We start from the raw sequence: 143,701 nt of genomic DNA, 5'->3' as shown, positions 1-143,701 counted from the left end.
GGGATTGGTCCGGCTTCTAGCATGCTTCTAGCAAAACTGAATCACATCGGAATGAGATGGGATCCTATGGTCGTGCAAGTATGGGACTGCATGGTTGAAGGAAGGATTATAAGAATTGTTTGGTACTACCTATATCAACAAGATGCATCTTCTTTTTCGGTAGCTCATTCCATAAGAACTCCACGGTTAAGCGTGCTTGACTTGGAACAATTTTGGGATGGGTGACCTACCGGAAAGTTTCCCGGTAAGCGTGCGAGTGAGGACAAAACACGCTGAAAAGACTCGTGTTGGTCTGTGGGGTCGGTCGACAATCCTGAAAGCAGTCTAGGATGTCACAATTACCATAATAGGTGCAACCCGTTACACCTGAACGTTACATAAAAATTCGAAAATTCAACACTTGTAACTAGTTACGAGTCAAGGTGCAACCGATTACATATGCCTAAATTATTTTTCAAGTGTTTTAAATGCATTGCTTCATATGGACTTAATCCTTAACTTAGGAAAATGTTTGGAAATGTTTTCTGAGAATTCTAAGTTGTATTAAAAGTTAAGAATGATATATCACAAGATAAGTGTCATACTTACAAAATGAATAACTATGAAATCTAGGCCTTTAACATCATTCTTCAACTTGAGTCTCCATTAAATTTCTTCTTTCTGTGATGTGATGTTGTTATCATCAAAACACAGCCAAGTCAGAAGGAGATCTTCTTTAAAATCTCCCCCTTTTGGATTATGACAAACCATATCATTTGACATTGGTGCACAACATAAATCTCCCCCTATCTTGTATGTTTCCCCCATTGTTTTCCAATTGGATACCTGTAAAAAAATTATGCACAAAATACACAGAAACACAAACCTACACTTTCTCCCCCTTTTGACATCATCAAAAAGAAGAAGGATAGGTGAAACATATACAAATATCCAAGCAATATTTCACACAAGACAGACATAATAACATAAAACTAGAGAGAATTCAAACATACACCTACATATCCAAATGACATAATCCAAACATGTTACCATTAAATGACATAAACCAGAAATTGTTCAAAAGAAAATACAAGAACTAGAAGTAACATAAAAACATAAAACATAAAACATAGGAACATAATGAGTTATCCTTCTACTCATCACCATTTTCACCAACAACATCATCATCATCATTTTCTTCAGGATCGTATTCGTCATCTTCTTCAAAAACCATGCTCTCATCATTAGAAAGAGCATCCATGCTGATGACAGGTCATCTTACCTTATTCTTAGCATGTTTTTCAGTTTATTTTAGCAGGAAATAACAGCAAAAAGGAGGAATATTAGAACGATTGTCTATGATTTTGGGACTTTTGTAATATTTTCTATATTTGAGTCTGTAATTCTAGTTTTCCCAAAACATAGCAATTTGAGTGGGTTTTTGAAGTAATTCACGAAAAAATCATGCAAATCGGCAAATCAAGAACAACAGAAGAATTGTGAAGATTCAGGAGACAATAATAAAGATTGAAGAAGCCTCAAAAGACTTACAAGTGGGAGAAATTCTGGTCCCAAATTACCGATGCAGGTTATTTGAAGACGGAGACTAACGCCAAAAAATCGACGATTGAGCCCAGAAGGGAGGCAGAATGCGCCTAGGGCATTTGAAATGCGCCTAGGGCATGAAAATTCCATTTCATGCGCCAAGGGCATTTCTTGTGCGCCCCGTGCATGTATAAAAAATGCACTATGCGCCCTGTGCATTTGCTATGTGCCCTGTGCATGCAAAAAGTCGGGGCGCAACTATCTTTTCCTGCTTCTGAAATGGGTAAAGCCCGCAGTATTAGCCCAAACCCATGTAGAACCTCTCACTATAAATACAAGCCTTCCTCATTCAGAATTTCTTGTTTAGAACTGGAGCAGTTCAAGAGGAAGGCAACTTTGGAGCTTCGGGAGATTTTCTATCTTCTCCTTGATTTTCTAGGGTATGTTTTTATCTATAGTAATTTAGTTACCACATGTAACTAAATTGTTTTAGGTTAGAGTTCTAGGATGAACATCTGTATATTTTTGTTGGATATTTATTTAATATAATATGTCGTTATTTATTTTATTTATTCTTTTGTTCGCTATTAAGTTTTATTAGATTATAGTTTTATTTCCGTGAGAGGTGCAACCCTAGATTAGGTACTTAGGTTGTGACAGGACCTAACATTGCTATCACTAACCAGATGCTTATATCTTGATATTTATATCCCTTTACTGATAACTACATGTCTAGGAAGTAAGTGATTATTAGTTAGCCAAAGATACCACTGGAATTGTTGACCCTAGACGTAGGTACCCAATGGATGATACGCATTGGGTCGTGTGGTGCATAAATTAACTGGTTAGTAATTAGGGAAACAAACACCTTGATGTCCGACTTAAAGCTAAAACATAGTATGACCATTCTCTTGAAACCCTTAGTAAGGTAGACGTAGATTAGGGCTGCCTGTTTGTAGTGAGAAATCATGTAAATCGACAAATCATGACATCACATGAAGGATCAAGGATATGAAGATTGAAGACAATGGTTCTTAGAAGGTTTTTGAAGACAATAAAAATCAGGAAAATTCATTTCAAGTTCCAAGGCATCCCAAGATAGAAGAACGAGCTAAAATGGGTTGAAAATTGTTGAAAACGCATAGGAGGGGCTGCCTTATGCGCCCCTGCGCATGGCGGAGATTTAGTTGTTGTCCCATACTACCCTGCGCATGAAATGAAAACATGCGCACCGCGCATGGACACGGCCAACAAGTGTTGTTCTCTTGTTTTCCAAGCTGTTTTTTTTTTTGTGGAGAAATCATATTTTCACTCTCTTAACCCCTAAGTAATTATGCACTATAAATAGAGACCCTTGTACACTATTTTATTCATTCAAAAAGCTAGTAGTACAAGGCAAAGGGTCAAGCATCAAGAGCTTCAAAGGAGAGGATATCCATCCTCCTCTTGTTCTCTTTAAGGTGTGTTTTTCAATTGTTTTGTAATGATGTCGGTTGCCATGAGCAAACTAAACTTCTTTGATTATGGTTTCACGATGAACTCATTCTTATTTGTTGGATTCCGTAAATTAAGTTTTATTCAGTTTATAATGTAATGTCTAATTTAATTCGTATATGTCTGTTTTTATCAAAATCCTAGATGGAGAAATATTATGATTGACAAACCTCGCATCCATTCGAAGAAGACAATAGTGAATTGCTTAGTTTATAATATAATTGAATTTAAGTATGAATTTAGGGCTATAACTCGTTTTTAGAGACCCTCGTAATTTCCAAGGGCGAATTGCGGGTAAAGCTACGTCCACATATTCATCACAGGGTTATGTTTTACTTTCTTAAATCCAATATAAGGCAAATTATAAAATAATAATTTCTTAATTTAATTTCCATCAAAGACGTAGGGGGAATCAAGGATTCCCTAATTGTCGTTAAACATCTGATTCAACCTTGCAACCAAACATAATCTTGCATTGGGCAGGACAATTAAAATCCTGCAACCACTCAATCTCTTCTTTTATTTTCTTTTAAGTTCCACTAATTACCGAGTTGAACGACAAGCCTTGTGAAGACGATTAACTTACTACTTTATTATTTGGTACGATTTGGTGCACTTGCTAATTTCACTAAAATCACCATCAATTATTATGCATATGAAATCAGACTAAGACAAAAATTATATTTAGATATATAATCAGATAAGTCGTGCCGCTCGCAGGATCCAGATTAAGCTGGATGAGATTTCCCCGAAAAGGAAATCTACACGATGACGAGAGGAGTTCATGCGTTATCCTGATGTGATAGTAATTTTCGCTGGATATTCAGTGGTATTTTCTGGGACTACTCCACCCGACCATTTTATAAAATCAACTCAGATTAAATTTAATAATTAATTGAATATGATGAAATGATAGAACATGAAACTTATGAAGATTACAAGTTAGTGATCCTAGGTTTCCCCATATCACTATCAAGCCTAGGATATATGGAACTCACTGAGACCTTATGTCTCATCCAAATCCTTTTATTTTATTTCAGATAAGCAGGTTGCTTATGATGAGGATAAGCAGAAGAAGCTAGATGATATACACATTCATGTCTCGTATCAGTCTTAACAAACGTCATTTTGGATTTGTATACTAGTTAGTTAGTATACATTGTTCAGACGAGGATTCATTTATTATGTATATATTTATTAAAATGTACTTATTTGTCAGATATACGAGATTATGAATTTGATCTAATTCATTCGGACAAAATTGCTTATGCTATAAATTAATGTATCAAGTATTAAGTTTAACACTTATTCTAAATATTGTAGATAACTTTAGTATAGGCGTTACTCTAACACCCAAGGCCGACGAGGGCGGAGAGTGGTCACTGGTTCACAAGGCACGACAATGAGCGGGTCCCGACAACTTATAGAGGAACCGAATCACATCGGAATGAGAAGGATCCTGAGGCTGTGTAGGTTTGGGACTACATGGTCGAAGGGAGGATTATAAGAATTGTTTGGTACTACCTTTATCAACAAGATGCATCTTCTTTTCGGTAGCTCATTCCATAAGAACTCCACAGTTAAGCGTGCTTGACTTGGAGCTATTTTGGGATGGGTGACCTACCAGGAAGTTTCCTGGTAAGCGTGCAAGTGAGGACAAAACACGTTGAAAAGACTCGTGTTGGTTTGTGGGGTCAGTCGGCAATCATAAAAGCAGTCTGGGATGTTACAGTTACAATCTAAATCCATATAAATTCTCCTACATGATAACATTTACATGTATTTTTATATAAACTGATTTTTCTTTTTTCTTTTTTTTGAGGGACTGATTTTTCTTTTCTAAAATGAATAAAAACCATATTTTACACGATTAGTATATTAAATATTCAGAAAACTTATTACTAATTAACTTAAATATTCTTAACACATGTTATAATCAAACTCGTGCAACACATGCGTTTCATACCTAGTTTCTTTTTGTTATTCTACTATAGAACCCTAACATCAATAGGTTTTACAATATAGAATGTTACATTTGTCACATGTATGGTCTTGCGAGATTCAAAACTGATTTTCCTAAATTTGATTTTGCACCAAAATACTCTCGTATAATTTCTCCAAAAATTAATACGCCGTTGTATTGGTCCTTTTCGAGGGTGTAATTAAATTCAACGAGACTCATTCAAATCCCAGATCTATAATGTTGTTTAATTAGAGGCACATAATCAAAAGATGTGTTACTTTGAAGAAGAAAAAAAAAGGATTTAGGTACTGCTTACTACCTGCAATACCAAGAGTGCAAGTTTGTCTTCCTCGAGAAGAGAACAAATTATCACTTTGCAACATAACACATATTGTCTGCATATTTAACAAACATAAAGGGATAAAATATTCACTTATATTATCTTTTATCATCAAAACAATTAAGGTCTTTGTTCTTAAACCAGCTTGTGTTCATCAAAGTTAACACCACTTTTTTTTGCATAAATTTTCCCTTTTCCTCCCTTGTTGAGAGAAGTTTGATGTGTATAAATTTTGATACTATAATTAAAAAAAAACAATTATATTTTGGTCATCTCAATTTATAAAAAAAATTAAATGAGTTGCTGCCTCTTTAATGCACTATTTTTACAACTAATTTTTTTTTCATAACTCATCACAACTATTTCTATTTTGGGGTGTTTCCCTTGTCTATCATGAAAAGCTAAAAGAGAAAAAAAAATTATAAGAAAATCATGATAAAAAAATAATAAACTTTGATGATCGACAAGATTTTTATGTCAATACCTTTGCTAAGGTTTAATGATCGAATCATAGAGCTTAGGAGGTAAATATGACATATTGATGTATCTTTGAGACATTTAACAAAAACTACAATTTTATAGTTGGTTTTTTTCAACTCAAAGTGCTAAGATCTATTTAATTATAGTTAAAAAAAGCTATATAATTTTTACTTATAAAGTGATCAAGCAATTTTCAATTTATCACATGCAAAGACGTAAAAATACGATGCAAACTCTCAAATTTATTTATGCTTTGATAATCTTCCTTTCTTTGTTTCTTGCTATAACCGATGGCAGTAAGTCGTTTCTTCGCACCATTTTTAAATTTTATTTTAAATCACTTACACATTATTTGATCATCTATTAGTAACAATTAATCATTTGTTCTTATTTTACATTGCAGATCAATTCCCCTGCAAAATTGACGTTGATTGTCTAAATATAGATTGTTTTCGTCCTTTTAAACCGATGTGCATTGTTTTGAATTGTGAGTGTGTGTTAGAGTATTAATTAGGTGGAATAATAATAATATGTTACGAATAAGCGTATAATTTTATTTGTACGTATACTATTGTTACTTTAATAATTTACCTTATAGTTGCATTTATGATTCTATGATCTTTCAAGTTATTTTACAAACTTAAAAACGTCTTATTATTTTTCAATGTTTAGCTAGTGTACTGTCGGAATAAAATGAAAATGGTAGAGAGAGAGAGAGGTAGGTTAGGAAATTTGGGAAAATAAGGAAAATGAGGTTGAATAAAAGTAGTAGCATCATAGTTCAAAATAAAAAAGTAGTAGCATCATATTCTTTGATATTATTCCCTCCCGTCCTATTTACAAGAGACAATTTACTTTTTAGATACATTAAATAATTTATGTATTTGGTTTAGGTTCTTGACTGGATACATACATTATTCAATGCATCTAAAAAGTCAATTTTCTCTTGTAAATAGGATCGGAGGGAGTATGAGAGTTTATGAGCATGCAACCAAATTAAATACGTAAATTTGGGGCATTAGATCAATTACAATTGATAGGTACGATTTGATGTGAAAATTAACTTCATCGTGTCATCCATGATATACATACATATATATATATATATATATATATATATATATATATATATACATATATATATATATACAACATGGTTTTATATAGACAATCATAAGCAATCCTTCCTTTGTCAAAAAATTCTAATTTTATATGTGAGGCCCTATTGTAATGTCCTAAATATGCATGCAAAAAATCATGAAAAAATTCTACCTTTAGATTACTTTTCTAGCTAGACTTTATGTCTACGAAAAATATATTCTTGATTCCAGCCCCTCAATTAATGTTAGAAAACACACAGACAAATAGGCAAAAAAAAGTAGTGAGGAAATTTTTTTGAGGCAAAACAATGTCATGTCAGAAAAAAAAAAATCAAGTGGAGAGATTCTCTGTCACGTTAGCGTCTTATGTGTAACTGGGCTTCTGGAGAAACAAAAAGGGAAGAATCTGTGTTTTATTTTTTTATAAGAAGTAGGGTTAATTAAGTAAATAGTTCCTATAAATATTCAAAATTTTGTTTTTAGTCCCTACAAAATAAAATCGCACTTTTTAGTCCCTATAAAATTTTCCATCAGCATATTTAGTCCCTATAAAATTTTTCTATCAGCATTTTAGTCTCTGTCAAAAAATTTCATCAACATTTTTGGTCCCTAAAGTGCTTAAGAAAAATGTCACAGGGACTAAAAAGTGTGATTTTATTTTTGTAAGGACTAAAAACAAAACTGTGAATATTTATGGGGACTAAAAACTTAATTAACCCTAAGAACTATTTCAAGTCTTCACGTATATACGAGGGCTATTCCAACAATTAAACCTATAAATATTGAAGTTTTGATCATGGTTCCCTAAAGTTTGATTCCCAATTCCACCACTGTATAAATGTGACTTTGTCTATTCTTTTTTTTAAAAAATAACATTTGATTCATTTATTTTCTTTCAAGCCTTTTCAATTTACTACTACAATTTTTCTTTACAATTGCAGATTTCTTTCTACATGAAATATATGTGAATTTCTTCTAAAACCTCATTTGAAAAAAAAAAATGCTTTTGAAACTATGTGTGCTATGCAATGGTTAAGAAACACTTTCTTTCCATTTCTTATTATTTCTTGCCCCAAGTGTGATTCTTCCTTTATGTGTGTTGCTTCTCTAAGAAAACTATGTATTCTGCGCAAGCTCTTCTTTTATGGGAAATTTTGTTCTCTAATCTGCACGATTTTTCTCTCTGCACCATTCTCGTTTATACTTCATAGTTAATGTTCAAAAGAGGTATATTCCAACAATTAAACCTATAAATATTCTACCAATGATTTTTCAATTTCATAAAGGTCGTACAATGTCCACATAAGTCCACCAATGAAATGATCATTACATATAAGCGTAGCCTATTACAAGAGTAATTATATTTAACCACAAGTATGCTCATAACACAATATAATATTTGATAGAAGTACTGATATTATATTTATATTTAATATTTATGTACTCACAAAATTTGGAATATTGGTGAAATTGTAGCACAATATAATTGCATGTTGTTCTTGTTAAAAATGTTGGAAGGTACCTTGCCAACAATGAGTCCGAGTCAGAGTCAAGGTCTGAGTATTTTTGTTCTTTTGGGGGAAAAGTAGATATCACCTAGGGTTTCTGTGAGTGCTCCTATATATAGAGTGATGGTTCCGACGTTCCATTTACTGAAGACTTATTTGTGGCCATCAATTCATCGTAAACATGCTCCTTCTTGTAACTTATTTGATTCACTCTCCCTTCGCACATCTTTATCTATTATATAAGTTGAGCTAGTCATGCATTACTTGGTCTTGATCGGTTAATGGGTCCTACCACTAAGTGATGGTCTTATATGTATTATTTCGTACATGTCGAGTAGATATTTGAGAGACATACTAGTAAAGAGCCCCCCAAACATGAATTAAGGATGAAATGCTTAAGATGATACCTTTTACATATAAGAAAACCTCACTGGTTCATTGCCCTCAAAGCACTCCATATAGGTGTCAACATTCCAGCGTTTAAACATTCATGAAGGAGCTACCAACCCCCTCATGATGATTTCTTTTCTGGATAGCTTATTTAAGCGTAACTAGGTTGGTTACTTTCAAAGCATGTTAGTTTGGTCTTAAATTTATAGTTTGATAATAGAGAAATGCATTGTTTGATCATGTGACACTGTCACTGACTACTTAAATTCTTAAAAGATTCATATTCGATAGAATTCAGATTTTGGTTTTCATTTAATTTTCTTCTTATTTTTGGTAATTTTATCTTAGGGTGTGTTTGGGAAGAGGGTTTAGGAGGGGAAGGGAGGGGAGGGCTTACATTTCTTTTTTAATTTAAAGACATTATAAAATGATTTTTAAAAAATTGAATTAACAACATGATAAATGATCATATAATACTTCAAAAACACTTAATTTATCTTAAAAAGACATTTTACATTGTTCGTAATTTAAAAAATAAAAGTGAGTCCTCCCCTCCCTTCCCCTCTTAAACCCTCTTCCCAAACACACCCTTAGGATACTCTAGTTGCTAGGAAAAGAGTACATATTCTTTCTCCCCATCTCCAAAGCGTATTGTTTGTTTGTGAATTCATGCTCGATCTCGAATTGGACGCAAAAAATTTATTCTCAATCCCTCTTATGGAGACTTTCACAACTCTATCCCTTTTTTTGGCCGAGTTTAAACGCCATCCCTTTTTTTGGCCGAGTTTAAAAGCCAACCATTCCCCTTCATAGGAATTGGACACGAGGAATCTGTTGTTGATCCCTCTTGGGAAGAGTCTAATTGTTCGGTCCCTTTTTGGACGAGCACTCCTTTTCAAGATTATTGGATGTGACAAGTATGTACTTGATTCCTAATGGAGTCTAAATACTATGTTCCTATATTTTGGATAGTTTTAGTGAAAACCACTCCCTTTTAAGAGAGTTGGACTCGGAGAGTCCGTGCTAAATCCCTCCTTTTAGTTCTCCAAATAGCCATCTTGAGAATATTGTAGACAAACAACAACAACGGATGGATATAGTAAATGGAAGGGTGTGTTTGCCCCTACTTATTTTCCACTTCTCTTCTACTTCTAAGGAGAATTGGGGCAAAAAACAATTTTGATAAAGTTCTTAATTAAAAAAGTAATTTTTTTATAAGGAAGGAAATCAAATAGAAGTGACATTCAAAATAAGTTGTTAAAATGAACTTTTGGACAACTTTTGAGAACTAATTCTCGGCAGTCCAGCCTTCGAATCTCATATGTGCCATTTTTTATTTTATTATTTACTTGCACAAATCTCACATATGCTTGCGTTTCGTTTTATTGGATTTTTTATTTATTTGAGTTGCTGGATACATATTTTTTGGTCTGAAGGATGAAGCTACATATTCATTGCGTTTTATTTTTTTTGAAAGGACATTGCGTTTTATTAAAAAGCAATATTATCTTTTTTTTTTGAAAGATTAAAAGCAATATTATCATTTTGTTTATTAATACATATGTTGCATTTTACTTACATATATATTTATCATGATCAAACAACATTGATAGACCTTTCAAAAAAAAAAAAATATTGATAGACTGACAGGGGTTGTCTAATTTAAGGTGATTGATAAGAAAAAAAAAATCAGTAGGAATAGAAAAATAAATCACTCACTACTGATAAAATGAGTTGGTTAAAATAATTTTAACATTATAATTTTATGCATTTAGATTTATTTCTGAATGTTTTTTTAGTACCAATTAAAATATTAGTTGCTCTTAATAATTTATTACTTTTTAAAATATATTGTAATTAAAACTACTAAAGAAATTCCTTTACGTAAAACTCAAAATTTAGCAAAGTTGAATATTCCACGGAATCGCAATTAAGTTAAAAAAAACAACAAATACTAAACAACTTCAACTTCAACTTTAAAGTTTAAATTTTCAACTTTATTCTCAAAGTAACTTTTAAACCTCAAAAAAGTAGGGCCAAACACACTCGAAGACTCGTTAAAAAATCTTTGGGAAATGTTAACCAGTGCCCCCGGGGCACTGGTTAAGGAGTTAAATATAGTAGTATCTTGTATTGAAAGTTGTGCTGTCATTGCATTAAAAGCTTAAAAAGTGTTCTTTTTAACTTAAAATTTCCACTTTTAGCTTCCTTAACCAGTGCCCCGGGGGCACCAGTTAACATGACCCAAAATCTTTTCCTTGAAGGATAAAAGGGTGCATGTCCCACTATATTAAACATTAATAATGAAAATGTTAAAGGGAATATTCACGTCCCTTGTTACAATTTATATTTATGAAACTATTAGAGATAACTGAAATAGAAGCGAAAATTTCATGAGTTTCAAGTTTTTGGACATTCCTCACCCTTTAAAGTTTCGAACTTGTATGCTCGTGCATTGAACTTTTCCCTTATTTAATATGGCCCCTATGATTAAGGCCTAACTTTCTTCCTTTTACCGGACGCATCAGAATTTTGAGGACGATATCACCTTCTTTCATATATCTTGTTATGACCTTTGAATCATACTTCCTAACGTCTTAGATTTTAATTGTGTATTCTCATATGTGCATCATTTCCCTTACTTCATTAATCAGGTCAGGGTTGTTCTTTAAGTTAAGGTTATTTTAATCTTCCTTAGTGTGGTCCCTATGCCAACTAGAGGTATCTATTTCAACATGAATTTTGCTCATCTCACTCATGAAATTTCTTGTTAACACCTCAAAATTACCTATTTGACCCCAGAGACAGTTAACTGCCGTTCACCCCCAATGACAATTAACTGTAACTAGTACAACGATAGTTTACCGCCGTTGGCACCATCGGCTATTACTTGTCGCTCCGTTCTAGCAACAGAGACATAATATGAGTTTTTGTAAACTCAAGTTTTTAGCCTTCACAAATTCATTCATTCTTAATTCTTTTTTCATACATTCATAAATTCATAAAATAAAACTAAATTATAATTGAAAACAAATTCATTCATTCACACAAATTTAAAATATCTTACAATAAATCAAAAAAATAAAATCTAAAGTCAAATCAAAATCCATTATTTACAACCAAATACCAAAAACACAAGTAAACATAAAAACATTGCCTCCTCATCCCTTGTTGTCTACCCCTCCTTGCTTTCTAATACGTCGCGGTCGGCCGCGTCTTATCATGTATCCTTCTCAAAAGATCTTGGAAGTACTCCACCAAGTTACCATCATGAAGGCCCTCATGCGCCATGTCGTAGAAGAGTAAAATCCTTTCAACATGGAATCTGATTCATATCTTAACTTGAAAACCCGAACTTCACAATTGTAAGTGAGCTTCATGTAATATTTACCACTTAAAAATTATATCATTTTAAATTTAAATTATTGCGATTCATTTTATATTTTTTGAAAGGGTTTTTATTACGACTCATGAAAATCAAATTCTTCAAAATATTTGTGAAGTAAATAGCCAAGTCAACTGAAACTAAACCATAGTAGAAGTCAAAGAAACAGTGTGCATCCAAATCCAAAACTTTTAACACGTGGCAAATTCTAATAGGCCACTGTGTCGTGGTTCCATTCTGGTACCAAACCGAGTCTGTGCAAGAAGCATCTTCAACTTCTTCTTTCACGTGTGCAAGTTTCAATCTTTTTTTGTTTTTGGTTCGGAAATGGTTCATGATTCTTTGAAAAGTAACAACAGAATCTACAAGAACAATGAATAAGATTTTGGTTTGGTTTCAACAATTTGTCGTGTTCTTGTTGCTTACAAGGATTTCTTCACTTCCACACACTGATGATGATGTAAGTATTATATATATAGTTTAAATAAAAATTCAATTTTTATGTAATTTTTTGCATTTTTTTCAAATTATTGTAAATACCCATTTTTCTTTGGTGAGAAATTTGCTGAATTTAATCATGGGCTGTTTTGATTTGCATGAAATAGGAGTTGAATTGAATTGGAGTAGTGTAATGACTTGGTTCTTTGTATAGAGTAATCAATAGTTTATTGTGTGATTTTTGTACTTGAGAAAAATGGGAATTTCATCCTTTGTTTCAATTGTTATATGTAGATGTTTTCTTTGGAATTTTGATAATGATCTGAATGTTTTTCAAAGGATCACTATACAACTAGTATTGTTTTATTTGATTTGATTATGATCCAAATTTTTGCATTTTTCTCCTAATTTTCGCGACTGTAAAAATGAACCTTTGATTGTTTCTTTGTTACAGGGCCATGTAGATTCAGATGCTGCAAGGTGAGTCAGTTTTAATGTCTGATTGGAAGTATTTTGGACTATGAGAACAGTATTATTAGTTTGTATTTCAGAGTTCACTACTTAATGTCTTGATGATTCTATTATCATCAATGGAGAAACGATAAATAACTTATGTGCATATGCTTTGTTCATTTTTCTTATTGTTTTCACTATGAAACTAAAGTAAACAAACACATTGGACACGACATTTACACGTAGACACCACTAATAAGTAAAGAAATTGAATGTTATTGAATGTAGCTATATAGGTCAGTGGCGTGTCAGTGTTAGACACCTGACACGCTTTTTTCAATTAGAAGTGTCGGTGCAAAATATTTTTACCTTTTCTTGGTTTATATGCTTGTGCTTTTCTTGCTTGTCGGAATTGGTATGGCTAATAGATAATGTTATTGTTCAGAATTCTGGATCAGGAGCAGAGTGGCGATCATCAAATACATTGCTCTAGAGAAAGAAGTAGAATAGCTTGGAAGATCGTTCAAGAGGTATTCAAATACTTCCAACTATAAAATGACTCAAATGAGTGACTTGCTTAATTCTACTCTTTGACCGACATACATCAATATTGGATAACTGATAAATGTGCGTTCTCTTGATACATGATTATTTCTGCAGTATTTGACGACATTTGTGGAGAAAGAAAAATATAATATCTCAAGAAGGTGCAGGCTTCACCCTGACAATGATATATATAGAGATCAGGAACAACATAAATCTCATATAGATATAAATGAATGGCAGTGTGGATACTGTAAGAAAACTTTCTACGAAGAGAAACATCTTGATCAACATTTCGACAACAGACACTCCAATTTACTTAATTTGGTATGATGCTTCTTGTCCAATAGAATCAATACAATTTTATTTTTTCTACCATTGTTGATCAAATAACTAGTTGGTGGAAAAACGGAAAAAAAAAAACCAGTTTGGATTAGATTGAAGTAATCGGATGGCCATCATTCATGATATAGTTAATAAATGTTATATTTTTTGGAAATATTAATATGGTTATTTTATGAGGAACTTGGTGTTGTGAAAGTGTCGATCTAAGCTGATAGTGTATGAAGGACCGATACCTCAGATTGAAGGCATGTCTGACATGTGTCGGACCGACACTGACACTTGTAATTAAATACTATCACCTCTATTTTCTAAAATTATTATTGGTGTCAACGTGTCAGCTCAGTATCGTATCCAATGTCCGTGTCAATGCTTCATTGTTGATAGTTGATAGCTGATAGTACTAAGTGCTAACTATTTCCTTGAGAAGGTACCATCTTGGACTTTTCTGAGCTCGCAGAAACCAAGCCTAATATTTAAGAACATGCTTGAGTCGTGTCCTGGACAAAACATGAAAACAATAATACCGAAACAAGTTGTGAGTTAGTAAAGTTGAAATAGTTCATTTAGTGATCCAAATCCTGAAATTTTACTTCCCTTAAAGCAACACCACTTTCATATTTAGCATCATCTTTCAAGTTTTAAATATCATTGTTTAAACTAGGCTAAGTTTTAAGGATTGCTGTCGAGAAACCTTTGTTTGATTGCTGTAGTTTGCTAGATCCCCTGTTGACCTAGAAATTTTAAAAGAATTTTAAGGATAAACACCTGTTGGAGTGATTTGTGGTTAATGATGTTTTATATCACTTGTATAATTCAGTATGATGTGAAGTTGTTAAACCTTCTGAAAATTTCGGTAGCTTTCTCTGCTCAATTTATCGTAATGGAGCATTAATAACTGAAATGAGATAATTGTGCTGAATCCAGAAAGAAAGCCGGTGCTTAGCAGATGTATGTGGAGCACTGCACTGTGACCATGAAATTAATTCTGGGTCAAAAAAATCAAAGTGCAATCCTGCTGCTGCAGCAAGAAATAAGCATATATGTGAGGTGTGTGCTTTTGTTTTTGTCTATTCATTTGTGTTAACCTAAAATTATATTCTAATTTCTCTATTTTTTTATAGACCATAGCTGATAGTTGTTTTCCAGTTAACGAGGGTCCTGCAGCGAGCCGGCTTCATGGTATTTCAATATTTTATTCATTCTTTTGCAGAATTTGTATATTTATGGAAATATATGACACTGCATTCTAACCTTAACAATTTGACAGAATTCTTCTTGCATCAATTCTGTGATGCTCACACCTGCACTGGACGTGGAAAGCCTTTCTCCAGAGGGCGCAGGGTAATTTGACTATAATCTAAAACTAAGTTGTGTTTTCTGTCTTCTTGTTAAATAGATGCTATAGTGGCGCTATATCGTAGCGAAATTTGAACAAATCACTATTGTTCCGTAATATGCTCTTTGGTATTAAATGATGTCAAATAGTGGCTAACGTGGCGTTATAGCCCTGTTGTGTAGCGGAATTTGAATAAAGTGCTATTTTCTGCGATCTGTGGTTGACGACACTTTGGTTTTATCAGTTCTTGTGATAGTTTTCCAAACTCTACATGTTATCTTGTATATTGATTTCCAGAAATCTTTATTTTTGGTGAAGGATTCAGAAGTTCTGAAGAACATACTTTGACAAATTGTGTAGATAATACTATGATGGAAACATAACCTAATTATCTCTCCTGAAGGATAAACTTGTAAAACAATGGACATATTTGGATTAGCTTATTTGAGCTTATCTACTTGCATAAGTTTCCTGAGACTATTTGGGAGAGCCTGTGAAAACGGCTTATGACAATTTTCATAAGCTTTTTTGAGCCTATTTTCATTAAGTTCTCCAATATAGCTTATAAAAACAGTTTATATCATATACAAAAACAACTTAACTTTGTTTTATTATTTGTTATAAAAATAGCTTATGTAAGCTTATACATAAGCGCTTATCATGATAACCACTTGTGCTATAAGCTGCAAATAAGTTGTTTATCCACACAGGCCCAATATCAATTATCAACGGATTCAATACCACAACAAACTTTTTTAATTCCAGTGATTTAGTCGATAGGATGTTATACTTAGGGATACAATTCCTGTGAAATTGGTTGCAGTTGTCTACTGCTTTTTGCTTAGCTGTAAGGATGAAATCAAGAGTCATTAATTGGTTTATTCATTTGTGCAGAAAAAGACAAATGTGTTCTACATAGTTGCCTCCATTTTTCTTGTGATGTTGTTGGTACTTTTCTATCTCTACATGTATTTATATCAAAGGTATTTGTTTCAAAACCTTCTCTGTAATAACCATACTTTAATAATAACTATTGTAACGGTTCCAACAAGGTTTTCACTTTTGTATTTCAGAGGATTGAAAAAGGAAAATCAAATGCTGAGGCGTGTCTCACAAGCCGGCCGAAAAAAAAGCCATCATAATCATTAGATCATTCCCTTTAGAAGCTCTCAACCTGTTTTTTCAGAAAGTAACAGTGTATCTGATGGGTTCAGCTAGAACTGTACTGCATTTGAAATCCAGTTTACACTTTTTTCTGCTATTTGCAAGTGACAGTTGGAGGAGGAAAGCGGCCACATAGCCAACTTGAAAATCATGTCTATCTGTTTTGCTAATTGAAAGCCGAATTCATTGTATACTTGGTGCCTGTTTAGATACGTTTTTTCACATTCTCACGTCCCAATGTGGTGTGGCCGTGGATTTTGTAAAGCTATAAATTCAAGCTTTGAACTAACCGCATGTTAGTAGCCTTTTCGACGTGGTTCCAAACACAGGCTTAGATTTTGTGAACACAAAGGAAAAAAAAATGATTGGATCCACGTTGATTGGCTATTTTCATTTGAGTGTGCATGACATCACTAACAAGGGAAATAACACGAACCTTTACAGTGTATTTCCTAAATTTGTTTACTAAGTTGATTAGTTAATCTTTTTTTGAACATTTTCACATCCTACCTGTATGTTTAATAAAGTTTTTGAAGTAGATTTTGAATGTCAGCATAGTTAGGTTGAGTAGAGGAACAGATACATAATCTCATTTCGTCTCTCATCTTAGAAATTAGATAACAAAACTGAATGTTAACTCAACTTTATTATGAACTTACAGTTACTATCTATCTGCACTCACACATCATTGACACGTTGATTTCGATAATAATTGCAAAAAAATAAAAATAAATAATTGACACGTTGACACCGGACATATCTTCAATACGCAATGCCGATGCTTTAGTATAGAGGTTACTGCACATCTATGCCAATTACTTTTGCACTGGTTTTTGCTTTCGGGATAGTTATGTAAAGAACACCATCTCTAACTTGTGCCTTAATTTTCTCGAATTCGATATTTTCCGGAAGGGAGATTCTATGATTATATCTACCATAGCTATTTGCAGGCCAATCATCATCTTCTGGACTTAATTCTCCACTACCATTTGTTTGACCTTCATGTTGCTCTCTGGTTACTTTTTCTGCTTTCACTACCAACATGTTCTCTTCAATCCACACCTTAACATCATTCTTGTTCATACCAGGCATGTTGAATCTAATTTTGTAATCATTTTGTCCTTCTTTTATTGCCCAAGGAATTTTTCCCTTGTTGTGTTCACCATTTTCCACAACTATCCAAGGGGAAGTGTCATTGTACACCAAGGGGTTTTCCACAATCCTATCCATTGTGTCCATCATTTGTTGCACTGTTCTGGCTACTGGAAACTGGTTCAACAACACTGTAAAAAAAAGTGTTATTTGTAAGTGGCACTGAACACAGTATCTGATGAAGTAATATAAAGATTTTAATGTATATTTTTATCCATGTATGTATCATATCCATTCTTTTGTTTGGTGTTTATATCTTTTTTATTACAAGGATTGAACCAAATTAATGAAGACTAAAATGAAAATAAATAATATAAAGTAAAAGTATTAGATTACGTGGATAAAAACTATGAAAAAGTGTATTCTTCAATTACCTCTAGGTGAAGTCTGTGAGACCTTCATCTTTGGTGGCAACTGATGCTGCTTTGCCCTTTGTAAGCTTGCTTCATCTCCTGCCATAGCCTTTACATTGCAGCAAAAAGTTTTATTCTTTGTTCTTGGCAATGTTGTCAATTTGACATTGGAAAATTTGTTCATTCTGCTAGATGAAGTGGGAGCATAGAATCTCATATTTGGTAGAGTTGTGGCCATTCTACTTAGCTGTTTGGCAAAGATGTTCGAGGACTGTTACTACTGTGTTAAATGTTGTGTATTGGTAAAGACACCAAAGTTTATGTTTGCAATGAAATTTATAGGATTTATTGGACATTTCTAGACCCAAAGATGCTTGACAAAATTTTGATAATGTGATTGTGACTTGGGAGTGTTCTAGACTTCTCCATATAGTTCTTTTATGACCCATTCTATTTACATTTAGAGGGGTTTGAGATAAATGTATCATTTGTCCTTATGTAGTACACCCTCCGGTCACTAATATAAGCAAAAATCCAATTCTTAGATACATTCAATTAATGATGTATGTAGTCTTTATTTTTTGAATAATGTATGTAGTCTTTATTATATGTCATATACATCATTAATTGAATGTATCTAAAAAGTGGATTTTTGCTTATATTAGTGACCGGATGGTGTAGTATAAACTGATATTGGACTTGTAGAGAATTTTGTTGGAATTAAATGATTCAATAAAAGAAAAATAGAAAATGCTCCATCTAAAGCATTTATGCACTATTTGTTGAAGTCCCTTCTTTTGTACACTCATCCCTTCCTTTAATGGAAGTTTAGTCTACTATAATTTCTTTTCTAATATCTTAATTTTAGTTCTCTATTTTAAATTTATCGAAATTGCAAACAAATCATTAAGTATCTTTTAAATTGATCATTTTGAACTCGAACTTCTTCGGTTAATCATTTTGGTTCTAAAATTTGTTTTTCAATAGTCAATTTTATTTATAAAATTTCAAATAAAAGAGACATTTAGAGATGTATTTGCAATTTTGATACACTCAAAGACTAAAGAGGTTATTGGCAAAGCAACTATTCACAAATTGTGAACTTCGATAATTTCAAAAGCAATTCTTGCGCGGACTTAGAGCATCTACAATGATGGGTGCTTCACCTATTTAGCATCGGAATAAATAAGTACCCCCATTGAGGAGAGAAAATGTTTGGTGCTTATAGAGAATAGTGGTTATGTAAGCACCCTCTCTCTTGTTAATTTTCGTGGGCAATACATAATAAATTATACACAAATCAATAAACTTTGTTGAAATACAATGACATTGAGTTATTAGTAGGATATATTTAGTAACTTTTTTCTGAAGTGTTGAGTTGAAGAGATTAAGTTCTTATTAAGTAATATTATTGAAAATTATGAAATAGATGATGTTTACATACATGACTCACTTAAGCACACAAAATAGAGTGCTAGACAGAATATTTCACCACACATTTATACAAATGCATATCATATAGCTATAGTTATTTAAAAAATACTTATTTTTTTGAGAGGTTAAAATATACTTATTATTTAATTATTAATTTTTTCTTCATGTTTTATTTTTTGTGAGTGTCTTCATATCTGTGTCCTAAGAATCATTCTAAAATAATCTTTGGTTTACTTTTTCAAAAATTGGAAGAAATTTACGGCCATTTCCCTGTTTTAGAATTTTTTTTTTTTCTAACCAAGTGGCTGGACATGGAAAAATCACAAGTTTGCAATAATTGCTATGGTTCAATATATTATAATATGTTTGGTAACAATTATCGCTGGTTTCTTCATTAGTTTGATGGTCTTAAAGTTATTATTTGACCTTACAAACAAGGGATCGAAACTGGCAAACCAAACTGGCAAACCATATGGGATTATGGGATAAAAGAAAAAAAATTGAGGTATTCTAAAATACCTTTTTACTTTTTATTTTCTGTTTTCCTTTTTAAATCAATGATGATACCATAACTTCCCTCAAAAAAAAAAAAAAAAGATGATACCATAACTTTAATCTATATGTATTTTTTTTTTAATTCTCTAATGAAAAAAAATCTTAGATTCTTTTTAATTTCTACAAAAAATCACTCGTATACCTTAACGAAAATTTATTTATTTATATAATTTTGTGGATGCTAATCTTATGTACTATTTTTTTTCTTCATCTGGTCATTATGAAATGTATTTTTTTTTTTTTAAAATTATAATGAGATGAAATGCATAATTCAAAAGTTTAAATTTAATCTTCAATATGACTCTCAATAAGTTTAATAAATAAATAAACGTACCACAATTATAATTATAATTCCTTTGTACAAAGAAATTTAACATTTTTCTTATAGAATTTTTTACAAAAGATCTGGCATTTTCATAAATTTTGAAAATGGAGAAACATTGTTTTTTTTTTTTTTTTTTTTGTAGAAAAATTGACAAACATCATCTAAGGTATATACACATAGTTGAAGATGTCAAACTTAACAATATTGATATTTTTAGTTCAACTATACCTTACACACGAGAAACCATTCCAAAATATGCATTCTTTATAGCCTCCCTACCATCTTCTCTCGATCACAATTGTTGACTATACGAGTCCTCCATCTCTTTGTTAATTCTTTTCCTTATTAAAATTTTAAATGAAGATATATTTTAGAAAATGAAAATCAAAAAATACTTTTTAATTCTTTCAAAAAATGGACGTGATCATTATTTTACATTATATGTAAAATAGATGGGACCTAAGTTAATCTTTCTATATATGTATACAATAGTTTGATCTTTATATTGATCATAAGAACTCTTTTAACGTAATTTTTCTTATTTGTATTATTTTTCTCCGCCATTTGAACTATTTTTTCTGCGCAATTTGAATATAGGATCTGTTATCCACTTTTCATGTTCAAGGATGAAAATCATGTTTATGGTTTCTACCTATAGTCAATCAAAATGGACTCTGGAGCATTAAAATGATTTGGAAGTTGTAGAGTTTTAGAAATGTTACTGCTGTTAGGTGGAGAATGATTCACCATTTGCCAGAGATAGATTGGGAGGTCGAGATCTATCATATTTATCGTGAGGCGAATAGGTGTGCTGATGATCTTGCTAATATCGGAGGTGATCGTGGTATTCATTGGAGTTTGTATGAAAACTGTCCAGTGCAATTGAGTCATTTGATTTATGCTGATGTCATTGTAGTTTTTATACCACCATCAATCTCTCCATAGTTTTCCATTCCTAGGCTTAGACCCTTTTTGATAACAGAAAATAAATTGATCCTTACTCATTTTAAATGTTCAGATGTTGAAAGAATATCTAAAATCTTTTGAAAGTGGATCCAAAACCCTGAAGCTAATTTGAAGTATCAAGTCTAAACCCAAATAAAAAAGGAATTCGCACAAGGGAAAACACAAGTTATGCAGCTAATATATGAATACTAAGTGCATAAGAAATTATAATAAATAAAGCCACTGCCCGGCCATGAGGGGGTGCAAACAGCTCAACAGAGCTGGGCCTCCCTCAGCCATGGGCCTCAAAAAAAAAATTAATACCCACTAGTACTACTGCCTTCCAATTTTTTTTTAATACCCCCAGCCATTTTCTGTCCCCTTGTTTTAGCCTTTCAGGCCTATTACAATTAGGTCCTCTTGCTTTTGGTGTTAGGTGGGGGTTCCTCGTGTATACGGTAGTCATTTTCACCTTTGGGTGTACCGCATATATACGACACCTTATATTTATCTTTTAAAAAATATAAATAGAACATTGCTCTTTTAAAAAAAAATACGTTTTGATTTTATCACTGGCCTCTTTTCATTCCCAGAGCCGAGCCTCCGAATTCTTAGGGAGGCCCTGATAAGAATTAAAATAAAATCTGATCCAAAATGAAATCAGTAGCTTTAAAGAAAATAAAGAACTGCCTTAGCAGATAATGAGATGATACTTTCCTCATCACTGGTCAATGAAGTAACAAAGTTAAGAAAAAAAATAATGCAAAGAAGTCTTTTATTTTCCCTTCTCTTCTTCCAAGTTCCAAGTGTAGACTCGTTATATTGATGCCCATCATTCAAATTTCAATCTACAATATCACAAGTTTCAGTTTCAACAAATGAAGTTACCAGAGGGTCATTCAGTTAAGTGACAACTGCTAAATACATCTCAAACTATATTTGGGTAATCAAACAAAAGCCTGCATCACTTTCTTCCTCGGGGATCTCGACTAAGCCCATGTTTCTTCAGTGTTTTAATGTAATTTCTCATGAGGGTAAACTTGTTGGTTCCTAGATGATAGAAATAATCCCAGGAATAAATACCAGTTTTATGCAAGTCGTCAAAATTGAGCCTGGATCATCAAATCCAACAATCAGAGGTTTTAGTTGAGAGTGAATGTTAGATTTAGCAAAGAATTTTATCTCGAGTCAGAAATTATTGTACCTTACCCCATAGTTTCCTACTGGTTCTGCAGACATAATTCCCACATGGCTTCTTCCAGATATCACCTAGTCAATAGGGTTATTAACAAAGAAGGTATCATTAGAAATGAATCAACTGAATTCAAATCAGAAAAGGAGAGGTTAGGAAGTATAATAATGTTAAGAACCAAACTGTTATAAGGAAGATGAATCATGATTTTGTTTGGATAAACAACTTAATTAAGCACTTATAACATAAACACTTATCATATAAGTTCTTAAGTATAAGCTATTTCTGTAACAAAAGCTAAAATACAATATAATTGTTTTCATATAAACTATAAGCTGAAAACAACTTATGCCAACATGTATTTGCTGTTTCTATAAGCTCTCGGAAACCGTGTCAAAAATGTTTATGTCAATATATAAACTCAAATAAGTCAATCCGAACGGACTCTATATACACTCCACAAACAACATTGAAATGGTGAAGTTACCTTTTCACCTCCAATTGATCTGATTTTTCCATCAACTGCAGGGCTATTTATTCTGAGAAATTCAGCAGACAGCTTGAATACATTACCATTGGTAAATTCCACTTCTACCTGTAACAATTATGTTCAATATCTGAGGCATGCTCCGAACTCCAAAAACTTGATACAGTAAAGGAAAAAAAATTAAGGGGACTAAAGAGGGAAAAAGCTCACATATTTAGGGGCTTGAAGAGAGAATTTGGTTAGGCGTGCAGTTTGTTCTGCTGCTGTGTTGAATCTCCGAATGGCTGCCAGCATAGATTTAGTTATTCTCAAGGTTTCAAAAAACGGACCGGTACCGGGATTGCGGCCGTTACAAATCGGTATCGGCAGCCACCGTGACCCTTTTTGGACGTTTTTACGTTGAGAATGAAAATCACAGAAAAATCGCCGTTACGGCCGTTACCGACGCCGTTACGGCCGTTATGGACGCCGTTACGGCCGCGAAACTCCGTTACAGACTTGAACATACAGAAATTTGAACAGGAGAAGAAGGAATCGAATCTCAGATTAAGAAAAAAAGCACAAGAATACTTCTGGTGTTGTGTGATTCTTTGATCCTTCCTGCTTGCGATTTGCTATTTGCGATTCTTTGTTCATTCTCTTGTTGTTACTCTTCTGGTGTTGTCGCTTCTTGCTTCTCCATACGTGTGTGCGTTTGCAATTTTTTTAGTTCCTGCTTGCCCTTTTTTCTCCATACGTGTTCAGGTTTGTTGTGTTTTTGTTTTGTTTCAGTGGATAAGGTTTGTGATCACTTGGCTACCAATACACACACGTATGCTTCACTCTTCATTCAATAATAATAATAATAAATTAATAATAATTACTTTTAGTTTAGATGGTTGATTTTGTGTAGATTCAAAGAGAGTTATTTTAAACCATTGATTTTGTTTATTTCTTTTTTCATATATTTATTTATTAAACTCAAAAAAAAAAGTGTACATTCATCTCTTATTTATTAAGTTTAAGGTAATTTTAAATTGACACTCTTAACATTCTATCTTTTCAAAATGTAGTATATTTTTATATGCTATGAAAGTAGTTATTTATTAGTTAATTTCTTTTTAATCTGTCAAACATTCTATCTTTACTAAATTTAGTCTATTTTTATTATTATATTTACTTTAAACATATTATAATTATGGAAAAAAGTATTAATCTAAGTTATTATACATATTATATGATAATATAAATAGTTTTAATAAGTTTTGTGAAACGTTTTGATTAATTCACACCGCAACGACCGTTATTTGTATCGCAACGTCCGTTACAGCCGAAATCGTGACAACCTTAACGCGACCGCGATCGCGACCGTTATTTAGAACCTTGGTTATTCTAGCTCAAGGGAGTCAAATTATACAACTTTCAGGCAATGAAATATAACAAGAAAATGAATAAGTGACACTGATTTGTGTGTTTTGACTAGAAGTTATAGAAAATGAACATAGATCAACCTTAACAAGTTATTTATATGAAGTAGGCATTTTATCAAGCATCTTATGTGCAAAGTAGCAAAAGGAATATGCCTGAGTTATATATTTAGCCACAAGAACTGAACTTACTTTTGATGATGTTGTCGCTTATCTTATATTGAAGGAATAGAGTTCAACATTGCATTGCTTTGGTTATAGGAAATTAGGAATAGGCATTAGGAATTTGATATTTTTTTTGTTTGTTATGTGAATGGTATATCCTTGCGCACAACTAAGACCAATTCCTTGAGTTAGGAATATTGTATCTCTAGAGCTGAATTTCAACTTTCAACTCATGAAAACAAAAAATTATAATTATACTGTCGAAAATAATAGAAGTGTTCAATAAATTTTTCGTTATTTCTTTCAAAAAAAAAATATATATATGTAATGCCGATTGACACGTTAATATCGATAATAATTGCAAAAAAATAAAATAAAATTGACTCGTTGACACGAGACATATCTTCAATATGTAATGCCGGTGCTGTAGTACAGAGGTTACTGCACATCTATGCCAATTACTTTTGCACTGGTTTTGGCTTTTGGGATTGTTACATAAAGAAAACCATCTCTAACCTGTGCCTTAATTTTCTCAAATTCGATATTTTCCGGAAGGGCGATTCTATGATTATATCTACCATAGCTATTTGCAGGCCAATCTTCATCTTCTGAACTTAATTCTCTACTACCATTTGCTTGACCTTGATATTGCTCTGTGGCTACTTTTTCTGCTTTCACTACCAACATGTTCTCTTCAATCCATACCTTAACATCATTCTTGTTCATACCAGGCATGTTGAATCTAATTTTGTAATCATTTTGTCCTTCTTTTATTGCCCAAGGAATTTTTCCCTTCGTGTTTTCACCATTTTCCACAACTATCCAAGGTGAAGTGTCATTGTACACCAAGGGATTTTCCACAATCCTGTCCATTGTGTCCATCATTTGTTGCACAGTTCTGGCCACAGGAAACTGGTTCAATAACACTGTCAAAACAAAAATGTCATTTGTAAGTGTCACGGAACACGGTATCTGATGAAGTAATAAAGATTTAAATGTATATTTTTATCCATGTATGTATCATATCCATTCTTTTGTTTAGTGTTAGTGTTTATATCTTTTTCATTACAAGGATTGAACCAAATTAATGAAGACTAAAATGAAAATAAATAATATAAAGTAAAAGTATTAGATTACGTGGATAAAAACTATGAAAAAAGTGTATTCTTCAATTACCTCCTCTAGGTGAAGTTTGTGAGACCTTCATCTTTGGTGGCAACTGATGCTGCTTTGCTCTTTGCAAGCTTGCTTCATCGCCTGCCATAGCCTTTACATTGTAGCAAAAAGTTCTATTCTTTGTTGTTGGCAATGTTGTCAATTTGACATTGGAAAATTTGTTCATTCTGCTAGATGAAGTGGGAGCATAGAACCTCATATTTGATAGAGTTGTGGCCATTTTATTAGCTGTTTGGCAAAGATGTTAGAGGACTGCTACTGCTGTGTTAATGTTGTGTATTGGTAAAGACAGCAAAGTTTGTGTTTGCATTGAAATTTATAGGATTTATTGGACATTTCTGGATCCAAAGATGCTTGACAAAATTTCATCATGTGATTGAGACTTGGGAGTGTTCTAGACTTCTCCATATAGTTCTTTAATGACCTTCTATTTACCTTTGAAGGGGTTTGAGATAAATGTAGAATTTGTCCTTATGTAGCATAAACTGATTGGACTCGTAAAGAAAATGATACACCCAAAGCATTTATTTTCTAGAGTAATTCTTCCATAGTCACAAACACAAATAAATAGTATTTGATCACACACATATAAAAATGTCATTTCTTGAAATACTAAATCATTTCATTATCAATTTCTTTTTCATTATTTAAAAAAATCTTGTAATGTGTGTTTGCCCAAACACTATACATTTGTGCTTGTGACTATAATAAAATTTCTTTTATTTTCTACTACTCCCTCCGTTCCTTTTTAATTGTCATTTTTTGATATTTTACACAAACCAAGACAATCAATAAATGTTAGTACTACTTTTGATACAATTGTTTTTACTTTTACTATAATAGTCTTATAATTTAATATTTCATTTCATATATTTCTCTCTCCGCAATAAATATCTAAAGGTAATATTGAGAAAACAACATTTAATGTTACATTGAACTTTAAAAGTGATAGTTAAATAGGAACAAATTTTTTCTCTAAAAGTGACAATTAAAAATGAATAGAGCATTAACTTCAATTATTAACTTATCAACAAAATCAATACATTAAAAATCAAATCACGTCACCCTGAACGAAACATAACATAGGTACAATAAAAATCAACAATCATAGAGGTGGAGAAAAGCAAAAAATCAAAAGAACTCAACATCCGCCAGAATTACAGATTAATAGTAGATAATTTCGGATCATGTTCTTTAAGCTGGTTAATTAATTAACCAATAGGAAAAAAGAAAACAAAAACTCAAAGCTAACTTATTCACATCAAAGGATGTAATTAACAACCTTTATCTTCCTCAAAATAATGGGAGATTAATCTTCCAAAATAAATAAAAAAACAGTAAACTTTGTCCTTCCTGCTTTTTTCTAATTTTCATCTAAATATGGTGAGATAATATTTTTTTTAAACAAAATTAAAGGGTGTTAATCAAATAAATTAATAATCCATTGGTGGAGCTAAGTTAAGATCAAGATTGAGAGCTCTCTTCGGCTGACAATCAACAACAGAGGACGAATCCGAATCACTCTGGACCCCACCACCACCACCACCTCCAAACCCGATGTTAAACTGAATCGGTTCCGGTTCAAACCTGCTAGTAAACCGCTGGTTCAAAAACTCAGCTCGACCCGCTGGATCGTAAAAGAAAACCGGCACCATTCCATCAACAGCACCAGCGCCGACACCTACTCCGGCACCGGCACCAGCAAACGGCATGATCTGTTGCTGAATCGAGAGAAACGGGAACCGATCCATGACGCCACCGCCGGTGGCAACTTCTCGCCGCGTGACCTCACGCTCAGGTGCAGGGACAGATGATTCAACGGTGCTGCTTTGGCTAGGGCTATCTTCTTTGACATCGGAAGGAGGAGGAGGGAAGTTGGTTTTGGCTTTTGGGCCACGGAACTGACGAGCGGCGTTGTCGTAAGCTCTGGCGGCTTCTTCGGCGGTGTCAAAGGTACCTAGCCAGACACGGCTCTTCTTACCGGGATCGCGAATCTCGGCGGCGTAACGACCCCATGGTCGCTTTCTTACGCCGCGAAAGTGAATCTCGGTTGCATTGTTGTTGTTGTTGCTGCTGCTGCAAGGTTTCTTGATTTTGAGATGATTTGCGTTCTTTGTTTTGGTAACCATTGATGGTGATTGCGATGATGTTGGTGTGTTTCGCATGTTAAGGATGAGAGAATAGCGTAACTTGAAGTACGTGGGTAGTGGTGCTTGCTTTGGTGAGAAGGGTTGAGGCTGGGAGGGTATATATATACGCAAAGAGTGGTGATAGGCATACCACCTTAGGTGGCATACCACTCCTACACCCTCTTATGTGGCAAATTTTATTAATAAAAAATTTGGCCAAATTTTTGCCAAGTCCATGTCAAACAAAAAGAGTATTGATTAATTAAAAAAAGGAAAAAACTGTAGCAATTGAATCGGGCATCTCACTCTCCCACGCCATTACCCTCTTCTCCCTATTCTCCCTCGCCGCCGTCGATAACCCATCGGAGCAGCTCACGAAATTTCACCGTCGCCGCTGTCGATCTTCGATTCTCTCCGCCGACAATCTGTCTTTGCTCTCTCTCTCGTCAGCGTCGTTCAACTGAGGTATATTCATTCATCTCCCTTTTGTTTGATTTGGTTATTCAATCTGGTAATTTTGATCTGTGTATATATGTAATTAAGTAGCCTCTTAATAAGGAACCTATCAACTTCATACTGGATTGGATTGGATCTAAGGACTTTTGTTTGTGCCAAATTGCATGTTTTTACTTTCACGCTACTGTTATTGAAAATCCATGCTGACATGCTAGTTCTTTGATGTTATTCATCTCAAATAATAGCTTATAACTTTATTTTAAGTGGTAATATAAGGATAATTGTTATAATGAAAATTATTCTACTAGTTTTATAAGCTTTCAAATGATGAATTGAATTGGTTATGTGAAAATAGACGATTTCGAGAAATAGATGGACTTATGTCTGAGATTTTGGCAGTACTGAAGTTAAGAATGGGTTGAATTTTATGTTATGTTTGTTTATTGATGGATAAAATTTGTTTAAAAAGGTAGTTTTTTGTCGGGGTTGGATCGGACGAGTCTGCTGCTGTTAGCAGCTGTTGCTGCTAGCCGAGGGTGCTGCAAGGACTGTTTTGCTGTTGTGTTAGCAGCTGCTGGTGTTGGTTTGGTTTTGGTATTGGCTAGTTTCTAGTGTGTTTTATGTCCTAATATTATCCTGTTGTTTTTCTGTTTTTTTTTTTTTGCTCGTTCTGTCTGCTGTTTTTGTTCTGCTATATTGCCCTTTTAGGTACAGCTTGTACCAGGGCTGTTCTAATATATGCTGAATTCAAAAAAAAAAATTTGAGACACTAGCAGTGGGATCCAAGACTCAGGGACCTTTTAATGAACACAAATTGGACCTATCTAAGACTCAGGGACCATTGGTAACATGTACCAACATCTTTGTGATTGATATTGTCTAATATGTGATTGATACGTCTTCTAATAACTTATTGATATTGTTGGTACTTTAACTTATGCGGTTATATCTATAATTATAGTCAATAAATTATTGCTAATTAAGTCTTTCGTAGAACATTTTTTATACTTTTTGGATTGGTGTTGTTTTGAACAGCTAGGTTAGTATCTCACTTGAATTTTGTGGTTTATTTGGTTGATGCTTGATAGAAATGTTCGTATTATTTTTTTAGATTGAGCCTGTTGTGGAAAAATTTCAGATTTTAATATTGCTACTTGAAAGCATTGTTGTTTTGTATAAGCATGGTTTCAAGCCAAAGTATTGGTGTTGGGATTCACATAGGGAGAGTTCTTTAAGCTCATGTAATAGAAATACAAATAACATGATTAGAGCCTAAACGTAGTTCTTAAGCTCATGTACACTTGATATATTGAAGGACCTGCACAGAGCCTAAACGCCTAAACACAGTTGTATTGTCTCCATTGTGAATAGAGCCTAATTGTTTTTCTAGTTTTCTCTTATCCTATTATGCTTAGCTATTTGCATAGTTTTGACTTGTTTATCATCAATGCTTGCAGTGTGAGTGTGTTTGGAGCCTCAACCTTGTGAAAAAGATGACACCTTATGAGGAGGAGCGGGAAAAAAGAATTGCAGATAATAATAAAAAGATCAACGCTCTCAATCTACAAAATCTCGCCCAATCCCTTGTCGAATCCTCTTCTGCCACTAATGAACAATTTAGTCATGTTATTTTGTGATATATTGTACTAGAACATGGAACACACATATTAATCTAGTTTGTTTAATTTTGTTTCAGACAATGAGCATTTGCTTACTCTTGAATTATTATTTATTTTCATTTGAATCTAGTATGTATTATTGAATATAAATTTTAGGATTTGAATTTAAAGCAAATTAAATTATTTGTTTCGGACAACACCCTTTCTGTCCGAATTTCGTCCGAAAACATGATTTTGTCCGAAATCCGTGGGAAATATCCGTAAATTTCGTCCCAAAACCGTCCGAAATTCCGTTCGAAAATGACAATTTTTTAGTAGTGTACTTGTTGTTGTGTACTTGGAATCGGAAATCTCCGCATGTATATATTTTGCCTAAAACGATATTATTTACTCATCGGAAAGATAACTAGCCAAATATATGGTCTCTATGACCACATTTTTACAAATACGTGACCACTATTTTTTCATAAATTATGATTTGTCCGTCCTTAGGCGTGATAAACTTGCCGATTGTAAAATAGATTATTTATTGTTGGAAATGCTTTTAGTGCAGTGATCAAATGAGATTATGCGTTTGATTCGCCTAAAACAAAATTATTTACATCTGGGAAATATAAACTAGCCAAATATATGGTCTGTATGACCACATTTTTACAAATAAGTGACCACTATTTTTTCATAAATTAGAACTTGTCCGTCCTTAGGCGTGATAAACTTGCCGATTGTAAAACAGGTTATTTATGGTTGGAAATGCTTTTAGTGCAGTGATCAAATGAGATCATGCGTTCGATTCGCCTAAAACGAGATTATTTACATCTGGGAAATATAAACTAGCCAAATATATGGTTTGTATGACCACATTTTTACAAATATGTGACCACTATTTTTTCATAAATTAGAACTTGTCTGTCTTTAGGCGTGATAAATTCGCCGATTGTAAATATGGTTATTTATGGTTGGAAAGACTGTTAGTGTAGTGATCAAATGAGATCATGTGTTCAATTCGCCTAAAACGAGATTATTTACATCTGGGAAATATAAACTAGCCAAATATATGGTCTGTATGACCACATTTTTACAAATACGTGACCACTATTTTTTCATAAATTAGAATTTGTCCGTCCTTAGGCGTGATAAACTCGCCGATTGTAAAATATGTTATTTATGGTTGGAAATGCTTTTAGTGCAGTGATCAAATTAGATTAGGTATGTTGGACCGTTAACATAAGTGATTAACGATTGCTAACCATGAATTATGTGAATTATTTTATATCCATGACAATCTTTAGGAAAACTAACCATATTTCTGATGTAGTTAACCACTAAATATCAAAGGTGTAACCACAATTTCTTTCCCTAACCAATTTGTCTTTCTCATTATTCCTCCACGTGATATGAGGGAAGATAATATATTTGGACACACTTGTGAGTAGACTGATGTTAATAAAGTGCGAGGTGAAGTATCTTGTAAGTTTGACAGACTTTACAAATACTAACCAAATCGAGGAAGCATTTAACCAATATTTATCAAATGTGTATCTACTATTAGTTTTCAAGAAAAACTTAATTTTGTGCCATACAAATAGGAAATCGTAAAACTTATGGGCCCTCCATGTTTCTTGGAGTCTAAAATGCATCTTTGATATCATCTAAGGTTTGCACGCTTAAAGTCAAACACTTTGAAAACCTGAATATAATAGTGGTGACGCCTCTTAATAATTGTGGTCACATTGTTCATTGTTTTGGTTATCTAAAATTTTAAGATGGAAAAACTTAGTGATTGAGACTATTTACTAAGTATGTCATTAAACAAGCTCGTAATTTGAGCTAATAATACATGGTTACACTTTCTAGTATGCTAATACACCATATAGAAGTAACCTCTAGTACACATGTAATGCTAAAATACCACAAGACAAGTACTTAAACTAACACCATTGTTTGTAAAGCTACTTCAACCTCTACCTTGCATAAACCAATTCTATAGAAATTAAATCTACAAGAAATTAATTGTAGCAATGCATATTATCTACAAGAAATTAAATCCTCATGCTCAGGAAAAACATAGGTGTTATTCCATTTGTGATCCATGCTTTGCGAATTTATTTGGCCTTGTAGACAGCTAGATCATCATTAATCACCGAAAAACCCATGCAATCTCTCTTGTGAGGTCTCTCCTTAATTCATGACTCAATTTCTCCCCGTGAATGGCTGATTGGAAAGCTGGATGAGTTTCTATTATTGTGTAATAAAATTGATATGCAATGGCAAGGCTTGTGCTCTGTCTTGGGTTTCTTCCACACTAATACAAGAAAAATATCCAATGAACAAATGACTAGTTTTTATCAAACATAGAAGTATTTCAATCAGCAATTTTTAAAGTCAAACATTTATGCAACAAACCAAAGCATCTTATTAAAGCCAAGCAGATGATAAATTCTAGATTACTAACATCATACATTTCAATTGCTGGTGGAAATTTCCATAGAAACTCAAAGCATGTACTTTCGGTAGAGACTTGCATGATAACCATTGATTTCAATATAAAGTTGGATAGATGGATTTTAGTTATCCTGTAATAAACAACAAGCACAAACTACATATGAGAAGGGTTAAAAAATCCTAGATAATCACAAATTGTAATGTTTTTTTGATGGAATGTTTCTTGTAATGTTATGAAGTGATAAAAAAAAATTACAAATGTTAATTTCTACCTTCTATAAGTTTATCAACCTTACAACAAAATTAATGGAATTAGAGTCTAAGAAACATAACAAATAGTCACTTTTGGTATTTCACTGATAAGTTGTATTAAAATTGTATAGTTTTAACAAGATAACTCCAAGTAACCAAATAATTGAAGCATATAGTCACAATTTTACATAGGTATGTCCATCTTTTTTAACTATTCCCCATCAATTATATGCTTGCTCGAAAAAAAAAAACTAGTTTAATGCACTTAACCATATCGTAACAAATAATTAACCACACTTTTTTTTTCCAAAATTCCCACACTTAGCCATTTTTTAACATAACTCACCACAAATCACTAAAGACATACTAAATAATTTGAGGAGAACTTGTGAATTTTGACTGAGAAAATAACAATGAGAGGTGAATGTTATTTTATGTATAACATGTTTCACACAAACTAACTAAAGAATGACATAACTTAACCAACACAAATTATCTTTGAACTGAAATAAAAAATATTGAAAACATATATACCTGTAACGTATCACCAGAGGAGTCAGAGGTGCATCGAGGCTCATTCATTAGCTCCCAAGCAAAAATTGTTGGATCTTCCTTATAAGTGATATTTGTGAGTGTGTTAACTCTACTGAACACAGTCTACACAGCGATCAATCAAGAAATAGTATAGGAACCAAATTAGTTTAAAAGAAAAACAGGAAGAATTAAGTTTTAGGTACATCTCAAGGACCTTACCTTGACATGGTCCTTGTAGTAGCCTCTGAGAGTTGGATGTGAGAAAAAGTCATCATCAGAGGTCAAGTTAAGGCCAGCAGCATTGCCCCACTTGACATACTGTGCTTTGCCACCATATGCCTCCCAATTGTTAACCAATGATAATATGAGTCTGATTTTGTATTTATTTGCTTCACGCACCACAAAATCCAGGGCCTTGAATACTACTTCATCATAAAGTGATGGTGATTTCTGAAGGGCTCTCCATTGGCCATCATTGAAGGCCCAAGTCCTACAAACTGTCATACCAACTGAGGATGCATGTTTGAACACTTAAGTGACCCTTCCTCTTGTCGACTCATCCGCAGCAAATACCATCAACCAATAAGTGTTGAATCTATTTACATAGAAAGGTTGGCCATTCACTACAAATTGGTTTCCTTTCTATTGCACCATCTGCCATTCATCTTCCTCCATTTCACTCCTTAAACCAAAAACCATATATATTTAATTAAGTGCCTAAAGTTAATTAGAATTAACAACCTGAGACTCTAATAATATGATTAATTTCTACACCATGAAATTCTAATTCCTTTAAAGTTGGTCACAAATAATTTCAAATCAACACAAATTACCATCTCATTAGGGTTTAACAAATCATTTAAAAATACATTCAATTTTGGAGAAAAACATTCAAAATGCACACAGATAAACCATAAACACAAATTCTAGTCATAAAATGAAATGAAAATTTGAGATTAACCTCACCGAAGAACATAGAGATTGCGGGAAGAAAGCAGTTGCTGGTTGTGAACCGACAGTGGCAGTGGGTGGAGATCACTGAAGGAGACATGGCGGTGAGTGGAGATGTTAGAACAAGTATCATTATTATCTAACAAGATGCGACACTTGAGAGTATGCAGGACACCATGTAAAGTAAGGTTTGATGAAGTAAACAACAAAGTTCTTCAAAAGGTCATATGAGACGTACAAGTTCATGCTGAAAATATTCAAATGCAAGTGACCTAAGATAGAAATTTTAATAGCATGTGAGCTACAAGATGAGTAATGTAAGTAAGAAACATGTGTCTCAATGTATAGTAAGAAAATATGTATGGACTATGTGTATGCATGATAAGATGTTTTAGATGCTATCGAGCACTACAGGGCAAACCTGGAATCCAGTAGGACTCCAGTTAAAAGGAAAATCCTGAGTGTTCCAGTTAATGATAAGTTACTTATGAAAATAGTAAATGCTAAGCGGTTAAGATATGGATCTGAGATTACCAGTCCACATGTAGCAAGGATAAGTTATAACCATGATGTTTTAAGTTAAGCCTAGACGACATTATGAGGATTACTTCAAGATGTTATGCCGCTTTTCAGCTAAAGGAATTCTTACCAGTCAATCGTGTTAGAGGACTAATGTTCATGAAAGTGAGTATGATGAAGAATGTTAAGTACGACGGAAGACATTATTATGTAATATCAGTCAAGTATGGACTTATGTATCAGTGTCAAGTTAGAAACGATTAAAATGAAGGGCATTTTGGGTATTCACATGCAAGGAGTATAAAAGAATGTTTGGTCACAAAATATTCATTTTTCCTTGCTCTTTCTCTCTCTAGGTTTGGAGCAAGAGAATTCTCTCCTCCTTCTCTCTAAAAGTGGCCCCTCTTTCCCTCTCTAAATCATCAATCCTTCCAAGTTTGTGTGATTGGTGAATCAAATATGAACTTTGGTGGCTTAACAAACAAGAAAGTGACAAGAATTGGAATGGAAATCCTTGGAACATCACAAATAAGAATATCAAGGGCTAGGGTTTGGTTTGAGAAAGGATGATGTTGAGGCTTGAAGATGTTACAAACACCATGTGAGTTCTTAGATAGAACCCACCATTGGGATTATGTGTTTAATTTGCAAGAAAAGCATGAATTATGATAAGATTAGGAAAAATATGATTTTGTATCCTTGCCTTTGATCTTACTTTGTTCATGTTAAAATTGTCATGAAAGATGTTTTATAATGATATGTAAGTTGCTGGATATTCATAGTGCATTGCATGATCGATTTGGATGAGTTTTGGGTCAAAATTGCAAAATTTGCACCACAGACCCGAAGAAACTCGCTATTAGCTCAATTTTCGCTAATAGCGAAATCGACCAGATGAAAGTCGCTATTAGCTCAATTTTCGCTAATAGCTAAATTCCAGAACCTGCCCAGAAAAGTTAGCTAATAGCGAAATTCTCTGTCTTGGCTAACTTTCTTTCTTTTGGCTTGTTGGCCTATTTTAGGGACGATGGTGCAATATGAAGCCTTTCTTTCATCGATATACAACTTTATAACCCCAAAACATCATCTAATCCATGCACATAACATCAAATGATTCTTGAAATGAAAATCATGGTAATCTTAACATGTATGGCAAGGATAAGCCGAGATAATCGGGTAGATGATGAACTAAGAAAGGGAATGAATGTAGAGACTCGACATAGTTGTCGAGAACTAGAATGATAGCATGAATCCCTAAGTATGGCAAGTATATGAATAAGAATGCCTATGTATGTTAAGATGCGAAGTGTATTCCCTTCGCATATGATTAAGTAAGAGTATGCACGCATGATAAGTCGTGGATTGATAAGTTAATCTCTCCACAATGATTAAGTATGAACATGAATGAACAAGTAGGTAGTTTACCATTAATTGGTTCGACCCCGGATCCGAGGTAAACGAGTATGCATGTATAGGTTAGAAACCTTTCATGAATGTTTAAGACTATGATTAAATGAATGATGTAGGTGGCATGAGAAACGGGATAAGCTCCACAAGGGGGGCCCGTATGTCACTGAGTGTAGGTGTCGTGTCTTTTGTATTCCTTCCATGGATGGATGCAAGAGGTTCTCCAAGGGGGATGTATAAGCTGTAAGGGACCCGCACGTCACTGAGGGAGGTATGGGATTGTACTTGGGGCTACTCCACCCCGGGGCTTTCCGTAAAATGAATCAAGACAATGAATGTTTGTTCAACGCTAGCATAATGAATGTATGAATGATTATGTTTATGTATAATATGAATATGTTATGATATGATGTTAGCTATGAACAAGTCGTGCATTAGAGCATGTTATGAATGTTATACCGATGACGATCTTAGGTTTCCCTAATTGTCCGGTTTAGGACTGTGTCATGATTATGTATGTTAAGTCTTGATGCGTATATTGTATATTGAGATTGCGGTTCTAGGATCCCTTAACCGGCATGACACGTATAATGATAGGAAGACCTATGACAAGTAAGATGAACCTATGACGGGTCTAGTATGCACTACCGTCTAGGAAAGCATGACCGCACACGTATAATCAACCGCCAGGTTGTATTGTAGGCACGTGGTGACCGTAGGTTTCCCCCGTGGTTGCCTATAGCTTAGGATTAGGTAGAACTCACTGAGACATTATGTCTCATCCCAATCCTTATTTGTTTCAGATAAGCAGAATGTTATGCAAGCTTGAAGCCGGATGGATATTCCAGCAAGTGCGTGTTCGTACCTCCGCATGATATTATGGATTTCAAGGATGCATTTTTATGTATGGATGAGACGTTTTGTATTTTGATTGTACGAACGCAAATTGTTGTATAAATATTCATTCGTATGTATTTTATGTTGTAAATTTTAATGTATCCAGTACTAAAGATAACGCACATGATATACTTTCTAGCTACGTCTAGTATGAGCATTACAATTGAGTTCCTATGATATCCACATTCTAAATTACATTGGTACAATATAGAGCATTTCTATTCAAAGTTTAATTCATCGGTGTTTTTATGGGCTTTATAAGCTCTAGTGATCTGAAGTTTCGAAAGGTAAATAAAATCTAACCAATAATTGTTCATATCAGGATTTGACTTGAGTTTTCTCAAACAATCTGTGTTATGATTAATTTATTAATCATTTAAGTTTAATCATTTAAGGGTCATACTAATCGGTGTTTCTAGGACATTGGTTAAGGATATAAAAAAAAGTTATTAAAAAAGGATTTTTTTTTTATTTTTAATCGATTGATTACAAATTTTTTAACGTAATAATTACTATATACTACCTCCGTTCCTTTTTAATTGTCACATTTTGACATTTTACACAAACCAAGACAATCAATAAATGTTGCTACTTTTGATACAATAATTTCTATTTTTACTATAATAACCTTATTTATTTAATACTCCATCCGTTTCAAAATGAGTGTCATTTTAGGTGTTTACACACATATTAAAAAATGCAATGATTAAAAGAAAGAGAATGATTATTTTACCAAATTATCCTTATTAACTATTGGTTAGTTTTAAAAGTAAATTTTGGAAGTAGTGTGCTGAGTATTAATTGGAGGGTACAATTGAAAAGAAAAAGTTATTATTGCATTGGAAACTGAAAGTGACATTCATTTTGAAACAAATTTTTTTTTGGCTAAAGCGACACTCATTTTGAAACGGAGGGAATATCTCATTACATATATTTCTCTCTCCACAATAATAAATAAGGGTAATATTAGTAAAATAACATTTAATGTTGCATTGAACTATGTAAAGTGACACTTAAATTGGAACAAAAAAATTCTGTAAAAGTGACACTTAAAAAGGAACGGAGGGAGTAATATCTTAAGAATATATGAGTATATTTTTTCTCTAAAATTGATCATTTTGAACTTGACCCTTTTTTTTGATCATTTTGGTTCTAAAATTTGTTTTTCAATAGTCAATTTTATTCATAAAATTTCAAACAAAAGAGATATTTAGAGATGTATTTGCAATTTTGATACACTCAAAGACTAGAGAGCGCATTGGTAAAGCAACTACTCACAAATTGTGAACTTCCATAATTTTTTTTTTTGAAGAAGCTAAATAGCCCACCTAAATTGGCACCGGAGAGAATTGAACCTGAGACCTTGCGGAGGAGCACACTCCTAAGACCCAAGCCAATACCACCAGGCCAACCCAAGTGGGTTGAACTTCCATAATTTCAAGAGCAATTCTTGTGCAGACATAAGGGTTTAGACACAATATTTCACCACACACTTGTTCAAATGTATATCATATAATTATAGTTATTTTAAAAAATACTTAATTTTTTGAGAGGTTAAAAAAATACTTATTATTTAATTATTAATTTTTTCTTCATGTTTTATTTTTTGTGAGTGTCTGTGTCCCAAGAATCATTCTCAAATAATCTTCGGTTTACTTTTTCAAAAATTAAAAGAAATTTGCGGCCATTTCCCTATTTTAATTTTTTTTTCCCTAACTAAGTGGCTCTACATGGAAAAATCACATGTTCGCAATAATTGCTTTGCTTCAGTATATTAAATAATATGTTCGGTAGAACTTATCGCTGGTTTCTTCATTGGTTTGTTTGGTGGTCTTTGAGTCATATTTGTTTGGACCTCCCAAACCATCGATCGAAACTGGCACAGGAGATGGGATAAAAGAAAAAATTGAGGTATTCTAAAATATCTTTTTTTAAGAGGTACAAGACCATCTTCTAAAATATCTTTTTTTAAAGAGATACAAGACCATCGACCCGTGCGTAATATTTGACGGTAATAGATAACAAAATAGTTTAGATGAATGTCATGATTGTCATATAGTATTTCATAATATTAAGAATCATAGACGTTGGTACTGTACCATAACATAATTTTCCATGACATCGTCCTTGTTACCGTATCGTAACATCATATGTTAAGTACAGGGACGAAGCTAGGTACTAATGAAAATGGGCAGCCGCCACCCATGAAATATATAGGACCCCTATAGGACTCATGTGCATATTAACCGTTCGCCACCCATGCTTTCATATCCACTTGGTTCACTTATACTAAATTTTATTTTTTTAATTAAAGGTCCACTCATGTTCTCTTTTTTCTTACCATCCACTCATATTATTTTATAGTAATAAATATAGCATATTGAATTGACCAGTCTATTAAGTTTTATTCATATTTCCAAGTAGAAGCCAACAACATTTGGGAAATTAGGGGTGGTAGAGACACCCTAAATCATACATTCAAGAACAATTATATTCTAAAGTTGCAATTTCTAAAATAGGAGCAGGGAAACAAAATAGGAGGAAACTGTTATAGGATGGACTCCGTTTAGTAAAAACAAAGTAGCAACGATGAGTTGAAAATAGGAGCAACGATTATAGGATGAAACATTTAGCGTCCGGGTTAACTTTAATAAATAAGAGATAAGAGATCTCTCCGTTTGAAAATAAGATTTTGATTAAATTGATTAAATTAATTAAATTAAATAGGTTTAATTAAACAGGGGTAATACAGTAAAAGTAAGCGTAGAATTTAGGTTAAAATTAGGGCAACAGTTAGCGTCCAGGTTAACTTTTATAAATAAGAGATAAGAGATAAGAGATCTCTCCGTTTGAAAATAAGAATTTGATTAAATTAACTAAATTAAATAGGTTTAATTAAACAGGGGTAATACAGTAAAAGTAAGCATAAAATTTAGGTTAAAATTAGGGCAACAGTTAGCGTCCGGGTTAACTTTAATAAATAAGATATAAGAAGATAATAATAATAATAATAATAATAATAATAATAATAATAATAATAATAATAATAATAATAATAATAATAAGAGAAAGAGTAGGAAGCAGATAATGTTAAACCAGAAAATAAGCATTAAGGTTAAAACAGTAAATCTATGCAATAAGTTTAGGTTAAAATTAGGGCTAAAATATTCATCCGGGTTAACTTTTATATATAAGAAGATAATAATAATAATAATAATAATAATAATAATAATAATAATAATAATAATAATAATAATAATAAGAAGAAGAAGAAGAAGAAGAAGAAGAAGAAGAAGAAGAAGAAGAAGAAGAAGAGTAGGAAGCAGATAAGGTTAAACCAGAAAATAAGCATTAAGGTTAAAACAGTAAATCTATGCAAATAGGTTTAGGTTAAAATTAGGGCTAAAATATTCATCCGGGTTAACTTTTGTATATAAGAAGATAAGAGATAATAATAATAATAATAATAATAATAATAATAATAATAATAATAATAATAATAATAATAATAATAATAATAATAATAATAGTAATAATAATAATAATAATAATAATAATAATAAGAGAAAGAGTAGGAAGCAGATAAGGTTAAACCAGAAAATAAGCATTAGGGTTAAAACAGTAAATCTATGCAATATGTTTAGGTTAAAATTAGGGGTAAAATATTCACCGGGTTAAATTTTATATATAATAATAAGAAGATTCTTGCATGAACTCTTACCCAATACATCATTTTTACACCCAACAAATAAAAAAATGACACATGTTATTAACTTTAAAAAAAGTGTGATTTTAATTAAGGAGATGGAAACATAAACGATGGTGGGTGGTTCTTGTTGGTTAAAGAAAGTGAAAAAAGGATAGAGAAAGATTAAAAATAATGAGAAAAAATTCTTATATTAATTCTTTTTATTATTTTAATGAGGTGTTAGATTTTAATTGGTTAGGTGTAAGAATGATGTGTTGGGTAAGAGTTCAGGTAAGAATTTCTCTTTTTTTAATATTTTCAGTTTTCCTTTTTAAATATTCTAAAATACCTTTTTTTTAATATATTTTCAGTTTACCTTTTTAAATCAATGATGATACCATAATTTTGATTATATATATAGTTTTTATTCTCGAATGAAAAAAAAATCATAGATTCTTTTTAAATTCTACAAAAAATTTATTCTTATACGTTAAGGAAAATTTATTTATTTATGTATTTTCTGAATTCAAATATTATATACTAATTTTTTTTCATTTAATTATGAAAACGTTTTTTTAAAATTGAAAAGAGATGGAATGCATAATTCCAAAGTTTAAATTTAATCTTCAATATGACTCATAATAACTTTAATAAATAAATAAATGTATCAGAATTATAATTATAATTCCTTGTAGGAAGAAATTTAACATTTTAACGGAATACCACCATTTTCTTATATGATTTTTACAATAGATCTAGAATTTTCATAAATTTTGAAAATGGAGAAACATTGTTTTTTTTTTTTGTAAAAAATTGACAAACATCATACAAGTACACGGATAACACTTGAGTGACATTGTGGTTGGTGACATTGATCAACCACAATGACCTTGTAGTTGATCAATGTTATCAATGTCACCCAAGTGCTACCCCATACACACAACCGATATCCTAGTTGAAGATGTCAAACTTAACAATGATATTGCTAGTTCAGCTAAATCGTACAAACCAGAAACCATTCCAAAATATGCATTCTTTATATCCACTTTTCATGTTCAAGGACGAAAATCATGTTTATGGTTTCTACCTTTTTTTTTTTGAGAAAATTTATGGTTTCTACCTATAGTCAATCAAAATGGACTATGGAGCATTAAAATGATTTGGATGTTGTAGAGGTTTAGAAATGTTACTGCTGTTAGGTGGAGAATGATTCACCATTTGCCAGAGATAGATTGGGAGGTCGAGATATATTATATTTATCGCGAGGCGAATAGATGTGCTGATGCTCTTGCTAATATCGGAGGTGATCGTGGTATTCATTGGAGTTTGTATGAAAACTGTCCAGTGCAATTGAGTCATTTGATTTTTGTTGAAGTCATTGTAGTTTTTACTCCATGGTCAATTTCTCCATAGTTTTCCATTCCTAGGCTTAGACCCCTTTTTGATAACAGAAAATAGATATACAAGTTATGCTGCTCAAGAATTTTCCTCATCCCTGGTCAATGAAGAAAGAAAGTTGAGAAAAAAAATAATGCAAAGTCTTTTATTTTTCCCTTCTCTTCTTCTAAGTTCCAAGTGCAGACTCATTATATTGATGCCTATCATTCAAATTTCAATCTACAATATCACAAGTTTCAGTTTCAACAAATGAAGTTACCAGAGGGTCATTCAGTTAAGTGACAACTGCTAAATACATCTCAAACTATATTTGGGTAATCAAACAAAAGCCTGCATCACTTTCTTCCTCAGGGATCTCGACTAAGCCCATGTTTCTTCAGTGTTTTAATGTAATTTCTCATGAGGGTAAACTTGTTGCTTCCTAGATGATAGAAATAATCCCAGGAATAAATACCGGTTTTATGCAAGTCGTCAAAATTGAGCCTGGATCATCAAATCAAACAATCAGAGGTTTTAGTTGAGAGTCAATATTAGATTTAGCAAAGAATTTTATCACTAGTGTCAGAAATTGTTGTACCTTACCCCATAGTTTCCTACTGGTTCTGCAGACATAATTCCCACGTGGCCTCTTCCAGATATTACCTAGTTCGGTAGGGTTGTTAATAAATGAAGTATCATTAGAAATGAATCTACTGAACTCAAATCAGAAAAGGAGTGAGTAGGAAGTATAACAATGCTAAGAACCAAACTGGTATACGGAAGATGAATTTTGATTTTGTTTGGATAAACAACTTAATTAAGCACTTATAGCATAAACATTTATCATATAAGTGAGTATAAGCTATTTCTAAGACAAAAGCTAAAATACAATATAATTGTTTTCATATAAACTATAAACCTTTTCATAAGCTATATCCTAAAGAGCTTATGGAAATAAGCTGAAAACAACTTATGCCAACATGTATTTGCTGTTTCAATAAGCTCTTGCAAACGGTGTCACAAATGTTAATGTCAGTAAATAAACTTAAATAAATCAATCCAAACAGACCCTATATATACACCACAAACAACTTTGAAATGGTGAAGTTACCTTTTCCCCTCTAATTGATCTGATTTTTCCATCAACTGCAGGGCTATTTATTCTGAGAAATTCAGCAGACAACTTGAATACACTACCATTGGAAAATTCCACTTCTACCTGAAACAATTATGTATAAGGATGTAAGAAAAACAATTGATGAAATAACATTTCCATTAACTCTAGTATCCAACTTAACAACCAATTAAAATTTCAACCTAAAGACAGGTTTCTATAGACATGTAGGTGTTCAATACTCGCCTTAATTGACAATTGATCAATTCCATTAATTGAGGCATGCTCCAAATTCCAAAAACTTCATAAAGATAAAAGTTAAAAAGAGTAAAGAGGGAAGAAGCTCACATATTTTGGGGCTTGAAGAGAGAATTTAGTTAGACGTGCAGTTTGTTCTGCCGCAGTGTTGAATCTCCGAATGGCTGCCAGCATAGCTTTCGTTATTCTAGTCACGTTATCTTTACTTCTAAAGGAGATCATGAAGCTCATGTTAGCTCAAGGGAGTCATATTATACAACTTGCAATGAATTGACAGAATATAAGAAGAAAAAAGATTAGACAATAACAAAATGGTAGGGAATTCTTTTTTAAAAACGGTAAACTTTAGTGTTGTTTTGTTGAGGTAGGGACCAAACTCGAACTCAAACTCATTATCACTCTACTAGTCTACTCTTTTAACTCTCTCACCCCAGCCACCAAATCATCCTATTATTCTCAAATGATATGGAAATAACAAAAGCAACATAGGAAGAAATTTCAAATGTATAGTTCAACACTAAAAGAAAGTTAGTATTCATAGAAATTACACCTCGTTTTGCCATATTGTATATTTTCTGTAATGAAATGTGTTACAAAAGGTAACACTGTATAGTGACTTATTTATTTTGACTATGTCTTTTGGCAAGTCTTATTTTTACTAGCTTATAGCGATTTTTTTATAAGCTAATTCAAGTAGCTTATAGCTTATCATTATTTATCTCAATTTTACCCATGTAATCTTAATTGGAAAAAAATTTAAATATTAATTAAACATGTTACTATTTTTATGTCATTTTATATGTATAAGCTACTTCAACCGCTGATTTTACCAAACACTATAAATTCAATGAGCTAACTTATGCGTTATCAGTTATACGCTATTTTTTTTCTTCCGAAATACAGTCTCTAAGTTACTTACAAGTTATGATTGATAGAAAATAAATACTATGATGAACATTAAAAAAATATTGATATGAAGTAGACATTTCATCAAGCACCTTGTGTGCAAAATAACAAAAGAAATGAACATTAGTTAGATAGAGTACTGTCAGAAGAAGTAAGCTTACTTTGATGATGCAAAACAGCTGGAGATTGAGCAAAATGGTATGCTTATATCAGAGGAATGGAGTTCAACATTGCATTGCTTTGGTTGTGGTTGTTATTATGCAATGTGTGAATCTTTCAAAGCTGATGGGAATTTATATCCTTTTAATACTAACTAATAGTATAACAGGATAGTATCTGCAACGTAATGAAATGAAAGAGATGGAACCAAAAAAATAATCTGTTCGATTTCGATTTTTACGGTAAAACCCAAATAAAAAAGAGTTTAACGACTATGCACAAGGTAGATGTAAATCCTTTAAAAGAATAAATTCTTTTTGAGTTTAAAGCAATGTTTTAAAACCTGGACCGGTAGTTGAAAGCTACTGGGTCACTGGGTCGGTAGTCGGAACAATGGGTTACTCGTCGGACCGCATGACTATTGATCCGGTCTTTATAAAAAAAAGTCATGACATAGAGGGACACAAATCGAAAAGAATCCCTCTCTCTCTCTCTCTCTCTCTCTCTCTCTCTCTCTCTCTCTCAGCTGAACACTAATACGAGGAGGGGTAGAAAATTCCTTCTTGAATATCACTCTCTAATTTCATCTTCCCATTAATTCAGACATACCCCATTTCAAGAGATTCATTATCTTCCTTCATCCTCTTCAAAATTCGACCTAAAAGGGGGGAAAAGAGAAAGTTGTTCCAATTCTCGCATGCAATTGTCAAGGTGAGTTCTCTATTTAAGCTTGAATTTCATTATATAGAGATGTATTTGTTGTTTAATAGCAATAGCAATCTATATTACGATGACATGGGGTAGTTTTCATGGGTTCTAGGATCAAATGTATTGTTCATTATATTCAACGCTTTAACGATGGGTGGATACTATAGAGTACCCTCACACTGAATAGTATTCACATGAACTAAAATGCCAAAATAATTAACGTGTTCCACCTTCATATTTTGTTCAAAAACAGATTATTATTGATTCTGAATTTGTTTGGTAATTAAATTGACGAAGTTCAGATTTATGGCAGATGGTTATTAGTGACCATACAGATGCTTACGTAATTAGTTTTCAATGAGCTGATTGAACAGGGAATAATGCAGTTAGTTAGAGGCTACAATTATGGTTATAGTTAGAGAATCCACTGAGATAAGTAGATCTCATCCCACTCCTTTTAATCTTTTTTTACGTAGACAGGTGAATGTTGTTGCGGACTTAAGGATTAGTTCTTGAAGAATAGACTTCAGAACTCTATTTTGGATTTTGTTGTGTAAATGTTTGAATTTGAAATTCATGTACATCCTGAGATTTGTATCTTGTTCTTATAAATAAGACAAGAATTTAACTTACCCTCTAATTCGATTCAATTATTTTAATTATCCAGTATCAGTTGTAATGTTCTGTATAAAATTCTAGAAAAATTATATGGGATGTTATAGTTGTGCTTGTTAAAAAATTTCCTCTTGGCTTGGTTGTGTAGACATAGTTAATCAAAGGGTAACTAAAATGACCATTCAGTGGGAAAATGAGGGAGGGCAAAAGGGGGGGACTGACAACTTAAATGTGCTTCCTTGGGGGAAGGTGTGAACCAAATAATAGATGGTAGTAGAACTATCTTTCATTGTGTTTATATGCTCGTATACTTTACTTATTTTTATTATTTTTTGTTTTACAATCTTTGTAGCACCAACACATTTGATCGAAAATGTGTTCAGTGTTGGGCAACGAAACTTTATCGACACATTTGATCGAAAATGTGTCCAATGTCAGACACCGATACAACATCGACACATTTGATTGAAAATGTGTTCGGTGTCAGACACTTATACAACATCGACACATGTGATTTCATTCGATTAATCCATTTTTTCAAGTTGTCATCAGTGTCGACGTGTCAGTGCCGTGTCTAGTGTCTGTATCACTATTAGTGCTTTATAGTTTGCAATTATGTATTATTGAGATTCATTGTTTTCTAATTGAGCTGAAATTGAGTTATATCTTTTTGTTACTTTTGTCCTTTTTCTTCTAAAGAATGCATTTTATTACTTCAGGGAAGTGGTTCTTTGAATGAGCTGGCTTGTGTTGAAAGATTTCTTGTGGCCTTGGATGAACTGAGATATTCAAGATTTGAATTGTCAGACTTGGAGTAGGTATAAGAAGTTCTTTCTCTATGTGCAATGCGATTTGAAAACTTTTCAATTTATGTCTTTGGTTATCCATTATTGAATTTGAAGGGTTGGCTAGATAAATACCTCAATTGTCTCTGTGTTGGAAATAAATGGTTATTTTCATCTTTTGTCATCCCAATGAAGGAGAATCACTGTATAATTTGATTGCATTTGAAAACTTGTCGAGTTATAACAAGCTATTTTTTTATGTGTGATGCAATTTGAAAACTTGTCGAGTTATCTCTTTGATTTGTCGTTTATTTATTTGAAGGGCTGGCTAGATAAATTTCTCTCTTGGAAATGAATTGTTTAGTTTCACCTTTTTTCGTCCAAATGAAAGTGAACCGCTGTATGATTTGATTGCAATGTTTATATTTTATCTTTACGAGGTCAATATATACTTCTGTTGGATTTCGTCGATGTTTTTCACGTCGCCCCACCCTGTTACCATGCCTAGTTTATTAATATTGAATGGTTATTTATGCCTGACGTATGTCTAACTGTTTTTAATATATGGACAGGTAACTCCCACAATCATATTTTGAATGTATTTGTCATGTTGGAACATGTGAGAAGACTAACAACCTTAAAACCAACCATAAACCTCTCCATCTTAGAGTCAAAGTTACATAGATGCCAATGGATGAACCAATTCAAGCAGATTCTGTCACAAATGATCCTCACTGGTTATATCACAGACACGTACGCCGTAAGCAGGCTTGTCAACTTCTCTACTCACTCCAATTTCATTCCTTTTCAGTATTCCCTCAAAATTTTCGACCACCTTCACAACCCCAACACCTTCATTTGGAACACTATCTTGCGTTCCCACTTAGAACTTAACAATTCACCTCATCAAGCTCTTAACTTTTACAGGCTCTTTCTCTTTCAAAACACTTCACCTGATCATTATACGTATCCGATTCTCCTCCGATCCTGCACTGCCCGTGTATCGGAACCCGAAGGAAAGCAAATTCATGACCATGTTGTTAAGTTTGGTTTTGATTCTGACGTTTATGTTAGGAACACATTGATAAACTTGTATGCTGTTTGTGGGAACATGATGAGTGCACGTAAGGTGTTTAAGGAAAGTCTTGTGTTGGATTTGGTTTCGTGGAATACCCTTTTGGCTGGTTATATTAATTCAGGAGATGTTGGGGAGGCGGAATGTGTGTATGACAAGATGCCAGTGAGGAACACCATTGCTTCGAACTCCATGATTGTGCTATTTGGAAAAGAGGGCTGTGTTGCGAAGGCGCGAAGTCTTTTTGATCGGATTGAAGGGAAGGATATGGTGTCATGGAGTGCAATGATTTCTTGTTATGAACAAAATGGGATGTGTGAGGAGGCATTGGTTTTGTTTGTGGATATGAATGCTAATGGAGTTATGGTGGATGAGGTGGTTGTGGTTAGTGCTATCTCTGCTTGTACGAGCCTCTCGGTTGTCCGGATGGGGAGGTCGGTACATGGTTTAGCATCAAAAATTGGGATTCAAGATTATGTTAGCCTTCAGAATGCAATGATACATTTGTACTCAAACTGTGGAGAGATATTGGATGCTAAGAAACTTTTCAGTGGCAGTGTCCTGTTGGATCTGGTTTCTTGGAACTCAATGATTTCTGGGTACTTGATGTGTGGTTTGGTTGAGGATGCTAAGAAATTGTTTGATTCCATGGTTGAGAAGGATGTTGTATCTTGGAGTGCTATGATATCGGGTTATGCTCAACATGGATGTTTCTCAGAGGCCGTGGCTTTGTTTCAGGAAATGCAGCTTCTTGGAATTAGGCCAGATGAGACTGCTTTAGTGAGTGTCATCTCAGCCTGCAGCCATATGGCTGCTTTGGACTTGGGCAAATGGATTCATGCATATATAAGTAAAAATAAATTCAATGTTAATGTCATTCTGGGAACGACACTAGTAGATATGTATATGAAATGTGGATGTGTGGAAAATGCATTAGAGGTTTTCTATGCGATGGAGGAAAAGGGAGTTTCTACCTGGAATGCTCTCATTCTGGGGTTGGCAATGAATGGTTTGGTAGAAAAGTCACTTAACGTGTTTGCAGATATGAAAAAAACCAAAACTCTTCCTAACGAGATAACATTTATGGGAGTTCTTGGGGCATGTCGACACATGGGCCTAGTAGACGAGGGGCGTCGCTACTTTAGGTCTATGACCCAAGAACACAAGATAGAACCAAATGTTAAGCATTATGGGTGCATGGTTGATCTTTTAGGACGTGCAGGCTTGCTTAAAGAAGCAGAGGAACTTATTGAGAGTATGCCAATGGCCCCTGATGTGGCTACCTGGGGTGCTTTGCTTGGGGCTTGTAGAAAGCACCATAACAATGAAATGGGAGAGAGGTTGGGAAGGAAACTCATCCAGCTTCAACCTGACCACGACGGTTTCCATGTGTTATTGTCAAATATATGTGCTTCAAAAGGAAATTGGGGTGATGTTCTGGAAATTAGGGGAATTATGGCACAACATGGGGTAGTGAAGATGCCTGGTTGTAGCATGATCGAGGCAAATGGAATAGTTCATGAATTCTTAGCGGGAGATAAAACACACCCTCAGATAAAGGATATTGAGCATATGTTAGATGAAGTGGCTGCAAAATTAAAGATTGAGGGCTATGCACCAATCACAAGTGAGGTTTCACTAGACATAGATGAAGAAGAAAAGGAAACTGCCCTTTTCAGCCACAGTGAGAAGCTAGCTGTTGCTTTTGGACTAATCACTATTCCCCTACCAGCTCCAATCAGAATAATCAAGAATTTGCGCATATGTAATGATTGTCATACTGTAGTGAAGCTAATCTCCAAAGCATTTGATCGTGAAATTGTTGTAAGGGATCGTCATCGCTTTCATCACTTTAAAGATGGTTCTTGTTCCTGCATGGATTTTTGGTAGCAAAATCTGTAAAATTGCATGTGTGATTAAAGTAAACGGGGATCCCATGCTATGCTTAAGGAAAATGCACTGAACTCATAACCTTTACAATGTTTTGGACTGAAATATAGAAGCATGTAGCATTTTCTAGATTTGGTACATGTCGTTGATGTTGAATCAAATGATTTTTGTTCTTATGCTGGGCAGCAGAGTAATAAGAAAAAGAAGAGCAATCAACCATCATTTATTTTCATCCATTTAGAGTAGCATTAAAGATTCTTACTCAGATATTCTGGAGAAATCTTCCTGGCTGTTGGGAATAGGGGATCAAATTAACTTTTGTACAGATGAATGGTGTGGGCAGCCTCTCTGTCATTCTTTGAATATCCCAGCATACCTTCACAATCTGTTAACTGAAAAGGTGGAAGATTTCATTGCAAACAACTCTTGGTGCATTCCCACTTCTGTGCATCAGCTTTTTCCCAACTTGGGACAACTTCTTTCTCAAGTAATAATTCCTATGGAGCCAAAAGAGGACTATCTGCTTTGGAAAACCTCACCATCAGGTTTGCTTACCTTCAAAGATTCTTACCTGTTCCAATCTGTAAGATCCGGGTATTTTATCATATTTTTATACTAAAAGTATATTTTGTCAAAATTAGATATGAAAATATTGTCCATGGGATTTCTTGAGCAAAGGTAATATTTTGTCCATGGGATTATCAGGGTGTCTACTTATTAAGCTGGTCTTATTTTATTTTACTATAGCAAAGTGTGGGAATATTTATTTTATTATATTAGGAGTATAATGAGTAGTAAATTATCAGTTGAAATGATAATTATATATTTGAGTAAGGAAAAGCGGATGACACTTAATTTTGTGACTAACTTAAATTTATTATCCTATTTTTGTTTTATGCTAGTAGGCACATATTTATATTTTTGTTTATAGTATTGAAGTTGAAAAGTTGCTTACTTAAAGGAAACATGGTTCATTGTTTTTCTACAAATTTCAAAATTTAAATAAAAATATAAATAAATAATTAGAGGAAAAATAAGGGAGACTTTTTTTTGTAGGAAACACGTTCAATTACTAGAAGTAGTAAACACTTTTTTTTTCCGGTTATGAAAGTCTAAAGTCCAATGAACAACTTCTTTTCCTAGTCATATGACCACAGCACATCACTTCTCATTATTTTAGTCCCACTCATTTAGGAAGTAAGTTTTTTTTTTTTTTTTTTTGAAGGAATTTAGGAAGTTAGTGGAGGAGGTTACTTCTCTATTAGTATAAGGAGGTTACTTCTCTATTATCTTCTCTATTAGTATAACAAGATGCATTTCACTGAGTAATACACACTTGTGAACGATAAAGAGAACCGTAGAAAGAGTCTTGCAGGAGAAAGAAATGAGAACAAAGATCAACTCTGACTAAAACTAGCATTTAGACCTATCACAAGTAAGAATATTTTTCTGTCTTACATTCTTTCTCTCATTATTAATTTGTTCTTAGGAATCAATTTCTGTGTTTGAAAATTAAAGAATGATAAATATAGAGTATATACAGATTGTCTTTTAGAAATGTTAAATGCAATTTTGAGAGATTTTGAGTCAAACATTGAGTTGAAGTAGAGACCTTCCTACGAATTTATTTCAATTGAAATAGTATATCTTAATTTTCTATTCAACGTCTAGAATATGTTTGAATATAGCTGCTTGTACCGTGGGTGTTTGACAGCACTAGTTCTTAAGTTCATAGCCTAGTTTGAAATTATTAGAGGATTGAAAGCTTTCGGTTTGTTAAAATAAATTATGAGCACCAAATATATATTAGTGGCTATGCAAGATATAGAGCGGTGATTCAAGAACCGTAACTCTTGACTGGATTTAGAATTTGAAAACAATACTTTATCTCTACTTCGAAGCTAGTTTTCAATTTTAAAAAGGTTCCGACTTACTAATGTTTTAAGTCTAAAATGGTATTGAATTTTGAATAAAGTGCTACTAATATATATATGTTCATTTTCTAGTTAAGGAATGAAGAATACTGTGATGAGGTAACTATGATTTTCTTGAGTAATTAAGTTAAGTTACAAAAGAAAAAGAGTCTTAGTTTAATAACAAATAAATTGAATAGGAGTTGGTCGTAAATTTTACCTTAACCAAACCCAAGTCTTGAGTAGGAATTACGAGCAAGAGAAATTGAAACTAAGTTAGTAAATATTTAATTTTGTATATGTAGATTTGGTGGAGTAAAGACGGCAGATTGAAATCCTAAGGTTTGCTCTTGCTGAGTACGGGAAAGGGCACTCCATTTTTTTATTTTATATATGTATTTACTTGTTGTTAAAATGATGATGTTTTGAATTGTACCATGGTTCCATACTATGTGAACTTGATTTTGTATTGCTTGGTTGTGAGTATAACTTGTTGTTTTCATGCCTGAAGTGTGGTCCTGCATATTTTGTTAGTCGGAGTTCTTGTCGGTGTAATCAGTGTCTCTAGCAGGTGGTTAAGTCAATGATTAATTTAGTCGGATACTCATTGTGAGTGATCTATTTTGTGGAGTTAATAACCAGGTGTCACATGCATACATTCATTGTCGCGTGGTGCCCATAATTGGTTGGGGCCCGATGTCTTGAGTGCCCATAATTGGTTGGGGCTTATTGTATCCTTTTGAGCGCTCATAATTGGTTGAGGCTCGTTGTCTTCTTTTGTTGCCCATAATTGGTTGGGACCCGTGGGGTATGTGGTGTCCATAATTTGTTGGAACCACCGTGGAGTGTTCATAATTGGTTGAAGCCCACAAATATCTACGAAGAACTTTTGTTGCCCTATAAGGGAGGTGATATCCGGATCATTTGTCGTCGCATATAGGTCAACCTTTAGGGTGTCATGCATTTGTCGAGTCCACTAGTGTTTTAGGTGTTGACATTTTGAGTACTTTATATTAATATTTGTATTATTTGCATGCCATAAAATACATGTTAAATATATGTATAACTTGTATATTTGTTGTTGTTTGGGAGTTGACCCTTTTTCCGTATTTGAAATCAGATAATGATCATGACTTATAGATTGAGGCTCCGAGATATGTGGACCTTTGGTGCGCCTTGGCGAGTTTTTATCTCAAGCGTCCAAAGTTATGACTAGCTAGGTTGTGTCTTTGGGTAGTAAAAGGCCAAGAGCATTGCTCTTAAGAATTTTATATTTTGATGTAAAACAATACTGAATTACTATTTTGAAAGTTCAATGAGAAACTTATTTTTTTTTTTTTTAATTTTAATTTGAAACCAAGGAGTTTTAAGTTACTGTTATTATTTTAAAAAAAAATATATGCACCATTTAAGAATTACATAAGCACATAGCTTGGGTTAAGCTTATTTGGTGCAAGGAGAGGTCTTCCTAATAGACTTCCAACAGATGAAAACCTTACTGATAGAAGAGGTCTTTCTTTTCCCTCTCTGTGTACTCTTTGCATGTCTCAACAAAAAACATCTCAACATTTATTTTTCGATTTCCCTTTTGTGCTAAAGCTTTGGAATTGGCTGCAAGCTATTGTCAACTGTCAGCTCTCTCTGTCTGTGAATGATATTTGGAACATCTGCAATAGAGGATGGTCCCCTCAATGTCATTTTGTGATTCTATCTGCAATTATCAATGTCATTGATTCTATATGGTATGCAAGAAATCAAGGAAGATTCAACAACTCAAAGGTACCTTGGCAAACTGCTATTTCTTTGGTCTATTCAAAATTCTCCCTGTCTGGAAATAATAAGAAAGCGGCCTTTACTTCAGTTAGAGACTTTCAAATTATGAAAGAATTCAAGGTGGTTTTATTAAGGTGGTTTTGTGGCATCCCCTCCATTGCGAACTGGATTAAATGTAACATTGATGGGGCAGCTTTAGGCTCCCCTGGACAATCTTCATGTGGTGGCTTGTTTAGAGACAGCTTTGGTGATTGCATTGGTTGTTTTGCAGAAAATCTTGGTGTTCAGACGGATTTCTATGCTGAGTTAATGGCAGCTATCAATGCAATAGAGATAGCTAATAGTAAAAATTGGCAAAGTTTATGGTTGGAGACTGACTCAAAGTTGGTGCAGATGGCTATAGCCTCTACTTCTTATCTGCCTCTACTTGGCAGATAAGAAACAGGTGGCTTAATTGTATGATAAAGATTTGAAGCATGAACTTTATGGTAACACATATCTATAGAGAAGGCAACTCTTGTGCTGATAAACTTGCTAACATTGGCGTATCTCTTTCATCTTTCACTTGATGGAATGAACCTCCTACTCAGATTCTAACTGAGATATTTTGTAATAGATTGGGTTTTCCTAATTATAGATTTTCTTAATGCTTTGAGGGTTTAGGCTTCATGTCCCCCCCTCTTTTGTTTCCCCTTTTTTCTTTAAAATATTATGGTGCTGCAGGTTTTCTGCACACCAGTTTATCAAAAAAAGAAAAGAAAAGAATGAGGGCAGCAGAGCATGATATACTTCACAAGATATCTATCCATTTTTTATGATGTTGATTACAATCTATTCAACTCCTGGACTCTGAAAATAATCAATATATAAAGAAATCAATTACAAAGGCTGCAGATATCCTTGTATTTTTATCTTCTTTACATGTGTAAAAGTGGCTGAGTCTGAGGTAACTATTTACAACCCAAAATAGTGGTGTATATTTTGTTTTTATTTGATGTTTATTAATAAGGAATGTGTTTATAAATATTAATGGCTTATATTATTTGACCACTACCAGCCACTGCTTTTGCTGGGTTATTATCAAGTAGCTTACACTAATCAACTGTAGCTTTTCAATTGCTCAAAATTACAGAAACCAAAGAGTCTTGGCACATACAGAATTGAGGAAAACCAATTCTACAAATTGGTATTTAGATATGCCATTGAAAGAGTATGATCCTTTCCACTGTTTTTGGCAACAGTACAGGTTCGGCCTCTCTTTTTCAATTGCTTTCTCTGTTTGAAGAATCCGTTCTCTTTTTCAATGACTTTCTCTAGTTTTTCTTTTCTGATTTGAATACTGATCTTCCTCTATGGGTTTTCCGTCTTTGGTGTTCAGCATAGTTTAAATGAGTAGGAGTTTGCTGACAAGAAAACCATAAAGATGCCACAGTTGTTATTTTTCCCTTTTTCTTTTTTTCTTCTTTAATTGGTATTTAGCAGAGTTTGAATTAATAAAGGGAGTGTATGCTTGCTGTTCATTAAAAATGATGCGTAAGTATCCCATGTTATATTACATTTTCAGTACCACTGTGGTGTATTTCTTTCCTAAAAGGTTTACTAATGGATGGACTTTGTATCAATCAAATTTGGTTGACAGTTAACAAGGAAACATAGGATTTATATATGGTAGCAGCTGATAGAGCTCCTGCTTGCTAGTGCAAGGAAATTCACTCAATTGGAATTTGTGTTAAAATAATCCATTCTTATGACTTACAGAGAAAGCAATCACATTGACAAGGTTGATTTTCATAATTTATTTGGATGAAACAAAGCATTGTAATAGAAATCATAATTGGTTTGACAAGTAAAATAATACTCTTGAGAGAAGTTCAAATGTCATAACATATAAAGTAAACAATTGAAGAAATTAAGCAAAACATTGTAACATACTTTTTTAGACTCCATTAAATAAACAAACTTGAGAAGACAAAAACTGAGACTAAAACAAAACAAAGTAACATACTTCAATTAATTTGAAGTTGTCAATCCCGGTGAAAAGGTGGAAGTACCCATAGTGCAGGTGGCATCCGTGCAAACCAATTTTGGTAAGGGCAATGCTGACTAAAGCTTCCATCTTTAACATTATAAATTTTCATATCAAATGGTTCATTAGGATAAGGAACTGGCTCATCGTCGTAAAAATCATCAGTGTAATATATTGAATCCTTTTGCAGATAATTAGAGAAATATGAGGCAGACATAGATACAGAATCACTATCACCCACAAATAGAACATTGTCTCCCAAACTATCAAGTTTTAACATTTGCATAAGCTTACCACTTTGAAGTTCCAATTCCAACTTATATACTTCAAATCCTTCGGTACCACTACTAGACAAGCTACTCTTTTCATCGTCATCGTCTGGAAAACCAATAAATTTTCTCACAAGCCACAATTCTCCCTCCAATGATTTCACAAGATAAACGCGATCAGCATAATCATCCCCCTCAGAAGAAACAACATTTGGAATGACCTTCTTATCTTTCAAGTAACTCAAATCGAAAGAGACAATGTTACTCCATTGTCCCACGACATAGACTAGACCTTTATAGAAAATAACATCATTGAAGCTATGATAGTCCTGATCAATATAAGTCCAAACCTTTTGTCCGGCTTTTATGAAAGCAAGACAATTACGCATACTATAAATTGCTACAACAACGTAATCATGTGGCATAGCTGTAGGATTAGCCGATAAAATAACCTTATGCACATTACACTCATAATTTTTTCTTCTCCTAAGTATATCCAACATGTAGATAGGTGGTAGAGGGATGGAAACATTTTTGAAAGGATTTAGCAGAGTTATAATTGTATTTGTAACTTTGGAGTACTCCACCTTTGCTAGCCAACCATGACTGGAGCCACAAAACCTCTTGTTATAAGGCACATGAAGTTGCAACTTATAAATTGTTTTGGATGAAATCCCATATAAACTTCTCTTTGTTCTACACTTTCTTTTTGTGGGAATCATTAACATCGGCAATACATTATTTCTTATTTGCCGGTTTTGATAATTACCCTTTGCAATGGAATACCAATTTTTACAGACCACACTGAAATAAATGTGATCTATACGTTCTACCAATTTGTCAAAAATCAAACTTAGAGGAAGTGCTTCTAAATTTCCCCAATTTACCTCCATTGACAAGAAAGCTATTGAAACACAAGTATTGAAAAAGGGGAAGTTTTTTTGGTACGGAAAAGTGGGAGGTTAAAATCAAGATATTCAAATCAAGTATAAGAAAAGGAGAAGGTTTTTATTTTTTTGGTATGAAGCAAAAGGTAAAACGGGGAAGGTCAAAACTATGAGAAAATCAGGTGCACAGAGGGGTTGCAGTTTGATGTATTTAAATAGAATTAAGAAGACGGTATTTAAACTATGAGGAAATCTTTCTTGTTTGGAATTGAAATATTGATAAGTTGTTACATGTTAATTTTGCTAGTATGTGATTCCAAAATTTGTTATTAGTTTCTTTTAAGGAAAATTTGTTATTTGTTGTTACATGTTAAGGTTCTTATCAAAATAATTTTGACTCAAATATATAACAAAATCTTTTTTTATTTAGATCAGGAAAATAAAGATTTTGGAATCCAGTTTTTTTTTATTGATAAGGTTACATTTTTACGATCAAGATAAAGGGAAACATATCTTTATTTTATTTGAAAAAAAAATAGTCATCGTGTATCAAACAATTTTTTTCATCAAAAAAAGATGTATGTTTATTCTTTGTCAAAAAATAATTTATTTTTATAAGATCAATTTATTTTTGTTACCATGTTATCGATACAAAAATTTTACCATCATTTATCAGTAATTAATCTCTATTAGAAGCATATGTGATAAACAAGGTGTGTTTTTCTCTTGCTAAAAAAAAAGGTGTGTTTTTCTCTTTCATCCGGATTTTTTTCCATCTATAAGAGTAGATCGAATGTCTTTTCATTTGACAAAATAAGTAAAACTATACTTATTTTTTTCAATGATACCCACAATATAACAAATATAGTATCCTTCAAAACAATATAAAAAACATGATATAATTTTTTATTTTTTCGATGACACTAACAAAATAGGATCAAATTTACTTAATGGTATAATTGAATGGAGTCAAAACCAAGCCATAATCTCTTACTACTTTTAGTAATCCACATTTGTTAGATCCACATTTGTCAGAAACATTCAAGTCAAAATGTAGTTCACATGCGTGTCATACAAATACCATACTTTGCCCAAAAATTCACATGCATGTCATACAAATAATCCTTGATAAAATGTTTATTTTTTCCTGCATTCGTCCTTCTTCAAATGGGCATCCCCAGATGCTTTTGAAACAAAAGCTTGTTTGCACTTATGGCATTCATACTTGCCTCCTTTGTGAGTTGTATTATGATGATCTTCAAATCTTTTCATAGACTTGAAGGTTTTACAACATACATGACATGTGTAGTAAGGCATGCTGCAATATAAGAAAAATATAAGCTTGTTAAAAAAACTAATATTTCCTTTTTTGTTCTACTAATAGTCTAGTATGATTTTTTTATTTTTTTTAAGGAAGTCTAGTATGATATTTATTATTAGTTTATAAATAATTATTTTTACTTATATGTACTTCAAAGAAGCATTAAAACAGACCACTTGATATATTAAGAAGAGAAAATAGTTAATGTGATAGTGTTATAACAAAGAAATGGTTGAAATAAGCTCACATCAAATTAAAAATTGATTTATTTTATCAAAAAAAAAGTTGCAAATAAAAAACCATCAAAAGTGTGAGTTTCATAAAAATTGTTTAAATTTTCTATCATTGAAACAAAATATGTTTAAGTTACATAAGTGTGATATGACATTGTGAAAACCATTTAATAGTGGTTATGATACCAAATTTAAGTCTTTATAAATTTGCAATTGAAAATGCTCTAAGAATGTGTATCAAAGTTAATTAACAAATCCTGAAACTAAATCATAATAACACTATGATTTCTACTTTTTTGGACAAAATTGACAATTTTATTGCAATTTTGTATTATCAAGGGAATCTTTCTGGGACTTTAAATTCACATATAAATCCTTAAAAAATGTATGTGCATTACGAATTTTTCTACAATTAAAATAGATTTTTAATGTTAATTTCATAACAAAATTCAGAGAAAATATAAAATAATTAAAAAAATTAAAGGATATATAAGTGAGAGTTTTTTATAAGGAAAATTGATTAATGGATATAAACGAGTGAAAGATGCTAGAAATGCACCGACTATCGTCCAAAATCTTGTTTCAGATTCGTCCTCACTACGAACAAATCACAACCAATCTTCACTACTAGAAATATACAATTGAGAAATGATATTTGTACAACCATTTTGGTACAATTTTTGTACAACTTTCTCTCTCATACTCACATTATGTTTTTATTCTCTCTCTCCCTTTTTCTCTCTCCATTGTTTTTGAATAATGAGAAGAGAGAACAACAAAGTTGTCTCAAAAGTTGTACCAAAATGGTTGTCAAAATATCACTACACTATACAATTTTCATGCGGAAATGAATCCCCATGTAATAGGGGTAGACAAGCACCCATGTCCCGGCTAAAAACCGACATGACCATTTTAAAAAAAAAGACACAACGAGCAGGTGGACACTGATAATTGGGGTCCAACACTATTTTTCAGTATGTGTGGGTAGTATTAGTCGGGTTCGAGTCTCAAAAATCATAATAAACCATCATTTTGGTTCCTTGAGTATCACACTCTCTTTAATTCTTGCAAACATACTCACAATTACTATCACAACAATTGACACAGAAAAATCTACATAAATTATTCCGTAGATAAAATTGTAGGAAAATCTACATAAATTGTCAATAAGCAACATCAAAGTTCCCACCATATAATAAAAGAAGTAATTCAAAGTATCGATAGGTTTATATATAACTTATTATAAAATTGTGTGAAATAAACAAAAAAATATAAAACAAAATTATAAACTATTATGTAATTACATAACAAGAGTTACAAATAAAAAACATACTAATCAATATGATTATTTGCCTCTAATCTCTATTGTCTTTGCAATTGTTGCTTCGTCTACAACTTCTCTTGTTCCAGTCATAGCAGCGAGATCATTTAGACCATGAACTTGACTTCTCAAAGCATTAATCTCTACTTTATTTACTTGATCAATAGAGTTGTCGCTCTTCCACCGCCACAAAAAACTGTCCGAACAACCGGACACGTATTTACAAATGTGGCGGGGAACGGAAGCTCAATGGAGTCATATGTTACTCATCAGGTATGTTTCATTGTTGTTGCGGTTGGGAATGTTCTAGAGAAAATAGGGGCAGAACTTGTAATATTTAATTTGGGTCTAATCAAATGGACCAAAGCCGTTACACCTAAAACAACTAGTTGGGAATGCTTTGGAGAAAGCAAAACGGGTACACAGGCAAGAGGAGGAGCAGGAAGACTAAATCCAAGCTTTGAAGGTGAAAATGATACAGGATAAAGAGGTTTTGATATTTTCTTTTCTTTCAAGGCTAGTGAGGTGAAAAGGGAGCACACCCACCCAAAATATATTAAAAAGAAGATTGTTACAAAAAGAAGGGGTTCAAGCCAACCCTCCTTAAAGAAAAGAGAACCTGAAACTAGGCAACCCTAGTCTATTGTGAACATAAGCTTCTCTAATTTCCATATGCAAAGTATAAAAGTACTGAAAAGAGGCTAAGGATAGATTTATGTTTTCAAATCTATCATTACAAACATTTCCTTCTCTGTAAATATGAGACACTATAAGTTAATGCTGGAAGTGTACTCCATACAATTGAACCATCTATTTATTATCTGCCAAGGCACTATTTCTACAGATTTGAAACCAAGTATTGTTATCTTTGAGTCAGACTCCAACCAAAAGTGCGTGTAATTCCTTTGTTTTGCAATCTATAAAGTTCTCATTATCCCACACAGTTCAGCAATTAAAGAGTGTCCAACACCTAAGCCTTCAGCAAAATAACCTAAGAATTGACCATTATAGTTTCTAAAGATTCCACCATAGGAAGTGGCTCCATAAGTAGCTGCACCATCACAGTTTGCTTTTATCCAATGCATAGTAGGAGGAATCCAAGAGACTTCCTTGACAATACTAGTTCTAAGAGGATTAATTTTGCAATTGGAAAGCCTTTAGAACAGTGAACTCTAGCATGGAGAAACTGACAGAAAGCTTTGAGTTACTAACAGATAAAGAAACTCCAGAGATAATGGTGGATATTGCAGATCTCCAAGGGATAATTCTGTTGTTGAACAATGCTTTAGAAAGATACATGATAAATTCTTGTGGGATGAATTGATCCAACTGCACAATATTAGAAGAGTCTTGAACTTGAACTATGAAGCATTGACATAGACACTGGACACGAGTCACACTTTTGCTGTGAAGCACGGTCACAGACACTGACACCGTACACGACATTGACACATCGGCACCAATATAATTTCAGAAAATGACAAAATTGAATGCAACCACCGGCACCAGTATAATTGGGCGTGTCAATGTCTGACACAAGTCGCGCCTTTGGTATGAAGCACAATCACAGACACAGACACAAGACACGACATTGGCACGTTAGCACCAGACACGACATTGGCACATTAGCACCAATATAATTTTCAAAAAACGACCAAATTGAATGTACCCACCAGCACCAGTATAATTGTGTGTCAGTGTCGGACACATGTCACGCCTTTGCTGCAAAGCACAGTCACAGACACGACATTGACACATTAGCACCAATATAATTTTCATAAAGCGACAAATTGAATGTACCCACCAGCACCAGTATATATGTGTGTGTCAGTGTCGGACACATTTCATGCCGTTGCTATGAAGCAGTCACAGACACAACATTGACACATTAGCACCAATATAATTTTCAGAAAGTGAACAAATTGAATGTCCACCAACAACAGTATAATTGTGTGTGTCAGTGTCGGACACATGCCATGCCTTTGCTATGAAGCACAGTCACAGACACGGACAAAGAGGTTTTGATCTAATTGAGAATGCTTTAGAAAGATACATGATAAATTCTTGTGGAATGAATTGATCCAATTGCACAATATTAGAAGAGTTTTGAATTATGAAGCATTCACATAGACACCGGACACGACACTGAGATGTCGACACCAGTATAATTTCAAAAAGTGACCAAATTGAATGTATCTGTGTCGGTGCAGGACATCGACACAAGTCACGCTTTGCTAATGAAGCACAGACACCAGACACGATATTGACACGTCGGCACCAGTATAATTTCATAAGATGACAAAGTCGAATGGCACCAATATAATTGACAAAATTGAATGTAACCATTTGTGGCAGTGTACACAACACTAACATCGACACGACGCTGACCCTAATGGACACGACACAGACACAACACTGACACCGATAAAATTTTAATCGATGCAAAAGTTTAGAAAATACAAACAATCAGATATTAACAATTTGCAAAAAGGGTGTAAAATTGATAAGAATTTTCCAAAACTAAAAGAAAATAATTTTCTAAATTGTTCCATCCGAAATCGAAGAATAACGGTTTGCAAAAAAGGTAAAAATTTATCAGTTTTTCAAACCCTATCAAAAGAAAAGATGACAAACCTGATCGGGAAATGGATCTTGAAATTCGGCAACGGACGGTGGGAGCAGTTGCTCCGGTGGGTGGACCTACAGCGCGCCATTGTAGAAAGTGAGGAGAGAGAAGAGAAGAGAAAGAGAGAGAGAGAGAGAGAGAGAGAGAGAGAGAGAGAGAGAGAGAGAGAGAGAGAGAACCAGTGTTCTGCGATAGACGTTGAGGTCGGCGAGACGGCGAGACGGAACGGAGAGAAGAAAGAGAAAGAGAGAAAACCAGTTTTTTTTTCCCGCTTTCTGATTTCTGAAGTCTGTTCTTGCCTGAAATAATTTTGGTTTAAATGCACTTTTTACACCCTATGTTTATCATCGTAGCAATTTTTACCCTCTAACCAAAAAAAAAAAAATGCAATTTTGACCCTCTAATTTTGCCATGTTTAGAGAAATATGCTCTTTTGATCCCTTATTTTTACAAAAAAGTTGCGATTATGACCCCTTTTTTGGGACACGTGGCAACTTCTCAACATAGTTGGGAAAATTAAAGGGTCAAAATTGCATTGTTTTTGTTAAAAGACCAAAATTGCTACGGTGGCAAACATAGGGGTCAAATGTGCGGTTAAGCCAATAATTTTTTTGTTTTTTTGCTGAAAAAGAAACACTTCATTTTTTTTAGATGTTTAATTGTATGATTGATTGATCTCCTATTTTAATAAAATTGCAATTCTAATACTCTATTTTTAATTGCGCAATTTTGATCTCAATTCAAAAATATTGATCAACTCATAACTTTGATTATCTAATTTGACAACGTGACATTAGATTACTTACCTGAAACAAAAAGAATGACTTAATTGTTGGGTGTCTTTTAAAATGGGAGATTGAATAGAACTACTAGTTCGAACCCCGGACCTTGCATATATTATGCATTGTTCCTACCAACTGAGCTGACATAATGACTTGCCGGAATTCAAATGATATTATTTCATTAGATAAATAAATTAAAAATAATAGAAAATAATTTAAATTGAAAAAAAATATTATATGAAAGTCATTAAATTAAATAATTAATTAGCTTAAATAAAGTTTAAACTTACATAGATGAAGAAAAGCATACAAATTAATCAAATGAAACAAGATACATAAGGTGATATCCACAATATATTAAAACTATTAGAATATTAAAATTGAAAACTAATCAAAACTCTAAAATTAGTAGTTAAGATTTAAGTTGAAGTAATCAATTATACTCCTATATATTAGTCTAGAGAAACATATTATCCTTATGAATAAAAAATTACATATTATTTATTTATTTTATTGTTAAAATTGTATAAACATATGGATTGGGTCTGCCCAGTCTGGAATAGTTAGTCATAAGCTTGCTACATAAGCAAGTTTGTTACTTTGTTGTAATCGGTTAGTTAATCATTGAATAAAGTTTTTGATTTCTCATCATTCTTACCCTCTCAATCCTTTCAATTTTTTCCAAAACCTTGATTCCCAAATTCAGTTAATTTCATCAAGTTGTTCTATCAAATTGGCATCTAGGGTATGGTTAGAGATCACAATTGTTGAAGAATATGTGAAAGATGGCAACTTGCACGTGCATTTTCAAAATGAAGGTGATGTTCATGTATCAAAATGTTCTTGCTATCATCATGAAGGCTTACGATCAATAGAAAAGCTTACGATCAATGGATCGTGAAGATGAAGCTTACGAGCATGGTTAGACTAACAACATTATATTGTTTAATTCAGTGTACCTTGTTTTTAAATGATCTCTTTCCTTAATTGTTCATTTTACTGAAAGTAGCTTGGTATTGAAGTCATTTTGTTTCTCTGATGTTCTTTCTTGATCGGTTTGTGTTTTTTGGATCAATTGTTGTTAAGGCTGTGCTTGTTAATTTTTTTTTCCTTTGGCTTCGATTATGAACACAGTTAATAAAAGTGTAAAAGTAATGTTGCCAATTGCATATTACAGAAAATAGCGATATGTTCAAATTTCGATATACAACAGTAATATAGCATCGCCATTTGACAACATTTTGTACTAAATATCCTATAACGGAACAATAATGGTTTGTTCAAAATATATTACATTATAGTGCTATAGCCACTATTTAACAACACTTGTAAAAGGTATCTTTTTTTTTTTTTTTTTTTTTAGGCAAAATAGAAAATATAATAAATAAAAAGAAGGAAATACAAAGACTGGGGGACATGAAACCTGACCCAGGAATAACCCAAGCGGGAATACAATCGTGATAAATCAATCCAAGTGGATCAACTCTAATCTATCCTAACAAAAATTCACTAATCAAAGGCGCAACCCAGCGAACCCGCGTATGAGCTCGAAACCAGATTACAAAAAAGAATGAAAAATGAACATCTGCAAGGACAGTTAGAGTATAAAAATGGCGAATGGATCGACCGTCAACACGGTAACAAAATCCAAGTGCCAACAGCTCCCTGATAAACAGCAAGCATAGATGCTCTTTCGAGCAAAACAACGCGTAAGAACTCAGATCGAGGGATGAGTCCAATACGTCCAGTAACCAACCCTTTCGGGTTTTTAAACACACCACACCCTTACGGGTTTACGAAACAGTCCACCGCAATAAGGCCAATTTCTATCCCACCAGTCTAAGAACAGCAACAAACACAACACCTGCAACAAAAACAAAACAAAACACAACATAACAGAAGCAACGAACATAGCCTCCAAGAACTCCGACGCAGTGGCAGTGAAACAACAACCAAGAAAACTGCAGATCTCAACAGATCCGGAAGAATCAGAGATCGAAGGTCGGACATGGTGAAAACGAAGAAGCAGAACAGAGCCGGAAAACACCACCCTGTTTAGCTACGACCCACCACCATGGAATCCACAAACCACCGCCGCGAAGCTGCATGAAGACCAGACAGCACGACGGCAACGCCACCAGCCATCTAAAAGAGCCCCGACCCTCCGGTAAGGCCTACGGATCTGTGTTGCATAACCATGAACCACACAGTCAACAACTAAACCAAGCTGATGTTGATGAGAAACCGAGGAACACACCGGCCGGGAAGAGGCGAACTGGTGGTGCGGAGAAAAGATCTCGTCGCACCACCACCTGAGAGGTCTACATCGGAGAGAAAGGCTTTGGATTTGGTAGGGGAAAAAAAAGTAAAAGGTATCTAAAATGAGCATTCAGTAGGAAAATGAAGGAAGGAAAGGGGGAACTAACTAACAAATTATAGGGGAAGTGTGAACCACATAAGAGAGAGTAATATTACTAACTAACAAATATAATTTGCTTATTTTTATTTATTTTGTTTTGCAATCTTCGTAGCACAGTCACTTTTGATCAAAGTGTTTGATGTCCAATACACATTGGTGTCGGTCATCGATACAACAACGACACATGTGAATACATTCAATTCGTTTATTTTTTTCAAATTATTATCATTGTCGTGTTTCTCTATGTTATGATCATGTTTAGTTTGGTTTTTATACTAGTGTGCAACCCGTGCGCGGACGCACGAGTAAAATAATCTTCGGACAACGCAAGCCAGAACAACATACAATCGTACCACGATGCTTGACAAAAGGTGTATCGACAACGTACATTTGCATCTCAATTTTCGGATGACGCAGGCACCAACAAATACATTAATATCAAATACTACATTGATAAATATTCAAAGTAATTACTATTGAATTTAATCTATAAGATAAAAATAACTACATAGATAAAATTCCACCAATATATATATATATATATATACTATAGCATTCAACATTTTCAACAAAGGGGAATATTATATCATGAACATCAAATTCACAACACTAAGACTTTCTTACCAACGAAAACTAAAACATTCCTAGTACTTAGACATCTTTAAAAACTTCTTCATACATAACATCGATGGTTTTAAGCATTATGTTCTTGTATCCTTCTTTTACAACCCCACCATTATCCAAAGCTTCATCCAAACTATCCATGGTCCTTTGTATCCATTCATCAGAATGATCCAAAAATCAATAACTTGTTAATCTTTGGTAACATTGCATTTTTTACCTCTACAAAAACAAATAGAATATGAATAATAGATTCATATAAAAAAGAATTATGAAAAATATACATGGAAATTTGATGAAGAACAATACCTTTTTGATGAAGAAGCCATTGGAGAGCATGCAAAGACACAAATAGAAGGTCATTTTGGAATGGGGATAGATAAGTAGAAAAAAATACAGTAATTGTTACTCATGCCCATATTAATTTATTGAATAAATACGGTTAAATTAGTAGAAAACTTATAATAAATTATGATAATACATGACACCGCAAATACACAAATAAATACACAAATATTATTTAAAAATTTATTTAGAAACGAAGAACTTCAGTGATAACAAAGATTTTAGAACCCCCCCAATTATTCAATACTTTCACAACTAAAAAAAAGTAATCATCCAAGCAAAGCCTAGTAATGGAAAAACGAACAACAGAACTATTCCCATATAAATGGTTCCCAATTCTTCAAAATTAACAACAATAATAACAAACAAAATGAGGACAAGTAAGGTGATTATTATTGTAATTGAAGAGTGGTAATTATTACAAAATGAGGTCATTATTTAATGTATCCGCTATCAAACAATGTAATTTGAATAACACATAATAAACAATGAGACCAAAATTAAAGATGACTTAAAGGCCGAAACAACAGAGCAAATTGAACATACAAAATACAATAGATGTTAAAACACATGACATACAACTTACAAATTAGGAATACAAATTCTTTTGTCAAAAAATAAATAAATAAGGAGAACAAATTCTTGTTAAAAAAATAAGGATTAAAAATTACAATACAACCATGAATAAAATTTTTAGCGACACCATCGATATGAAATCAAGATTCAAAGGTTGGTAATCAATTGTGGAAAATTATTTATAAGAATGAATGTCATGGAGGTTGATACATTAAGTGTTAACATTAATTTTTTATTATTATTTTGAATTACAAAATATTTTAAAAAAATTCTTGGAGATATATTTGAGGGTGTATGTATCTCGAAAATTAAATGGTATAAAATATGGTTTGAAATTGTTTGACTTTATTAAACTAAATGAAATAGCCACTGCCAAAAAAAAATTAATACACACTACCAAAAAAAACTAAATGAAATAGAAATTTTGGATCTATTACTATTCACACCACTGTTTAGGTGTACACTGCCTGAATCAGCCTGAATTGGGTTAAGACTTAAGCCCAATCTTCTTCATCAAACCCGGCCCCTCTCCTTTCACCCTCATTTTTTCATTTTTCTGTAATACACGCATAAGCGGGAAATACTTGTGTGACATTAATGTCACGGTGACATTAAATCTGGGCCACACATTGGGTGACATTAGATGTATTGTGTGGTCCAGATGCAATGGCAATGACAATGTGTGGTCTAGATGCAATGGCACGGTGACATTAATGTCACCAAAGTGCCACCCCGCATAAGCGCTCTCTACCTCTTCCCCCTCTACCGCCGTCGCAAGCTACCTCCCCATCCACCGTCGAAATCAGCCTCGATTGACCAAAACAACCATGTATTCTTTATCTCCTCAACCTTCTATGTCTTTGTATCCAAACAAAATCAATAAATGAGAAGATCGAAAAATGGGTATATCCTACTCCTGTGCAAAAACATGGAAGGAACATAGCAAAATAAAGGTAATCTAAACTATTTTCACCTTCCTTTCTCTAGATCGTTTTGCATGTCTTATTCTTTTGATTGTGAAGGTATTCTTAACCCAATTTCAGGTTTGGTGAAGAATTGATCATGTTCACAAAGTTTTAAAACTTTTGAAGCCTGTAGTTTTGCTTTAAGACCGGTCCTCCCAAGTCTAATCTCTTTCTGGGAAATTTTATTTCATTGTAGTTATTAGGTCTTGTAAGTTTGTGGTTTTTTAATTAACAAAAAAATCTAACAAACTTCAAGATGATTACTCAAGCTTTTCTAAAAACAAAACTGAAAACCCAAAAAGAAACATTTTTAATTAATTTTCATTACAAATTACAAAAAGTGTAGCATTTTCCCTTTAAAAATTTATTCACATTATCATGGTGTTATTCCCATCCACCATGAGATAGATTGGCAGAAACTATTGATGACGATGACACCTTCTCCAGAGTCTAGATAAGTTTTATAGTTCTCACCTTGAGAACATATGGTTAAGTTAGATGTCTTCTTCACTTAAGAATTTTCATTGTACTGTATTATGTCTGTGTGTTAAAGGGGCATATGATCCGAACTATATGCTGCTCTTATTTTCAAACTCATTTTTGTATAAATCACAATTTTTCATTTCCTAACTTGATATCCAATTCCCTCTTAGAATTCAAATTTGAAATTTCATTGCTTTAAATTTCATTTAACTTTCTAGTATGATGCACGCAAGTATGCATTGTGTTATGAATGTTTTCTTTTTAACATGGTCTTTTGATAACTACTAGTGTGGTGCCCGTGCGATGCACGGGCATAAGTAATGTTGGATGCAAACCTAACGGCATTAACGCAACGAAAGAAATACGGACATATTACGTACACCTCATATTTTAAATTTTAACCACAGAATATCATAAAAAATAAGAATACTAAAACATGTGATCCACGGATGAGATTAACGTCGACAACTGAGCACATGACAGTAACGTCATGTCTGATGTTCCACCACACGGTTGATTCAAACATTGACATCACACAATTCTGAATAAAACGGTATACAATAATATTGAGGAAACGTCATACTACGGGATTCAAGTATACGATTAAAACGACGAATTAAACAGAAACTACACATGTCATAAGACAAACATTACAATCAAGTAGTCTTCCTACCTATAAAAAGATATGAATACGAAGATAACGGATCAAACGGAAATCAACACACTTTTTTGTTTTTGAGTAGAACAACACTAAACATCACAAACCACATTAATAGCTCATCAGATTAGTGAGACTATCCATAAAACACAAAGTCCTATACGATTACAACCGAATTGTCCGTGGTCTATCCTATCCCATCATGAGGTTGATCCAAAACCAACATCATGTTAATCTTCATGAACACTGCATTCGGTCATCTACAATTGGAGATAAGATACAAAGTCAGAATGCATATAAATCAATTTAAATCAAGAATGTCAAAAAAAAAAAAAAAAACATCACCGGGACAAATATTAATTTTAAACTTCACCAAGATTCAAAGAAAAATGATTCTTATGGATCCTATAACTGAATACAAACAGATACAATTTATCTTTTCTAGTCATCGAGATTTCAAAATGAATGGAAAGAAGAAAAATATATAGGCGAGAGATAGCGTAGAACAATACCTTTTTGATGAAGAAGCCATTGGAGATAATGCACAGCTATGAATAAACGGTCCCGTTGCCAAGGCCATTGCCATTATGCATCAATTTTCTCAGGCCTATGTCTAGTTATACAAAGCCCAAGTTCAATCCAAGCAGAAGATGGAACCTCTATATATTACTTAGAAACAACTAAAAAAACGATGACAAAAGTGTTAATGTAAAGGTGCTCATTGAATTTAATCTTTATGATTAAGTAATGTTTCTTAATAGCACATGGTGGTTATACTATTCGACATGTTCATGTATGTGGTATGACTTTTTTACTTTTAAATAGGTATGCGATTTCGGTTTATCTCAAAGAAAGTACAATACATACCTTACTCATAAAACAGACATGGGAACATTAAGCTATCATAATTTTATTCTTAATAATCAATTCATTCTTTATATCCTCATGATTGAATGTTCGTATTGTTACATATGATACAACAATATATGTACAAATATTAATTCTGACACTTAACCTTAATAATCAATTCATTCTTTATATCCTCATGATTGAATGTTCGTATTGTTACATATGATACAACAATATATGTACAAATATTAATTCTGACACTTAACATAATATACGCAAGTATCGATCAATTTCATTTTGAGCCTTCCTAAATTGATAAACAATGTTCCATCCCATGGCGAGCAAATAAAGATAGATGCGATCCTGACAACTATTGACCAAAATAGAAGACCTTCTCAAAGCATCTTCTAGTTGTTCTAGAGGCTCTCGGGTTTCAGGGTACTTCTTAAGCTCTGAGATCTTGAGCTGATCAAGCAAGTTCCCAATCAACTTAAGATGTTGTGCAAACTGTCTGCAGTTCTTCTTATGCATCCTTGCTGTATTTGCTGCTTTCGCAATCATCCTAATCAACTTTACTGCATCTAAGCCTATTAATTGGGCTACATTTGCAATCTCTCCAAATTGTTCCCATGAAGATGCCATTCTATATCAACTCACACAGTTCCAACCTTTAAAATTACATATTCAATCGTTGATTTAATTAGAAAAATTAGGAGAAAATGTATATGAACCAAGATTCTATATTTCCAAAATATTTGCACTGTGGACACATTACAGTAGCAAAGAACTCCAATTTATCCATCTACTATCAAAAAAGCTAAAAATGGTGTAATCAATTTAAATATCTGTAACCCCACCCCTTGTTGATCAACATTTCATGCTCAACCTTGAATCTACGGTGTGTGGAAGCAGATAAAAAAAATCATACATTTGACTGAGTTGTCTGACACAGCTCGTATGAGTGTTATATAGGTGTTGGACACCGGTCCAATAAGTAAAGAAGAATAGAAAAAAACACAGTTTTTTTGTTCAAAAAAAAGAAAACAAAACAGTTTTTTAGGACACTTGTTTGAGTTGTCCGACACGTGTCGTACGAATGTCATAGGTGTGCCGCAGACATCGACGCGTGTTAGACACCGCGACACGCCAAGTCCTAAAGGTGTTTGTGCTTCATAGACAATACACAACCATGAATATGAATTTGATTTATATTTTTTTGGTGCAGACAAATATTATCCATAACCGAAGGGTTGAAATTTGAAAACCATTTTGATTTGTTAAGTTATTGATATAGCAAAGTGAATGATCATTTATTTACCTATGGTTGTACAAATAGCATTGGTATCTTAAGCCTTTGAAATCATCCCCTGCATGGTGTAGATTTTCTCACTTCTCAGAGACAGCATTGCCCTTCAAGATCTTGAGTTTACAAAGACAGAGACACTGCACTGCAACAACACATGGCAAATGAAATTTAAGCACATGAGAAAAGAAAGAAAAATACTGAAACCAAGTGAATCTTAAAAGTGTTATTTTTTTTTTTGGTTGCATCTTAAAAGTGTTATTTGATTCTTGTTTCATTTTTTAACAAAAAAAAGTTATTTTATTAAATAATAATAATAATAATAATAACAATAATAATAATAATAATAATTTCATCAAAAATAGTTCAGAATTCATATTAATCTAGGTAATTTATATTTTTGCATAAGTAAAAGAAAAAGAAAAGGACAATAAGTGTGCTGTTGGTTAAGAAATTTATGCATGGTCACAAAGCATTGTGAGTCAAAACAACAAAGAAAAAGCAAAGTAATTAGATACTTAGATACTGCAGGTAAAAAGAAATACAGACATGCAACATAAAAATACCAAAATAGGAGGAAAAAAGAATCTACTTCTACCAAAAAAACTCAACTGAATCTACACACACAAGAAATGGCTTCATAGTAAAAAGAATAGACAATGACAACAACCTCAACAACTCATACTACCACAATAATCCCATCACCCTTTAGATGTACACAATCACTTCCCATTCCAAATTACCCTGCAATTCAATCAACCACCCAACCACAGTCATATTCATAACTCTCATTATCAGTTGCACTTACAATAAAAGTTCCATCGTCAGCTATATCAGTCAGCTGAGCAATGGTTTTCTTTGCATACAATCGCAAAAACACTTCATCAAAAGACAACCTTACACGGGGACCAAGTTTGGGAACAGTCCTGGATGTCTCAACTCCATCAAAGCCCACCCTGAAATATAGCACTCATGTCACAACAATTGATATACAATGACATCTACATCAGAAAATTCCGAAGTTATATAGATATACAATAAAAAACATACCCATTCTTCAGTTGAAGAGCCTGTAGAATGTCAGGATTGATCAAGAGCCTAGTTATATTCATCGCATTCTGCACAAATGCCTTATCTGCAACTCAGACAATAACAAACGCATAACAAAAGTAATATCAGTGAGGTTTTGATACTTGAGCAGATCCATCCCAGATGCAAATATTTACAGTAATTAACAACAATAACAAATGCCTTATCTGCAACTCATACAATAACAAACAACAAAATCAAATTGATATCATTCTGACAAAATGCAACAGCAGAAGTACAACAGATTTTTGCAAAAAAAAAGGCAATTGAATATGACAAAACCAAGTTAAACAATCAAGTGAAAACCAAACTCACTAAATTGGTGTTTCAATAGTTAACAATTTGGCTATTCTCTTTTGAAAGAGTTATTGAAATTCAAAATCTAAAAAGCAGCATTATTTTATCACTTATCTACACTAACAAATATGAAATTTAAAATACATGACGTGGATTAGTTTTGCCAAAATGAAGTCTCTCAACACAAATGGGCAGAGAACAAAATCTGTGAATTCCCTTTGATTTGTACTAATCCCCAACCTCGATTTCTATCTTGTGTTATTCAAACTCATTATCTAGAAGGTAGAAAATGAAAATAAAGATATAATAAGTCTCCATGAAATTCAATGCTAGTTATAAATTATAAATAAATAGATAAATCAAATAAGCTGAAGTCATCACTTTAGAGAAATCACTTGTGTTTATCAAATAAGCTAGTTATAATACTTCATCACACTTGTTTGTAAAGCTCTTGAGTTTGGTTGTCTGCTTCAAAACAAAGGGATCAATAAATTTTAATACTAAAAAGTATATGCGGTACTAACTCAAGGAGAAGTGTAAAAGACCTCTGAAATTCATAATTGGAATTTTATTTTTGTTTCTATGAGGAAATAGACATGTCATTTGTACATGCAAAAAAATGGTGAAAAGCTCCTCATACTAAAAAGAAGAAGAAAAAAGGAAGACAGGTGAACTTAAGCCTGTTCCTCTATTAAGATCAACAATTGTAAAAGTCATCTTTCATATTTCTTATCTCATTTACATATTTGATTGTGTCAAACAAAATTGGTGTTAAGTAAAAAGTCAAAGTACTATTAACTTAAATAAACAACGAAACATTGAAACAACTTTTTAACTTCAAAGCCTTTAAAAAATGACATAAACAAATAATAAGAGGTTCTACGGCATAACTCAAACCAGCCTTCTTGAATTGCATAAATTATTCTCCATTTTTCATATGTAGCTATAAATTCATAAGTTGACAAAACCACACCTAAATAAAAATTCTTCAACTTGAATGCTTTTAGGAACTGCTCCACCTGTCATATGTAAAGTTTGAGGAGCTTAAAAATACTAACCAAATAAAAACAAAGGATTAAGCAATGCAAATGACAGTCCATTGTAAGAAGATCAGCACTTACATGATAATCTAGAGAAATGAAAAATTTGCAAAAATTATTTGTGTAGATTCAACATTAGCTTCTTATCCTTATGCAATTTCACAAACATGTTATGAGCATAAAATCAAATATAAAAAATGATAATGACTTGAACAAACCCAATCCCTAAACCCACCTTCTTTGACAGCAAGAAACTTACCTGCAATACAGTAGCTCCATTAGTATACAATACTGTATTTAGATTACTTTCCATATTTAGGTCCTAATCCTTCTGGAAAACATACATCAATTGTTTTTGTGGCACCCTATAACAATAACAGAGGGTACGATTCACAAGTACATAATTCAAAGAGGAAAATCACTACCAAGTATGAATAACAAAATGAAAGTAATTACCTTCTCATCAATCAGCAAAACTTGAACAGATTTTGGTTGATCAGGTTTCAAAAAGGTTGGGACTTAATCCTCCATGTCTCTCTACCATGAACCACATCAGAGTTTCGACAAACAATCAATGGATTTTTCCATCGCAAATTCAAAATCAGAACCAAAATGATATCAGTGAGGTTTTGATATTTGAGCTCAGAAATTCAATCCACCAAAATCTCACAGAATGAACCTAAAACTCAATTGACGATGAAACCAAACAACGAACACAGCAACCAGCTTTAGGTTTTTTCCAGTGACAAATTGAAACCTGCTCAGCTCGGATCACAAACACGTCCTTATATAGTCCTCAAAACAGAGGGGTAAAATAGAGATATTAAGTAAAATTATACCCTCCCCTCGACAATTTCTGCGATGAATGCACCAAATCCTTAAAAGTTTGAAACAAACCTGCTATTTATCAAGGACAACACCACAAACAAACAAAAAATTTGAATTTCCTGTCGGCAATTAATGGATTTTGGAACGCTGACTGAACCAAATACATCATCTACGATCCATGAAAAGGGAAAAAGACAAATTAGAAGAACCCTTTAAGCAAAAAGAATGAGACAAACCTGACAAAAGCAGACCAAAAATTTTAAACGAAGACGCTATCACCATAATCAGAATTCAACAGTAAAGAGAGAGACTATTCTCTTTTGTAAGATTTATTGATTTCAGGTGAGGGGAAGAGTTGGTTACCTTTAGAATTTTCTGATGGTTCCTTCCCAACCAGTTGTCTACTACCTAAAAATTTGCTAGGTACTTTGTGGTTGAGCTAAAAGGGGAAACTCACATGATTACTATGTGATGGATCCATTGTAAGCTGCTGAAATGGTAGATGAGAACACCATCTGTGTGGCAGCAGCTATTTTGGGTTCAAGGCTGACCTGAGAATCTTGGTGATGGCACTATACGGCCAAGTTAAATCAGGGATCTCTCTGCAACAAATTAGGGCTTCTTTCTTCTCAAAGGATTACTCTTCAATGCTCAATCCTTGCTCCTTCCATTTCTCAGGTCAATAACCCCTTCTCAATTTCAATCTCATATAAGAAATATCTCTTTTCCTTTATTTTTGTATTTATTCATTAAAATCATTGTTACATGTACTCGTAGGCTTTGCAGGTGTACTTTTATTTGTATCTCAGATTTTATTTATATTTATGACCAAATCAAGATTTGATCTGATTTGAAAAATGTTTCGAAACAAAATGATTACCAGCAGATTGCAATATTTTTTTTATTATATAAAACAAAATATTTCATCAGAATGAAATATTTCAAAATGGGACATACATATAAATAGCTCTTGAGATGGTATAAAGTGAGTCCTGGAATCCCCATAACCCTCATCGGGTCTCATTATGTCATTCTTTTCTTTAAAGAGATATGAATTTCCATGCAACTCTCTACCCAAATTTGAAATGGGTTACTAACACTATTTCTGTTGACATGCTGAACTTAGATGAAATGAGAAAGAATGGAAAATGTTCTTATTCTTCAAGGAGTAACTTTCAAGAGTCTGTTGAAAGGTGATAGAAGAAGCAATAGTTATGCAAGTAAGGTGATAAGTGTAGAAATGATGGGAAAAAAACTTATGTAAGTTTTCCTTTACTATCTAATACATCTTTTTCTGTTCCTTTACTATCTAATACATCTTTTTCTGTTGTTAGATAAGCATATAACTCCTTCTAATAGTTGGTTTGAACATGTTTAAAGAATGCATAGGGGTTAAACCACATCCAATAATGATTCGAATGTAATAGACATGAGAAACAGAATCTTAACTCTGCAACATTTTCCATGCTATGGTTTGTCACATGTTTTTTTGTTTTCTTTTATTCCTCTGCCTGAATCTGGATAATATAGCCGTCTATGGTCCACATTTCAAACTTTGCTAATTTAAAAAGATAAGAATTAGCATGCATTGTTAAATGAGGGAAATTTCTTTCATGCTTTGTGATGTTTGGGTATACTTTCTTCGAATATAATGATCATTAGTATACAATCTCTATTGATGATCCTTAGTAACACTCATTTCTTCTATATTTCTTATCACAAAAATTTCAACCTCAAACTACTTATGACAAAAGTAGTTAATTGAAAAAATAATTTGTTAAATAGAAATTCTAATTCAAACATCCTTACAGAGCAACAATGAAATTGAAAAGTATTTTGTAGGTTAGTAGGCTTTTTGACTTTTCTGGCTTTATTTTGAACTCCACAATTTAAGACTTTTACTATGTCTTGGAGCTGCATTTTTCAATTGACTGTACTTTTAAAATCCCCCCAAAATTTGGATCTTGTCCAACCATTTTTTAACTTTAATGTACAACAACAACAACAACAACGCCTTATCCCACTAAGCGGGGTCGGCTACATGGATCAAATGCCGCCATAATGTTCTATCAAAGACCATATTTGGATCCAACTCATTGACCTCTAAATCTTTTCTAATGGTTTCTCTAATAGTTTTCTTAGGTCTTCCTCTACCTCTTTTAACCTGACTCTCCTCCATTTGATCTACTCTTCTTACCACGGCGTCTACGGGCCTTCTCTCTACATGTCCAAACCATCTAAGCCTATTTTCTACCAACTTTTCTACTATAGGTGCTACCCCCACTCTCTCTCTAATGATGTCATTCCTAATCCTATCATGTCTAGTCTTACCACTCATCCAACGCAACATCCTCATCTCCGCTACGCTTACTTTACACTTGCATGAAATTTATGGAAAGCCTCCCTAGTTGGCAAGGCATCCACGTGGATACCAAAATATGCATGAACATTGGGGTTTCAGAGAGGTTTCCCTTGTAAGTATTACGGATATCATAATTTTTTTAGACAATTAATTTGGTTGCACTCTATTCTACGTAATTCTTGAAATTTTAGCATAACCTAAATGAAATTTGTGAATCTGAAATGCTTTGACTGCATGATTTGTTATTGAAGATTATGAGTATGAATCACTGAATGAAATAGAATGTAGAAATTTTGAGTAGGTGATGAAGAGATACAACATTATAATCAATGTTGATTTAATATTTTTTTCTCAACTCTTAGCCAAACACTGTAAAGTAAACTTCTCAACTTTTAAAATAAATAAAATGATTTTAAGGTAATAGACATGGGATAACAAATTCTAAACTTTGCACATTTTTTTTCCTTCCTGTGATGTATTCTAGTGGTAGTTGTTTATTGTTGTTGCGTGTCTGAACCCAATTGGCCAAATTTTATGTTGGGTTTTCCTGTCTTGGAAGCTCCATTTACCTTGAATTTCATTGCACTGCACAACACATCATCATAAAATTTATTCAATAACATGATAAGAAGAAAAAGGAGATAAAGTAACGTTGTATTATTACTTGAGTATGTACTGTACAACACATCATCATAAATTTTATTCAAGAACATGTTAAAAATAAAAAAGATATTAATTTGTTGGAGCTAGAAGAAGCAAAAGTTCTGCAAAGAGTTAAAAGTACAATTAGTGAAACAAAAGCATGTGAGTTTTCCTTTTCTATCTAATAATAACAGTGCAGTTAGAAGTATTATACCTGTGCAGTGAGAGGTTAAATGAAATTGCTCTTCACCTGAACGTATTATACCTGTGCAGTGAGAGGTCAAATGTAAGATATTTAAATTGACTGCTAGTTAAACACATTTAATTTAAACTGAAAATAACCCGTCTATCTTGCTTGTTTCATAAGAAGGGGAAAGACATAAAAAAAGAAGGGGAAACAGAAAAATGCACAGAAACTATATGCTTCATGTCACTAAATTTATCTGTTTATGTTGTCACAATTGTCATTACCTCTTCATCAAGATCCCTTTTAGGCATTTTCATAACAATCTTATAAGGGTAACATCTGAACGGATTATACCTGTGTAGTAAAAATAAATTGTAAAAAGAACATTAGACATCATTGCTAGTTGGAGACATTTAAAAGAATCTGAAAAGAACTAATCTATCTTGCTTGTATCATAAGAAGGGGAAAACAGAAATATAGAGGGAAATTATATGTTGCATGTCACTATTTTTTTATTTTCATTCTTTTACTAAATTTCAGCATGGATTAATTGTAGGTTGAAAATCAGAAGCTTGATGATGAAGATGGTGGGGATTGTTTCAGCATGGATTAATTGTAGGTTGAAAATCAGAAGCTTGATGATGAAGATGGTGGGGATTGTTTCAGCATGGATTTATTGTAGGTTGAAAATCAGAAGCTTGTTGATGAAGATGGTGGGGATTGAGAAGGAAGGAAGGGAAGGAAGGAAGGAACGGGATGTGTTGGTTTGGCAATGATCAAAACAATGCTTGATATGTATTTATAGAGAATATGATGAATCCAAATTAAAATATGTATAATAAATTTAAATTGATATGTGATTTGTAGGCATATAGGCCTTTTGACTTTAGAAAAAAACATTGTCAGAAAATCTGTCTTATATCCCTTGTTTTTAGGATGTCTGCCACTTGAGCCAATGAGTTTCTCTGTAACCCACGTGCAAATGTTTTGCAACCCCACATGCAAATGTTTGCTCCAACAAGGATGGTTTTTGTTTTATACGGCGCCTTTGGAAAAAAATAATTGAAAATTCGTAGAAAATTAGAAAACATCAAAAAATGAAATAAACAGAGGGAATTTTATGGCTCTTCTTTGTTAAGATTATAGATAGATAGATAGGTTACATCTTTTTCCTTCAAAAAAAAAAGATAGATTACATCTTCAGTACCACTGTGGTGTATTTCTTTCCTAAAAGGTTTACTAATGGATGGACTTTATATCAATCAAATTTGGTTGACAGTTAACAAGGAAAAATAGGATTTATATATGGTAGCAGCTGATAGAGCTCCTGCTTGCTAGTGCAAGGAAATTTGCTCAATTGGAATCTGTTTTAAAATAATCCATTCTTATAACTTACAGAGAAAGCAATCACATTGACAAGGTTGATTTTCATAATATATTTGGATGAAACAAAGCATTGTAATAGAAATCATAATTGGTTTGACAAGTAAAATAATACTCGTGAGAGAAGTTCAAATGTCATAACATATAAAGTAAACAATTGAAGAAATTAAGCAAAACATTGTAACATACTTTTTTAGACTCCATTAAATAAACAAACTTGAGAAGACAAAAACTGAGACTAAAATAAAACAAAGTAACATACTTCAATTAATTTGAAGTTGTCAATCCCAATGAAAAGGTGGAAGTACCCATAGTGCAGGTGGCATTCGTGCAAACCAATTTTGGTAAGGGCAATGCTGACTAAAGCTTCCATCTTTAACATTATAAATTTTCATATCAAATGGTCCATTAGGATAAGGATCCGGCTCATCGTCGTAATAATCATCGGTGTAATATATTGAATCCTTTTGCAGATAATTAGAGAAATATGAGGCAGACATAGATACAGAATCACTATCACCCACAAATAGAACATTGTCTCCCAAACTATCAAGTTTTAACATTTGCATAAGCTTACCACTTTGAAGCTCCAATTCCAACTTATATACTTCAAATCTTTCGGTACCACTACTAGACAAGATACTATTTTCATCGTCATCGTCCGGAAAACCAATAAATTTTCTCACAAGCCACAATTCTCCCTCCAATGATTTCACAAGATAAACCCGATCAGCATAATCATCTCCCTTAGAAGAAACAACATTTGGAATGACCTTCTTATCTTTCAAGTAACACAAATCGAAAGAGACAATGTTACTCCATTCTCCCACGGCATAGACTAGACCTTTATAGAAAATAACATCACTGAAGCGATAATAGTCTTGATCAATACAAGTCCAAACCTTTTGTCCGGCTTTTATGAAAGCAAGACAGTTACGCATACTATAGATTGCTACAACAACGTAATCGTGTGGCATAGTTGTAGGATTAGCCGATAAAATAACCTTGTGCACATTACATTCATAATTTTTTCTTCTCCTGAGTATATCCAACATGTAGATAGGTGGTAGAGGGATGGAAACATTTTTGAAAGGATTTAGTAGAGTTATAATTGTAACTTTGGAGTACTCCACCTTTGCTAGCCAACCATGACTGGAGCCACAAAACCTCTTGTTATAAGGCACATGAAGTTGCAACTTATAAATTGTTTTGGATGAAATCCCATATAAACTTCTCTTTGTTCTACACTTTCTTTTTGTGGGAATCATTAACATCGGCAATACATTATTTTTTATTTGCCGGTTTTGATAATTACCCTTTGCAATGGAATACCAATTTTTACAGACCACACTGAAATAAATGTGATCTATACGTTCTACCAATTTGTCAAAAATCAAACTTAGAGGAAGTGCTTCTAAATTTCCCCAATTTACCTCCATTGACAAGAAAGCTATTGAAACACAAGTATTGAAAAAGGGGAAGTTTTTTTGGTACGGAAAAGTGGGAGGTTAAAATCAAGATATTCAAATCAAGTATAAGAAAAGGAGAAGGTTTTTATTTTTTTGGTATGAAGCAAAAGGTAAAACGGGGAAGGTCAAAACTATGAGAAAATCAGGTGCACAGAGGGGTTGCAGCTCTGAAGCCCCGATACTCCAAAAATGGTGAAGTATCGTATCCGACACGTATCCGATACCGATACGCCCCGATACGTCCCGATACGCGTATCGGAAAAGTATCGGGCAATTAATATTTATTTTTTTGAAAAACAATGACCGATACGTGTCGGATACGTCCCGATACGCGTATCGGAGAAGTATCGGGCAGTTAATATTTATTTTTTGAAGGAAAAAAATGACTAGTACGTGTCGGATACGACTAACTTGTACTCCGACACAGCTTACTTATACTCCGACACCTATACTTCTGTCTTACATATTTCCTTTAAAAAAAAGAAAGATAAAATAATAAGAAATAAAACTACAAGTCTGGCAGCGCTATCAAAATCATATTGTCTCTTCTAACCTAAAAAAATAGGGTTTCTCGTCACCACATAGCAATAACTATTCTCTCTTCTAACCTAAAAAAATAGGGTTTCTCGTCACCACATAGCAATAACTATTCTCTCTTCTAACCATTACCACTGATTGAATTCTACTCTGTTTCTCTTCTCTCTAATGTTATGTTTCTTCTGCTGTTTGTTTTCGATATAAATTAGTGTTAATTGTTAAGTAGTCAACATTAGACAAAGATGTTCTTTTTTTATAGTACTTATGATGTTCTCTTTGGATGGTACTAATGATGTTTAGCTATATTCTATCTAATTTGTGCGGAAAAAATATGTAATTGTCACTTGTTTTGATCATTTTCATTAATGTGAATGTTTGTTTATTATCATTTTTAGTTATGTTTATACATTGTGCACTTATACTATTAATTTTAAATTTAATTTTTTAATAACGTATCGAGGCCGTATCGTATCGGGAATTTTGAAAATTTTCCCGTATCACCGTATCGGTATCGTATCGTATCGGTATCGTGTCAGGTATCGAGGCTTCATAGGGTTGCAGTTTGATGTATTTAAATAGAATTAAGAAGACGGTATTTAAACTATGAGGAAATCTTTCTTGTTTGGAATTGAAATATTGATAAGGTTGTTACATGTTAATTTTGCTAATATGTGATTCCAAAATTTGTTATTAGTTTTTTTTTTAAGGAAAATTTGTTATTTGTTGTTACATGTTAAGGTTCTTATCAAAATAATTTTGACTCAAATATATAACCAAATCTTTTTTTATTTAGATCAGGAAAATAAAGATTTTGGAATCCCGTTTTTTTTTTTTTTGATAAGGTTATATTTTTACGATCAAGATAAAGAGAAACATATCTTTATTTTATTTGAAAAAAAAATAGTCTTCGTGTATCAAACAATATTTTTTTCATCAAAAAAAAGATGTATGTTTATTCTTTGTCAAAAAATAATTTATTTTTATAAGATCAATTTATTTTTGTTACCATGTTATCGATACAAAAATTTTACCATCATTTATCAGTAATTAATCTCTATTAGAAGCATATGTGATAAACAAGGTGTGTTTTTCTCTTGCTCAAAAAAAAGGTGTGTTTTTCTCTTTCATCCGGATTTTTTTCCATCTATAAGAGTAGATCGAATGTCTTTTCATTTGACAAAATAAGTAAAACTATATTTATTTTTTTCAATGATACCCACAATATAACAAATATAGTATCCTTCAAAACAATATAAAAAACATGATATAATTTTTTATCTTTTCGATGACACTAACAAAATAGGATCAAATTTACTTAATGGTATAATTGAATGGAGTCAAAACCAAGCCATAATCTCTTACTACTTTTAGTAATCCACATTTGTCAGAAACATTCAAGTCAAAATGTTGTTCACATGCATGTCATACAAATACCATACTTTGCCCAAAAATTCACATGCATGTCATACAAATAATCCTTGATAGAATGTTTATCTTTTCCTGCATTCGTCCTTTTTCAAATGGGCATCCCTAGATGCTTTTGAAACAAAAGCTTGTTTGCACTTATGGCATTCATACTTGCCTCCTTTGTGAGTTGTATTATGATGATCTTCAAATCTTTTCATAGACTTGAAGGTTTTACAACATACATGACATGTGTAGTAAGGCATGCTGCAATATAAGAAAAAAATAAGCTTGTTAAAAAAACTAATATTTCCTTTTTTGTTCTACTAATAGTCTAGTATGATTTTTTTTATTTTTTTTAAGGAAGTCTAGTATGATATTTATTATTAGTTTATAAATAATTATTTTTACTTATATGTACTTCAAAGAAGCATTAAAACAGACCACTTGATATATTAAGAAGAGAAAATAGTTAATGTGACAGTGTTATAACAACGAAATGGTTGAAATAAGCTCTCATCAAATTAAAAATTGATTTATTTTATCAAAAAAAAGTTGCAAATAAAAAACCATCAAAAGTGTGAGTTTCATAAAAATTGTTTAAATTTTCTATCATTGAAACAAAATATGTTTAAGTTACATAAGTGTGATATGACATTGTGAAAACCATTTAATAGTGGTTATGATACCAAATTTAAGTCTTTATAAATTTGCAATTGAAAATGCTCTAAGAATCTGTATCAAAGTTAATTAACAAATCCTGAAACTAAATCATAATAACACTATATGATTTCTACTTTTTTGGACAAAATTGACAATTTTATTGCAATTTTGTATTATCAATGGAATCTTTCTGGGACTTTAAATTCACATATAAATCCTTAAAAAATGTATGTGCACTACGAATTTTTCTACAATTAAAATAGATTTTTAATGTTAATTTCATAACAAAATTCAGAGAAAATATAAAATAATTAAAAAAATTAAAGGATATATAAGTGAGAGTTTTTTATAAGGAAAATTGATTAATGGATATAAACGAGTGAAAGATGCTAGAAATGCAGCGACTATCGTCCAAAATCTTGTTTCAGATTCGTCCTCACTACGAACAAATCACAACCAATCTTCACTACTAGAAATATACAATTGAGAAATGATATTTGTACAACCATTTTGGTACAATTTTTGTACAACTTTCTCTCTCATACTCACATTATGTTTTTATTCTCTCTCTCCCTTTTTCTCTCTCCATCGTTTTTGACTAATGAGAAGAGAGTACAACAAAGTTGTCTCAAAAGTTATACCAAAATGGTTGTCAAAATATCACTACGCTATACAATTTTCATGCGGAAATGAATCCCCATGTAATAGGGGTAGACAAGCACCCATGTCCCGGCTAAAAACCGACATGACCATTTTAAAAAAAAAAGACACAACGAGCAGGTGGACACTGATAATTGGGGTCCAACACTACTTTTCAATATGTGTGGATAGTATTGGTCGGGTTCGAGTCTCAAAAATCATAATAAACCATCATTTTGGTTCCTTGAGTATCACACTCTCTTTAATTCTTGCAAACATACTCACAATTACTATCACAACAATTGACACAGAAAAATCTACATAAATTATTCCGTAGATAAAATTGTAGGAAAATCTACATAAATTGTCAATAAGCAACATCAAAGTTCCCACCATATAATAAAAGAAGTAATTCAAAGTATCGATAGGTTTATATATAACTTATTATAAAATTGTGTGAAATAAACAAAAAAATATAAAACAAAATTATAAACTATTATGTAATTACATAACAAGAGTTACAAATAAAAAACATACTAATCAATATGATTATTTGCCTCTAATCTCTATTGTCTTTGCAATTGTTGCTTCGTCTACAACATCTCTTGTTCCAGTCATAGCAGCGAGATCATTTAGACCATGAACTTGACTTCTCAAAGCATTAATCTCTACTTTATTTACTTGATCAATAGAGTTGTCGCTCTTCCACCGCCACAAAAAACTGTCCGAACAACCGGACACGTATTTACAAATGTGGCGGGGAACCCTAGTCTATTGTGAACATAAGCTTCTCTAATTTCCATATGCAAAGTATAAAAGTACTGAAAAGAGGCTAAGGATAGATCTATGTTTTCTAATCTATCAGTACAAACATTTCCTTCTCTGTAAATATGAGACACTATAAGTTAATGCTGGAAGTGTACTCCATACAATTGAACCATCTATTTATTATCTGCCAAGGCACTATTTCTACAGATTTGAAACCAAGTATTGCTATCTTTGAGTCAGACTCCAACCAAAAGTGCGTGTAATTCCTTTGTTTAGCAATCTATAAAGTTCTCATTATCCCACACAGTTCAGCAATTAAAGAGTGTCCAACACCTAAGCCTTCAGCAAAATAACCTAAGAATTGACCATTATAGTTTCTAAAGATTCCACCACAAGAAGTGGCTCCATAAGTAGCTGCACCATCACAGTTTGCTTTTATCCAATGCATAGTAGGAGGAATCCAAGAGACTTCCTTGACAATACTAGTTCTAGGAGGATGAATTTTGCAATTGGAAAGCCTTTAGAACAGTGAACTCTAGCATGGAGAAACTGACAGAAAGCTTTGAGTTACTAACAGATAAAGAAACTCCAGAGATAATGGTGGATATTGCAGATCTCCAAGGGATAATTCTGTTGTTGAACAATGCTTTAGAAAGATACATGATAAATTCTTGTGGGATGAATTGATCCACCTGCACAATATTAGAAGAGTCTTTGAACTTGAACTATGAAGCATTGACATAGACACTGGACACGAGTCACACTTTTGCTGTGAAGCACGGTCACAGACACTGACACCGTACACGACATTGACACATCGGCACCAATATAATTTCAGAAAATGACAAAATTGAATGCAACCACCGGCACCAGTATAATTGGGCGTGTCAATGTCTGACACAAGTCGCGCCTTTGGTATGAAGCACAATCACAGACACAGACACAAGACATGACATTGGTACGTTAGCACCAGACACGACATTGGCACATTAGCACCAATATAATTTTCAAAAAACGACCAAATTGAATGTACCCACCAGCACCAGTATAATTGTGTGTCAGTGTCGGACACATGTCACGCCTTTGCTGCAAAGCACAGTCACAGACACGACATTGACACATTAGCACCAATATAATTTTCATAAAGCGACCAAATTGAATGTACCCACCAGCACCAGTATATATGTGTGTGTCAGTGCGGACACATGTCATGCCGTTGCTATGAAGCAGTCACAGACACAACATTGACACATTAGCACCAATATAATTTTCAGAAAGCGAACAAATTGAATGTCCACCAACAACAGTATAATTGTGTGTGTCAGTGTCGGACACATGCCATGCCTTTGCTATGAAGCACAGTCACAGACACGGACAAAGAGGTTTTGATCTAATTGAGAATGCTTTAGAAAGGTACATGATAAATTCTTGTGGAATGAATTGATCCAATTGCACAATATTAGAAGAGTTTTGCATTATGAAGCATTCACATAGACACTGGACACGACACTGAGATGTCGACACCAGTATAATTTCAAAAAGTGACCAAATTGAATGTATCTGTGTCGGTGCAGGACATCGACACAAGTCACGCTTTGCTAATGAAGCACAGACACCAGACACGATATTGACACATCGGCACCAGTATAATTTCATAAGATGACAAAATCGAATGGCACCAATATAATTGACAAAATTGAATGTAACCATTTGTGGCAGTGTACACAACACTAACATCAACACGACGCTGACCCTAATGGACACGACGCAGACACAACACTGACACCGATAAAATTTTAATCGATGCAAAAGTTTAGAAAATACAAACAATCAGATATTAACAATTTGCAAAAAGGGTGAAAAATTGATAAGAATTTTCCAAAACTAAAAGAAAAGAATTTTCTAAATTGTTCCATCCGAAATCGAAGAATAACGGTTTGCAAAAAAGGTAAAACTTTATCAGTTTTTCAAACCCTATCAAAAGAAAAGTTGACAAACCTGATCGGGAAATGGATCTTGAAATTCGGCAACGGACGGTGGGAGCAGTTGCTCCGGTGGGTGGACCTACAGCGCGCCATTGTAGAAAGTGAGGAGAGAGAAGAGAAGAGAAGAGAGAGAGAGAGAGAGAGAGAACCAGTGTTTTGCGACAGACGTTGAGGTCGGCGAGACGGCGAGACGGAACGGAGAGAAGAGAGAGAAAGAGAGAAAACCAGTTTTTTTCCCGCTTTCTGATTTCTGAAGTCTGTCTTGCCTTAAATAATTTTGGTTTAAATGCACTTTTGGCACCCTATTTTGTCATGGTAGCAATTTTTACCCTCTAACCAAAAAAAAAATGCAATTTTGACCCTCTAATTTTGCCATGTTTAGAGAAATATGCTCTTTTAACCCCTTATTTTTACAAAAAAGTTGTGATTATGACCCTTTTTTTTGGGACACGTGGCGACTTCTCAACATAGTTGGGAAAATTAGAAGGTCAAAATTGCATTGATTTTGTTAAGGGGCCAAAATTGCTACGGTGGCAAACATAGGGGGTCAAAAGTGTTGGAACAAAATGTGTTTAACAATGAACCTTAAAGAGTTTTGATGATAACAAGGTATTAAAAATTGTAAATTGGACTAGCTAATATTTGTTCAAGTGTACAAGACCATAATTAAAAAGTTACATCATCATTGGTTCTGAATGAGCAAATAAAGAGCAAAGGAAACAACAAAATTTGAAGCTTGGACGCTCCTGAAGGCAACTTGCTAACTGAAGAGAAAAAGCGCTCCTGAAGTTAAGTCGCTTCTGAAGTAAGAATAGTGCTCCTGAAGAATAGTGCTCCTGAAGACAAGAGGTCCAGAAGCCATTTCATCAGAAGCTGCATCATCAGAAGCTGCATCATCAGAAGCTGCCTCATCAGAAGCCATTTCACCAGAAGCTGAATATCAACTGGATTTGCAAAGATTCAAGGATTGAATAATCATCACTGCAAAAGCTGTCTATTGGATTCGAAAACACAACAAAGGATTAGTGGAATTTTGCAACGGTCATTTCAAAAGTGTTTGAAGGCATGTGTTTGCAATTTGGACGAAAGCGTTGACATTTGTACGAATTGTACAACCACGTTCTCCACTACTCTGTTTTGTGTCCACGCTACAAGACAAGAAAACAGCTCCAGAATACGGCTTCGCCTGCATATATGTTCCTTTGGATAAGGAATGGATTTCAAATTGGTTCTTCATAGGACAACAACCAAATCAGGCAAAAGATCAAAGGTGAAAGATCAAGCTTCAACAACGACTTTTTGGTGTGCTGGCAATTTCACAACGTCTCTTTCACACCTCTATATAAAGGAGTGAAGACTTAGAGATTTGGTAATGCTGAACGACAGACTCTCAATATTTTTACAAATGCCAAACCTCTGCTGAAATTGTTCTGCATTCACTTAGAATTTCTGTGTCTCAAAGTCATATCTTAGAAATTCTTAAGTCCTTTGAGTCTGTATCTGATTTGTATTGTGAGCACCTCTGATTGTATATCAAGTGTTCAACCTTAAACAATTTTCTGTGTAATTTTGTTTAGTTAGGAAGTCTCTTGCAGTTGTGCTTGAGCAGGAAGTCTCTTGATTGTGTTTTTGAGCAAAGGAAGTCTCTTGCTTGTGTGCTTGAGCAAAGGAAGTCTATTGCTTGTGTGCTTGAGCAATTGTAATCAGATATTACTCTTAGTGAAATCTCCTTGGAAGTGCAAGGGGGACTGGACTACTTCCGGATTGTGGAAGGAACCAGTATAATTGCTTTGTGTTGTTCTTCTTCTCTCTCTCTCTGTTTTATTCCGCTGCATTTAGATTCTGATTATCACTTCAGAAGCTGTCTCACTTAGCTTCTGATCAGTGTGTTCAGTTTTTAGGAGAAACGAAGAATTTTTCAAAACACAATTCAACCCCCCCTTCTTGTGTTTTTCTCACATTCAATTGGTATCTAGAGCCTTGGTCTGTTGTGAAACACTTAACCGTGCAACAGTCAAAGATCTGAGAAAAACATGACTACTCCTCCTCCTGGTTCTGATGATACTAGCTATAAAAGTGTCTCACATGATTATAGTGATAGTAAGAAATCCAGTGTTGGAAAGATTCCAAAATTCAATGGAGATGCTAAAGAATTTTCTTGGTGGAAGACCAACTTTTACAGTTACATCATGAGCCTAGATGAAGAATTACGGGATATTCTGGAAGATGGTGTTGGTGATTTAGTCCTTGATGAAGAATGAACTGCTGTGGATAGAAAGAAACATACTCCTGAGTTGAAGAAACTCTACAAGAAGCATCATATTATCAGAGGAGCTCTTGTCACTGCCATACCCAAAGCAGAGTACATGAAGATGGGTGACAAATCCACTGCCAAAGCTATGTTTGCTTCTCTCTGTTCAAACTACGAAGGCAGCAAGAAGGTCAAAGAAGCTAAAGCTCTCATGCTTGTACATCAGTACGAGTTATTCAAGATGAAGGATGACGAAACTATTGAGGAGATGTACTCAAGGTTTCAAACCTTAGTCTCTGGACTACAGATTCTGAAGAAGAGCTATGTTGCTTCTGATCATGTAAGCAAGATACTCAGAAGCTTACCTGCCAGATGGAGACCAAAGGTGACTGCCATTGAGGAAGCTAAAGATTTAAACACTTTAAGTGTCGAAGATCTTGTTAGTTCTCTCAAAGTTCATGAGTTAAGTCTTAATGAACATGAGTCTACTAAGAAGAGTAAATCAATAGCTCTTCCATCCAAAGGCAAGTCATCAAAAGCTCTCAAAGTGGTTGAATCTGAAGAGGAAGAACAGTCAAGTTCAGATTCTGAACCAGATGCTGCTGAAATGGCCATGCTCTCAAACAGACTTCAGTATCTGGCCAAGAAGAACAGAAAGTTTCTCGCCAGAAGGGGTAACTCCAGAAGCTCAAGGAAAGAAGATCAGAAGGGATGCTTCAACTGTAAGAAGCCTGGACACTTCATTGCTGAATGCCCTGATCTTCAAAGAGAAAAGTCAAAGGACAAGTCAAAGAGGTCTACATTCAAACCAAGCAAATTCAAGAAGCAGATTAAGCAGAGTTTAATGGCAACCTGGGATGAGTTGGGAAGTGAATCTGGATCTGATAAAGAGGAAGCTGATGAAGATGCAAAGGTAGTTGTTGGGTTGGTAGCAACAACAACTTCAGAAGCTGGATCAGATTCAGACTCAGAAGATGAAAACGAGGTATATTCCAAAATTCCCAGAGATGAACTTGTTGAGTCACTTAAAGAACTTCTTACACATTTTGAAGTAAGAACCAATGAGTTGAAGGATTTAAAAGAAAAATATGCTGATTTGGTGAAACAGCAAAAATCAACTCTATTGGATCTGAAAGCTTTGGCATTGACAGAAGCAGAGTGGCTTCTATGATTTATAGCATTTACAAGAACAATGGCAGAGGAATTGGTTTTCCAGAAGTGAAACTTGAGAAAACCAATCTAAAATCTTGTTGTGAATGCATCAAGGAAGGTCTGAAAACCTTCTTTGTACCAGAAGGTGCTGAGTTGGAAAATGTTGCTCAATCAAAACCTGAAGCTTCTAGTTCTAAGGCTAAGATTACTTCAAAGCCAAAGAATTCTAAGTCAAAGGCTATGATCAAATCTGATTCCAAGACTTCAAAGGTTAGGATCCTGAAAAGATCAGAACCTATTCCTCAGAGTCTGGTGAAACCAAAATCTGAGGTTCTGAAGTCTAAGTTTCAGAAGAAGACAGTTACTGCTTCTGAAGTACCAAAACCTAAGGTGATGGTTAATCAGAAGCAACCCAACTCACAACACAAGGTACAAGAAGTGAAGAGTAAAGCCTTAAGTACTAACCTTCCAGGACCCATAGGACAATGGGTACCTAAATCTAAAAATGTCAATGATGCAGGTATGTCTAAGAGCAGTGCCAAAGCAAAGATCATGGTACCTAGACAGCGGTTGCTCAAGACAGATGACAGGAGACAAGTCCATGTTCCTCAGCCTAACAATGAAAGAAGGAGGAAATGTGAAGTTTGGAGGCAACCAGTCAGGCAAGATCATAGGTACAGGAACTATTGGTAATTCCTCTACCTCAATTAATAATGTATGGTTGGTAGATGGTCTTGAACATAACCTTTTGAGCATTAGTCAATTTTGTGATAATGGTTATGATGTGCTTTTTGAGAAACCCAACTGTACAGTAATCAACAAGGAAGTCAAATCCTTTGTGTTCAAGGGAAAGAGAGTTGACAATGTCTATAAAATCAATTTTTCTGAACTGGCTGATCAGAAGGTGATTTGCCTACTATCAGTGAATGATAAGAAATGGATGTGGCACAGAAGGTTGGGACATGCTAACTGGAGGTTAATCTCTAAGCTTAGTAAGTTACAACTTGTGAAAGGGCTACCAGACATTGACTATCATTCAGATGCACTCTGTGGTTAGGGCTGGAAATGAGTCGAGTCGAGTCGAACTCGTCTGAGCTCGACTCAACTCGATAAGAATTAGTTCGGCTCGAAACTCGACTCGAGTTCGATACGAACCTTTTTTTAAGCTCGAGTTCGGCTCGTTTAAAATTAACGAACAACTCGGCTCGGCTCGTTAGGTTCAGTTCGTCATTTCAAATCATTTTTTTTAGCTTTCAATTTTTTTGAAGGGTATATATTAAAATAAATTAAAAGCTATAACGCACAAATTTGTGCTGAATATAAAAACAACAAATCATAAACTTGCCACTCAAAGATAAAATAGCGCTTAACAAATGCTACTGTTGAGTGGTTAATACAATGAAGCACACACACTTCCGTCTTTTTATATAGCTTATCTTATCTCTATTGTTTTAACCCACCGATGTGGGACTATTTTAACTTATGTAAAATCTTAGACTACTACAATGCATATGTTGTTAATTTTCAATGTGGAGCCTTTTTTCATCATTTTTTTTATTATTGTTAGTTGTTTGACATATTTCTTTTTTATGTTGGTGTGTAATTTATTATTTAATTAGAAAATACTTGAAATTATTAGTAGAACATACCACAAACCAACAAATTAGTGTATATAAGAGAGACAAAATCCAATAAAATTCAACCATTTAAATTGAGAACATACTCTTTCACTTTTAAACTATATATATATATATATATATATATATATATATATATATATATATATATATATATATATATATATATAATCGAGCCAACTCATGAACCAATCGAGTCGAACTACATATAGCTCAAGTTCGGCTCATTTATTTAACGGACTTAACTTTTAACTCAAGTTCAGCTCGTTTGGTTCATGAACCAAGTTCAACGAGTTAATTGTCGAGTCGAATTCCGAACTATGTTCGAGTTGGTTCGGTTCATTGCCAGCCCTATCTGTGGTGCATGTCAGAGATGGAAAATTGTGAAATCATCTTTTAAAACCAAAGACATTTTTTCAACCTCAAGACCTTTAGAATTACTCCATATTGATTTATTTGGACCAGTGAGTACTGCATCCTTATATGGAAGTAAATATGGATTAGTCATTGTTGATGATTACAGCAGATGGACTTGGGTGAAATTCCTGAAAAGTAAGGATCATGCATATGAGGTATTCAGTAACTTCTGCACACAAATTCAAACTGAAAAAGAGTCAAAGATTTTGAAAATCAGAAGTGATCATGGTGGAGAATTTGAAAATGAGCCATTTGAAGCTTTTTGTGAAAAACATGGAATTATCCATGAATTCTCTTCTCCTAAAACTCCACAACAAAATGGGGTTGTAGAGAGAAAGAATAGAACTTTACAAGAAATGGCCAGAACCATGATCCATGAAAACAACTTGGCTAAACATTTTTGGGCAGAAGCAGTGAATACAACATGTTATGTTCAAAACAGGATCTATATTAGACCTATTTTGGAGAAAACAGCATATGAACTCTTTAAAGGAAGAAAACCCAATATCTCTTACTTTCATCAATTTGGATGTACATGTTACATTCTGAACAACAAGCTCTACCTAAAGAAATTTGATGCCAAGGCCCAAAGAGGAATCTTCTTAGGTTACTCTGAAAGGTCAAAGGCATACAAAGTGTATAATTCAGAGACACTCTGTGTTGAAGAATCTATGCACGTTAAATTTGATGACAAGGAGCTTGAAGATAAAACTTCAAAGCAAGATGAAAGTTTTGCAGAGATACAGGTTCCTGAAGCTACTCCAGAACCTGATTAGATAGCTGAATCTGAAGATAGTCCAGAAGCTGAACCCACATCAGAAGCGCAAGATGAAACTGCTTCTGATGAAGCACAAGATGGCTCACATCAAGCAGATCCTCCCAGAAACACATTCAAACACAAGTCTTCACATCCTGAGGAGCTAATCATTGGAAACAAAGATAGTCCAAGAATAACAAGATCACATTTCAGACAAGAAGAGTCAATGATTAGACTAATCTCAATGATTGAACCTACAACAGTTGATGAAGCACTTTCAGATGATGGATGGATCCTAGCTATGCAAGAAGAGTTGAATCAATTTCAAAGAAATGATGTGTGGGATCTGGTACCCAAACCTCAGCACAAGAACATTATTGGAACAAAATGGGTATTCATAAACAAGCTGAATGAGCAAGGAGAAGTAACAAGAAACAAAGCCAGACTTGTTGCACAAGGGTATAGTCAACAAGAAGGCATTGATTACACTGAAACGTTTGCTCCAGTTGCAAGATTGGAAGCAATCAGGTTACTTCTTTCCTATGCAGTTAATCATGGCATAATATTATAACAAATGGATGTCAAGAGTGCATTTCTCAATGGTGTCATAGAAGAAGAAGTGTATGTCAAGCAACCTCCTGGATTTGAGGATATTAAATATCCTGACCATGTTTTTAAACTGAAGAAATCACTATATGGCTTGAAACAAGCTCCCAGAGCTTGGTATGATAGACTAAGTAATTTCTTAATCAAGAATGATTTTAAAAGAGGACAGGTTGATACAACACTCTTCAGAAGGACCCTTGGGAAAGATATTCTTGTTGTGCAAATATATGTTGATGATATAATATTTGGTTCTACTAATGCATCTCTTTGCAAGGAATTTTCTAAGTTGATGCAGGATGAATTTGAAATGAGCATGACGGGAGAGCTGAAGTTCTTCCTTGGCATTCAAATCAATCAATGCAAAGATGGAGTTTATGTTCATCAATCAAAGTACACAAAGGAGCTTCTAAAGAAGTTCAAGCTTGAAGATTGTAAAGTGATGAACACTCCAATGCACCCTACGTGCACCTTAAGCAAAGAAGATGAAGGAGCTAAAGTTGACCAGAAGCTGTATAGAGGTATGATTGGTTCTTTGTTATACCTTACTGCATCTAGGCCAGATATTTTATTCAGTGTATGCTTGTGTGCAAGATTCCAATCAGATCCTAGAGAATCTCATATGACTGCTGTCAAGAGAATCTTCAGGTATTTGAAGGGAACAACTAATCTTGGACTCCTCTATAGGAAATCCTTAGATTATAAGCTAATTGGATTCTGTGATGCTGATTATGCTGGTGATAGGATTGAAAGAAAGTCAACCAGTGACAATTGTCAATTTCTGGGTGATAATCTTATATCCTGGGCTAGCAAAAGACAAACAACTATTGCTATGTCTACAGCAGAAGCAGAATACATTTCAGCTGCAAGTTGTTGTACACAACTACTTTGGATGAAACATCAGTTGGAAGACTATCAGATAACTGCTAACAGTATTCCCATTTATTGTGATAATACTGCTGCTATTTGTTTGTCTAAAAATCCAATTTTGCATTCAAGAGCTAAGCACATTGAAATCAAACACCATTTTATCAGAGATTATGTTCAAAAAGGAATTTTAGATATACAATTCATTGATACTGAAAATCAATGGGCTGATATATTTACTAAGCCTTTAACTGTTGAAAGATTTGATTTTATAAAGAAAAATTTGAACATGCACTTTGTGTCTGATTAAATGCTTGCTTGCTCCTGAATAGGATTTTAGGTTCTGAAGTTAGTTCAGAAGCAGTAGTCCATCAGAAGCTCTTTATTGAGGTTCTGAGGAAAACTCGCTTCTGATAATGACGTCAGCATCTGAAGTCCAGAAGCTGGATTTTATGCTTCTGAATAGTAGAGTTAGTGGAAACGTTGGGAGTTACTTTTTATGGTAACTTCTGGCCCACTAACTTGGTAGTTACTCTGTGAGCTTCTGACGTGGCCTGTATGTGTTGGTGTATAACTAAAAGGGCAATGATGATTTAATAGCTTTGAAAGTACTTTTCACGCGCCCCCAATTTTGTCATTAATGTTATGTTTGTTTGTCTTTTTTGAATTGCAATCGTTTTACTTTTAACACTTTGTCACTTTGCCCCCAATTCACACACTACCCCCAAGTAAGCGCATTCTCTCAACCCTAGAACCCTAAAATCTTTATCTTCTTCAAATCTTCTTCAAACATCATCAAATGGCATCATCAAGCTCAAAAGTTTCAGAATCTACTTCAAACATGCAAAGCGCACCAGAATTTGGGTCCGTCTACAAAGAGAAGACTATGGATATTCCATGGAAATCCTTAATAGTTCAAATAGAATCACCAGTGGACTTTGCTTCACTCAAGAAGTACGAAGTGAAAATGGAAGGACTGATAGAAACTCAGAAGCTGTCTGAGTATTTCAAGATGCTAAATGGGCCAACGTATGTGAACTTGGTCAAGGACTTTTGGTTAAGAGCTGAAGTGTACAATGAAAAGCCTGCAAAAGTCGTAAGCAAACAAGCTGGGTCAAAGAAAGGGAAAATGACCATGGATATGAATCCTACATCATTTGATAGCTTAGAAATAAGGTCTGCAGTGATGGGCATTCCTATAACCATCACTGAAGATGTTATAGCTAAACCATGTAGAATGAATGCAGAGGGAAGATTTCAAGAAATAGTCAAGAAGGAAGATGTCCTGCTACAAGGTTACTACAACACTCTTCTGGGTGGGAAGAAAGATGCCAAGCCTTCTGCAATGGAGATTCACAACAGGATGTTGGTGAAATTCAGTAATGATTGCTTCTTTCAAAGAGTAGGAGGGTCTGATCAACCCAACAACCAACAGAAGCTAGCAATTTACTTCATGGCTATTCTGGAAAAGATAAACTTCCCAAGATATGTAATGGATCATCTCTGCTGGGCTATAAATGAAAGCACTATTAGAGGAAGAAAACAAGTACCCTATGGAAGATTGCTTTCTGAGATCTTTTATCAAGGAAGGGTGCTGGATTTCTTGAAAAAGACAAGGAGTGCTTCTGATAGATGCTTTGAAGTTTCTACTGCTAAGAAGACTATCAGCAGCAGAACCTTGCACTCCATGGGTCAGTTCAAGAACGCCCCTCAAGATGAAAAATGGTTGGAGTTGACCACAAAAGAAACTGAGATTATCAGGGACTTTCCTTCCATCTTTAAGGAAAGCAATCCTGAAATCTAAGCCAAATCAGTAGCTGAGTACGTCCTGGAGGAAGATGCTAGCCCTCAGGAGAAAGCTGCTCCTAGAAAAGGAAAGAAAGTCAAGGGAGCTACTGCATCAGTAACTGCTACTGATAAGGGCAAGCAACAGAAGGTTGCTAAAAGGAAGAAAGGGAAAACTGAAACTGTTTTCCACAAAGAAAAGATGGAAGAAGCTCTGGATGAGCTGGAAAAAGAAGAGGCTGAGCCCAAGCTGAAAAGGAAGAAGGCTCCTCTTGATATGAAAAGTTTTATGGTTGAAGTGAATCCAGCCATGAAGAGGATGGCTAAGGAACGTTCTGATGATTATCTAGCAAATTGGCGAGAAGAAAAAACTTTGAAGGAATTTGCTGGTGCTGATAATGTAGAGCAAGGACAGATGGATCAGAACGAAAATCTTAGAACTTCAGAAGCTGATGCTTCAGAATCTGATGCTGCAAAGTATAAAGGAAAGAGGCAAAAAGTTGGTGCTGCTTCTATTCCTATAAAAAGAAGTCAAGGCAGATCAGAACCTATCATATCTAAGAAAGCATCTGGGCCTATCTTCACTCCAATGGTGGAAGTTACTTCTGACATGAAGAAGAAGGCTGATGAAGAAGCTGCTCAGATGCTAGCTGAACTGCAGGAAAGGGAAGCTCAGAAGAGAAGGGATATGGATGAAAAGCTTAAAGCCTCAGGCCTTGAACATTGTGATGAGTTCTTCAAGGATAAATCTGTAGAAGTCAAGGAAGTGGCAGTTCAAGCTTTGAAGAAAGTTGGAACCTCAGAAGCTGTTCTAAAAGCATCAGATGCTACCATGTCAGTAGCTGGCTCTTCAGTCAAGGTAATTCAGATTCCAGTTACCTCTACCCCCATCTCATCCTCTTCATCACAACCACCTGCACCTGAACCTACAGAAGACACTTCTGTTTTAGACAATCTTGCTCTCCATTACTTAGGTGAGCTACCCAAAGTTGTGTCTACCTCAGAAAAAGCCTCTGAAACAACTCCAGAAGCAGCTGCTTCTGAAAATGTTGTTTCAGAAAGCCCCCATCAACAAACACCTGAACCACATAAACCCACAACACCCCCTCAATCACCAATAGCAACCATTGACCCCCAACTCAACAATCAAACAACAATTTCACCACCAACTGAAACTGACTATCAACAACCAGAACCAACTCCCATGGATATTGACAATTCTCAAGTCAATGTCCAAGACTTAACCTCTACCGCACACATTGCTTATGACCAGCCATCAACCTCAACCCCAACTCAACACATCACCATTCCAGTTTCTAGCCCTGTTCAAGACCTTGAACTTAGTGATTCTGATCTTGAAATTCTTGAACAATCACCCCTAAACACCCTGGAATCTGGATATATTAATGCTGAGCTACTCACTATTCTTTCTCAAATGCATAATCTGGTGGATCAAAGAAGGACAATTGATCTCACTAATGCATATGAAGACTCCTGGGTATCACTTCAGAATCGAGCTGCTGAGTTTATTGAAGATGTAAAAGACAAGTGCATCAGAAGCAAGGACGCTTCTGTCAGAAAATTAATGAAGCATCTGAAGGAAAGTCTCAGAGTTAGAAGTCCTACACTGCTCCTGGCAAACAAGCCATTCTTCTCAGAAATGGACTACTTGACCAGAGACGCAAGGATGTTTAAGCTTCTGAGACAACAGATGGCAAAGCAGCAACAAGAGGCTAGAGAAAGGGAACTGACTCTTCTCCAGAGGCAACAATTTCTTGAAGAACAGTTGCAGAAGAAAATTGAAGAAATGGAGAAGATGAAGAAACAACAACAAACCAACCCTTAGTTGCACACCTTAGTGTTATCTTTTGTTTGTTGTTTGTTTTAAGTTCTTAGTATCTGCTTCTGAAATTGTCTTGCTTTAATGTTTATTGCTTCTGAATGCTTAACTAATTCTGATTCTGATTGCCTGGATAGTCTAGTTATTTACTTATTATACTCTCTTCATGTTTGAGTTTTTCTCACATCTTTTTGTCTCTTATGCTTATTTACTTTTATTTCAATTTTTTTTTGATAATGACAAAAGGGGGAGTATATGTGACAAGTATTTAAAGGCTCTGAGCCCCATTAATGATATTTGAAATTTTTTGAAAAACTTCTATCATTTTTTTTACCTTATTGGTATAAGCTATGAACGAAAGAAGGAGTATCAAAATTCAAGTAAAATTAATTGAACCATTCTTCTTATCTATAAGTTAATTCTTTCAATGATTCAATTTTTTAAGCTCTGATAATTTTATTATGCGTAAAATGAATTTAATTAACCTGGATAGAACTTAGGGGGAGCTTACAAACCTCACCTTAAAGACTATCAGACTCAGGGGGAGTTTGAGCTTACAAACCTCAGATTCTGAGCTTACAAACCTCAGGACCCCAAAGTCAACTTGTTAATTAGATTAACAACAATTGATCAATTTTTAAATACTTTTGTTTGTCATCATCAAAAAGGGGGAGATTGTTGGAACAAAATGTGTTTAACAATGAACCTTAAAGAGTTTTGATGATAACAAGGTATTAAAAATTGTAAATTGGACTAGCTAATATTTGTTCAAGTGTACAGGACCATAATTAAAAAGTTACATCATCATTGGTTCTAAATGAGCAAATAAAGAGCAAAGGAAACAACAAAATTTGAAGCTTGGACGCTCCTGAAGGCAACTTGCTAACTGAAGAGAAAAAGCGCTCCTGAAGTTAAGTCGCTTCTGAAGTAAGAATAGTGCTCCTGAAGAATAGTGCTCCTGAAGACAAGAGGTCCAGAAGCCATTTCATCAGAAGCTGCATCATCAGAAGCTGCCTCATCAGAAGCCATTTCACCAGAAGCTGAATATCAACTGGATTTGCAAAGATTCAAGGATTGAAGAATCATCACTGCAAAAGCTGTCTATTGGATTCGAAAACACAACAAAGGATTAGTGGAATTTTGCAACGGTCATTTCAAAGGTGTTTGAAGGCATGTGCTTGCAATTTGGACGAAAGCGTTGACATTTGTATGAATTGTACAACCACGTTCTCCACTACTCTGTTTTGTGTCCACGCTACAAGACAAGAAAACAGCTCCAGAACACGGCTTCGCCTGCATAGATGTTCCTTTGGATAAGGAATGGATTTCAAATTGGTTCTTCATAGGACAACAACTAAATCAGGAAAAAGATCAAAGGTGAAAGATCAAGCTTCAACAACGACTTTTTGGTGTGCTGGCAATTTCACAACGTCTCTTTCACACCTCTATATAAAGGAGTGAAGACTTAGAGATTTGGTAATGCTGAACGGCAGACTCTCAATATTTTTACAAGTGCCAAACCTCTGCTGAAATTGTTCTGCATTCACTTAGAATTTCTGTGTCTCAAAGTCATATCTTAGAAATTCTTAAGTCCTTTGAGTCTGTATCTGATTTGTATTGTGAGCACCTCTGATTGTATATCAAGTGTTCAACCTTAAACAATTTTCTGTGTAATTTTGTTTAGTTAGGAAGTCTCTTGCAGTTGTGCTTGAACAGGAAGTCTCTTGATTGTGTTTTTGAGCAAAGGAAGTCTCTTGCTTGTGTGCTTGAGCAAAGGAAGTCTCTTGCTTGTGTACTTGAGCAATTGTAATCAGATATTACTCTTAGTGAAATCTCCTTGGAAGTGCAAGGGGGACTGGACTACTTCCGGATTGTGGAAGGAACCAGTATAATTGCTTTGTGTCGTTCTTCTTCTCTCTCTCTCTCTGTTTTATTCCGCTACATTTAGATTCTGATTATCACTTCAGAAGCTGTCTCACTTAGCTTCTGATCAGTGTGTTCAGTTTTTAGGAGAAACGAAGAATTTTTCAAAACACAATTCAACCCCCCCTTCTTGTGTTTTTCTCACCTTCAAAAAGTACGGTTAAGCCAATAAATTTTTTGTTTTTTGCTGAAAAAGAAACACTTCATTTTTTTTAGATGTTTAATTGTATGATTGATTGATTGATCTCCTATTTTAATAAAATTGCAATTCTAATACTCTATTTTTAATTGCGCAATTTTGATCTCAATTGAGAAATATTGATCAACTCATAACTTTGATTATCTAATTTGACAACGTGACATTAGATTACTTACCTGAAACAAAAAGAATGACTTAATTGTTGGGTGTCTTTTAAAATGGGAGATTGAATATAACTACTAGTTCGAACCCCGGACCTTGCATATATTATGCATTGTCCCTACCAACTGAGCTGACATAATGACTTGCCGAAATTCAAATGATATTATTTCATTAGATAAATAAATTAAAAATAATAGAAAATAATTTAAATTGAAAAAAAATATTATATGAAAGTCATTAAATTAAATAATTAATTAGCTTAAATAAAGTTTAAACTTACATAGATGAAGAAAATCATACAAATTAATCAAATGAAACAAGATACATAAGGTGATATCCACAATATATTAAAACTATTAGAATATTAAAATTGAAAACTAATCAAAACTCTAAAATTAGTAGTTAAGATTTAAGATGAAGTAATCAATTATACTCCTATATATTAGTCTAGAGAAACATATTATCCTTATGAATAAAAAATTACATATTATTTATTTATTTTAGGCTTAATTAATGATTTGGTCCCTTAAGTTATTTGTTGGTTACATTTTGGTCCCATAAGTTATTAACGTTACAATTTGGTCCCATAAGTTATTAACGTTACAATTTGGTCCCTTAAGTTATTTGTTGGTTTCGTTTTGGTCCCATAAGTTATTAGAGTTAAGGGAGTAGTTTGGGACCAAAACGAAACCAACAAATAACTTAAGGGACCAAATTGTAACGTTAATAACTTATGGGACCAAATTGTAACGTTAATAACTTATGGGACCAAAATGTAACCAACAAATAACTTAAGGGACCAAATCATTAATTAAGCCTTTATTTTATTGTTAAAATTGTATAAACATATGGATTGGGTCTGCCCAGTCTGGAATAGTTAGTCATAAGCTTGCTACATAAGCAAGTGAGTTAGTGAAATATAACCAATGCATGGTGTACACATTAAGTTTGTTACTTTGTTGTAATCGGTTAGTTAATCATTGAATAAAGTTTTTGATTTCTCATCATTCTTACCCTCTCAATCCTTTCAATTTTTTCCAAAACCTTGATTCCCAAATTCAGTTAATTTCATCAAGTTGTTCTATCAAATTGGCATCGAGGGTATGGTTAGAGATCACAATTGTTGAAGAATATGTGAAAGATGGCAACTTGCATGTGCATTTTCAAAAGGGTTAAATATGTTTTTGGTCCCTACATTTTACCCCCTTTGAAGAATAGTCCCTACATTTCAATAAATATTTTTAAAATCCCCACATTTTAACTCCGTTGGTAAAAATAGTCCTCGCTGTTAAATTGTTAACGAGAAGCTGACGTGGCAGTGGGAGTGGGCCCCAATTTATTATGATATAGCCAAAAATCAGATTTATTGAAATGATTAGTGTTAATGTGTAGTTAAATTAATTGATTAACAACAAAATACAATTGAAATAAGAATTTTTCAGCAGCTTTTTAAAAAAAACAACACAGCAACAATTTCATTTTAGAATAAAGAACAAGAATACAAGAACAGCAATAATAACACAACAAAGCAACAAGAACAACACAACAACAAATTCTTCATCTTCTTCATATATTTCTCTCATGTTCATCTTGATAATCAACACAAGAACAACAACACAGCAACAACAACACAACAACGATAACAACACATCAACAACAAACATTCATAAAGCAACATCATCTTCATAGGTTGTTCATAAACCAAATCTGGGTTAACCAATTCAACATCATCTTCGTATCATAAAAAAAAAATCAGAAATAAAAAATTGGGTTAACCCATATTAATTATCATCATCATCGTTTTGTCTCCCTCACTTTCTCTCTTTTAGTACACTCGTTCCCTTCCTTCCTCCATGATTTCCCCCAAATATTCAGTACCAAATTGACAAAGCATGATATTCAAAATTTGATCTAGTAACAACAACCGTGATGCTCTTTATATGATTATGAATGAAATGAAACAAAAATAAACATTGATAAATGTTTGATTGTGGTGGTGTAGGGTTAATGAATTTGTCTTTGTTATTGTTGTTAGAAAGAACAAAGAGAGAAGAGAGGGAGGAAGTGAATAGAAGGATTAGAGAGAAGAGAGAAGAAAATGGTGGAAGTAGAGGAGGGAGGAAGAGAAGGGAAGGGTTTAGAAGAGAGAAGAGTAAGAGTTTTTGGGAAACAAGAGAGATCGCAAAAGAAGGAAGGAGGGGAAATTTGGATCCATGGGCCGGGTCTTATTTGACCCATTTTGTTAGCCCAACCCATTAAAAAGTTATAAATTTTTTTTTGCCACGTCACCATTCCGTTTGGGGATTAGGTATAAATTGACGCAGCTACTATTTGTACTAACAAAGTAAAAATGTGGGGATTTTAAAAACATTTATTGAAATGTAAGGACTATTCTTCAAAGGGGGACAAAATGTAGGGACCAAAAACATATTTAACCCTTTTCAAAATGAAGGTGATCTTCATGTATCAAAATGTTCTTGTTATCATCAATGAAGGCTTACGATCAATAGAAAAGCTTACAATCAATGGATCGTGAAGATGAAGCTTACGAGCATGGTTAGACTAACAACATTATATTGTTTAATTCAGTGTACCTTGTTTTTAAATGATCTCTTTCCTTAATTGTTCATTTTACTGAAAGTAGCTTGGTATTGAAGTCATTTTGTTTCTCTGATGTTTTTTCTTGATCGGTTTGTGTTTTTTGGATCAATTGTTGTTAAGGCTGTGCTTGTTAAAATTTTCTCCCTTGGCTTGATTGTGAACACAGTTAATAAAAGTGTAAAAAGTAATGTCGGCAATTACATATTGCTGAAAATAACGGTCTATTCAAATTTCGATATACGACAGTAATATAGCATCGCCATTTGACAACATTTTGTACTAAATATCCTATAACGGAACAATAATGGTTTGTTCAAAATATATTACATTATAGTGCTATAGCCACTATTTAACAACACTTGTAAAAGGTATCTAAAATGAGCATTCAGTAGGAAAATGAAGGAAGGAAAGGGGGAACTAACTAACAAATTATAGGGGAAGTGTGAACCAAATAAGAGATAGTAATATAACTAACTAACAAATATAATTTGCTTATTTTTATTTATTTTGTTTTGCAATCTTCGTAGCACAGTCACTTTTGATCAAAGTGTTTGATGTCCAATACACATTGGTGTCGGTCATCGATACAACAACGACACATGTGAATACATTCAATTCATTTATTTTTTTAAAATTATTATCATTGTGGTGTTTCTCTATGTTATGATCATGTTTTGTTTGGTTTTTATATTACATTTTCAGTACCACTAGCTGTGGTGTATTTCTTTCCTAAAAGGTTTACTAATGGATGGACTTTGTATCAATCAAATTTGGTTGACAGTTCACAAGGAAACATAGGATTTATATATGGTAGCAGCTGATAGAGCTCCTGCTTGCTAGTGCAAGGAAATTCACTCAATTGGAATTTGTGTTAAAATAATCCATTCTTATGACTTACAGAGAAAGCAATCACATTGACAAGGTTGATTTTCATAATTTATTTGGATGAAACAAAGCATTGTAATAGAAATCATAATTGGTTTGACAAGTAAAATAATACTCTTGAGAGAAGTTCAAATGTCATAACATATAAAGTAAACAATTGAAGAAATTAAGCAAAACATTGTAACATACTTTTTTAGACTCCATTAAATAAACAAACTTGAGAAGACAAAAACTGAGACTAAAACAAAACAAAGTAACATACTTCAATTAATTTGAAGTTGTCAATCCCGGTGAAAAGGTGGAAGTACCCATAGTGCAGGTGGCATCCGTGCAAACCAATTTTGGTAAGGGCAATGCTGACTAAAGCTTCCATCTTTAACATCATAAATTTTCATATCAAATGGTCCATTAGGATAAGGATCCGGCTCATCGTCGTAAAAATCATCGGTGTAATATATTGAATCCTTTTGCAGGTAATTAGAGAAATATAAGGCAGACATCGATACGGAATCACTATCACCCACAAATAGAACATTGTCTCCCAAACTATCAAGTTTTAACATTTGCATAAGCTTACCACTTTGAAGATCCAATTCCAACTTATATACTTCAAATCTTTCGGTACCACTACTAGACAAGATACTATTTTCATCGTCATCGTCCGGAAAACCAATAAATTTTCTCACAAGCCACAATTCTCCCTCCAATGATTTCACAAGATAAACCCGATCAGCATAATCACCCCCCTTAGAAGAAACAACATTTGGAATGACCTTCTTATCTTTCAAGTAACACAAATCGAAAGAGACAATGTTACTCCATTCTCCCACGGCATAGACTAGACCTTTATAGAAAATAACATCACTGAAGCGATAATAGTCTTGATCAATATAAGTCCAAACCTTTTGTCCGGCTTTTATGAAAGCAAGACAGTTACGCATACTATAGATTGCTACAACAACGTAATCGTGTGGCATAGTTGTAGGATTAGCCGATAAAATAACCTTGTGCACATTACATTCATAATTTTTTCTTCTCCTGAGTATATCCAACATGTAGATAGGTGGTAGAGGGATGGAAACATTTTTGAAAGGATTTAGTAGAGTTATAATTGTAACTTTGGAGTACTCCACCTTTGCTAGCCAACCATGACTGGAGCCACAAAACCTCTTGTTATAAGGCACATGAAGTTGCAACTTATAAATTGTTTTGGATGAAATCCCATATAAACTTCTCTTTGTTCTACACTTTCTTTTTGTGGGAATCATTAACATCGGCAATACATTATTTTTTATTTGCCGGTTTTGATAATTACCCTTTGCAATGGAATACCAATTTTTACAGACCACACTGAAATAAATGTGATCTATACGTTCTACCAATTTGTCAAAAATCAAACTTAGAGGAAGTGCTTCTAAATTTCCCCAATTTACCTCCATTGACAAGAAAGCTATTGAAACACAAGTATAGAAAAAGGGGAAGTTTTTTGCTATTGAAACACAAGTATTGAAAAAGGGGAAGTTTTTTTGGTACGGAAAAGTGGGAGGTTAAAATCAAGATATTCAAATCAAGTATAAGAAAAGGAGAAGGTTTTTTTATTTTTTTGGTATGAAGCAAAAGGTAAAACGGGGAAGGTCAAAACTATGAGAAAATCAGGTGCACAGAGGGGTTGCAGTTTGATGTATTTAAATAGAATTAAGAAGACGGTATTTAAACTATGAGGAAATCTTTCTTGTTTGGAATTGAAATATTGATAAGTTGTTACATGTTAATTTTGCTAATATGTGATTCCAAAATTTGTTATTAGTTTCTTTTAAGGAAAATTTGTTATTTGTTGTTACATGTTAAGGTTCTTATCAAAATAATTTTGACTCAAATATATAACCAAATCTTTTTTTATTTAGATCAGGAAAATAAAGATTTTGGAATCCCATTTTTTTTTATTGATAAGGTTATATTTTTACGATCAAGATAAAGAGAAACATATCTTTATTTTATTTGAAAAAAAAATAGTCATCGTGTATCAAACAATTTTTTTTCCCTTGCTCAAAAAAAAGGTGTGTTTTTTCTCTTTCATCCGGATTTTTTTCCATCTATAAGAGTAGATCGAATGTCTTTTCATTTGACAAAATAAGTAAACCTATACTTATTTTTTTCAATGATACCCACAATATAACAAATATAGTATCCTTCAAAACAATATAAAAAACATGATATAATTTTTTATCTTTTCGATGACACTAACAAAATAAGATCAAATTTACTTAACGGTATAATTGAATGGAGTCAAAACCAAGCCATAATCTCTTACTACTTTTAGTAATCCACATTTGTTACATCCACATTTGTCAGAAACATTCAAGTCAAAATGTAGTTCACATGCATGTCATACAAATACCATACTTTGCCCAAAAATTCACATGCATGTCATACAAATAATCCTTGATAGAATGTTTATCTTTTCCTGCATTCGTCCTTTTTCAAATGGGCATCCCTAGATGCTTTTGAAACAAAAGCTTGTTTGCACTTATGACATTCATACTTGCCTCCTTTGTGAGTTGTATTATGATGATCTTCAAATCTTTTCATAGACTTGAAGGTTTTACAACATACATGACATGTGTAGTAAGGCATGCTGCAATATAAGAAAAATATAAGCTTGTTAAAAAAACTAATATTTCCTTTTTTGTTCTAGTAATAGTCTAGTATGATTTTTTTTATTTTTTTTAAGGAAGTCTAGTATGATATTTATTATTAGTTTATAAATAATTATTTTTACTTATATGTACTTCAAAGAAGCATTAAAACAGACCACTTGATATATTAAGAAGAGGAAATAGTTAATGTGATAGTTTTATAACAAAGAAATGGTTGAAATAAGCTCTCATCAAATTAAAAATTGATTTATTTTATCAAAAAAAAGCTGCAAATAAAAAACCATCAAAAGTGTGAGTTTCATAAAAATTGTTTAAATTTTCTATCATTGAAACAAAATATGTTTAAGTTACATAAGTGTGATATGACATTGTGAAAACCATTTAATAGTGGTTATGATACCAAATTTAAGTCTTTATAAATTTGCAATTGAAAATGCTCTAAGAATCTGTATCAAAGTTAATTAACAAATCCTGAAACTAAATCATAATAACACTATATGATTTCTACTTTTTTGGACAAAATTGACAATTTTATTGCAATTTTGTATTATCAAGGGAATCTTTCTGGGACTTTAAATTCACATATAAATCCTTAAAAAATGTATGTGCACTACGAATTTTTCTACAATTAAAATAGATTTTTAATGTTAATTTCATAATAAAATTCAGAGAAAATATAAAATAATTAAAAAAATTAAAGGATGTATAAGTGATAGTTTTTTATAAGGAAAATTGATTAATGGATATAAACGAGTGAAAGATGCTAGAAATGCACCGACTATCGTCCAAAATCTTGTTTCAGATTCGTCCTCACTACGAACAAATCACAACCAATCTTCACTACTAGAAATATACAATTGAGAAATGATATTTGTACAACCATTTTGGTACAATTTTTGTACAACTTTCTCTCTCATACTCACATTATGTTTTTATTCTCTCTCTCCCTTTTTCTCTCTCCATTGTTTTTGACTAATGAGAAGAGAGAACAACAAAGTTGTCTAAAAAATTATACCAAAATGGTTATCAAAATATCACTACACTATACAATTTTCATGCGGAAATGAATCCCCATGTAATAGGGGTAGACAAGCACCCATGTCCCGACTAAAAACCGACATGACCATTTTAAAAAAAAAAGACACAACGAGCAGGTGGACACTGATAATTGGGGTCCAACACTACTTTTCAATATGTGTGGGTAGTATTAGTCGGGTTCGAGTCTCAAAAATCATAATAAACCATCATTTTGGTTCCTTGAGTATCACACTCTCTTTAATTCTTGCAAACATACTCACAATTACTATCACAACAATTGACACAGAAAAATCTACATAAATTATTCCGTAGATAAAATTGTAGGAAAATCTACATAAATTGTCAATAAGCAACATCAAAGTTCCCACCATATAATAAAAGAAGTAATTCAAAGTATCCATAGGTTTATATATAACTTATTATAAAATTGTGTGAAATAAACAAAAAAATATAAAACAAAATTATAAACTATTATGTAATTACATAACAAGAGTTACAAATAAAAAACATACTAATCAATATGATTATTTGCCTCTAATCTCTATTGTCTTTGCAATTGTTGCTTCGTCTACAACTTCTCTTGTTCCAGTCATAGCAGCGAGATCATTTAGACCATGAACTTGACTTCTCAAAGCATTAATCTCTACTTTATTTACTTGATCAATAGAGTTGTCGCTCTTCCACCGCCACAAAAAACTGTCCGAACAACCGGACACGTATTTACAAATGTGGCGGGGAACGGAAGCTCAATGGAGTCATATGTTACTCATCAGGTATGTTTCATTGTTGTTGCGGTTGGGAATGTTCTAGAGAAAATAGGGGCAGAACTTGTAATATTTAATTTGGGTCTAATCAAATGGACCAAAGCCGTTACACCTAAAACAACTAGTTGGGAATGCTTTGGAGAAAGCAAAACGGGTACACAGGCAAGAGCAGGAGCAGGAAGACTAAATCCAAGCTTTGAAGGTGAAAATGATACAGGATAAAGAGGTTTTGATATTTTCTTTTCTTTCAAGGCTAGTGAGGTGAAAAGGGAGCACACCCACCCAAAATATATTAAAAAGAAGATTGTTACAAAAAGAAGGGGTTCAAGCCAAACCTCCTTAAAGAAAAGAGAACCTGAAACTAGGCAACCCTAGTCTATTGTGAACATAAGCATCTCTAATTTCCATATGCAAAGTATAAAAGTACTGAAAAGAGGCTAAGGATAGATCTATGTTTTCTAATCTATCAGTACAAACATTTCCTTCCCTGTAAATATGAGACACTATAAGTTAATGCTGGAAGTGTAATCCATACAATTGAACCATCTATTTATTATCTGCCAAGGCACTATTTCTACAGATTTGAAACCAAGTATTGCTATCTTTGAGTCAGACTCCAACCAAAAGTGCGTGTAATTCCTTTGTTTAGCAATCTATAAAGTTCTCATTATCCCACACAGTTCAGCAATTAAAGAGTGTCCAACACCTAAGCCTTCAGCAAAATAACCTAAGAATTGACCATTATAGTTTCTAAAGATTCCACCACAAGAAGTGGCTCCATAAGTAGCTGCACCATCACAGTTTGCTTTTATCCAATGCATAGTAGGAGGAATCAAAGAAACTTCCTTGACAATACTAGTTCTAGGAGGATTAATTTTGCAATTGGAAAGCCTTTAGAACAGTGAACTCTAGCATGGAGAAACTGACAGAAAGCTTTGAGTTACTAACAGATAAAGAAACTCCAGAGATAATGGTGGATATTGCAGATCTTCAAGGGATAATTCTGTTGTTGAACAATGCTTTAGAAAGATACATGATAAATTCTTGTGGGATGAATTGATCCAACTGCACAATATTAGAAGAGTCTTGAACTTGAACTATGAAGCATTGACATAGACACTGGGCACGAGTCACACTTTTGCTGTGAAGCACGGTCACAGACACTGACACCGTACACGACATTGACACATCGGCACCAATATAATTTCAGAAAATGACAAAATTGAATGCAACCACCGGCACCAGTATAATTGGGCGTGTCAATGTCTGACACAAGTCACGCCTTTGGTATGAAGCACAATCACAGACACAGACACAAGACATGACATTGGCACGTTAGCACCAGACACGACATTGGCACATTAGCACCAATATAATTTTCAAAAAACGACCAAATTGAATGTACCCACCAGCACCAGTATAATTGTGTGTCAATGTCGGACACATGTCACGCCTTTGCTGCAAAGCACAATCACAGACACGACATTGACACATTAGCACCAATATAATTTTCATAAAGCGACCAAATTGAATGTACCCACCAGCACCAGTATACATGTGTGTGTCAGTGTCGGACACATGTCATGCCGTTGCTATGAAGCAGTCACAGACACAACATTGACACATTAGCACCAATATAATTTTCAGAAAGCGAACAAATTGAATGTCCACCAACAACAGTATAATTGTGTGTGTCAGTGTCGGACACATGCCATGCCTTTGCTGTGAAGCACAGTCACAGACACGGACAAAGAGGTTTTGATCTAATTGAGAATGCTTTAGAAAGATACATGATAAATTCTTGTGGAATGAATTGATCCAATTGCACAATATTAGAAGAGTTTTGAATTATGAAGCATTCACATAGACACCGGACACGACACTGAGATGTCGACACCAGTATAATTTCAAAAAGTGACCAAATTGAATGTATATGTGTCGGTGCAGAACATCGACACAAGTCACGCTTTGCTATGAAGCACAGACACCAGACACGATATTGACACGTCGGCACCAGTATAATTTCATAAGATGACAAAATTGAATAGCACCAATATAATTTCATAAGATGACAAAATTGAATGTAACCATTTTTGGCAGTGTACACAACACTAACATCGACACGACGCTGACCCTAATGGACACCACAGAGACACAACACTGACACCGATAAAATTTCAATGCAAAAATTTAGAAAATACAAACAATCAGATATTAACAATTTGCAAAAAGGGTGAAAAATTGATAAGAATTTTCCAAAACTAAAAGAAAAGAATTTTCTAAATTGTTCCATCCGAAATCGAAGAATAACGGTTTGCAAAAAAGGTAAAAATTTATCAGTTTTCCAAACCCTATCAAAAGAAAAGATGACAAACCTGATCAGGAAATGGATCTTGAAATTCGGCAACGGACTGTGGGAGCAGTTGCTCCGGTGGGTGGACCTACAGCGCGCCATTGTAGAAAGTGAGGAGAGAGAAGAGAAGAGGAGAGAGAGAGAGATAGAGAGAGAGAGAGAGAGAGAGAGAGAGAGAGAGAGAGAGAGAGAGAGAGAGAGAGAGAGAACCAGTGTTCTGCGATAGAAGTTGAGGTCGGCGAGACGGCGAGAGCGAGACGGAATGGAGAGAAGAGAGAGAAAGAGACAAAACCAGTTTTTTTCCCGCTTTCTGATTTCGATTTGTTCTCGCCTTAAATAATTTTTTTTTTTTTGCTGGAAAAAAAAAAACACTTCATTTTTTTTAGATGTTTAATTGTATGATTGATCTCCTATTTTAGTAAAATTGCAATTATAATCCTCTATTTTTAATTGCGCAGTTTTAATCTCAATTCACAAATATTCTCAACTCATAACTTTGATTATCTAATTTGACGACGTGACATTAAATTACGTTAACTTGAAACAAAAAGAATGAGTAGTTTTCTTTTGTGGTTGCCAGGATTTGAACCCTGGACCTTGCATATATTATGCATTGTCCAAATCAACTGAGTTAAGCTCACGAGGACAAAGAATGAGTAGTTTAACATAAAGGAAAAAAAGTTAGAGATCCTGAGTTTTTTTTTTTTTTTTTTTTTGTGGTGGCTGGGGTTCGAACCCTGGACCTTGCATATATTATGCATTGTTCCTACCAACTGAGTTAAGCTCACGAGGATAGAGATCCTGAGTTTTACATAATGACTTGTCGGAATTCAAATGATATTATTTCATTAGATAAATAAATTAAAATAATAGAAAATAATTTAAATTGAAAAAAAAATATTATATGAAAGTAATTAAATTAAATAATTAATTACCTTAAATAAAGTTTAATCATACATAGATGAAGAAAAACATACAAATTAAACAAGAGACATAAGCTAAGGTGATATCCACAATATATTAAAACTATTAGAATATTAAAATTGAAAACTAATCAAAACTCTAAAATTAGTAAGATTGATGCATCACATTTTAAGTTAAGATTTAAGATGAAGTAATCTCAATTTTTTCTGAGGGAATGAAGTAATCTCAATTATACTCCTATATATTAGTCTAGAGAAACATATTATCCTTATGAATAAAAAAATTACACATTATTTATTTATTTTATTGTTAAAATTGTATAAACATATGGATTGGGTCTGCCTAGTCTCGAACAGTTAGTTATAAGCTGGCTACATAAGCAAGTGAGTTAGTGAGATATAACCAATGTATGGTGTACAAATTAAGTTTGTTGCTTTGTTGTAATCGGTTAGTTAATCATTGCATAAAGGGGTAAAGTTTTTGATTTCTCATCAATCTTCCCCTCTAAATCCTTTCAATTTTTTTTTTCCAAAACCTTCATTCCCAAATTCAGTTAATTTCATCAAGTTGTTTTATCGAATTGGCATCAAGGGTATGGTTAGAGATCACAATTGTTGAAGAATATGTGAAAGATGGAAACTTCCTTGCGTATTGACCAGTCTTTGATGGAAAAGCTTATGATCAGTAGATCATGAAGATGAAGGTGATCTTCATATATCAAGATATTCTTCATACAGTTTTTGTGCAACTTTGGTCTCAGTTCAGAAATTTTGACCAACTCATCACTTTGATCATCTAATTTGATGATGTGGCAATATATTAAGTGACATGAAATAAAAAGAATGATGGAGGGTTTGTACCTTAATTGAGTAGTGACAACCTATTTTTATTATAATGGTGAACCGTGCTAACTTGTCGGAATTCAAGTAATATTATTCATTAGATAAATAAATTTAAAATAATATTTAATAATTTAAATTGAATAAAGTATTATATGTTAGTAATCAAATTAAATAGTTAACTAGCTTGTAACAAAAAAAAAAGTTAAGTAGCTAAGATATAGTTTAAACTTACATAGATGAAGAAAAGCATAAAAATTATCAAATGAAAAAAGATACAGGGAATATCCACAATATATTAAAAATATTGGAATATTAAAATTGAAAACTACTCAAAACCATGATATTAGTAAGAATTGTTCACCACAATTTAAGTTAAAATTGAGGAAGTAATCAATTTCTTTTTTTAGTAAAATGTATCAATTATTTGTTAGTCCAGGAAAACATATTATCCTTATGATTAAAAAAATACATTTTTTTTAGTCCCTAAAAAATTATCCTGCATGCATTTTTAGTCCTGATTAAAATCAAAGTTATTTAATTATCCTTTAAATTTTAAATTTTTGAAATATACTTTTCCAATTATATTTATTACACTAGTTTTCTCTATATTACTAAATTCTATGTTAGGTTATGGAATCATTTTTTGTTAGGTTGACTATAGCCGTAAAACTAACACAAACAAAAGCTATGGTATATACAATTTTTTTTTTTTGTTGAAAGAATGGTATATACAACTTAAAAAGTCCCAATAACCTTTAATAATATTGAAATTCAATTGCAATACCTAAATGAAAAGCAAATCGACCCTGTTATAAAATACCAATATATAAAGGATAAATGAAGAAAAGAGAGCAGTTAAAAAGTAAGTTAATTTTGTTCTGAAAGTTAGATAGTTGTTATAAGCTTGCTAAACAAGCAAGTGAGATACAACTAATGTATAAATAAAGTTTTTGATTTCACATCATTCTCACCCTCTCAAATTCTTTCTAAAACCCTAATTCCCAAATTCAGTTAATTCCATCAATTTGTTCAATCAAATTTGCATCGAGAGCTTGGTTAGAGGTCACTATTGTTGTTGAAGAATCCGTGAAAGATGGCAACTTGCATTTTCAAAATGAAGGTGATCTTCATGTATCAAAACATTCTTGATATCATCAATGAAGGCTTACGATCAATAGAAAAGCTTACGATCAATGGATCGTGAAGATGAAGCTTACGAACATGGTTAGACTAACAACATTATATTGTTTAATTCAATGTACCTTGTTTTTAATTTATCTCTTTCCTTAATTGTTCATTTTACTGAAAGTAGCTTGGTATTGAAGTCATTTTCTTTCTTGATCGGTTTGTGTTTTTTGGATCAATTGTTGTTAAGGTTGTGCTTGTTAAAATTATCTCCCTTGGCTTGATTATGAACACAGTTAATCAAAGTGTAAAAAGTAATGTTGCAAATTGCATATTGCGGAAAATAGCGGTCTATTCAAATTTCGATGTACAACAGTAATATAGCATTGTCATTTGACAACATTTTGTACTAAATATCGTATAACGGAACAATAATGGTTTATTCAAAATATATTACATTATAGGGCTATAGTCACTATTTAACAACACTTGTAAAAAGTATCTAAAATGAGCATTCAGTAGGATAATGAAGGAGGGAAAGGGGGAACTAACTAACAAATTATAGGGGAAGTGTGAACCAAATAAGAGATAGTAATAGAACTAACTAACAAAAATACTTTGCTTATTTTTTATTTATTTTGTTTTGCAATCTTCGTAGAACAGTCACTTTTGATCAAAGTGTTTGGTGTCCGATACACATGTGTCGATCATCGATACAACAACAACACATGTGAAAACATTCAATTCATTTTTTTTTTCTTCAAATTATTATCATTGTCGTGTTTCTCTATGTCATGATCATGTTTAGTTTGGTTTTTATATTACATTTTCAGTACCACTGTGGTGTATTTCTTTCCTAAAAGGTTTACTAATGGATGGACTTTGTGTCAATCAAATTTGGTTGACAGTTCACAAGGAAAAATAGGATTGATATATACTAGTGCAAGGAAATTTGCTCAATTGGAATTTGTTTTAAAATAATCCATTCTTATAACTTACAGAGAAAGCAATCACATTGACAAGGTTGATTTTCATAATTTATTTGGATGAAACATAATTGGTTTGACAAGTAAAATAATTAAGTAAAATATCTAATGCTAGTTTTTTTTTTTTGCTAAGCAAGGAGAGAGACAGACATCAGGAGACAACACCAACATCCCAACTAATTGGCACCCCGGGAAGCCTCCGTCCTATGCCTGTCAAACTCTAAAATTCAATAAAAAGGGGGAAAAAGTTTGTACAAAAAGAGAGGGGGGACTAGACCAAAACCCTCAAAAAAGAAAAGCAAACAATGCAAAAAAATAAAAAATAAAATAAAATGTTTAAGGAAATCTAAAAAAGGGATAGAAATCCATATGCAACTCGGCCGGAAGAGTTTCTAACCAAATAGAACCAAATAGAACTTTGAATCCCATGACCCATATGCGCCAATTTGTCCGCACAGCTGATACCTTCATGAAATAATACGGACAATCCAATATAACAGAATCATTTGGAAGATGGAGGACCACCCTTTGCACGAGTTTGATAGGGCGTACCAAGGACTTGCTTTTTGCGATTTTGCTTCTGCGCCTTTGTAAGAACTTGAGTGAAGCCTTCATCAGCCATTCGTTGATCATATTCACGGATTCTGGCCCATAAATCAAGATCATTCTGTATGTTCCTGCTGCTGTGAACTTGTTGCTGTACAGGTGCATTTCCCCGATCAACTATGTTCTCCTCAACATCTATCTCCTCTAACACATGTAAAGAAGTGTTAGGAAGCCGGTCGGTGCGAGTTGAAGTAACTTTTGTCTGATCCTCAAATGTGTAAGTAGCTTCAAACTCTTTATTGACAGAATTCAAATTTTCCTGAGGAGAAGATGTATCCCCTTGTTGCTCCAAATTTTCATCTGCAATGGTATGTTCTGCGACATCATCCGCTTGCAAAGTTGCTTCCAAAGCTATAAAAGCCTCGGTTGATGTGTTGTTTTGCTCGGGCACTTCCTTCTCGAGTGATTCTTGTTGCGGTGTATCCTGAATAACCGGGCTAAGCGAAGTAGTGATTACCAAAGGTGTCGGTATGGCTGCAGGAATAGCATATGTGCTTTCATCGTTGTTAATATCCTGTGTTTCAATCGGTATTGCTTCTGAATGATCATCAGTGCTATCCCTTTGATACTGGTTCGGTAAATCAAGCTGAGGAGCGGATTGCACTGGCTCAGCATCTGTTGTCTTTTGTACGTGAGCAACTGAGTTACGGTGTGGTTCAGCTTCAATTTCCTCTTCAACTCGTATCTGTTCGGGAATAGTAGTGGCACCAAAAGCTAGTGAGGAGCCAGTAGCTGAGTTGTTTTGTGTTTCAGTTTCAAATTCCTCTTCAACTCGTGCCGGTTCTGGGATAGTAGTGGCAACAAAGGCTACTGAGGAGCCAATACCAGTTGGATTTTCCTTTAAAGGAACCCACGTAGTCTTTGTTATAGGAACCTGCTTCTTCCCCTTATCAATTCGTTCCTTAGGGGCAGATGTTTCCTGCCTGGGGTATAGCCGTCTGCAGTCCGTGACGTCGTGACCAATATTCTGACAATGAGAACAGAAATCAGGCAACCATTCATAGGCCACCGCAACCGTGAAGGCAAACCCTTCCCTTTCGACAACAATCTCATGAAATAACTTACGGGAGAAATCCATATCAACAAGAATTCTTGCATAATGTCCAAACAAACGCTTTGTTGTCGCGTTGTCTATCACAAGAGGTGTCCCCAACGCTCCTGCAATCTCTCGAAGAGTCCGTTCCATCCAGTACTCCTGAGGTAGTTCGAGTAAGCGAATCCACACTTGAGCATGTGAATTACGATGAGTGTGCATATTGAAGTCTTTGGACCACTCAAACAGCCGAAGGACACCAGGCTTCAAGTTTACGGTGTCTGCTGCCCACACAGTACGCATATCCATCTCTGAAGCAAAGAAAAATTCGTAAAACCCTCTTCGTAAAGACATCATGCGCCAGGCACCTGCTGTCTTCCATAGCTTCTGCAATCGCAATTCAATTTCCCTTGTAGAAAATGGCTTGTTCCCCTTGTTCAACACAAGTCTGCCCCTCAAATTTGACTTACAGAAATCCGTTCCTCGGTCGTAAATTTCCTGGGTGATTTTAACACTGAGTGTTTCTCCACGTATCATTTGAAGCCGCCCTAGTTGACCCTGTCAGAGCCTGAGCAAACGAAACCACTTGCTGAGTGGAAGGTGGTGGTGGCATGACAACCCTTGCAACCTTGGGAGCGGCTGGAAGAGCGGACATCTCAGCCTGCAGTCAAACATGGCAGCTGAGATAGTGAAAAAAGATGGAAGAAATTGAAAGCTGGTCCAAAAGAAAGCTAATTGAATTGACGGTGGAGGAAGCTTTCACGTAACAAAGAACTTTACACTAGACACGTGATCCCAATACAATTTGTTTGCAAGTACAAGGAAAAAATTGGTGTTGTTGCTAACTTACGTAAGCCAATTGGATTGGTGTTGAATTGTTGTAAAAAATTGAATTTAGAGCAGTCAACAACAAGCACAATCAGTAGACAAGCAATTGGATAATTGAATTAGGCAAGCTGTAACGGTGAACAATGGAGGGGCAGCGCTCATGCTAGGCAAACCCTAGCAGAGCGTCATATCAAAACTATTCAACAAAACAAATTCTCTAATGCTAGTCAATAGCAATATAATAAACAAACTTTTTTAGACTCCATTAAATAAACAAACTTGAAAAGACAAAAACTGAGACTAAAATAAAACAAAGTAACATACTTCAATTAATTTGAAGTTGTCAATCCCACTGAAAAGGTGGAAGAACCCATAGTGCAGGTGGCATCCGTGCAAACCAATTTTGGTAAGGGCAATGTTGACTAAAGCTTCCATCTTTAACATTATAAATTTCAATATCAAATGGTCCATTAGGATAAGGATCCGGATCATCGTCGTAAAAATCATCGGTGTAATATATTGAATCCTTTTGTAGGTAATTAGAGAAATATGAGGCAGACATAGATATAGAATCACTATCACCGACAAATAGAACATTGTCTCCCAAACTATCAAGTTTTAACATTTGCATAAGCTTACCACTTTGAAGATCCAATTCCAACTTATACACTTCAAATCTTTCAGTACCACTACTAGACAAGATACTATCTTCATCGTCATCGTCTGGAAAACCAATAAATTTTCTCACAAGCCACAATTCTCCCTCCAATGATTTCACAAGATAAACCCGATCAGCATAATCATCCCCCTTAGAAGAAACAACATTTGGAATGACCTTATCTTTCAAGTAACTCAAATCGAAAGAGACAATGTTATTCCATTGTCCCACGGCATAGACTAGACCTTTATAGAAAATAACCATCACTTAAGCGATAATAGTCGTGATCAATATAAGTCCAAACCTTTTGTCCGGCTTTTATGAAAGCAAGATAGTTATGCATACTATAGATTGCTACAACAACGTAATCATGTGGCATAGTTGTAGGATTAGCCGATAAAATAACCTTATGCACATTACATTCATAATTTTTTCTTCTCCTAAGTATATCCAACATGTAGATAGGTGGTAGAGGGATGGAAATGTTTTTGAAAGGATTCAATAGAGTTATAATTGTAACTTTGGAGTACTCCACCTTTGCTAGCCAACCATGACTGGAGCCACACAACCTCTTGTTATAAGGCACTTGAAGTTGCAACTTATAAATTGTTTTGGATGAAATCCCATATAAACTTCTCTTTGTTCTACACTTTCTTTTTGTGGGAATCATTAACATCGGCAATACATTATTTTCGATTTGCCGGTTTTGATAATTAACCTTTGCAATGGAATACCAATTCTTGCATACCACACTGAAATAGATGTGATCTATACGCTCTACCAACTTGTCAAAAATCAAACTTAGAGGAAGTGCTTCCAAATTTTTCCAATCTGCCTCCATTGAGAAGGGGAAGCTTTTTTTTTTTTTTTTTGGAATAAAGCTATGAGAAAATCAGATGCACAGAGTGGTTGCAGTTTGATGTATTTAAATAGAATTAAGAAGACGGTATTTAAACTATGAGGAAATCTTTCTTATTTGGAATTGAAATATTGATAAGGTTGTTACATGTTAATTTTGCAATTATGTGATTCCAAAAGTTGTTACATGAATTAAGGTGCGTTTGGCCCTACTTTTTTTTAGGTCTAAAAGTAACTTTTAGAATAAAGTTGAAAATTAAAACTTTGAAGTTGAAGTTAAAGTTGTTTGGTATTTGTTGTTTTTTTCAACTTATTTAGTACTTTTAAGTTAAAATTTGTTTGGCAAAATATTTTTAAAAGAGCTTTGAGATTTTATTACAAATTATCATAAATAAAATAAAAGGCATTTTTTTATAAATAAAATTATATTTTGCAAAGCCCTGTTTTTTTTTTTTAGACCAAATGAAAATTTATAAATTATTATATAAAACATTATCATAAATTAAATTGAAAGAGTTTGGAAATAATCCAATATTAGAAACATAACACATCATAAACTTGAACGATTTTTGTTTTCCAACAACTTAGTGGCTATTCGATTTCTAGCTCTATTCTTGTAGCTCCCATCTTGTACTCTTAAATTATTTGAACTCGAATCTTCATTAATGTTTCTTTCTTCTTCTCGTTCAGACATATATCAATGATATGCTCCCATTTATTGAATTCCTCATCTTGAACGCCACATATTCGAATAAAGTTATGAAGTGTTGTTGTTGCAACTATGATCTTTTCTTGTTAGATTAGTGGAAATGGTCTCATATCACATAAAATATGCCACCTTTTCTTCCAAACACCAATTGTTCTTTCAATGACATTTCTAAGTGACGAATGTGCATGATTGAATACTTCACGAATGCCTTGTGCTTGACTTCCATCTCTAAAATCAGGAATGTGATATCTTTCACCTTTGTATGGTGATAGATATCCTTTCGTGTTTGGATATCCTGCATCAACCAAGTAATACTTTCCTAGAAATATTTATAAAAAAATATCATTGTTAGTTTACATAAAAGTTATTGTCAGAACTATATAAATCACAAACTTTATTTATAAAAAAAAAAATTAATCGTACCTTCAGGAGGATGAGGGAACACATTTTTCATTTCTTCAAGGACTGACGTAAGAATACGTGTGTCATGCGCAGTACTAGGCAAGCCAACAACAACAAAGTGATTAACATGTTTAAGTTACATACTAACATGACATTTTGCGTTGGATATCCTTTTCTGCCAATATAACGAATTTGATCTTTAGTGGGAACAATGGCAGGAATATGCGTTCCATCTATAGCACCGATGCATCCATCAAAATAAGGCCAATACCTTTTATCATCCTTGATTTTGGACGGAATTTCTGTGAAGTTAAAATCAGGAGGCCTCGCAATTTCTTTTGCTAGTAAACATAAACTTTCTAAAACTTCACTAAACTTCCTACTTACGGTCTCTCCTGATTTTCCAAATTTATTTTGAATATTTCTATTAGTCTCGCTATGCGCACAACTCCAAAGAAACATAACAAGTGCCTCCAAGGATGTCATTTCATTTGATGGGTGTAACCATCCCTTACTCACTAATAACTTTTCAAATTTCAAGACAACATGAGTTTCCATTCTAAACATATTATAACTTTCACCTGGAGTGTTAAGAGTTTCTCGAACCCAAGTCCATCAATGAGAATAAAGAAATCTATTACCTTGCTTTAGTAAGTACTTCATATGATAGTCATATGCAATCATCACTGTCCCATAACATATTTTATAAAACATGTATTTTCTTTTTTTAACTTTTCTTGAATGCTCATTGATCTAATTATAAGATAGCTGTAAACAATTTAAAAAAATGACAATAGTAGCCATAGCTGCAATGTGTTTTGAAAATTATAAATAATTAAACGTTTATTCTAAATGGAAGAAAAATAGATCTAAAAAAACTAAGACATTATGCTGCATGGTATTCCTAGCTCCTTAATCAGTGATAGGGATCCTTTGTTTGTAAGTCATTTTTGGATGGAGTTATTCAAGCTGCAGGGAACTAAGCTTAAGATGAGTTCAGCTTACCATCCTAAGACCGACGGCCAAACTGAGGTTATTAACAGGTGTTTGGAGAGTTATTTAAGATGTTTTGCTGCTGATCATCTGAAGACTTGGTCTAATTGGATTCCGTGGGCTGAATTCTGGTACAACACAATGTATCACAGCTCAATTGGGAAAACTCCTTTTGAAGTAGTTTATGGTAGGTAACCCCCTACTATATTCAAATTCTTGTCTAATGAAACTAAAGTTGCTGCAGTGGCAACAGAACTCAGTGAGAGAGATGAAGCCTTGAATCAGCTCAAACTACATATGTTGAAAGCTCAGGAGCAGATGGCAAGATATGCTAATAAGAAGAGAAGAGATTTGTGTTTGAAGTGGGAGAGTGGGTTTTTCTCAAATTAAGACCTCATAGACAACAATCAGTTGTGAAAAGAATCAATCAAAAACAAGCTGCAAGGTTCTATGGCCCTTTCCAGATTGAACAGAAAATTGGGGAAGTAGCTTATAAGCTGAAGCTGCCAGCTGCGTCTAAAATTTATCCTGTGTTTCATGTGTCCCTGCTCAAGAAGGTTGTAGGAGAGTATCAGGTGCAAGGTGATTTACCTAAAGAACTGGAAGTTTCTGAGGATGGTGATGTGTATCCAGACAGAGTTTTAGGCTCTAGAATCATTGTGCAGGCCAGTACTGAAGTGCACCAATGCTTGATCAAATGGAAGAACAAGTATATGGATGATGTTACTTGGGAGGACAATTAGTTTCTGCGTGGCCAGTTTCCCGAATTCAGCCTTGAGGACAAGTCTGTCTCTAAGGAGGTGGGAGTTGATGGGAATGTGATTAATGAGGTGGGCCTTCACAGTAGGTCCAAGCCAAAAGTGTGGAGGGTTTATACCAGGAAAAGGACAAAAGGAATAAAGAATGCTGACGTGGATAGAAAGGCATGAGGTTTATGTGCATATAAGGCTATATAAGGAATAGAGGGGAAAAGAGAGTGGCAGCTAGAAATTCTGTTATTGAGTGAAGTCACTGTTTAGTGATTTTCTTGGGGAGCACTGCGTGCTTGGGGGCTGATAACCCTTTGTTATCAGTTTGTTATTTTGTCTTACTCTTTTGTTACTCTTGTAATTGAACTTCTTCATTAATACAATTACAAACTTCCTCCATTTTTCTATCTTATTCCTCTGTTACTTTCATTATTACACACACAAACTCATCAGAATATAATGGGACACCCAATGACTCTTCAGAGCAGTTTATAGCTGGTCTGGTTCTAAACCATCAGTATTATGCTCTCGGCCACAGGTATTACCCACTCCTTGCAATTTTAATCAGCCGGCATGTTCAAGAAATGGTGAGCTAAATGGCAGGAACAAAAATCCTCATGTTACAAAATCAGCCTTTGTATTTCCTTTCTTGCAGCCTGCTGCCAATGAACAGGCCAAAACATATTGGAGTCAGGGGCCTTATAGAAGTGATACAGTTTGGTTGTCAAGCTCAACATATGGCATGCTAAGCGGGACCTATTCTCAGCAATTTTCTGGCATAGCTAATCAGAGTTTTCCACAGAATCGATGGGGAAATAATTTTATCACGACATCTCTTAATCATTCAACAAAAGTTCTCTACTCTTCTAATCCTTTGATTTCTCGGGGTCCCATGAAGACGACCCCTCTTTGTCCAGCATCAATTGTTCAATCTCCACAAGCTTTAGTTACACACACTACCATGAATAATTGTTTTAGAAACATAAATAAGGTCGTTGACAGAGTAATGTTGGATGGTATGGTTGTCAAAGACCATCATCCATGCACAAATATCAGGAAGAGACCTGCATATAATTTTGATGATTCCAGAAAACCTATCAAGGTATCCAATATAGAAGTGAGAGAAAACATGAGTCGCATGACAAAGTTGACTCGAGAAAACTCAAATGTAGAATTGCAATGTAACAAAAGAGCAGTGGTACTTGATCCACAAGTGGAGATTGCGAAAAGTAGGTGTTTCCAGAATGTGGCACTAAATCTAAATCCTACAAGTTATCCTGATGTTGATTCTTTTAAACCGAACGGCACGATAAGAACTAGTCCTGTTCGACTTGGTCCTAAAAGAGCTAAGCATATCCTAAAATCCTCTTGAAATATGGATCAAGATAGCTAATAAAAAGCGATCCATTTTGCCATGTTCTCATTTGCAACTACTGACTTCGATAGGAATCTAGAAATTCAAAGATAATAGACTAAAGTATACTGATTTTAGGCGTTAGTCATATCGTTTTATCATATCTGGTTTTTTCCTTTTATAGTATATATCCATTTGTGAACATAATAAACAAGTTTGTCCATGTATCAATATTGTCAGGTTGCTGAAACTGGCAGAAAATTGATATAATTCCATCCAAGCTTTTGATCATCCAACTCAGTTTTGAAGTGTTTTGCTCTTTACAGAATTTTATCATCAAAGATGATGCTTTTGATATCTATATTTGAGTCTGGTACTCGCATCTGTTCAACGATCTAAGAATGAGAACCGCCATGGAAGTAGCCATGGAAAAGCTTGAAGCTCTTAAGAGAGAAGAGAAAGGTGAAAGAGAATTGTATTGATTCATTGATTGAAAAACACTTACAAGTTCAGCTTTTATAGAAGCTGTGAGATTGTAACTAACTACATGCAAATGAAATGTAAAATGAAATTACAAATGAAATGCATTTGAGTTAACTTGGCGCGCAAGTAACCGCTTTTGCTTCTCTATTCTCTAAGTGCATGTTGTGTTCTTCTTTGCTCTCTAATACCCCCCACAAGATGGAGGTTGATAAATGTCAAGCATGCCTAGCTTGTTGATGCACTCATAAAACTGGCGTGGTCCTGAAGCCTTTGTAAAAACATCTGCTGTTTGATTGTGGGAAGAAACAGGAAGCAATCTCATAACACCAGCTTGCAGCTTCTCACGTACAAGATGACAATCAATATCCAGATGTTTGGTCTGTTCATGGAACACCGGGTTAGCTGAGATGTGCAAAGCGCTTTGATTGTCACAGTAAAGTACAGGCAAACGAGAGGGTGACTGCTGCAAATCACGCAGAAGAAAACACATCCATTGCAATTCACGGGTTGCTGAGGCCAAAGCTCTATATTCTGCTTCTGCAGAGGAACATGAGACAGTGCTTTGTTTCTTTGATTTCCCAGAAACCAAAGATCTACCAATGAAGAAGCAATAACCAGAAATGGATTTTCTGTTATCCAGGCAACCCCCCCAATCAGCATCACTGAACCCTAACAACTGAAGATCAAATGATTGAGAAAAGAACAAACCACGCCCAGGGGATCTCTTGAGGTATCTAAGAACCCTAAATGCAGCTTGATAATGAAGTTCAGAGGGTGAGGCCATAAATTGACTCAATTGCTGCATGGCATAGGCAATATCTGGTCTGGTGGTAGTGAGATACAATAATCTGCCCACCAATCTTCTATAGGCAAACACATCATGATGAAGAGAACCTCCATCTTGATGTAATCTAGTAGCAGGATCAAGAGGAGTGCTAGCAGGTTTGCAATTGGTGAGCTTTGCATCCTCTAAGAGCTCCAGACAATACTTCCTCTGACACAGAGTAATGCCTTTGGAGGAACGTGCTACTTCAAGCCTAAGAAAAAATTTAAGCTGCCCTAGATTTTTAATCTTGAAAGTATGATGAAGAGCAAGCTTTAATGCATCAAATTCAGTGAGAGATGTACCAGCAAGAATAATATCATCTACATACACTAAAAGTGCAGTAAAAGAGGAAGCAATGGTTTTAATGAATAAAGTATGATCAGAGGCTGCTTGAACAAAACCTTGTGCATGAAGGAATTAAGTGAGCTTTTCAAACCACTGCCTGCTTGCTTGCTTCAGACCATATAAGGATTTGAGGAGCTTACAAACCTGGCCTGATTTAGGAGCATCTACTCCTTGTGGCACTCTCATGTATACCGCCTCATTCAAATCTCCATGCAGAAAAGCATTATTTACATCCAATTGATGGAGATGCCAGCCATGAATGGATGCTAAAGCCAGAAGTACTCTGATAGTTGACATCTTGGCAACAGGAGAGAATGTCTCAAAATAATCCAAACCTTCAGTTTGTGTATATCCCTGTGCCACAAGTCTGGCTTTGTACCTTTCGACACTCCCATCAGCATGTCTTTTAATCTTATACACTCATTTACTTCCAATGGCAACAACATTAGGAGGTAAATCTACAAATTTCCAAGTATGATTAGCATTGAGAGCCTCTATTTCATTCTGCATAGCTACTAACCATCTAGAATCTTTACATGCTTGATGATAAGTAGTGGGTTCAACATCATGTGAGATAGAGAAAACATAGCTTTGATGATGGGGTGCAAGCTGAGAGTAACATACATAGTTTGTCATGGGGTAATTATTGGATTGACAAACATAGTCTTGCAAGTAGGAGGGAAGCTTGCTGACTCTTTGTGACCTTCTAACAGATGAAGGTTGAACATCTTCAACATTATTGTTTAAATGCTCAACTTCATCAGAAACATCATTATTATCACTGACATCTTCAATGAATGAAGTGTCTGCAACTGGTTCTCTTGTGACAGTAGGTGCCTTAGCAGACAAGTCATAACTGCTGTCTATGTAAATGTGATTATGTGGAAGAGGATTTAGTGATAAAGAATGAAATGGAAATTCTAAATCAAAGAACATCACATTTCTAGAAACCAGAATCTCAGTATTATGGACATCAACTAGAATATAACCTTTCATGCCTGACTTATAACCCATAAATGCACATTTCCTTGCTCTGGGGTCAAACTTATGTCTGTTAACAGGCAGAGTGGAAGCATAGCTGAGACACCCAAACACTTTAAGATGACTCAAATCAGGAGCATGTCCATATAAAAGTTCATAAGATGACCTATTTTGTAAAAGTTTGGTTGATATTCTATTCAAGAGATACACTGCATGTAAGACAACATATGACCAAAACTTCTTTGGCAATTTGGACTGAAACCTCAATGCCCTGCTGATGTTCAATATATGTTGATGCCTCCTTTCTACTCTTCCATTTTGTTGAGGTGTGTAAACACAACTCCTTTGGTGTAATATCCCTTTCTCTGCATAGTATTCTTGCAACAAGAACTCAGGTCCATTGTCACTTCTAATGGACTTAACTTTTTTTCAAACTGATTGTCTATCATAGACACAAAACTCTTAACCTTTGATGAGGCTTCTGATTTAGATTTCAGCATAGCAACCCAGACATGTCTACTATGATCATCCAAAATGGTCAAAAAGTATCTAAAACCATGTATACATTCAGTTGAAAAGGGACCCCAAATATCCACATGCACAAGATCAAACACATGCTGTGCATTATTTTGACTGATAGAATAAGGCAATCTTTTCTGTCTAGACAATTGACAGACATCACAGGCTACATGAGAACTAGTTGAAATGTAACTATACTTTTTATTCATACATTGCATTCTATCATGAGATAGATGCCCAAGTCTAAGATGACATAAAATTCCAGAAGGAACTGAACTACTATCTTTATTATGCAAAACAGAAATACTTGAAATTTTGGCTACTCTTTGTGTTTCTTTCTTAGCCTTCAAGTAATAGAGTCCATCCACTTCTTCAGCCAAACCAATCCTCCTCATATCCTTCTTGTCCTGTATAATACACTGATTTAGCCTCAAAATTCAGAACACAGTCTTGTTCTTTGCACAACTTTGAGACAGATATGAGATTGACAGCAAACTGTGGTAAGTATAGGACATCATGAATATGTAAAGTATCTGACAACTTCACATTTCCTTTGTAACATGCCTCCACAACACTCTTATTTGGTAAAGTTACTTTAATAGGATTAATTTCATAGTAACTAATGAACCAGTTCCAATCATGACAAGTGTGATGTGTGGCACCAGTGTCAACAATCCAACTAGTATCATCAAATTTACAACTAGCACTACTGGTAAAGAATTTACCTGCAGCATTCATAGTTAAGCTGCTTGCCTTCATCAAATTTGCAGAGCCTTTGGCTTCAATGTTGCTCTTCTCTAGTAATGCAATCAAATTTTGATACTGATCTTTGGTCAGCATCATTCCACCTTCTTCATTTTTCATAGTGGAAGCATTGCCTTTAGACTTTATTTCTTCACCTTCATCAAAATTAGCATTATCAAATGTATTTCCTCCTCCTCTTCCTCAATTAGGAGGATAACCATGCTTCTTGTAACAGGTTTCCACAGTGTGATTAGTTCTATTGCAAAAACTACACACCCTGGGATTTCCTCTTCCTCTTCCTTGAGGAGAATATCCTCTACCTCTTCCAAATTGTCTCTGTCCATCCATAGCATTAACAAGACCAGAAGCTGTATCATCTATAGGAGTAGCAACAACATTATATTGCATCTTCCTTTCTTGCTGCAAAACCATAGAGAAAACTCTGTTGATTTGAGGTAAAGGATCCATTAACAACACTTGTGTAGTTACACTTTGATAATCATCATTCAATCCCATCAGAAACTTGATGATTCTATCTTCTGCTCGAAAAACTTTGTTGTTTCTCATAGCAAAGCAAGTACATTGAATTGGACAAATACATTGTGGCATAGGCCTGAACTGATCCAACTCTTCCCACAAACCTCTCAAATCAGTGAAGAATTCAGTGACTTTCTTAGTTCCTTGTTTCAGATTAGCAATTTCTTCTTGCAATTGTGCAACCCTAATTCTATCTCCCCTCATGAATCTGTCCTTAAGATCGTTCCACATATCAACAACATTTTCTATAAACACAACACTTTGTGCAATTGAGGGTGAAATAGAATTGATTATCCAAGTATGTACCAGATTGTTGCACCTTTCCCAAGCTGTGTATAACAAATCATCTTCGTCTGGTATAGGTATGGATCCATCAACAAATTTGAACTTGTTTTTCATAGCAAGTGCTCTTCACATCTTCATTGACCAAGCATGATAATTTTCACCGGTTAATTGAGGCGTAACCGTAACCGTTGAAGAGTTTTCTGAAGGATGAACATAGTAAGGATCAAGAGCTTGATCTTGATTGTTATTGTTATTTCTCACCATTGTTGAATCACAGAATCGAAAGAAAAATCAGAAGAAAAACTCCGATGAAAAACAGGGTAATCAAAACGCAACAAAACGCGAATTGAAGAAGGATAAAGAAGAAAATTGAACAGAGTAAGATTCTATCTTTATTGTGCGGAAGCAGAGCAAGATTCACTTGCTCTGATACCATCTAAGAATGAGAACCGCCATGGAAGTAGCCATGGAAAAGCTTGAAGCTCTTAAGAGAGAAGAGAAAGGTGAAAGAGAATTGTATTGATTCATTGATTGAAAAACACTTACAAGTTCAGCTTTTATAGAAGCTGTGAGATTGTAACTAACTACATGCAAATGAAATGTAAAATGAAATTACAAATGAAATGCATTTGAGTTAACTTGGCGCGCAAGTAACCGCTTTTGCTTCTCTATTCTCTAAGTGCATGCTGTGTTCTTCTTTGCTCTCTAATAAACGACTTTACAAAAATCTTGAATAAGGGTATAATACATCTCTCATAAATTCATAAGATTTCTAAACCTATTCAATAAATCTTGAACTTTTGTCTTTATAAGTGAATTTAATAAGCTATTGGGTACCACTGAAGTCTGAAGCCACCATATAATTAAAGTGCCATTGTTTTAATTACATTCTGATACTCCCACATTAACGTGAACTGTCAAAAATAATTATGCTTTTTTTTTTTTGCCTAGTATTTTATTTTTTAGTTTTTGTATTGAGAAATGAGAAGTTAATCACATGTTTAAAAAGCTCTCAAAGAATTTGGTTAAGCTGTTATGAGAACAAAATATGCTATAATAGATACACACACTTTCATTGTCAAAGAAGATACACACACTAATTAAGTTCTGATATAAATATATGAAAATAAACCAATCTCTTTAATTGATTTAGTGCCAGATATTCTTTCATACTGCATTCATAATGTAACACGAAGTAAGCATAAAATTTTATCAAAGTCTAACAAAAAAAGTTGACATGCAAAGTGTTGCAGTTAGCCCTCATTCAGTTATAATTTTGCCATATACTTCTAGTCTTCTACAAATATTCTCTCAGTCTAACCCTTGTATACCAGTTAGTCCACTCATGACTTTCCATTGTCATCATTAATTTTTAGTTTATGCTAATTTTATATAAAAAAGTGGTCTTTTTGATTCCTTAAACAATGGACCAAGGACTTGTTATTAATTTTCTATGTTTTATTAATTAATACATGTGTTGACAAACCTATCATTTTTTGTTGTTGATAATCTACACTCTTACCGTCTAATATAAAGAAAATTCTTTTTATGTTAAGTGAACATAACATATAAGGATAGAAGTTTTTCTGAGAGAGAATTGAAGTTGATAATATGTTGATTTGTAAATAAAAGGCAAAATGTATGGTACCTAAACTTCAATGAATCACCCCAAACAACGATGATTCATGATAACTATCGGAAGTAAAAGCTCACAGTCATCGTCATTTTTATGAGTGAGACAATGATCTAATATATTGGTACACAATTCTAAAAAAGAAAAGAAAAATTAATATGAGTGTATAAAAACTCAACTCATTAATTAATTTTCCGTTGTTTTCCTTGAATTGATGTAAGTCACAATCACACTCATGAGAAAAGGGATGACAATGAGCTTCCAGCTTTAAAAGACGACATGGGTCATTGTTGGTATTTAGAGTGATTTTCAAGTTTTGGTCCACTTTATAATCCATTTATTAAAATTTTGAAATCTGAAAATAAATTATGACACTTCTTATTATATCATATTTTTTATGTTAGTGCTAACACTGTAATTTTCGTTGGTTCAATCTTATAGTGTAATTTATATACTATATGTAACTATTACTTCATAATAATAATATCAATGTGGACTCCAAGTTGGGTTATGAAGTCTTCCTTGCACATGTTATTATGTTTCAGACTGACCTTAATTTTCTGTTCTCTAACTATAAATCTGGAAATATCCGAAACAAATCAATAGATCAAATTGAAAGTTTTTTATTCTTAATCAATCCAAGGGACGTACATAGAAAAACATATTGATCATAGAAAATAAGACTGCTCTCGTTTAACTATAATAACTAATTCTGAAGAACTGAATATAACATGTTTAAATTCTTCTTCCCATGCCAGCTTGGTTAAATTGACGCTCACTCAATGCTTCTTTGCTTCTTTCTCAGCCTGAAATATAAAGTGAAAATAGATTACGAAAAAAATAGTAAAAGATGAATTTTTACAATAATTAAAGATATATATATTTATAACTTTGGCTTAATATATAGTTGTTTGTAACATACTGCTCTAATCACTCTCTCAAATGCATCTGGGCCAAATCTATCAATATAACGTTCAACTGCTTTTCTTGCATCGAAAGTCATCATATGAAGAACCTTCTTGTACTCCTCAGGATAATTGTAATTTCCATAGTTACCAAATTTCTTGACGTATGTCCTTGCATAATTCTCATATATGTAAGCTGCTCCATTGAACATTGGCAGTACCAACCATACGCAGAACACAAGCTTCATGTATGGCCAAATGGGAAACCTATTGATATTTGTCATTAAGCCATACATTGGCGGATCTCTTCAGTGGCCGGCGGGGGCCACGGCATCCCCCAGATTTTGCTTATATAGTATATTAGATGTAAATTGTCCAACAAATTCTATTCGCTGCAGTGGTTGACGGGTGCCACAATGTTGTAAAGGTCGCAGGTTTGACACCTGCATGGCTTCTTTTTCACATATTTATCTTTTACTTTTACAAACTGTATTAAAAAAAACGATTTTGATGGGATTCGAACCCACATTCTCCTCCTACTTTCGAACAATTCATACCACTAGGCCAGTTGTTAATTATTGCTATTGGTTGAAACCATTTAATATATATTTCATAGAAGTTTGGCACCCCCAAATATTTAAGTCAAGATCCGCCACTGAAGCCATAGAAGTATTATCAGATTGTTTTGTGTCTATGTATTTATATATAGATAAAAAAAATTGTGAGAATTGCTGAACCTACCAGTATAGGACCTTGTAAGTTGAAAGCTCGAAGAGGGTTATGAAAGAGTATAAAACCCAATATGTTAGCCACTGTTGGTCATCTAAGGTTGAAGGACTTTTTTTTTTTTTGGTTACAAGGTTGAAGGACTTTAAATTGCCCTCATTGATGTTTGGTGAACAAAAGTTTAGGTGGGTTCGGCTCCGGTCACCATCAGGGTCAGGGCACGCCTCCGGGCCCAAAGGGCACTTATAGAGGTACTTACAGATCACCCACGAACACTGTCCTCACATCGACAGAGGGAATCGAACCCACAACCTTCTGCAAGGAAGTGGCCCGTTCCTTACCAACTGAGTCAACGTCTGTTGGTAATTGCCCTCATTGATGCGTATCTATGATATTTAGTATTTACACCCAAGTCAAACATATATTTAATAATTATTCATTACATATTCGTTGTAACAATATGATTAATCATGGCATATTAGTTATAATAAAATGATACTAGCTACGTGATATGTCTATTACTTACAAAGGATAAAGAAGCATTACTCCGGGCCTGGTACACAAAAAGTAGGATGTTATTAAGAGGAAACACATAAAATTAAGAGCCTAAATTTAGCGTGTCCCATGTATTCCGGGCCTGGTACACAAAAAGTAGGATGTTATTAAGAAGCATTACTCCCCCTATATTTTCTCTCTTAAATTTTTTTTTTTTTTGAACAAGCAAAAATGAAATATATTAAAAAGCCAAAGAGAGATTTCAAGCACTAAGGTGTGCTAGAAAAAACTCAACAGTAAAACATTACAAACAAAGGCGCCGTATATAGGCGGAACACCCAAAATAAACACCTCCTAAATAGGACCTACTTTCAACATCAATAAAAAACAACCATCAAACGCCAAAAACACCGCCTAAATTAAACCCCAACGCAAAAACAACCTCTGAAAAAACAAAATCCAAAAAACACTCGTCACCCACTACTCACCTCAAAACTCCTTTAAAAAACACCAAACCCAGAGAAAACATCCCACCAAACCAAACAACCACTATTCCTCGCCATAGCTGAGCACAATTTGACACCTGAAAATGCTTCTTTGGATTCCACCACCTCTCTACTCCAGAGTCACCGAAGACAACACCATAAAACCCAAAGCCAACTTGAGTCAGAGTCTAGCTTCCGATCACGAATCCAAAGCGATCGGCCCACCGAACTGCAAATCCAAATCTGCAAGGTACCCCTCATCTCCGATGCACTGAAGACGACACCATAACCAATCAAAAAACTTGCAACTAGACTCTAACTCCCGATCTCAAAACAAGAGCAATCGGCCCATCAAAATCTAGAAAACAAGCTTGATCCAAAGGAAAAGGCTCAGGTGAAAAGGACTCGCTTCCTCCCACCACCATAAACACCTAAACGACCCCAAAAAACACATTCAAGAGCTAGTGACGACGAGAGAGGATCCAAATAACAGACTACCTATAAAAGAAAACACCCTCAAACAAACGCCCTCCTCCACACCTGAACAACACCAATCAACCCCTTAAAAAGCTCTTGTTTGCCATCCGTTTCGACACCTAATCCGAGTCCAAAACAAACCTGACCACCCTACCAAAACTCATTAAGACAACCCCACTATATCCCACACAAATGCACCACCACCACCACCTAAACCAAAAACCCCACCACCACGTAGCTCCACACATCGCACCCTCCACACCACACATACGTCACCACTGCCACACCTCACCATCACACCCATCACCACCACCATATTACAACCTCCACCGCCGCAGCCTCACCCCATCACCACCTACACTCCAACCGAACCACCCACCAACACCACCGTAAGACCTCTTAACCCGGTTAAAGCTGCCTTAACTTCCACCTCTCTCGTGCCGATGTGATAAAATGCTTCCTCCCACCACCACCCACCGCCGCCGCCACTGCAAAACCACCACCATGAGAACCTCCACCACGTAACACCACCACCACCTCACACAGCACCTCCAAATGGATTCCGAGACAGATCCACCACCACACCAAGCCTCACACCACCGGAATACCAACTCCTCACCACCTAAAACCACCTAAACCGCGACCTCTTCTCCTCCTCCAACCAAATCTGATCCAGATCGGGCTACATCTAAAACTGGACAGGAAACCGGAACTCAAAAACGGAGCACAAACGGAGGCAGACCGGAGACGAATATGGTGCGGAGACCAAAGTCTCGTCGCACCACCGCTGCTAGATCTACATCTTGAAACGAAAGGATTTGGATTGTAGGAGAAAAACGAAGGAGGAAAGGGCGAAAGAGTAGAGAGAGGTCAGCTGTTCAAAAAGTTAGAGGTGGTGGATAATAGGGTATAGAAGATGTAGATTAGGGAGAAGGAGAATCTGTATGAGAAGGAAGAGGACGGAGGTTACTGCCGTGTGCGGCGGAGAGATAGAGAGCGTTTTGGATCTGCTAGTTTTGATGCAGAGAGAAACTATTAATATATCTATCATTTAGGATTAACAAAAACATCCTCTCTTAAAAATAAATTAAAACAAACTCACTTGATAAAACACTCTAATTTTGTACCCAAAAATAAAACACTCTAACATGATCTTTTTTTAAAGAACAAACAAACTTAATATTAATCCCAATCAAAATAAATTTTTCTATAATTCAACTTCTAAATATCTAAAGAGTTAAAAACAATTTACAATCTATTACCTTTCTCAAATTATTAAACTTAATCTTTCTCTAATTATTAAAGTTGATGTAGTTTTGTAACAAAAAATCCATTTTTTTTATAGTTGTATCCTAACAAATTAAATTATTTAAAACATGTGATTTTAATTACAATAACCAAACAAAATAATTTGTGATTTGTTTTATAAATTCTCTTAAATAATATATATCGAAATCACTTTTATTTTAATTTGTAACAAAACGGGTTCCGAATGGTTCTTTTTAAAGAGGTTTTTGTTTTGGTACAAAAGAGGGTCAAAGGCCCTAAAGAGGTGGTTTTTATCATGATAAAAATATCTATAAATTATTGAATGACGTTTTTTTATTTCGTATCAAATTTGTCATATATTTAATTTACATTTACTAAAAATAAACTATATGACGTACAAGTGATTTTATCTCATCGTGTGTTTCTAATAAAAAACATTAATAAATATATTTCACTTATGGATAATATAAAAAATATTGGAGAAACATTTTACACCGATACTTAAAAAAACACGGAAAAGAGTAAATAAAAAAGAAGAAAAACACAAGACTTTTTTTGACAAAAAAAACATAGGACTATTTCTCACTGATACATGTTTTTACATCTAAATTTATTCAAGTATACCCAATTGAATGAGCATAAATAACAGAATTTTGAGGAGTTACAAAATCTTTCTCATTTATAAATTATACACGGGTTAGTATTTATTATGAGAAATACAACTAATTTACATAAAATTACACATCTTCAAGATTACTTCTTTTGTATAAATGATTTTCATACGTTTTTTGGTTTATCTTAATATCATATTATAAAATTATTATTTTTAATCGTTATTCATTACTAATCATTATATCCTTTCAAAGAATGACTATATAAAAAAATATAAGACAAACGTTACTCTCTAATTAATTAGACACTAACTAATATTGTTGTACAAATCATACAAGGGACAGCAATCAGTCACATATTAATTAGTTAAATTGATTTTTTTTTTATGTATTGTATCTAGGCATGATGTAATGCCATATTTCTATTAAAGCGATAAAACACGCGAATATAACAATATTCAAGAAATAGATGCTACGTTTAACAAAATCCAAAACAACATCATGCATATATATAATATCTCAACAGTCGCAGCGGATACAAAACATAATCTCCAAATATACATGTCATGGTCAAATTACATCATCATGTAAAAATCCTCCAAGTCCCGACATATGAGAAAAATATCAACAACATAACAACAAAATTCAATAACAACAAACAGACACTAAGCCTAATCAGAGCCTAGACCTACGACTCTGACACGACAACGGAGAAAGCTCCCGTCGTCCAAACATCCACCAAGCATACTCACCAAGCGTCTAATCCTGCACAACGTCTACCCATCCATACAGACAGGTATGCGGTCGAAACCACTGGGGGTAAGCATTACATTAATCATAATCAAATAATAATAAGTTGATATATGAATTCAAACAATTCTCAGACAGTTGCATGAACGATTAACTTCCAAATATCCAATCATACAAGCAATCCAAGTACACAAGCAAGCACTCATTCAAGCATACTTTTCACCAATAACCATCATTCACATAACACATCCAACTAACATTTCAAATTATGTAATGCGTCTATACTCGACACATAGATGCATGTGGTACCATAACAACAACAATAGATGCCAACCGCACATCTAAGTACGAGTACACCTCCTCTTACCACAACTATGTAAAAGTACACCTCCTTTTACATTTCAACATATGACTCAACATGATATGATGCATGGACATACAACACCGACCCGATAATGCACAACTTCAACATAACAACTACAACGACAATGTAAAAGTACACCTCCAATTACATTGATCATTTCAACAACATTGCATTATCAAGTATTCATGTCCACACATTCATCAATCACATTTCAATTAAGAGTCATCAACATACATCAACATTGGCTCACAATTCATTTCCATATACTTCACATAAACCAAGTAAAATGGAACAACACAACAAGTTATGATAACATCATATTCAACCATCAACATTCATCCAAATATCCTCAATTAATCATATAAAACCATTCATGAAAGATTTACAAAGTAATTGGTTTAAAAGATCCATTCCCAATGCCTCAACTAAGCATACTGCTAAACTACATATAAGTGCAGTAGAGTATATGATAGATAATTGGCAAGTGTACCAACGTCTATCGAAGTAGTAAAATATCGATCCACGAGGACTGTATTTAACTTCAACTTAACAAGTTCGTTATTCGTTAGGATGTAAAAGTTTATAAGGTTGCCCTAGGCAGTTGGTATTTGATTGTAACAAATGGTAAAGTAAATTGCGACAGAAATTATATAGAGATGAATGATTAAGCCGTTGAATCCGCTATTGCTTTAAATGAGATAATTGTCCTCTCTCTACTTCTCAAATATTAATCTTTCTTTACGACAAGTTAACAAAATAGTGTTGATCACTCTCGCGCATCAACACCCATCCCTAAGCTAGAATCGCCTACTCTATCCCGAGTCTACGTGGCAGCAATAACATTAGGAAGTAAATATGGAACGTTAACTTATGTGTCATAACCCTCAATTTCCCATCTCTGGGCTCCTAATGTTGAGTTAAACAGAGTTACTAGATCAAGATCAAAAGCCAGGGTTAGTGGTCATTTGGTTCCTAAGATCAATTCTTAATCATAATTGAAGTAGTTATGGTTAGTGGTCCTCCAACAATTACTTTAGAAAGGCAATGAACGCAAGTAAAACTGAATAAAGACTGATTAACATTGATAATAGAGAGAGTACAACTACTGGTTCATATATTACAATAGCATCATCATGGCTCAATCAAACTATAGTTTAGCTACTCATAACTAAACTATCATAAGCATAAATGATAGAAGCATACATAAATTCTTACCAACTTGAGAGTTGGTATGACTCTAAGAGCTTGCACCTTCGTTTCCTTGTTCCTCTATGCTTAAAATCCCATAAAACTTCTGTGTCTAAAACATTCTCCCAAGCTTTCCTTTTATAAGCAAAATATAGTGGCCAACAGACTGTTCCATCGTGCCACGTTGGGGAGTCATCGTGGCACGATTAGACATCAGATGCACGCTTGTCAGTAGATCAATCGCACTCACAGGTTGTCAGATCGCACCATCGTGGCACGTTGGGGAGTCATCGTGCCACGATTATTCCAGTGAGGGCAGCATTTGTTTTGACCTAGCATCGTGGCACGATGGCTGGGCTTCGTGGCACGATGGCTTGCAATTTTAGGAACTTTTCTTCTTTTATCCTCTTTGAGCACTTGTTCCCAATTTCATCTGATTTCGCCATGAATTATAGGTAGTTGTCTCTCTTTATGTTACAAAAACAATACAAATAACAACTAAAAACATGTAATGACAGACAGTCATCACAACCCCAAACTTAAATCATTCCTTGTCCTCAAGGAATCAACTTTGCAAATGGAAAAATCACAGTAAGATAATAGTTACCAGCCAATGATATATTCAAACAGTTCACTTCCTTCCGGTGTAATGATGTACCGGATGCCTATCTCTTACCTCCGAAGTCACAACTCCACGCATATGTTTGAATAGGTCACTCAATCATCATGCAGGTCTGCTGTATTACCATAAGCTTGAAATATTTCTAAACTGTCAATCAAAGTCAGAGTTAAGTACACACTTCTAAGGACTTCCAAGGTACAAATGGGGCTTAGGTTCAAGGTGGATGTATATTTGGAAAGTAGTGTAAAAGAACAATGAAGTTAAGCTCAAACTACTTTGGATATTATCAGTTTAACACAATTCTACCATTGAACATTTAAGAGAAATACTAGAGAACCTGATTTACGAGACATATAAGCATTGTTGGTCTCATACAAAATTTTCTTTTCATCTCATCTTGATCTTTTTAATTTTTTCTGCACAATTACAAGTGCTTTTCATGATATGAGATGTATTCATGTAACAAAATCTTCTTAGTTCTCTAGTACCCCACCCCAAACTTAGAAAGTTGCTAATTCCAGAAGCAACCCCAAACTTGAACATTTCATACAACCTAGATGGCTTAACTTCATTTGAAAATGGGACATTCATGCCTAAAGCTTGCTAAGGTTGTAATATGTTTCGTTACCGAACAAGGGGTCTATACCTAATGGCTCAATTTGGCTTTACAAAGGATTCATATCAGTTAGATAAGGTAGGCTCAAAAAGGCTCAAGGTACAAAGCAATTTGCCTAAGTGTGTACATAACAAGACCAATCAACACATAAAGAAATATCGCAAGTTCTAGAAACAACAGTTGCATGGAACACTCATATATGTAAAATTGGAAAAAATTTAGGCTATGACCTTACAAGATGAGTTATCTGGGAGTTGTGTTCATATGCTTCGTTTTCCGTACACTTCCCATTGTATCCGTTTGGCATCACCCTCCTTTGAACTCCTTGATATATCATTGGCCTTTGCACTGTTATGAGACTGATAGATTTCCACAAACAAACAGATCCATTAATAACAAACAATGGAAAATAATTCAAACGGGAAATTGAAATTTAAATCAAACCACACAAAACAAACCAATTGAACGACAGAATTTCAAAGTGCATCAAAGTTAAAGAAACGAAAACAGAAAACAGAAAGCATAAAGTCTGAAACATAAAACATAAACATAAAACAGCAGCTCCAACTGTAGGACACCATCACTCTTCGTCCTCCTCGGTCTCCTCATCATCATCAGCAACATCATCCATCTGCTCACTAGCCATCTTCCCTCGTGCAAAGTCTGAACGAACACGACCTTCCCTCTCACCAGCACGTCTCCTCTGCTCTATGAAGTAGTTCTCCATGGTTTCCTCTGTTCCAAAGCGTTGATAAGCATTGCTTTGAAGAGGTCTCTAACGTTGCTGATCAGCAGCAAGGGAAAGCTCTGCACCAAAGAATGGACTGTCCACATACAGCTGTGATGAAGTGTCTTGGGCCCAGTTGGCCATACCACATATATAGTCGAGCATCATCGGGTGTAGAGGTGGATGTTGAGGCACGTCTTCCTGCATTGGTTGTGCCTGAGATGGTCCTGCATCAGCTTGGTGCCCTTGTTGTCCTTCACGGCCTTTCTTCTTCTCAAACTTCACCATGGCAGTGTCATTAATCACTCCTTTGGATTTGAAAATGATGTCTCCGAGTTCTTCCGGAACACCCTCCTTTTTGCACAAAGCATTGATCAAACAGCAATGCCCCAAAGTGACTGATGATTCACAATCTGCCATTTCTTGAATGCTTAAATTGATCAATCTTCCCACATTGATCCCATACCCAAAGATAATAGCCTCCATAATGAACAACCTATCCATAGGCAACTCAGAAGTAGCAGAAACACTCTCCACATTAGAATGGATAAATGAAGCCCAAGTCTTATAGAGTGGCTTGAGATCCACCACATCCATCCGGGTTGGAATTCCAGTGGCCTTGGACCTCACATAGTCAGCACCTATTTCACCAATTTCATACAGAATTTGTTGAAGATCATCATCAGATGGAAAGTTGTTGGTGCTCTTTTGCCTTCTAAACTCCACATGACAATCTCTTGGAGCTTGCAGCCCTAGCAATGCATTGATGGCTCTAGGGCTATAATCAATTTTCTTCCCTCGAACAAAAGATCTATTGTCCTTTCTCCCAAAAGCATTTGGGAAAAATTCTAGAGCAATGGTTTGGTTACTCTCCTTTGTGACCAAATTATTCAACTTCACCCACCCAAGAGCCTTCATTGTTGTTTCAATTTGCGGGTAACGTTGAAGATTGACAAAATCAAACTTCCTTTCACCCGAAAATTTGAAACCTTTGATGTACTCAAACCTCTCCGAATGTGCTTCATCCTTAAATTTTTGGTAAGTGGCTTGTGATGATTGTTGAGTTTGTGGAGTGTTTTTGGTTCCCCTAGCACGTTTGTGAGATGATGAAGCCATTTGTGTGGTTATGAAAAAGGGTTAGGTTTTGGGAAAAGTGGGTAAGGTTTGAATTGGTGGAAAATTTTGATTGTTATATGAAATTGATGGTTAAGGATGGTTGTATGAATGATTGGGATGAAGTTTTGATGATTGAAGGATGAATTTGAAGGGTAGAAGATGAATGGACGAAATTTGGGCAGAGTTTGGTTAAGGTGAATGATGAAAAATGAGAGAAAAGGGTTGGTTGTATATATATAGGAGCATCCATCGTGACACGATACGGGGTCATCGTGCCACGATGGTGGTTTTGTAACGGTCAAAAATTTTGAAACTGCTACCAACGTGCCACGATGATACGCAACGTGCCACGATCATATGTTCTGGGAAGATGATCGTGCCACGTTCATATGTGATCGTGCCACGAAGAATCCAGTGGCAAACCCTTTTGGCTTGGTCTCCCATCGTGCCACGTTGAAATGTCATCGTGCCACGATGGTCACAATATTGAACCAAGTTCCTCTTTTCAAAATCATATTTTTGCTGTTTTTGTTTTGTTTTCAAAATAAAAAGTAAAAAGAACAGATTAACAATACCTGAGTGGATGTAAATCCGATGGGTTGCCTCCCACCAAGCGCTTTCTTTCACGCCATTGAGATTGACGCTTCAACCACTGTTAGGGTGGCAAAAATGATAGCAGGAATATATCACCCTTTTTCTTTCTTTTACTCGGTAGGAATTCCATGAACTTGGCATAGAGAATCAGATGCTCCCATGCATTCACTGTTAATTTTTTTAAATTTAAGCTCTCCCACCTTAGATAAGGGAATGCATCCCTTTTCACATGAGTTATTTCTTCAACCTCCATTGGTTCAGAGGTGGTGAAATTATCAATACTCATTACTCTGGATTTTTCTTCCACCACGAGATTGTGATATTCTTTCTCCATCTTGACCAATTTCCGTTGACACTCATGTGCCTTCTCAACACGATAAGGGAATGCATCCCTTTTCACATGAGTTATTTCTTCAACCTCCATTGGTTCAGAGGTGGTGAAATTATCAATACTCATTACTCTGGATTTTTCTTCCACCACGAGATTGTGATATTCTTTCTCCATCTTGACCAATTTCCGTTGACACTCATGTGCCTTCTCAACACGATCACCACACTGAACATCATACTTCTCAAATAACGCTTGATTTGAAATCAAGAAATCATTTACAGAATTTTTCAGATTGCAATCGTTGTCGATTTCCTCCTTTTCCCCTTCACCAGGACTAACTGGTTGTTTTGCCTCATAAAGACTACATCTCTCTTGTATCATCAAGGTTAGACTGTCTAAAACGTTTATTTTCAAAGACAGCATATATCTTTCATATCCCCCCTTGATACTTTCTTCAGTGTCTAAGAGGCGTAACCTTTCTGCTAAACCGCCTATCATAGCTACAAAACTTAGATAAACTTTTTAGTAGCTTAGTACCATGAGCAGAAGATAAGGAGCATGATTCATAATAAAACATATATACATATAAATATATACAGAAAATTTAAATGACTGAAATCCTAAATAATAACGATATTGCCTTGTTGAAATGATTCAACAGTCCCCGGCAACGGCGCCAAAAACTTGATAGATAATTGGCAAGTGTACCAACGTCTATCGAAGTAGTAAAATATCGATCCACGAGGACTGTATTTAACTTCAACTTAACAAGTTCGTTATTCGTTAGGATGTAAAAGTTTATAAGGTTGCCCTAGGCAGTTGGTATTTGATTGTAACAAATGGTAAAGTAAATTGCGACAGAAATTATATAGAGATGAATGATTAAGCCGTTGAATCCACTATTGCTTTAAATGAGATAATTGTCCTCTCTCTACTTCTCAAATATTAATCTTTCTTTACGACAAGTTAACAAAATAGTGTTGATCACTCTCGCGCATCAACACCCATCCCTAAGCTAGAATTGCCTACTCTATCATGAGTCTACGTGGCAGCAATAACATTAGGAAGCAGATATGGAACGTTAACTTATGTGTCATAACCCTCAATTTCCCATCTCTGGGCTCCTAATGTTGAGTTAAACAGAGTTACTAGATCAAGATCAAAAGCCAGGGTTAGTGGTCATTTGGTTCCTAAGATCAATTCTTAATCATAATTGAAGTAGTTATGGTTAGTGGTCCTCCAACAATTACTTTAGAAAGGCAATGAACACAAGTAAAACTGAATAAAGACTGATTAACATTGATAATAGAGAGAGTACAACTACTGGTTCATATATTACAATAGCATCATCATGGCTCAATCAAACTATAGTTTAGCTACTCATAACTAAACTATCATAAGCATAAATGATAGAAGCATACATAAATTCTTACCAACTTGAGAGTTGGTATGACTCTAAGAGCTTGCACCTTCGTTTCCTTGTTCCTCTATGCTTAAAATCCCATAAAACTTCTGTGTCTAAAACATTCTCCCAAGCTTTCCTTTTATAAGCAAAATATAGTGGCCAACAGACTGTTCCATCGTGCCACGTTGGGGAGTCATCGTGGCACGATTAGACATCAGATGCACGCTTGTCAGTAGATCAATTGCACTCACAGGTTGTCAGATCGCACCATCGTGGCACGTTGGGGAGTCATCGTGCCACGATTATTCCAGTGAGGGCAGCATTTGTTTTGACCTAGCATCGTGGCACGATGGCTGGGCTTCGTGGCACGATGGCTTGCAATTTTAGGAACTTTTCTTCTTTTATCCTCTTTGAGCACTTGTTCCCAATTTCATCTGATTTCGCCATGAATTATAGGTAGTTGTCTCTCTTTATGTTACAAAAACAATACAAATAACAACTAAAAACATGTAATGACAGACAGTCATCAGTATACAATTGCGTCTCACCGGCTAAACGTGACGGAATCATGAAAATCACAAAATTCGTCTCACTTTATCACTTTTCAATAAATTACCATTTTCAAACCAAAACAAGTTAGATCCATCACATCATAGTTCAAAAACCTCAAAACACTTTAATTGGACTCATAGAAAACAATCAATAAGGTTTGGGTCGACTTAAAGTGGTTATGCGGAGTTTTCGTAAAATTTCCCTAAGACATCCTTAGAGTGTTTTCCTCATAACTTAAAATCCAAGAATCATTTTCAAGTCAAACCAAAACCATTGGATGTGTAACAAGATCATCTAAAACTTTCATGTTTATACCAAAAACCAAATCCAAACAGAAACGATAGAAAAAGATACAAAAATGCGAAACAGGAGGTGCTGCCCTGTGCAGCTCGCCGCGGCGAGTAACATTACTCACGAGGCGAGTAAGCTCCAGGGAGCCCTCCTTGCTCGCGTCCAACTCGCCTCGCGAGCGCGGTGGCGAGTTGTGACAGTTCAGGCTCGGGAACAACCTCATTTTCACCCCAAAACCCCAATTTTGACTTCCCAATGCCCAAATTTGATCCCAAGGTTTATCTAAACATTTCCAAACATGAAAAGACACTCAAATTCATATAAAATTTGACCCAAAACATTCTTCCAACAAAAATCACCATTTGACCCATTTTTCATAAAATTTCATAAACAACACAAATTCATCACAAGCTCAAAGATTATGAATACCCAAGGTTTCATTCATCAACAACAACATCTCCCAACAACAATAACAACAATCAATCATGAATTCACCAACAATTCATCAACAACAACATCTCATATCATCACTTTTGGGCAAAAATGCAAAGCACACATATAACTACAACTTAAGCATGTAATTTCATCATCAACAACTCAATTAACATTCAATTTGCATACCCAAACATTGCTTCAAAACATAAGCACGAATTTCACAATTAATTGCACAATAATCAATTATTCAATTAAGCACTTAAGTAAAGAATTAGGGTAGAAGCTACAACTAAGTGATTATGACCAAAGATTAACCCCCCTTACCTTAATTCTTCACAATCTCAAGCTAGTGCTTCACTTTAGTTCCAATCCTCTTGAATTCTACCTCCCTTTAGCTCTCTCTAGCTTTCCTTCTTCAAACCCTTTTCTTCTCTTGTCTTTCTCTCTCTACCTCTTCTCTTGAAATGAAAAATGATGGTAAACCTATTTTCTCTACAAACTAGAGTTTATATAGGTTCTACATAATTGGGCTCAACTCACAATGTCTTAATGGGCCTAACCCATTTCTATTCTAACCCAAAATGTTACTACTCACTTAACGGTAAATTGTAATGATAACGGTCACTTATCGGTCAACGAAATAATTACCACACTCTCTAGTAACTTAGTAAAATAACAACTCTCACTAAGCACTAAAATAATCTCTCAACAAAATTACTAATTTACCGCTACTCTCAAAAAGACTAAAATGCCCCTAAGTCCAAAATGACTAAAATACCCTTCTAACACCGAATTCTACAAATCTCAACCAAAAACACATACATAGGCAAATAATCATACAAGAGCACATATAACACACATAATAAAATAATTAAGATAAATATAATGAAAAATCGGGCTGTTACACATGACAACAAAACCTATACCCGCGAGTATCCATCCGAACCGAACTAAATTTGATGGATTTTTCCCCTCTTTGACTCGGTTTGGGTTTTCCTCGATTTTAAAACACGGGTACGGGATGAGTGACGGGGAAATAGGTATACCCACCCTAAACCCATACTCAAACTCGTCCCAAATGCAGAAAAACATTTTATTGCCCCCTTTTATATAAAAAGAAACTCAAATCATAAATCATTTCAGTCACACAATCAGAGTCTCAGTCTATCAAATGATACTCACTTCTCAGAGTTCTCTCTATTCTCCATCACCATAGCCATGATCTATCGTCGTCATTTCTTTGCAGGGTAAGGCATTGCAACATTGCGTCTGAGGCAGAAAAATACATCTATTTTATTAAAAAAAATTATCCATTGCGGGGATGGGGCTGGGAT

The 143,701-nt window shown here is 34.1% G+C and overlaps 11 protein-coding genes, 9 long non-coding RNA genes and 4 pseudogenes across 75 annotated transcripts; 6 read left to right on the top strand and 18 right to left on the bottom strand.

Annotated features, from left to right (window-relative positions):
* Positions 1-5,837: 5,837 nt before the first annotated feature.
* Positions 5,838-6,408, top strand: LOC146938230 (uncharacterized). Its single transcript, XR_015031198.1, has 2 exons — positions 5,838-6,097; positions 6,205-6,408. It is a non-coding gene; the product is annotated as an uncharacterized LOC146938230 (long non-coding RNA).
* Positions 6,409-12,405: 5,997 nt separating this feature from the next.
* On the top strand, positions 12,406-16,959 carry LOC146938229 (uncharacterized). Its single transcript, XM_085752219.1, has 9 exons — positions 12,406-12,644; positions 13,077-13,102; positions 13,521-13,605; positions 13,736-13,945; positions 14,888-15,010; positions 15,085-15,142; positions 15,231-15,304; positions 16,194-16,282; positions 16,373-16,959. Exons 1-9 carry the CDS (start codon positions 12,558-12,560, stop codon positions 16,446-16,448), a joined length of 828 nt encoding a protein of 275 aa, XP_085608345.1. The 5' UTR covers positions 12,406-12,557; the 3' UTR covers positions 16,449-16,959.
* A 117-nt stretch (positions 16,960-17,076) lies between these two features.
* On the bottom strand, positions 17,077-18,295 carry LOC146938228 (small heat shock protein, chloroplastic-like). The gene is made up of 2 exons (XM_085752221.1): positions 17,990-18,295; positions 17,077-17,746 (listed from the first exon to the last, which is right to left on the bottom strand). Exons 1-2 carry the CDS (start codon positions 18,204-18,206, stop codon positions 17,259-17,261), a joined length of 705 nt encoding a protein of 234 aa, XP_085608347.1. The 5' UTR covers positions 18,207-18,295; the 3' UTR covers positions 17,077-17,258.
* Positions 18,296-21,985: 3,690 nt separating this feature from the next.
* On the bottom strand, positions 21,986-24,689 carry LOC146938227 (uncharacterized). Its single transcript, XM_085752222.1, has 5 exons — positions 24,505-24,689; positions 23,117-23,213; positions 22,907-23,014; positions 22,432-22,496; positions 21,986-22,339 (listed from the first exon to the last, which is right to left on the bottom strand). Exons 2-5 carry the CDS (start codon positions 23,198-23,200, stop codon positions 22,192-22,194), a joined length of 405 nt encoding a protein of 134 aa, XP_085608348.1. The 5' UTR covers positions 23,201-23,213; positions 24,505-24,689; the 3' UTR covers positions 21,986-22,191.
* Positions 24,690-24,846: 157 nt separating this feature from the next.
* LOC146938226 (small heat shock protein, chloroplastic-like) lies at positions 24,847-25,950 on the bottom strand. Its single transcript, XM_085752220.1, has 2 exons — positions 25,654-25,950; positions 24,847-25,403 (listed from the first exon to the last, which is right to left on the bottom strand). The coding sequence occupies exons 1-2, from the start codon at positions 25,871-25,873 to the stop codon at positions 24,916-24,918; spliced, it is 708 nt and encodes a 235-aa protein (XP_085608346.1). The 5' UTR covers positions 25,874-25,950; the 3' UTR covers positions 24,847-24,915.
* An 850-nt stretch (positions 25,951-26,800) lies between these two features.
* On the bottom strand, positions 26,801-27,876 carry LOC146938225 (ethylene-responsive transcription factor 9 pseudogene; annotated as a pseudogene). Its single transcript, XR_015031197.1, has one exon. The product of XR_015031197.1 is annotated as an ethylene-responsive transcription factor 9 pseudogene (transcript).
* A 381-nt stretch (positions 27,877-28,257) lies between these two features.
* Positions 28,258-30,084, top strand: LOC146938224 (uncharacterized). Its single transcript, XR_015031199.1, has 2 exons — positions 28,258-28,832; positions 29,696-30,084. It is a non-coding gene; the product is annotated as an uncharacterized LOC146938224 (long non-coding RNA).
* Positions 30,085-31,734: 1,650 nt separating this feature from the next.
* LOC146938223 (mannan endo-1,4-beta-mannosidase 6-like) lies at positions 31,735-33,625 on the bottom strand. 3 transcript variants are annotated; one of them, XR_015033357.1, is made up of 4 exons: positions 33,305-33,625; positions 33,086-33,208; positions 32,317-32,430; positions 31,735-32,159 (listed from the first exon to the last, which is right to left on the bottom strand). XR_015033357.1 is itself a non-coding variant. In XM_085757826.1 (3 exons), exons 1-3 carry the CDS (start codon positions 33,587-33,589, stop codon positions 31,995-31,997), a joined length of 573 nt encoding a protein of 190 aa, XP_085613952.1. In that variant the 5' UTR covers positions 33,590-33,625; the 3' UTR covers positions 31,735-31,994. The 3 variants fall into 3 exon arrangements, 2 of the variants coding, with proteins under 2 accessions (XP_085613952.1, XP_085613953.1); XM_085757826.1 differs by lacking the exon at positions 32,317-32,430; XM_085757827.1 differs by lacking the exon at positions 31,735-32,159 and having other exon boundaries at positions 32,199-32,430.
* Positions 33,626-42,076: 8,451 nt separating this feature from the next.
* Positions 42,077-44,606, bottom strand: LOC146938222 (uncharacterized). 2 transcript variants are annotated; one of them, XM_085752218.1, is made up of 5 exons: positions 44,364-44,606; positions 43,387-43,504; positions 43,036-43,143; positions 42,528-42,587; positions 42,077-42,428 (listed from the first exon to the last, which is right to left on the bottom strand). In XM_085752218.1, the coding sequence occupies exons 2-5, from the start codon at positions 43,468-43,470 to the stop codon at positions 42,417-42,419; spliced, it is 264 nt and encodes an 87-aa protein (XP_085608344.1). In that variant the 5' UTR covers positions 43,471-43,504; positions 44,364-44,606; the 3' UTR covers positions 42,077-42,416. The 2 variants fall into 2 exon arrangements, with proteins under 2 accessions (XP_085608344.1, XP_085608343.1); XM_085752217.1 differs by having other exon boundaries at positions 42,523-42,587; positions 44,364-44,596.
* Positions 44,607-44,817: 211 nt separating this feature from the next.
* On the top strand, positions 44,818-52,680 carry LOC146938221 (pentatricopeptide repeat-containing protein At3g62890 pseudogene; annotated as a pseudogene). Of its 12 annotated transcripts, none has more exons than XR_015031196.1 (6): positions 44,818-45,072; positions 46,404-46,502; positions 47,042-49,979; positions 50,668-50,869; positions 51,653-51,689; positions 52,468-52,680. The product of XR_015031196.1 is annotated as a pentatricopeptide repeat-containing protein At3g62890 pseudogene, transcript variant X12 (transcript). The 12 variants fall into 12 exon arrangements; XR_015031191.1 differs by having other exon boundaries at positions 50,660-50,869; XR_015031193.1 differs by lacking the exon at positions 50,668-50,869.
* A 2,464-nt stretch (positions 52,681-55,144) lies between these two features.
* LOC146938220 (putative F-box protein At5g55150) lies at positions 55,145-56,308 on the bottom strand. The gene has a single exon (XM_085757825.1). It carries the CDS (start codon positions 56,306-56,308, stop codon positions 55,145-55,147), a length of 1,164 nt encoding a protein of 387 aa, XP_085613951.1.
* Positions 56,309-59,016: 2,708 nt separating this feature from the next.
* LOC146938219 (uncharacterized) lies at positions 59,017-62,096 on the bottom strand. The gene is made up of 2 exons (XR_015031183.1): positions 61,983-62,096; positions 59,017-61,877 (listed from the first exon to the last, which is right to left on the bottom strand). It is a non-coding gene; the product is annotated as an uncharacterized LOC146938219 (long non-coding RNA).
* Positions 62,097-68,577: 6,481 nt separating this feature from the next.
* LOC146938218 (uncharacterized) lies at positions 68,578-74,405 on the bottom strand. 39 transcript variants are annotated; one of them, XR_015031176.1, is made up of 11 exons: positions 73,687-74,177; positions 73,490-73,595; positions 73,312-73,378; positions 73,164-73,209; positions 71,855-71,939; positions 71,706-71,760; positions 71,475-71,548; positions 70,820-70,949; positions 69,768-70,169; positions 69,165-69,667; positions 68,578-68,912 (listed from the first exon to the last, which is right to left on the bottom strand). It is a non-coding gene; the product is annotated as an uncharacterized LOC146938218 (long non-coding RNA). The 39 variants fall into 39 exon arrangements; XR_015031177.1 differs by having other exon boundaries at positions 70,820-70,944; XR_015031140.1 differs by having other exon boundaries at positions 71,475-71,760; positions 73,687-74,405.
* Positions 74,406-76,693: 2,288 nt separating this feature from the next.
* LOC146938217 (uncharacterized) lies at positions 76,694-77,938 on the bottom strand. Its single transcript, XR_015031180.1, has 3 exons — positions 77,534-77,938; positions 77,277-77,327; positions 76,694-77,005 (listed from the first exon to the last, which is right to left on the bottom strand). It is a non-coding gene; the product is annotated as an uncharacterized LOC146938217 (long non-coding RNA).
* On the top strand, positions 77,151-78,102 carry LOC146938216 (uncharacterized). 2 transcript variants are annotated; one of them, XR_015031181.1, is made up of 2 exons: positions 77,151-77,224; positions 77,932-78,102. It is a non-coding gene; the product is annotated as an uncharacterized LOC146938216 (long non-coding RNA). The 2 variants fall into 2 exon arrangements; XR_015031182.1 differs by having other exon boundaries at positions 77,224-77,348.
* Positions 78,103-78,770: 668 nt separating this feature from the next.
* On the bottom strand, positions 78,771-80,071 carry LOC146938215 (putative F-box protein At5g55150). The gene has a single exon (XM_085757824.1). The coding sequence runs from the start codon at positions 80,069-80,071 to the stop codon at positions 78,914-78,916; it is 1,158 nt and encodes a 385-aa protein (XP_085613950.1). The 3' UTR covers positions 78,771-78,913.
* Positions 80,072-80,351: 280 nt separating this feature from the next.
* On the bottom strand, positions 80,352-81,191 carry LOC146938214 (uncharacterized). Its single transcript, XR_015033356.1, has 2 exons — positions 80,765-81,191; positions 80,352-80,709 (listed from the first exon to the last, which is right to left on the bottom strand). It is a non-coding gene; the product is annotated as an uncharacterized LOC146938214 (long non-coding RNA).
* Positions 81,192-83,717: 2,526 nt separating this feature from the next.
* LOC146938213 (uncharacterized) lies at positions 83,718-86,325 on the bottom strand. The gene is made up of 2 exons (XR_015031139.1): positions 86,111-86,325; positions 83,718-84,804 (listed from the first exon to the last, which is right to left on the bottom strand). It is a non-coding gene; the product is annotated as an uncharacterized LOC146938213 (long non-coding RNA).
* Positions 86,326-103,457: 17,132 nt separating this feature from the next.
* Positions 103,458-104,615, bottom strand: LOC146938212 (putative F-box protein At5g55150). The gene has a single exon (XM_085757822.1). It carries the CDS (start codon positions 104,613-104,615, stop codon positions 103,458-103,460), a length of 1,158 nt encoding a protein of 385 aa, XP_085613948.1.
* A 9,752-nt stretch (positions 104,616-114,367) lies between these two features.
* Positions 114,368-116,041, bottom strand: LOC146938211 (uncharacterized). Its single transcript, XM_085749601.1, has one exon. The coding sequence runs from the start codon at positions 116,039-116,041 to the stop codon at positions 114,368-114,370; it is 1,674 nt and encodes a 557-aa protein (XP_085605727.1).
* Positions 116,042-116,675: 634 nt separating this feature from the next.
* Positions 116,676-117,832, bottom strand: LOC146938210 (putative F-box protein At5g55150; annotated as a pseudogene).
* A 2,438-nt stretch (positions 117,833-120,270) lies between these two features.
* Positions 120,271-121,100, top strand: LOC146938209 (uncharacterized; annotated as a pseudogene).
* A 3,029-nt stretch (positions 121,101-124,129) lies between these two features.
* LOC146938208 (uncharacterized) lies at positions 124,130-126,073 on the bottom strand. Its single transcript, XM_085749600.1, has 3 exons — positions 125,699-126,073; positions 125,517-125,616; positions 124,130-124,899 (listed from the first exon to the last, which is right to left on the bottom strand). The coding sequence occupies exons 1-3, from the start codon at positions 126,071-126,073 to the stop codon at positions 124,130-124,132; spliced, it is 1,245 nt and encodes a 414-aa protein (XP_085605726.1).
* A 3,091-nt stretch (positions 126,074-129,164) lies between these two features.
* LOC146938207 (uncharacterized) lies at positions 129,165-129,580 on the bottom strand. Its single transcript, XR_015031184.1, has 2 exons — positions 129,331-129,580; positions 129,165-129,214 (listed from the first exon to the last, which is right to left on the bottom strand). It is a non-coding gene; the product is annotated as an uncharacterized LOC146938207 (long non-coding RNA).
* Positions 129,581-143,701: the final 14,121 nt, after the last annotated feature.

The sequence above is a fragment of the Medicago sativa genome, chromosome 3 (assembly GCF_051527215.1).
Source record: "Medicago sativa cultivar Bolivia chromosome 3, Bolivia_mono, whole genome shotgun sequence".
In the NCBI taxonomy this organism is placed as follows: Eukaryota; Viridiplantae; Streptophyta; class Magnoliopsida; order Fabales; family Fabaceae; genus Medicago; species Medicago sativa.
Note: the sequence above shows the minus strand (reverse complement) of the source record. Positions and strands in the feature narration are given on the sequence as shown.

What these genes read in the sequence shown, in the direction of transcription:
- LOC146938229 (XM_085752219.1), top strand. Translation starts at nt 12,558, where the DNA reads ATGAATAAGATTTTGGTTTGGTTTCAACAATTTGTCGTGTTCTTGTTG. An exon ending in GTAGATTCAGATGCTGCAAG is followed by an intron (nt 13,103 to 13,520) that starts GTGAGTCAGTTT and finishes GTTATTGTTCAG; the next exon opens with AATTCTGGATCAGGAGCAGA. An exon ending in CTTTCTCCAGAGGGCGCAGG is followed by an intron (nt 15,305 to 16,193) that starts GTAATTTGACTA and finishes TCATTTGTGCAG; the next exon opens with AAAAAGACAAATGTGTTCTA.
- LOC146938228 (XM_085752221.1), bottom strand. Translation starts at nt 18,206, where the DNA reads ATGGCCACAACTCTACCAAATATGAGATTCTATGCTCCCACTTCATCT. An exon ending in CTCACAGACTTCACCTAGAG is followed by an intron (nt 17,747 to 17,989) that starts GTAATTGAAGAA and finishes TTTTTTTTACAG; the next exon opens with TGTTGTTGAACCAGTTTCCA.
- LOC146938227 (XM_085752222.1), bottom strand. Translation starts at nt 23,200, where the DNA reads ATGCTGGCAGCCATTCGGAGATTCAACACAGCAGCAGAACAAACTGCA. An exon ending in GATCAATTGGAGGTGAAAAG is followed by an intron (nt 22,497 to 22,906) that starts GTAACTTCACCA and finishes CCTATTGACTAG; the next exon opens with GTGATATCTGGAAGAAGCCA. An exon ending in GTAGGAAACTATGGGGTAAG is followed by an intron (nt 22,340 to 22,431) that starts GTACAATAATTT and finishes TTGATGATCCAG; the next exon opens with GCTCAATTTTGACGACTTGC.
- LOC146938226 (XM_085752220.1), bottom strand. Translation starts at nt 25,873, where the DNA reads ATGGCCACAACTCTATCAAATATGAGGTTCTATGCTCCCACTTCATCT. An exon ending in ACAAACTTCACCTAGAGGAG is followed by an intron (nt 25,404 to 25,653) that starts GTAATTGAAGAA and finishes TTGTTTTGACAG; the next exon opens with TGTTATTGAACCAGTTTCCT.
- LOC146938223 (XM_085757826.1), bottom strand. Translation starts at nt 33,589, where the DNA reads ATGACAGTTTGTAGGACTTGGGCCTTCAATGATGGCCAATGGAGAGCC. An exon ending in ACTACAAGGACCATGTCAAG is followed by an intron (nt 33,209 to 33,304) that starts GTAAGGTCCTTG and finishes ATCGCTGTGTAG; the next exon opens with ACTGTGTTCAGTAGAGTTAA. An exon ending in CCTCTGGTGATACGTTACAG is followed by an intron (nt 32,160 to 33,085) that starts GTATATATGTTT and finishes TTCTTGTATTAG; the next exon opens with TGTGGAAGAAACCCAAGACA.
- LOC146938222 (XM_085752217.1), bottom strand. Translation starts at nt 43,470, where the DNA reads ATGCTGGCAGCCATTCGGAGATTCAACACTGCGGCAGAACAAACTGCA. An exon ending in CTCTTCAAGCCCCAAAATAT is followed by an intron (nt 43,144 to 43,386) that starts GTGAGCTTCTTC and finishes TAATTGTTTCAG; the next exon opens with GTAGAAGTGGAATTTTCCAA. An exon ending in GTAGGAAACTATGGGGTAAG is followed by an intron (nt 42,429 to 42,522) that starts GTACAACAATTT and finishes TTGATGATCCAG; the next exon opens with GCTCAATTTTGACGACTTGC.
- LOC146938220 (XM_085757825.1), bottom strand. Translation starts at nt 56,308, where the DNA reads ATGGAGGTAAATTGGGGAAATTTAGAAGCACTTCCTCTAAGTTTGATT.
- LOC146938215 (XM_085757824.1), bottom strand. Translation starts at nt 80,071, where the DNA reads ATGGAGGTAAATTGGGGAAATTTAGAAGCACTTCCTCTAAGTTTGATT.
- LOC146938212 (XM_085757822.1), bottom strand. Translation starts at nt 104,615, where the DNA reads ATGGAGGTAAATTGGGGAAATTTAGAAGCACTTCCTCTAAGTTTGATT.
- LOC146938211 (XM_085749601.1), bottom strand. Translation starts at nt 116,041, where the DNA reads ATGATACGTGGAGAAACACTCAGTGTTAAAATCACCCAGGAAATTTAC.
- LOC146938208 (XM_085749600.1), bottom strand. Translation starts at nt 126,073, where the DNA reads ATGAAAAATGAAGAAGGTGGAATGATGCTGACCAAAGATCAGTATCAA. An exon ending in TATACTTACCACAGTTTGCT is followed by an intron (nt 125,617 to 125,698) that starts GTCAATCTCATA and finishes TGTATTATACAG; the next exon opens with GACAAGAAGGATATGAGGAG. An exon ending in AAGAGTAGCCAAAATTTCAA is followed by an intron (nt 124,900 to 125,516) that starts GTATTTCTGTTT and finishes TCTTACATGCAG; the next exon opens with TGTATCTCTTGAATAGAATA.